The sequence below is a fragment of the Arabidopsis lyrata genome (genome assembly GCF_000004255.2).
Source record: "Arabidopsis lyrata subsp. lyrata unplaced genomic scaffold ARALYscaffold_4, whole genome shotgun sequence".
NCBI classification, from domain to species: Eukaryota; Viridiplantae; Streptophyta; class Magnoliopsida; order Brassicales; family Brassicaceae; genus Arabidopsis; species Arabidopsis lyrata.
This window is the reverse complement of record NW_003302552.1, coordinates 18,643,709-18,771,414: the sequence shown is the minus strand read 5'-3', so window position 1 is coordinate 18,771,414 and position 127,706 is coordinate 18,643,709. Positions and strand designations below refer to the sequence as shown.

Sequence of the window (127,706 nt, the reverse complement as noted above, 5' to 3'; positions counted from 1 at the left end):
ACTCTTTTAACTACCAGTTCTTTCGTCATCTTCTATGATGCAATCGTTGCCTCTCGACATCTACTTTCTTTTTACCTTCTATTGACTCACACATAATATATATTGGACTATGAATTGATTTTCAAGACATATCATAACTATCTTTTCAATATTTCATTAATGAAATATCAAACTTAGTTTTTTTTATTCTGTTATAAAGTTGTACTTCCACTTGAGAATATGCTACACAAATTACATATCACTTTTTTTCAATGGCTTACATTCATTTTTAATATATTTTATCGTAAAACTCATAAATATTGTGATCACTGATTATTTATTTTTTAAAAGATGGATGATAAGGTTTTAAAATTTTCAAGATTTGTTTTTTATAATTTCACAAGATAAAGTTTGCATCTTACAATATTTTCTTCTTAAATTATAAATTTAAGTTGAGTTTAGTAATTTTTATTTTTTTAAAGTAAAAATTTAATAATAACTAAAAATATGTAGTATATTGTTCTTCAAAACTAATATTTCACTTTGAATTTTATTTTCTTGTTTAAAGTTTCACATAGAGAATTACATAAATTTACTTCCATTCTAAAACTCATTAACACATTTAAAATTTTGAATACTGACCATATTTAATTTTTATCATTTAAAAGTTGAATTATATTAGTCTTACTTATAAAATTTTTATAGTATTATTTTATTATTTTAACATTTCATTTATTTTACATAATTCGTTTTTTATTTATTATTTCTATTAATTACAAGGAAATGCATTAAATGGATGTTTTAAATTTATTTTAATTAAATTAAATATTATTACTTAGGTTGATGCTTAGGTGGACACTCTATATGGAGAGAAGACTCTCTAATTATATATATATATATATAGATTTTAGTAGAATTAAATCACGTTTTAAACCACACCAGTTGAACATAAACAAATCCACTTAACGCATAAAATAACATGGTAGGCAACCATTAATAGTTTTATTCTCTCTAATCCACATTTTCAAATGGATCATGTCTTCTTGTGCAGAGCAAGAGACAAGCGAACGCCACGCTTTTTGTATGCCCTGTGCTGCCTAGGACACAAAAACCGCCACAATTTGCGGACGTGTAAACGCGGGATAACACGCTCATGATTCTTGCACATTTTTTCTGCACTCAAATCCTGTTTCTTGGCAACTCGTATGCTTACTGTAGCTTCTTCTAATGTTATCGACATCCTTACCAACCCCAGCCTCACTCTGATTCGCACCCTTTTTTGGTATAGTTTCTGAACTCTGATGCATACCCATGAGGGTGAAGCATCCTGTACGCTCATCAAAGTTTCTTCTAACTATAGCTATGCGATCAACATCCTTACCAACACGAGCCTCGCACGAGTCCTTGTAACTTATGTAGACAGTTGCATTTATGGCATTGAGCCCCTCATTCAGAACTTGGATATCTATTGCCGCATTCACAATCTTCAACTCGGACAGATCAGGATCCATCTGGGTACTTAAATGTTTGGTGACTGCAAGTTCCAAGTATAGACGAATCCACTCATTGTCTTGCAGCTCTGAATCATTCAACTGCAAAAGCAAAACATCACACAACTAATTGTTGATAATGAGCAAAACAAAAAAAACTCGAGAGTGTCTTAAATCTTACCACGTAAAACCGCTTTCCATTGTCGAAAGGATCCTCTGTCGGCCACTCAGGCATGTTACCTGGGTAGCATAGACCCCCGTCGAACTTATTGAATTCCCCTATACAATATAAAAATCAGCAAGTGGAAGACAAAGAAATATTGCAACAAATAGCACAACAAGTCTGCATTTTTACCTTGGATCCTAGAAATATTGCACTTCAAAATAAAGGCGGCATGCCGATCTTCCTCAATTCTAATATGAAAAGTTTGGGGCAATGAGGTAGATGGATCCGTGGCAACCACAGTTATGAAGTAAGTGGAAGGAGCCAGAATCAATCTGTAATGGTATTTCTGTACGCAAACGAACTGATAGTTTTCACCCTAATTGACGTACACATCAAGAAAGACATTGATTAAGTAAGTAATTAATACTAGTATAGAATATAGATTATATAAAGAAAGAAGGAAGAAAGTACCTTAAGCAAATTGTAACGATGGAGGCCCATCTTAGCATAAAGCTCGACTAATCTACAACAAGGAGACCGATCATTACAGATCACTTCCTTCAGTCTATACGAACCGTATACGACCGTACCATTGGTAACGAACGGCTATATAAGACCCATTTATACAAAATAATCAGATATATTAGTCCATCAAAATTTTAAGTTCACATCAATAAAAAATAAGGAACCCTAGAAGCAGAGGAGTGTGACAAAAAAACTCGAATCAAAGGAACACTAGCCGTGACCAACAAATCCAGAAAGAAGGAACCTCTAGACTAGAGAAGCAGATGAGGATTGTGACAAATTCGACCGAAATTAAAGGAACACTCATGACCAACCAAAACCCGTTCATGGTTAAAAAAAGAATGATGGAAGAATTTACACTAGGCATAATTTCTTCCGAACGCTTCTTCTCCCTACTCGTCCTCAAGGTTCTTGCTGTTCGAATTTTCGGCGTCATTAGAGCGGCTTTTTGGTCGATTTAGGTTTGTCCACGCGATTATATACCCTTATCCATCCGGCCAACTCATTTCTGGGCTTCAATTGGGCCTTCACAACCCATAAATCTCTCTTTTTGTTTATTAACTTTTTGATATCGAATAACAAGTGATTTTTTAATTCACGTTTTAAATTTATAAATAGATTTCGAAAAAATTCATTCACCTTACTACACTAGTACCTTTTTGGCATTTTAAGATAAAGAATCATTTGTGTTCAGTTTAAATTTTTGTCATAATTCAGCTATTATGTTATTCAGTTGTTCATCTTACTTTGTACTAGTCAAAAAACCTGAATATAATGCTTTTAATTGATTGAACCGATCTATATGAACCGAATGAGGTTATAATACGAAATTATCAACATATTTGGGGTGTAGCGTACTTTTAATAAATCATAATTTTGTAAGGTTCAATGATCTTTTATCTTTAGTAGTTTTAACATGTTACGAGAGGTAAAAATTGAATGTGAATTTCTTGAATACTATATGATATTGACATCGCTCGTATATGGTGTTTATAAATGTTCTCACAATTCCAATGTACGACATAGACAACCAAACACGCTAATAAGTTTAATTCTGTGTCAAAGAATACATAGCACGTCGAAAGAATAGGTTCCAAGAGCATCTCGAAGCATTCCCTTGTCAATGTCTTGCTCTGTAACAAGTGTGACCACTGTCAACCTTACATAACATTCAATTGAGTTTCAGAGATACAAAAGCACAATCATTTACCTGTAACTTCTCTCCAAGTATCAGAGTCACCCATCTCTTGATTTCCCCTGCTGTTCCACTCCTCTCATTGAATCTATCAGTCTCTCTGACCTTGAGCCTGAGACTAGTGTTATTGAAGATAGTAGCAGCTTTAACATGACAAACTTTTGATTGATTTAAATCTGTGACTACTGACTACTAAGCAAAATTGGTGGTGTTTGGTACTTTTTGTATAAGTTTTTAAGTAGTGGGCGATACATAAAATTGCTTAATGCTCATTACAAGCTGCTGCACGCGCTTCCACGCGCCGTCGTCAATTTGTATCTCTGTGGTCAGTCTCCCTCTCAGACATTGTCCGTATAAAGTTTTTCCCTTTTTCTCTCAGAATTGCTCTTTGGCTAAGAATCAAATGGAACAGCCTGTGATAGCTCATCCTCGAGCTCTCACCGATAAGATAACCCTAATTCGTGACGCGGGTCCTTCCAAATTCCAGGTCTTTCCCACTCCTATCTCCGAATCTATGTCCAAGTTTTGTTCTCAAAGATTAAAACTTTGTGTTGTTTTGTTTGTAAAGGTAATTGCAGATTTCGATGCGACATTAACGAAATACCGAGTCAGTGGACTTCGAGGGCAGAGTATGTTCATACACATTTGATCAATTGTAATCTTCTCTTCTCACTAACCAAATTCAAGTAAAGCTGAAACCTTTATATAGCCAGTCATGGCCTCTTGCAGCAAGGAAACGCATATTACGATGCTAAGAGGCAAGCATTATATGATCACTATCATCCTCTTGAGATTTCTCCTGTTATTCCCATTGATGAGAAAACCAAACTCATGGAAGTGGTATACTCTTCTCTTCTTATCAATCGCATTTGGCCTGTCTTTTGATACTCTTATTTGGACAAACAAGTGATAAACTTTTTGTTGTTGTCAATGATGAGGTGGAGTAAAACTCATGAGCTTCTCATTGAGGGAGGTTTAACATATGAGGCAATCAAGAAATCTGTTGCGAATTCCTCCATAGCTTTTAGAGAAGGTGTGACTGAGCTTTTTGAATTTTTGGAGGTAAAAAGGAATGCAATCATGTTTTGCTGAGTTATACTCTAATGGTGAAAGACATAGCCATTAGTATCTTAATCGACCTTATTTGCAATATTTTTCAGAAAAAGGAGATCCCAGTTCTGATTTTTTCAGCAGGACTTGCTGATGTCATTGAAGAGGTGACTCTAAAGAGTATTAGTTAATTAGAGTTACTCTCCTACTTCTGCTGCCTCTATAATGACTTCTGCTGCCTCTATAATGAACATTTCACTTTCTTACCAGGTTTTGAGGCAGAACCTTGGTAGAACTTTCAAGAATGTTAAGATTGTATCTAACTGGATGGTGTTCAATGATGATGGACAGCTCGTGTCTTTCAAAGGTATATTTGGTTGGTGTTTCATCATTCATTTAAGCGCATTCATCAACTCACATTTGTGATTTTTCCTCTGGAAAACTGAAATCTCTCCCGGAAAGTATCAAGCATTTGATTTATGTCTTGCTATTATAAACTAGTGTCTTTACCTTTCATAATACAGGAAAGCTAATTCACGTGCTAAACAAAAACGAACACGCTTTAGACATGGCTGCTCCACTTCATGATCGACTTGGTGTTGACATTGGTGAGGAAGATGAAGAAAATGTAAACATGAAAGAGCGAAGGAACGTTTTGCTTATGGGAGATCATTTGGGGGATTTAAGGATGTCTGATGGACTGGATTATGAAACTCGGATATCTATTGGGTTTCTGTGAGTTTTTCTCTTCTTCTATTTTGCCTCCTCTCTGTTTCGGTCTCCTCATAACTACTAATCTTATTTCTACAGGAACGATAACATTGAGAAGAGTCTTGAAAGCTACCGCGAGTCATTTGATCTTGTTTATGTTGTAAGTTCCATACGCAATTTATAGATGATCTTTCACAACCTGGAAATTGCTAATAAAAGTTTTTATGTTTTGTGGGTCTAAAAACAGAATGATGCACCTATGTGGGGAGCTCTGGAACTTGTTTCTCGGTTATTCTCAACAGAAGCGAGGTAGCTGCCAATGCCTCTGCGGAGCTGCTTTAAGTGCAAGACTATTTCTTTCAGTTGATGAAAACTATATTGCAAGTAGAATTCATGTGTATTGCTTTAGATTATAAAATATACTATATTGATGAAAACTGTACTCACTGCTTTAATAGATTTCAAGGGAACCCTAGAAAGAATCTCCTCTTTCAAATCCTTTGGAAGATTGGAAATCGTCGTCGTCATTGTTTCAACCTTCAAAACCTTTTTTTCTGTTCTTCTGATTTCTTGCGGTGAAGGGAAAGTGTACACATAGATACAAAAAGAAAAAAAAAATGAAGCTGGGCCAATAGTGGGCTTTTAAATCTAGTTGGGCTTTGAATGAATTTATATACCGACAAGATCATGTAACCAACAGTAAGATTTACAATCTGTACAATGAAAATGATGAGACTAATAATAAGAAGAGCAAGAACTAATTTTTGTTGTATAAAAGATATGCAAAAAGTTACAACTTTTTTAGAGTCAAAAGTCAAAACTTTTAAACTTGCTTATAAAAACTCCTCTGAAAAAAGTAGAAGAGACCCAACAAAACGGTCATTTCATGGTTTGATAGTATTAACTTAGTTACAACCAAAGCTAATAAAAATTTAAGTTTGTACCATTTTATTAAAGGAAATAAAAAGGATACTAGTAATAACCAAATAATCTCTTATGTTAACATGTACAATATTTGCCGGGCATCGAGTCTCAACCTCTCTGCAGAGTCTCAACCTGGATCTCTGCCAAATCAATGTTTGACTTCTTGATTTTTTATATATATTTTTTTCATTCCCATTATTTAACTTGATTTGAGTAGAATTAAACCACAATTTGTGCTGAATTTTTCATGATTCAAATTGAGTAATATAATAGGGTGTAAAATTAGTTCAAATTTACAAGTAAAAAACCTTATATGAAGTATTATTTACAGCAAACATTCGTGAATGTATTATATATATATATATATATATATATGTCATAAATGACATATAGTTTAAATAAGCTAAAATAACATATAATCAAAGACTGTGCTTCAAACAAATGGTACAGCTGTCGAAATGTGAATGAATGTCTTTTCATATGTAAGCTTGGTGACTCATCTTCTCTGTCTTCAATGTAATTGTTGAGTTTTACAAAAACTATTTCATGATGATTGTCGGACTTTCGTTTCCACTGACCTGGTAAGTGCATCCCGTGTATTACATGGTTGGGAAGAAAAGTATGACCGGCTGTGTACGAGATATCTTTTGCAAAAGGTCAATCCACACAAGTATGTAGATGCTAAAACGCTACGTGATGGTCAGGCTCATCAGTGTTATCCTGGGGATTTGGAAGAAGCATTAATTTATATAAAGAAGTTTGGTATCCCTAGAGAACGATTGGATATAAACGGGCAGAGACCTTCATGTACTACAAAGTGGTTACCTATTCCAGACGAAGAAATGTTCAACACCACAGCCATCTATAGGTATCAAACCTTCAAACAGGCATTAAAGGGTCTTCGAACACACCCGGTTGGAGCGACTTTAGTCGCATATGAGGGTCTATTTGACTCCGATAACATCTATCGTGGACCCTTTGGAAAGAACGCAATATTCCAAGATTATCATGGGGTGATCATATATGATTATAGGAAAATCAACGGTGAGGTGGTTGCGTTCTGCAAAAGCAGTAGCGGTGATCGTATTAGTTTAGAGGGAGACAAAGGGTATATTATGACATGTTTTTAGTATGGTAGTTTGTCCATTTAGGTCGTTCAATATCTGTACATGACTTACATCAGAAATCTCAAAATTTATAATTGAAAATATAATAATATACAATATTAATAGTATTAGACTGAATATTTTAAAACACTCATTGTATGTTTATGAAAAATATGTATGAATTTGTTTTGAAAAAGTATAGTTTTTCTTAGATTGAACCTCATATGTATTGTATATGAGAAGATGATTGCTTGGATGACTCTCACCTAATATATTATCTTCATATGAATTGATAACACAAATTACGTTCAGTTGAGATGAAAAATTATCAAATAGTTGCAAAAAAATTTGTCGGATGTATATTCATTATCTCATGGTCTGGTAGTTTTTTGGGTATGCCAAACTTTTGAATGTAAGTTAAAAATTTTGGTATTCCAAAAAAAATATCAGGCTACAAATAACATACAATTGTTCTAGTTGACGGTTATCATGGAATCATCATGCAAGTCACATACACAATTTGTGGATGATCTAAACAGTGCCGGCGTTTGGGGTGTGCAAGTGGAGCAATTGTACCGGGTCCAACTTTTTTGGGTAAATTTAAGGGCCTAAATTTTTTTTCGTATAGAAAAAAATGTAATTTTTAAAACTTTAAAATATCTTTATTATAAAAAAACCTAAATATTTTATTTAGTATGAAAGTGATTAATTTTTAAGTTTTTTTAACATGAAAAAAGCCCAATTTTTTTTTTTCGTATGAAAAAGGCCAATTTTTAAAATTTGTACCGGGACTCAAAATTAATTGAGCCGGCCCTGTGTTCATTGAAGCTTCTCAATTTGTCCACATCAGCAAGTTTAAAAACAATCTCTCCTCACGCCACATCAGCATCGCCAAAAAAATTCTTTAAGAAAAAACGTTTACCCACAATAATAAGAAGCCCACTCTTAAACAAAAAAAGCCTAACGATAAGAAGCCCATATACTGAACACGTAACATAAAAGCGTAATAATTTCGTAGCCACCCTATTAGGGCTGGGCTTTTAAACCGAACCGAATATACCGAACCGAAACCGAAGCAAAAAAAAACGAACCGAACCATACCGAAAATTTGAAAATAACCGAATGGATACTAAATTTGATAACCGAAATAACCGTAACCAAATCGGTACCGAACCGAAATATTTCGGGTAACCGAAATACCCAAAATACAATTATATTTTTGAAATAATTAGTTATTTATATACCAAATAATCAAAAATACTTGAAAAATCTATAAAAATAGTAAAAATACTCAAAAATAACCGAAAAATATCCAAAAATATTCGAAAATACTCAAAAATAACCGAAATATCCGAAAATATCCTAAGCAAAATAACCGAATGGATACTAAATTTTAAAACCGAAAGAACCGGAACCAAACCAAAACCGAACTGAAATTTCAAAATATCCGAATGGATACTAAATTTTAGAACCGAAAGAACCAAAAACCGAATGGACCCAACCGATAACCGAACGGATAACCGAAAGCCCAGGCCTACACCCTATATCAATTAGCCCATTAAAACCTAAAATCAGTTCACAAAAAAAAAAAAAAAAAAAACAAAAGTCATCCTTCCTCATCATCTCCGACCATCTTCTCTATCCTCTCAAACTGAATCGATTCAGTTTTCTCCAAAAATTGAATACGCCACCGTTATCAAATCGCCACTTCGTCATCTTCACTCCCCTATTTATTCATATCAATTAACATCGAACGAAATCAATGACCACTACTGTCAAAATCATAGCTTCTTGCGGAAATTAACCCTATAAAACCTCAGATCACCAAGCATACAAACAAACCAAAACGCTCAAACACTCACTACAGTCAAAACAGCCGTCACCCCAGCCACCTTTCAAATTGTGGATGAAATTGATGGAGATTTATGTTTGGAAGAATTAGTCTAAGTCCGACTAATTCTTGAACTACTTCTCATCAACTCCCAGGTACGCATATTATATGCTCTATATACACAACCAACACGAGTACGAACTAATCATTTAGCCTACTGTCAAACGCAGTGCAAGGATTTATATCTGCTGCAAATCGGCTTTGAAGCGTATCTCAAGCTCAATAGTTTTATAAGAAACTATTCTACTTCCTACTTGGCTACTCCTCTTCCTCAGAACTTTCCATCGCCTTATTTTCCCAGTTACACAAATCTACGTTCTAAATCATGGTTCTACACACTTAATTTGTTCAACATTTGCAGGTTTTGAGACTGCAACTGTAGCTTCCTACTCAAGTTCGTAGAGTTAAACAAGAGTATCAAAAGCTTCATGAATTTTTATTACTTATTTATTTGATCTGTTTGTCATTTGAAGATCCATTGGAATTTTTGTGGCATCTTCTACTACTATTAGTCATGTTAGCTCTAATGTTTGTTCGATCGTAGTATTCAATAGAATTATTATGCGTCTCGAGCTTCTGTGATAGTTTGATTGTTTAGTCACCTGCTGTCCAGCTCTTCAATTCAAATTTAATGTTTGCGTAGTAGCCACATGGTTCATGGTAAAAGTGTTAACAACTAATTAAATAATGTGTAGTTCTAAATACAGAAGCACCCAAGAGTAAAAAGATTAAAGAATTTATTAGATTTGAATTGTAATTCTTCATATCGTAAAATTATGATAAATTATAAACAATGATTTGTTCCACTTCTTGGTGGTTTGTGATTTGAGATTAGATTCCAAAATGGTGAAGCAATCATTAAGAAATAGTTGAAAGCAAATAAGTAATAACAAAAGATGTAAATGAGTTATTGGCAAAAAAAAAAAAAAAGATGTACATGAGCAAGTAGATTTTCGACATATATAGTCCAAGGATGCACATCTATCTCTATATTGTATATTGTACTCTTCAATTTATGTAGCATCTCATGATGTGTTTGAGATTGCAATTATATTTGTATCCCCACAAATTTGAATGAATGAAAGAAAAGTTTTCAATAAAAAATCTATAGTCCAAGGATGTTAATAGTTTAATTGTTCAGTGTGCATCCCACTTTAAGATTTAATACAATTTTTATAACTACAAAAAGTTGGAAAAGAATACATTATTAAAATGAAAAATAAAGTATAAAAGGAACTACACTAATAGAAATGGTTAACGAAACAAAAATTAGAAACAACTACAAATAAATTATGAGGATATAGATGAGAAAAATAATATATAGACTAATAATACTATAATAGTAAGAAAAAAGAAACAATTTGTACTTATAAATTAAGATGAAAAAATTATAGATAAATATAATTAAACATTAATAGTATCATATAGGTTATTTTAATTGAAATGTTATGTCCAATATCATATTATATTTTTAGTATGTATATACTAAAAACTAAACATGAATTTAAACCTGAAATAACTAATTTAGAAGATATCAATTATCAAATATATTTTTCGCTTTAAACAAAAAATAAAAATAATTCCGGGCGTAGCCCGGATTTTCCCCTAGTGCTAATAATGGTTTTGTTTCTCAGTTAGTTCCCAATGCCTTCGTGGAACTACGTAAAATGAAAGACTCTATCTTTTGGTTGATGAAAACAATATTGTAAGTTGAATTTATGTGTTTTGCTTTAGATTATAGAATATAAAAAGAATCATTATTGTGAGTGACTTATAGGCAGCTTATAACTTATAAGAATTATTATATATGTAACACATGCACAATCTAAAAATATTTGTGGCAGTCAATAAAGTAAGTAAAAGGTAAAATGAAAGATCCAAAAGAGTGAAAATAAAAGAAGCAATTGGTACTAAAACCATCAATGCCCCTCTTTATGTAAAGTATAAACTAGAGAACAAAATGTAGTACTGTATGTAGCATTGGAGTCTCAACCAAAAACATCCTACTATAGTCAAAGTACAAGATGTAGATAGATTTAAAAAACTAAAGCAAATAGCTCTATCAGTCTCCGGACACAAACGACTTCTGCTCGTAATACTTTTTCTCGCTAGCTTCCTTCTTCGCATTACGTTTCTATAGATTACAGAACAATTTTGAGTGAGACAATGTTCAAGTAAACCAAGAAGAAGAAGAAAATTAAGAATGAGCAAAGAAAAGAAACTTGCCTGATAAGCTTCATGGTTTGCTACAATCCTCCTGATTATGGTGGACGTTGTGATATCAAGAGGGCTATCTAGAACTTGGAATATGCCCATGCTAATTGGTACAGAATACGGATTATCTTCCTCCTGTCAAATCAACAATCACATTCTGAGAAACCATACATAGCTCTTTGTCTTTGACCTAATATATACACACTTGAATGTTGTTTTACCTTTTGAAAATCATCGCTTTCGGCTACTGTCCCATGTACCACCAACGAAATGTCAAATGTCATGATCTGCAATATCCAAATCAATGTCAAAAATAGCATTTCATGAAAGCCATTTGGGTATTGTTATTAAGCAAAGTGCAGAGAAGCTCACCGTATCTCTCGACACTTCCCATGGAGCACCAATTATCACCTCATCCACGTAACGGCATGCCAGAACGCTTAAGCTCCTTTCATGGAGATTCATGATTGGACGATGAGCTCCTCTTTTAGCACTGCACAGCAACATATACCAAGTACAATTTGGTCAGACAAATTTAAGCAGAGATGCACATCTAAATTTCTCAACACAGCTAAGAATTAAGGTTAGACACCAGAATGGGGACATGAAAAGGAAATATAACCAAATAAACTGAGAAAATCAATAAGGCAAACTGCCAAAATTGAGCTTTTTTTAACCTGACAGTCTGGTCATTATGTATTCCAACAAGAAGAAAGTCTCCAAGCTCTCGAGCACGTCTAAGAATCTGTACAAATTAAGTAATTCAATAAAAAATATCAAATTGGCAGAATAAACTAAATGGTCGCTCAATCCCACTCACTTCTACTTTCACTTTATATAAGCATAAAATGTATCATTAATATGGTTAACCATACACCCGTTGTTCGTGTAACGGTGTTAAAACATCACTCCTCACATATAAAGTGAACTGTATGTTGTATGCACCCATTAATATACCTCAACATGGCCAGCATGGAAAAGATCAAAAGCACCATCGATGTAGATTATGCGTGCATCAGGTCCTGGCCCCTGTCAGAATAAGAATGTAAATTTGATCAACCCCAGATAATATATGAGAAGTGAGATAATGGAGTAAAATGACAGAAGTAAGGGAAACGTGAATCAATCAAGAAAAATAATCTTAAGATACATCTAGCAGGTATGACTTGGATTAGGTCATAAAATGAGATGTGAAGCAACCTTCTGTCACTTAAGAAGAAAAATATAAGATAAGCACATAAAAGAATCCAAAAAATGGTGAAAGAGTCATAGAAAGTGTGAACCAGTAAATTGCTAATTAGATCAGGAGGTAAGAAACAAGACTGAACCAGACAGTATTCAATTATGATGAGGAAACTGCTGATACTGCTGTTTGAGACCGTTCTCTTTAATAACCAAAACAACTAGATAAACAGTAAGCTCAGACTCTCAGAGTCACTTGCATAGCTATTAGAAATCATTGTTCATGTACTTGTTCTACCTACTAGATCATAAAGCAACAAATACTAAGATAAACTTTTTAATACAAGTATGCAATACATTAACTTGAGGACAAGAAACTCTTAAAATTTGCTTACCTTTCCATTGGAGAACTGAACAATCCTGCGGGAAGTCGGAAGAAAATGCGAGACGCGAGTACCAGCAGAAGAAGCTCCATCCTCAAACTTTGGGCTACTATGGCCATGACTAAATTGCCTTTGCAGAGAGGAACGACTATGAGTGTCACTAATGGATCTTTCTCTTACACAAAGAAGCATACGACCTGCTCACAAATCACAAATCACAAATTACAAATCGAAAATGATGAAATTAGACATTTCAAAAATCAGCTGATGCGAGCTAAAATGAAATCAGAAGGGACAATGTCAAATTACCAACGATATCAGTGCTAGAAACTCCTTCTGTACGCTTAATCTGCTTGTAACGACCAGCCTTCTTAGCAAGTGCATAAGCATCAGTACCATCAGGAAGAACACAAGGATCATCACCATGGATAATGTAATCGATCTGATACTCATCGAACAATTTCTTCATGAAATCTTCCGTAATAGCGTAAGGAGCATCAGATATAACTTCATCCACCCACTTCACAGCTTTCACCATTGTCATTCTAAACATAACGAAATCACAATTAAACAAAACGCAATTGAAATTACCAAAAACAATGAATTTGTGATCTCGAGAGAAACCTCTCATGAAGAGGAGTAACAGGAGGTCCTTTGTTAGCTATGATTTCTTCGTCGGAAACAACACCGACCACCAATTGGTCACCGAGAGCACGAGCTTGACGAAGAGCGTTGCAGTGGCCATAGTGCATCATATCGAAGCAACCATCCATGTAAACGCGAACAGGTTTTCGTTTTCTCAAAATGCGCCATGGACAAGACAAACCTAAACCTAATCCTAACGGAAGCTCACCTTTAAGGAAAAGATGAAGGAAAGAAGCTCCGACGGCGAACGCAGCTCCTCCGACTATACAACTTCCGACGATCTTCTCTTTCTCCCAAACCATTTTTGCTTACAAACACAAGAATTTCGAAACTCTCTCTCAGATCTTTTTTTTTCTCTCTTTTTTTGTTTCCTTCACATTTCCAAACGTCTCAGATCTCTCGCACAGACGTTCTCTTCTCTTTGGAACTAGAGACTCGGAATCAGAATCCTATTTTTCCCCTTCTTTTTTTTTTTTTTCTCTATACCGGACAACAAAATATCTTCAAACCGGATCGTAATCGTTTGGTTTGTTTTGGTTAAGAGATATTATTTGGTTTCGAAGGAAAAAAGAATCAAAAACCGGTTTCGAGTTTTACAAAAGTGATAAAACAGCAAAAACAGAATCTAAACCGAACCAAAGCAAACAATGTGAAGGTGAAACTTTAAGAAGACGTGTAAAATATTGTAGGAAGCAAATATTTCGTGATCCTTTATGTGACACCTCTTTGCTTGAGTCATCTTTTATCGTTGATGTAAGACGCAACTTTTCTCCTACTTCAGCTGCTAGTAGGTACAATGATCCAACTACCTAAAGTTTAAGTTAATAACTAAATGGATTCTCTCATCTTCTAAAAGCCAATGAAACAAGAACAACATTGCATCAACAAAAATATGAATTGTTTGATTAGTTGAACTTGATGCTTGTTGCCCAAAAAAAATAAAAAAATAAAATAAAATAAAAAAATAAAAGTTGAACTTGATGCTAAAGATGTTGATGAGTTAGGATAAACCATGGCATCACAATTGCCAGGTCTATTATATAAGAAAGCAACATAATAATTCAAATTGAAAGAGATTGTTAATAACTCCAACACAACATGGAGTCTCCTATCTAATTTTACAAAATTTAGTAATAGACAGAGATACCATGATCAGAGAAATATCCTCTTAGCAGCATCTAAAGTATTGCATAGTAGCATGGTGATTGTCATTGGTCCAACTCCTCCAGGAACGGGAGTGATAGCCGAGGCAACACCTAATGCTTCCTCGTAACATACATCCCCCACAAGACGGTAACCAAACTCACAGCTACTATCCTGCCACATTATATCACATCATGCTTCAATGTCTAACCAGAAACAATAAAACAATCTGAAGGAAAAACATTTTAAGCTCTAACCTAATTCAGTTTAAGATTTTCTGTATCAGATTGGATTCATGTTATGGTATGAGTCTTTTTAAATTGGAAAGTATTAAGACTTTTGATCAGTTTAGGAAAATAGTTTCGTTTTTACCTCAACTGGAGATGTTCCAACATCAATGACAACTGCTCCAGGCTTAAGCCAACTTCCTCGAACTAAACTAGGTATACCCGCTGCTGCTATAACGATATCCGCCTTCCTAGTAATTTGCTCTGGATCCTTTGTAAACGCATGCACTGTGCTTACTGTCGCGTCATGTCTCTACCCGAGAATTTCAGGAAAACATAAATGCATAGTTAATTCCCAAACCAAAATGTTTAATCATACGAATCCACTTGCACTATAAAGAAGAACTAATACCTGCAATAATAAAGACATTGGTAGTCCAACGATGTTGCTTCTTCCTATCACCACGGCATTTTTTCCTGCTATTTCAACGCCTGCTCTTATCAACAACTCCACACAGCCCTTAGGAGTGCAAGATACAAACAGCGGTTCCCTCCCTCTCATTGCAAGATTTCCCACGTTTAATGGATGAAACCCATCAACATCTTTCTCCAGTCTCACCATATTCAAGATTTTTGATTCATCAAGATGCTGTACAAGATATCTTCCATTAAATGATAGTACTCATGAGAAAGAAATAAAAAAGAAAGTAAACCAACAAAATACAAGAAGGTTCTCCTGAAAAAAGATCTCCACAAGTAAGATGATTCAGATGCTCTAGCGCATAATCTGTAAATTAGATGCTTTACCTACCATAGAGTCCTTGATCGATGAAAAATATATGAATCAAACAATTCTACAAAAAAGTATGAAGGCAAAAGTAAATAACTACTTGACCTCCTAACAGAGAACTAATCTTTGACATCAACAAAACTAACATCCCCCATCACAATGTCGTTTTTCATATTACACAACGAAAAATGAGAAACATACTTGGGGTAAAGGAAGTTGCACAAGAATCCCATGAATGGACGTGTCTTCATTGAATTTTTTCAATATACTAAGAATCTGTCCTTCAGTACAATCCTCTGGTAATTCAGCCAAAATAGATTTAATGCCAGTTTCTTCACAAGCTTTAATTTTGTTGCGAACATAAGTTTGCGAGTCTCTTTGTTGACCAACCAAAACAACGGCAAGACCAGGGACTTTTCCAACAGCCTTTTTCATCTTCCTCACTTCACTACTAATCTTTGTTCTAATTTCCTCAGCGATAACATTACCATCTATCACCACAGTCTTCTGTTCAGTCTCTGTATAAATGCATACACACACACACACACACACACACACAAAACAGTTCAGAAATCAACTCAAACAGTAAGAGAACTTACTTGTAATATATATAGCCATGAAAATGCAACAAAGAGTAATACCAAAGGAAACAGGTGGTGGAGGATCAGAGTAAGGAATCCAATTTTCAGGCAAGTCAAGGGACACCAGAGGAGGAGACACTAAGATGGAACTAAAACAATGTACGTCCCTTGTTGTCAAACGAATAGCCTTAGTATGAGCTGAGGCCAAAGCTTTCCTCGCGATCATTAACATGATCGAAACTAAAAGAACAGTCACTGATTCACATAAAGCACAGAAAACATTGAAAGAACCAACTCAGTCGATTTAGAAGTAACAGATGAGACAAGAACCTTAGACAGGTTCAGAAGCTTAATGGATTAAAGAAAAAAACTTGCAAACCAGACTAAACCTAAATGGATTAAAGATTTCAGAAGCTTTCACAATCATCTTCTTCTCTTATAGCTAAATTCATCTTCTTCAATAAGCTAAATTCATCGTACATAAACTCCTTAATACAAAAAAAACGAAATCGGGAAATAGGAAAATACGGAGGCGGAGTGATTTACCAGTGTATATAAAGTGTCGTCAATGGCGTTGAAAAATATCGCTAGGCATACCGGAGTTTAGGATTCAACGAGTGACAATATAAAACGATGATGAAAAAAATAATTAAAAACAAAATAAGAATTCACCACCGTGTGAGAAAGACACGTGTTATGATCTGGAGATAGATCTTGCAAGTGGGTAAATAATCAAACGGCAGAGACATAGCCACACGTGTGAAAAAAAGAGTTGGGTGTGTGTGTGTGTATCTCTCTCTTCCTCCCAAGTAGCAAAAGCAAAGGGGAAAGAGACGATGCGATCGGGCTAAGTGCAGAAACACTTATACTTGTGCATTTTGCAAACACACAGAGAGTGAATTTGGCATCGTTAACGAGAGTGTGATTTGAGTGTATCGAGGAGTGATATAGAGAGATCGTTGGCAACGTTTTGGGGATCCAATGCGTTCGTAATTGGAAAGACATTTCATTCAATTATAAATCGGGAATATGAAAGGCGGAGGCGGTGGTGGAGGAGGTGGCGGCGGAGGAAAACGCCGGTGGAAAGTTCTGGTTATTGGAGTTTTGGTTCTTGTTATTCTTTCTATGCTTGTTCCTCTTGCTTTCTTGCTCGGTCTTCACAATGGCTTTCACTCTCCTGGTATGTCTTATCATTCTCTCTCACACTCTCTTTGCTCTTTTTGCCGACCTCTGTTTCAGATCTAATCTCATCTTTTTCACTTTTTAGGATTTGTCACTGTTCAACCGGCTTCTTCTGTAAGCAATTTTTCGTTTCTTTATTTGTGTGTGTTTTGGTTTTTTGATTTTGTTCTGAATCTTCTTTCTTTTGGAATCAGTTTGAGAGTTTTACCAGAATCAATGCTACCAAACATACACAGGTATTGTCACTCTCATTTGATTGATTCGATTCCCATCTTTTTGCTGCTTTTTATATTCTTTTTTGGTTTTGCAGAGAGATGTATCCGAACGGGTCGATGAGGTTCTTCAAAAAATCAATCCAGTTCTTCCCAAGGTTGGTTCTCCATTTTGGGTTCCACTTGTTTCATTGTAGATGATTGTGAAGGCCTTGACTTGTTCCATTTATGTTACATGGGGGATATAGATAAGTTGTTTTTGACACAAATTTTAGATCTTTCAATGTACCCATAGAGTTAAGCATTTATGGTGGTTGGAAGCACTTCATTATCTTACACACTGCTCTCTACTTGACACAACATACAGATCTGGTCTAATATGTTATAATTTGCAACTATTGAAGAATGTTTCTGTCATAATTCTTGGCATTAATGTTTCACATCTTGGTCTCTCCAGATGAATGTAAAATGTATAAGGCTTTGTAGTTTGATTAGAGATAAGGAGGCTATTTGTAAATGTATTGGCTTGTGTCAGGTTTGCACAGTACTCTTACAAGATGTCCATGCTAACATTAGAGAAACCTTAGATACCTGTTTGTTTTATGGAAAGCTATGCAAGATGCCTCATAATTAACCAGTGAATCTGAAAACTTTACTGCCACAACAAACAATCTAGAGGTCAAAAGGTTGTAGTTAATCAGTTGTTGTATCTTTTGTTTGATGTTGCTTAAGGGGTAGAAAATTTATATGAATGAATTATTTTTTTATTAGACTATCTTATGAGACTAGAAAGTTGAGATACCTTCATGAATTATGCTGCGTCATGTATCTCACAACTTGTCTTGGGCAAGGTCAAGAATTAGTTCCTTGGGTGAGATGGTTAATCTGTTTGTAACAATTTCTGTAATAACGTTTTTGTTTCATTGTATCACATGCTAGAAAAGTGACATAAATGTGGGTTCCAGAGATATGAATGTGACAAGCGGCACTGATTCTAAAAAAAGAGGTTTGCTTTACAAGCTTCACTTTCTTGAAATTCCTCTCCCATTGTTTTATTTTGATTCTGAACTGCAATCTTAACGTCTGGTCTCACCATTAATCTGTAGGATTACCAGTGTCCCCAACTGTTGTTGCCAACCCAAGCCCTGCAAATGTACAAATGGATTAAGTGGTTTCTGTAGTAGGCTAGTAGCCATCTTTATATCTCTCACCAATCGTCTAAAGTTAACCATACTCTGCCTTATTCTGTGAACAGAAAACAAAATCTGAAGCCTCATATGAAGGTGTTCAGAGGAAAGTAGTAAGTGGGGATGAAACTTGGAGAACTTGTGAAGTGAAATATGGGAGCTACTGCCTCTGGAGGGAGGAAAATAAGGAACCTATGAAAGATACCAAGGTGAAGCAAATGAAGGACCAGCTGTTTGTGGCTAGGGCATACTATCCCAGTATTGCTAAAATGCCTTCTCAAAGCAAGTTGACTCGGGATATGAAACAGAATATCCAAGAGTTTGAGCGTATTCTTAGTGAAAGTTCTCAAGATGCTGACCTTCCACCACAGTAAGTTCTCTATCAGTTTGGGTTTAATCATTTTTGTACTGAAAGTTAGTTCCTTACTGGAAAAGATTTTGTTGGATTCTAGTCACATGAATCTCTCCTAGTTTCCCGTCAGCTTGTCTGGACATCCTGTTTACTAGTGGTTTTACTTTCTTTCAGATGGTTTATGTTATAGAAAATCTTTGTCATAACATTCTCTCTTCACCTATTCAGTGGGCAGCACACCCAGAAATATCTCTATTTTGAAGCCTTATCTGTCCCAATATCTTAAACCAATGTAGAATTTAATAAACTAATGTAATAGATGATAAGAGGGATGCCATGGATGTTGTTTGTTCTCTTTCAGGAGAAGCTTTGATCTGTAGAATCCTCTGCTACTTTCCTTTAATCGTACTTATTAGGTATCTCTTTCCACTGTGTGTCAGGGTTGATAAAAAGTTGCAGAAGATGGAAGCTGTAATTGCAAAGGCAAAGTCTTTTCCAGTCGACTGTAACAATGTTGACAAGAAATTGAGACAGATCCTTGATTTGACTGAGGATGAAGCTAGTTTCCACATGAAACAGAGTGTGTTCCTCTACCAGCTTGCAGTACAGACAATGCCTAAGAGTCTTCATTGCTTGTCAATGAGACTAACTGTGGAACATTTCAAGTCAGCTTCACTTGAGGATCCCATTAGTGAGAAATTTTCAGATCCCTCATTGCTTCACTTTGTTATCATCTCCGATAATATACTTGCATCGTCCGTTGTGATCAACTCAACAGTTGTACACGCAAGGGTGCGTCTTAAATCCAGTTTCTTTACTTAGTATTTTTTCATGCAGTCGAAGAACTCTGATTTCTAATTTGTGGTTGGTTATCGATGTTTCAGGACAGTAAGAACTTTGTTTTCCATGTACTGACAGACGAGCAGAATTACTTTGCAATGAAACAATGGTTTGTTAGGAATCCCTGCAAACAATCAACTGTTCAAGTATTGAACATTGAAAAACTCGAGCTGGACGATTCTGATATGAAATTGTCTTTGCCTGCGGAGTTCCGTGTTTCCTTCCCCAGTGGTGACCTTTTGGCGTCCCAACAGAATAGAACACACTACTTATCCCTTTTCTCTCAATCTCACTACCTTCTTCCCAAATTATTTGACAAATTGGAGAAGGTTGTGGTTCTGGATGATGACGTTGTAGTCCAGCAAAACTTATCTCCCCTTTGGGACCTTGATATGGAAGGGAAAGTGAATGGCGCTGTGAAGTTGTGCACTGTGAGATTGGGTCAGCTAAAGAGTCTCAAGAGAGGAAATTTTGATACCAATGCCTGTCTCTGGATGTCTGGTTTGAATGTCGTTGATCTTGCTAGATGGAGGGAATTGGGTGTTTCAGAAACCTATCAGAAATATTATAAAGAGGTCAGTTTCCTGAAAAACCTTTTTTAAGAGATAATTGGGTGATTCTGTGCAATGACTTCCTTTTTTCATGTGCAGCAGATGAGTGGTGGAGATGAGTCGAGTGAAGCAATTGCATTGCAGGCAAGCTTGCTTACATTTCAAGACCAAGTTTATGCTCTTGACGACAAATGGGCTCTATCAGGGCTTGGTTATGACTACTACATCAATGCAGAAGCCATAAAAAATGCTGCCATATTACACTATAACGGGAACATGAAGCCGTGGCTTGAGCTGGGAATCCCAAAGTACAAAAACTATTGGAGAAAGCATCTGAATCGGGAAGATCGGTTCTTGAGTGACTGTAACGTGAATCCTTGATGAGTAAGTAGCTACATGGCCAATGCTTTTAGAAGCAAGGTCACACGCAAAAGAAAAGATTTAGAGTGCGACATCTCAATTTTTTGGGTAAATAAACCCGAATGCATTGCAGGAGAAATGCTGAAGGGGAAGAAGAGCATGCAGAAGCGATACCAAATTGATTTTAAGAGACGTGATGACGATGATTTGAAAAGCTTTGATATGATAAAAAAAAATGTGAAGAACTTTGTTATGTTGTATATGATTTTTGGCAAAGAGATGTGCCATTCTTTTCCTCGCGTTATATTTTCCAATTTGTCATGTAGTTTCTTTGTTATTCTTTACTTTTGTGACGTACCAAAATAGAAGGCGATAAGAATTTTTATCTATTTCTCACTGAACCAGTTTGCACAGTACGTTTATCCATAGTTTTAAAGCTTCTTCTCAGAAACCAAAAACCATCAGGTCTCATGAAGGATTTATCTCAGACATTAATGTCTGTTGCAAGAGGACAGTGTCTGCACTTTCATTGCTGATTTAGGACAAAGGTTTGCTCTGTTTCCAATGGACTGTTTCTCTCCAATGAAAGGAGAAACAACGTGGCCGGAAGAGAAGCTTGGAGGAGTAGCAGGTGCAGATGCAGTTGCCACAGCCAGCAGCGGATCTAAGTCGAGGCTCTTGAGGAATGTGTTCCAGAACGTTAACGCCTATAAGCTGCACTTAAAGGGATTGTGATTGTGACAGAACTTAGGACAGTAGGATCAGAGTGTTCCATAACTATGGTTGACCGATTCGGGGCTAAAGAGAGTGTGTACGTGTTAGTATAGCATTCTTTGATTTTATTGGATCTTCATTCATTTTCAGTAATCATGTAATTATATTCATCAAATGGAATCAAATGTCTCATAGTCATAGTTAAAGGATCTAACTTAGAAATCTTCATTCACATACTGTACTAGCCATTTAATGATGACGTACGAGATGCAAAATGTTTTCACAACACAAAAACACTAAAGCTAAGTTGAGGAATAAGTTGGTATATAGAGTGAGGAATCGGATTTGGTAGGAAGACAGAATTGTTAGGTTGTATTACATCTGTATATTAAAGAGAAACTAAGAGAGAACATATTCTTCAAAGTGTAACGCGTAATTTTCAATCCATTTGTTTTTGTGAAAGTGGGACGACGTCTCTTACCTCTCAAAGGTCTTAATCACTTTTTGTACATATGACGCAGACACCGCAATCTTTTGTTTTTAAAACAAACGATAGATAATGAAAGAAATTTAAAATAAAAGAGGTCAACGTAAGTGGAATACTCATGATAACAATGGACGTGGAAAAAAAATCAATAGGGAAATATTATCAAAACTTTTCATTTTAAAAACTTTTGTTGGGATGGTTTTATTTTTCTTCCCACCGCTAATTGCTTCTCCGCCACACACCTCCTTATGTTTAATTATTTATAATCATGAATCATGATATAGTGGTCCTCCTTCATCATGTCATATTAAAAACCAAAGATTGGTTCAAAACTCGATTTTTTTACTCGGTTATATTTCTTGTCCATGCTTCAAATGATTATTTTTTTTGTATATATTTGAACTTTGCTAACCACTCGTTCTTTTCTTCCACTAGATTATCTTTTCCTCGACTCAATGTCCATGGTAATAATTATTCAAATTAAAGCTTGATTTCTCTATAAAAAATATTATCGGATGTTTAAAATATAATTGGACTAAGAGAACTCATAACCAGAAATCTTGGAATTCGGACACCTGCGAGAAACTGATCCACAAAGTGATTTTTTGGGGTTTTAATGTTAAATCCTTAAAACTTGATATCAACAATATGTATATTGATTATCTTAGAGAGTAGATCGTATATCACTTTCTTTTTTATTTTCTTGTTTTTTTTTTTTGTTTTGGTTTAAATCATATATTACTTTCGGTTCGGACACATGTAGTCTGTTGTTGAAAGGAACAAATAAATACTTTCGGTTCAATTTTTGGAGAATAAAAACGATAATCCTGCATAAATAGTAGTATAAAAACATGGAAAATATTTCAAATAGAGACTCCTGTTTCCCACTATAAAAAGATGCACTGGAAATGTCGATGGATTATGGCCCGTAGGTTTTTCGTTGCTATAGATTCTTTTCTTTTATTGTAGTGAGCACAATTATATTCTCTACCTAAGTATATATAACAACGAAAATGTAAGGGAAAAGAAAGATTCGAGAAACGTTTAACGCGTACAAATGATAAATGAAAGTAGAAGAGAGCGTTAATACAACCATAATAATATTTAGAAAACCCCTAATTTTATCTCTGTAATTTGCCTTGAAAATATTGATTTTTTAATTTATAAGCTAAAAGAACAAACAATAGCCAACAATATATACTAATAGCTAGTATAATTTCTGTAAATTTCATTAAAAGCTAGAGCATATGAACTAGAGTTAGTGTCAAATTTATATTATTAATGAGACCATAAGCTATTTTGTAGGGCCAATATTGGTCAGAACAGGAATCAAAAAACAAGGTTTCGTTATAATATTTTGTTGGAGTTTAGGTGAATGAAAACCGTTATTATAATATTTGATTATAGAAAGGAATCAATCCATTAATTTGCATTAATACATATAAAAATGGACCTACATTAAAGAGAAGATATCTTATAGTAATAGACTGAAAAGGATATCTCTCTAGTGGAAAACAAGAAGATGAGAGACCATTCTTTTCATTTGAGAACCACATTCTCTTTCTCTTTCCACATTTGTATAAATAAACCCAAAGACATCTTCTCATTTGTCTCACATACAAACATCATCAACTCATCTTCTCCAAACAAGAATCATCAAAGCCAAAAAAACAAAACAGAAACACAACAGAGAATACAAACAAAAAGAGATGACAAAAGTTCACCCAAAATTCCCAAACACATGCGACGAGAGCTTGTGTGATAGTAAAGCAGCCGTGGTTTTAACAGTGTGGAAGAAGTCCCTTCTCTTCAACTGCGACGGATTCACGGTCTACAACGCCAATGGAGAGCTTGTCTTTAGGGTTGACAACTACATGAACTGTCCTAGAGACAACATCGTCCTTATGGATGCTTCCGGCTTTCCCCTCCTCTCTATCCGCCGCAAGGTACTTTTTCTTCTTCTTTTTTCGGTATTTTTTTCATTAATAGTTATGAAACTAATCTTGAGTATCCTTGCTTGTATTGACTTGAACAGAAGTTGAGTCTTGGAGATTGCTGGATGGTATACGATGGAGAAACAGAGAGAGACCCAATATTGACGGCGAGAAAGAACGTTAACATATTAACAAACCGGAGGAGCTTGGCGTGGGTTAGCGCGAAGAAGACGGTGTTGTACGAGATAGAAGGATCGTACAGTCAGAGAAGCTGCAAAATATTGGACGAGAGGAGGAACAAGAAGAAAACGGCGGAGATCAAGAGAAAAGAAACGGTGATCGGAGGAGTTGCCTTTGGCAAAGATGTGTTTAAGCTTATAGTTGAATCAGAGATGGAGCCTCGTGTGGCCATGGCACTTACCATCATCCTCGACCAAATGTTTAGATCTTCTTGATTTTCTTTTTTTTTAAGGTTTTATTTTTACGTGTATATTAGTTCCTTTTTGTTTATGTAATTTATGCGATGTGTTCCTTCCTAAATGTACACATGAACAACAGAGACAACTTTTAATGTTCAAGAAAAAAGAAAGAAAAAAAACATAGATATATATAACTTTTTTTTTCGTTTTGATTTTGGCCTTTGATGGTGCTACAAAGATGCAATCAATTTATCGATGGATTTTTTAGAGACGATTCAACAGTGACGGCTTGGTAAAGATGCTGATGATTAAGCCGGCTATATTTAATAATTGTCGGTCATGAGAGTTTGATGTCTAAGTTAACAAGAAAAATAAATGTCTAATTTTGTTACTATTTTATTGCTAACTTTTTAATAAATGTTTCGTTGCAAATTCTCTAACATACTATTTGCTAAAAAAGAGTTGTTTCTAAAGTTTATTGTGAACTAGTTAATCAATATCAAAATTTATGTCGAATGATATAGATTCTACACTGCACCTGAATTCTCCGTCTAGTTCTTAAACTGGATCTGGAGAATGGAATCGCCAAATCACGATTTAGTGTCTAAATCATAGTGAGATTTTACACCTAAACACACATAATCTATTTTCGCACCACGTTGGAAGCCCAAAATCATTTGTTGCGTTGAAATTTTGATCTGACAATATAAAATTTACACTAATAATATCTTTGCAATCTTTATGACAAAACATTGAAGTCAAGATCTTGATGGTAAGTAAAATGGACTATTAAGAATTTAGTGTAAAATACAAAATCGCATAATAAGATTTTTTGTTTGAAAATAATTTTATGCAATTAATAAAAATTTGAGACAAAAAAACAATTAAAACTAAAATTTAGCGCTAAAGTTAATTTTAAAACTTTAGTGTCAAATTGTGACTTTGAAATTTAAGCGCTAAAATGTGATTTGGCGGAAAAATTCCGAAATTAGGGTTTTGCGGCAAATTGCGAATTGTAATTTTATACCAAAATTGCGAACTGAAATTTTATGCTAAGGTTGCAAGGTTTCATAATCATACCTTTTTGTTTGGTCTTACCGTCTTAATTAAGGTTTCATACCAAATCCGTAAAACCGCATAATCATAGTGTTTTCAATGTTTGTGTCGAAATCGTTGTTTATTTATTTGGCTTCTTGGTTATATTAGATCAGAGAATTAACCCATCAAAAAGGCATAACCATTTCAAAAAATGATAGATCAGACACTTTTTTTTTTTTTTTTTTGAACAATGCTTCAGACACGATTAAAAAAATAATAATCGATCATAAAAACCTGATTTTTAGAAAAACCAATAATGTTGTAGATTCAGAAAAATATCATCATAAGCCAAACTTTATCATAGGCTTATGATATTTTTATTTTATGCTTAAGAAATTCAGATTGAAAAGTGAAAATTTTGCAGTTAGCCCATTGGAGCCTAAGCCTTGCTGCTGCAACAGTTGCAGTCTCTTCAGTGTTACGGATTCTTCTTCTTCTTCGGCCCTAAAAATCATCACTTTGGAATCAAAAGCAAAGCAAAAGCTTGAATGATGGAAGGAAGAAGAATCATAGCAAACCCTAGACCTTGTAGCGGTAGTAAAAGAGTTGTTGCTAAGAAGAGGTCTCGTCCCGACGGAATCGTCAATAGCGTTAAAAAGCTTCAACGCCGAGAAATCTCTTCTCGTATGGATCGAGCTTTCTCAATCAGCACCGCTCAAGAGAGATTCCGCAATATGCGTCTCGTGGTATGTATCAGACTCTCTCTTAAAGTCCTTAATTTGGCTCTCCAATTTCTGAAAGTTTTGATTTTGAATTCAGGAGCAATATGACACGCATGATCCTAAAGGATACTGTTTAGTATCATTACCTAACTTGTTGAAACGAAGCAAAGTTATTGAGATTGTTGCTGCTCGAGACATTGTCTTTGCTCTTACTCTATCTGGTGTTTGTGCTTCTTTTAGCAGAGGTACTAACTTTTTTAGCTTTTTTGCTTTGTGTGTCACTGTAATTTGATGGGTTTGTTTGTATGTAATTGCAGAGACGAATAAAAGGGTTTGCTTTTTAAATGTTAGTCCTGATGAAGTCATTCGGAGTTTGTTCTACAACAAGAACAATGATTCTCTCATTACTGTTTCTGTTTACGCCTCTGACAATTACAGCTCTTTGAAATGCAGATCCACTAGAATCGAGTATGTCTACTCTTGTGTTGTTGTGGCTTCTTAAGTTAGTTCTCAGACTTGTGAAAGTAATGTTTTGTGTATTGTTAGATATATTCTGAGGGGTCAAGCAGACGCAGGATTTCCTCTTTTTGAGTCTGAGTCACTAAAGTGGCCAGGTTTTGTAGAGTTTGATGATGTTAATGGGAAGGTGCTGACATATTCTGCACAGGATAGGTATTTTTCTTGTCTTCATTACTCAAAAGGTGTTGACTTGATGTTTCTCAACTGATCCACAGTCTTGCTCTGCAGTGTTTACAAGGTGTTTGATCTCAAAAACTATGCCTTGTTATACTCGGTATCAGACAAAAATGTACAGGAAATTAAGATCAGGTTGCTTTTCTACTACATCTTTCTATGTTGAAGTGTTCTTGATTGGACTGAAGACTTGTAACTCTAACTTGTGCATGTATTTTACGTGCACCAGTCCAGGGATAATGTTGTTGATTTTCAAGAGAGCTGTGAGTCATGTTCCTTTGAAGATTCTATCAATCGAAGATGGCACGGTTCTCAAGTCCTTCAATCATTTGCTTCACCGAAACAAGAAAGTTGATTTCATTGAACAATTCAATGAAAAGCTTCTAGTTAAGCAAGAGAACGAGAATCTCCAAATACTTGACGTGAGTGGTTTTGTTCTTAGTTCAAGCCACTTTATGTATTAGTGTTTTTTATGTTTCTAATAGAGTTTTATATGTTCTTAAAGGTTCGAAATGCTGAGCTGATAGAAGTTAGCAGAACTGAATTCATGACACCATCAGCATTCATATTTTTGTATGAGAACCAGTTGTTTCTAACATTCAGGAACCGAAATGTTTCTGTGTGGAATTTCCGCGGAGAGCTTGTGACCTCGTTTGAGGATCATCTTCTTTGGCATCCAGACTGTAACACAAACAATATCTACATAACAAGCGATCAGGATCTGATCATCTCATATTGCAAGGCAGATACTGAAGATCAGTGGATAGAAGGAAATGGTAAGCAGACTCATTATCCACTCTTCAAATCAAGAAACCTCATATAGAAATGGTCTGATTTTGTTGTGCTATTGAAACATTGTTGTGATTTTGGTTGTTGATGTAGCGGGGTCGATTAACATAAGCAATATCTTGACTGGTAAATGCTTAGCTAAGATAAAAGCAGATAATGGCCCTCCTAAGGAAGAAGACTGCAGCAGTAGTGATATGGGGAACTCCAATAGAAGGATAAGTGCGGTTGCTGAGGCTTTGGAAGACATAACCGCTCTCTTCTACGACGAAGAACGGAATGAAATATACACAGGAAACAGACACGGCTTTCTCCATGTCTGGTCTAATTGAAGCTACTCATCATTTGTTTTTTTAACATTAATTAGCTTTGGAGATCTCTGTATCTTGTTCTGTTTCTCAATTGTGTAATATCATGTGATCTGTAATTTACTTGTGTTTGAGCAGCAATTGTGGTTGTAATGAAGCAGCAAAGATTTCAAATTTGGGCTCCCATTTTTGTACACTAATATGATTTGTCTGCTAGCGAGAATGAACCATTTTTGCTTGATAGATTTGTATACATCAACAAATAAAATTGGCCACTTAAAGAAAAATCTCACTCTTGCTAAAAACATTTGCATTCTCTTCAATTGAACAAACAAGCTTTTTATTTTGTTATGTAATAAGAACAAATCTCTCTTAAGCACACAGCATAAGACACCAAGATGATGATGACAATAAATTTGAGCCATCAGCTTCAAAACTCCGAAAGAGAACTGAGATTTGTCAAGGCTGTCAAAGTAGGGATGATCGAGAGCTGCTTTTGCCGAAATTCTTTCTGTTGGATTGTACCTTAGCATTTGCTGCATTTTTTCAAAGGTTCCAAACGAATTATCATCAGCTAGGAACCACAACAGAAAGAATCTACTAAAGAGATCAAGTATGCAAGAGAATCTTTGGTTCATATTTTAGAAGAGCATTACCGTGAGAAGATCTCTTCCTTCAGGAGATAGAGATGGAACAGCACGTGAAAAGTCTTGCGGCTCCCACTTTGGATAGACATGCCAGTCACGCAATGCCATTACACCCGGCCATTGCTGCTCAGTTGGTGTTCCTAACAATCTCCAGAACCAAAACAAAACCATAATTAAGATATATTGATACTAGACAGTCTCCGTAATCTAAATGAGTTCACGAGAACTGAACCTAATGAGCTAAAGTCCTAAACTGGTTCCTGTATCACCCATCGATAATTCAGAATCCAAACATTGCTTTGTAGACTTTTCCATAGGTTCCTTCACCGACTTTTTCAAGCTTCACGTACTTCTCCATTGATTGAGAATTTGATTTGAGATTGTAGAAGATTGATGATGGTGATTGAGTTTGGGTCTTATAAACGCTAAGCCCCTATTCGATTTTAGATCTGGTAAAAATTAAGGCGCCTCTTTGCTTTAACGTTAACGTTTTTTTTCTCTCGTGTTTCCCGCTCCTTCAGGCTTTGAATCCCTCGCACGCTTCACACGTTTACCAATATTATTTTATTAGTCAAAAGTCATTTTAAATTTCATGAGTTTGAGTCTTTATGATATTGATATGGCTAAATTAATCTGTTTTTTTTTTTTATTATAAAAAAGAAACAGATATATAAGATTTTTGGTTAGAGTATGTTTAGAGAAGTTCAATGTGGGATTTATAGATTTCAATAGTATTCATGTTGAATGTTTAGTGGAACAATAGAATGGAACCTATGGCTATGCATATGAGTTCTTTGATGCAAATCCAGTTCTGGGTACAAAAAGCCAAGCTCATCTATCCTTGCAGCCGCAACCATATTAAAGTCCAAAGAGCCATGTTTGTTATGCTTCTATCTAAAGTCGTCTATGGATATGAGGGATGACAGAATGAATTTGGAAGTGAAGAACTGAAACATGTTTATTGATCATGCCGTGAAGCATATGATGAAAACTTATACTACTTAATTAAACACTAGAAAATACAAAATACAAAATAAAAAACAATACCATGAGATCTATGCTTCTACTTCTGAAGCTAATTTTAGTTATAAGTTTTTCAAAAAATAATAATTTAGTTATAAGGATTCAAACACCTAAAGAGCAATTACTTTATCAATAATTCTAGGTCTATGGTAGAATGTGCAAGTCATGCAATTTCACAAAGTCATAAAATCAGTTTATGTAATTTACATTAAGGGATTCTAAAATTTAGAATGGGTGAGGGAAAATAGTTGTAATGGAAATAGATAAAAGTGAAAAGGAAAAAACACGGTTAGAAGCAAAATTGTGTGTTTCATGTGGAAATTAAACAATGGCATTATTGTTTATTATTAAAAAAAAAAAAGTATTGGTCCACCAAAAAAGAAAAGAAAATTAGAATAATGAAAAAAGAAAACAAAAATAATATTGAATGATAGGGCATATTGACTAGGGAAAGAAAATGGTAGCCAAAAAATGAGTTAAAAGACTTTAAAGTTGATTGTGAACAACCGTTACTGATTTACTAGGGTCAATAAAAGTTATTAACACACCATTTTATCCATTTGTTTTTCTTCAAAAATACGAAATTAGTAAATTACTTTGTTTTATTGTGCGTTACATTAGAGTCTTGATCATGTAAAGGCCACTCAAATCATCATCACCACCCTACAAAAAAAAAAAAAAAAACTAGAACAAATTGCAGAAACACATTTATTGTTAATTATTAACAAAAATGTCGAGGCCAAAAAGACAGCTCTAACGAGCGATTGCATGGTTGACACGTGTACACTTTTAGCGGCGTTAAAAGATACGGTCTACGTAGTCACGCACACACCCCAAAGTTTCTCTCTACATTTTTCATTTTTTTTATTTATTTATTCATATACAGTATCAAACGGTGACGGTTGAATTATCACCAAAAAATAATCACTAAATATTTCAACCTTTGTAACAGAGAGATCCACTCTGTCACTTTAAACTTTTAGCTGATTTTTTCTGCCTGAAGTTAAATTAAAAATCTCATTTTTGTTTTCCATAATGATGTAAAGAAAATTAATTAAAGCAACAAAAAAGAGATTTTTCAGAGAGAAGAAAAAAAATAATAATAAGAAGGAAAAAAAAAGTCTGGCGTCTTTCCTGCAGAAATCACATTTGGTGTCTGCTGGCTTTGGTCTTTCTCTTTCTCTCTCTCTCTCTCTACTTTTTTGGTTCTGCGATTCCATCAAAACCCTTTTCCCAACAATCTTGGTTTGGGCTAGAGAAGAAGAAAGCACAAGACCCATGTCTGGTTTATACAACAACTCCTCTTACTTCTCTCCTGCTCGAGCTGCTTCTCCTCAGATTAGAAGCACTCCTGAGATCGACAGGTTTGTTTGTTTGTTCCAATCCTCTGATGGTTTCGAGACACTCTTTTATTTGGTTTTTATGTGAAAACCGATCTGTTTCTTTCGTTTCTTGCTTGAACAGTTCTCAGTACTTGACGGAGCTTCTCGCAGAACATCAAAAGCTTACTCCTTTTATGCAGGTCCTACCTATATGTAGCCGTCTATTGAATCAAGGTTCGTCCTTTTTTGAGATTTTGATTCTGATTCGAATCTGTTAAAGTGTGTGTATATACCCTTTATGTTTTCACCAGATTGGGATGACTTTAAGTCCTTACATTTCTTTCTTTTTTCTCAGCCAATTTTCTTACAAAATGTTCAATTTTAGTTAATTCAATTAGTCCAAGAGAGTGAGATCAAGTTCATTGATTTGATTTCTTCAATTTGTCTGATTGAATCCAGCATTACCTACTTTAGTACTGGCCTTTAGTGTCCATTGCATAATATGAATCTTTCTTGATTTGCAGAGATGTTCAGGGTATCTGGAATGATGTCTAACCAAGGATTTGGTGATTTTGATAGACTTCGACACAGAAGTCCCAGCCCTATGGCTTCTTCTAATCTTATGTCTAATGTCTCTAATACCGGGTTAGGTGGCTGGAACGGCCTCTCTCAGGAGGTATCATCATCTCGACCAACCTCTTTCATAGCACTAAGTAATCAGTTTACCTGAATTCTTCAGTGACACAGTTGTATAGTTGGTGATCTGTTTTATGCCATGTTCTAATGTTGTGTAGAGTTCTTAGTTTTTTTGTTAGAGTACTAGAATCATTAATTTTAGCTTATGGCTTTTGCAATACTGATTGATATTACCAGTACTTCTGCTAAGCATGATGAGATAAGCTAAAACACTCAGTTTCTTGCAGAGACTTAGTGGAACACCTGGAATGACAATGGATTGGCAAGGTGCTCCTGGAAGCCCCAGTTCATACACTGTCAAAAGGATATTGCGTCTGGAGATTCCTGTAGATAACTATCCTAATGTGAGTACTCAGGTTTTCTAGTCGCTTTTATGTGTTTACTCATCATTTGCTCCATAGTTTATGATGATATTTCTCAACTTTCCATTCTTATTTCCTCTGTTTTATCAGTTCAATTTTGTTGGACGACTTCTCGGCCCTAGAGGCAACTCGTTAAAACGCGTTGAAGCTACCACGGGGTGTCGTGTATTCATCAGAGGGAAAGGGTCAATCAAGGATCCCGAAAAGGTGAGATCCATGAACCATTTGGGACTTTGTCAAACACTTCCACAGTTTAACCTACTGGTTGGCTCCGAGATGATGTTCTGCTAATTAAAAGAGTATTGAATAACATGTTGTATGATTGTGTATTTGGATGATACAATGTAGGAAGATAAACTAAGGGGAAGACCGGGCTATGAACACCTGAATGAGCAGCTCCACATCTTAATAGAGGCAGATCTTCCAGCAAGTATTGTGGAGATACGTCTGCGACAAGCTCAAGAAATTATAGAAGAGTTACTAAAGCCTGTGGTAACACACATTTTCCTCCTCCAATACTTTCAATCATTTTTTCTGTGATATGTTTTGGTTATCAGTACAAGGCATTAAGAGAATAGTCTCGTCTTCCTTGGAGGGTATTAAATTGAAAGGACACGTTTTTATTTTAGGTTCTTCCGTAGCTGTTTTGCCCCATTGAGACTCTATAGTTATTACCTGTAGGGCCTCTATTCTTTGTCTTAGCGTTCGTATTTCAGTACCATTTTTTGGAGTTTGTGGCTAGTGTTCAATTATGCAGACATGTGTGACCACTACACCAGTCAAAGTAGCAATTGGTGTAATCGCAAACGCCAAAAAATAAGCCATCATTTTTTCAAACACTTCATTGTTATGTCTTTGATATATTCTTTGTTATCAAACGGAAAAGCATATTATGAAAATTTGTATCTCAGTAACATAACATTTTTTCTTTGTTTGTAATAATGAAGGACGAATCGCAAGATTTCATAAAGAGACAGCAGCTGAGGGAACTGGCATTGCTAAACTCGAACAACCTGAGGGAAGAGAGTCCGGGGCCAAGTGGCGGTGGAAGCGTTTCGCCTTTCAATTCAAGTGGTAAACGCCCGAAAACAGGATGCTAAGCAGCGTTTTGTTTGTCTCGCCCAAAACGCTCCTTTAAGCCTTAAAATGGTTTCTTCAACCAAAAGTACATGTCTGCATGCATTACACAGACGCACATGTGTATATCTGGTTTCTCCAGTAGTGGCTGCAATGGTGGTGGTCTGGTCAAGGCCTGCCCTGGTCTCTCTCGGGTGAGCGACCCTGTGGCTTTCGTTTTTCTTCTTCTTTATTTTCATTTTTGTTTTTTTTCCTCATCAGAAATTCATTACAGATTATTAAAAAATATTCATGCAAAAAAAAAAAAAAATTAAGGAAAAAAGGTATGAGATATATATAATATATAGGGAGAAAAAGATGTTGATGCCTTGGGAGGGTAAAGGCTAAAGGGCGTGGACTGAAATTCTTATTGTAAAAACATAAACGAAAAAACACATTTATTGGATTGATTCTTATTGTTTGATTTTTGATACTTTTATGTAAAAGTTTGGTTTATTTTGTTCTTTCAAACATTCTATTTTTTGCCTAGCCCAATGGATATAATGCATATTCAAAAGTCTTTGTGAAGAAATTGCATCATTGAACTTATGAACCATATTTACTTATTCCTTTGATTTGAGATTCATTGGTGATAGTTACTTTCATCCATTTTTGGGATTTTATGGGCTTGTCTCTTCAGTTTGGGTGGTAAGGGCTTCTTGGTTTTGGATGGGACTAGGAGAAACTAACTTCTTAACACAGAACTTAAGTTGAGACATACCCTTTGTGTATGTTGTACATGTATTTGATAGGTAGAAAATGGTTATAGTAAAATTCGGGATTAGGGAACGAAGTACATAGGATTAGGAATCTTGAAGGTACGATCCCCTGTATATTCTCCTTGTAAGTCACTCCATTGGTCGCCTACATTTCCCCATATCCTGTAACCTTCTTCCATCATTTCCTTTCTGACTCTTGTTTTGTATGTTGTTGCGCTTTGTCTTTTGTTATCTGCTGTCCTGCAAGTTATACGTAGTATATTTGTCCTCATTGACTGTGACTTAGTCTTGGTAAAACAACTTTAGAATAAGTATGCTTCTTCATTTTACCTCATAATCAACCTTTCATAACCAGTGAATCCTTGGTTATGCAAATTCTCTACTGTTGCCTGACGAAGGGTCTCTTCGTCTCTTCCGGTTATTAGGAAAACTTTGAAGCCTGTTTCTATCAGTTTATTGAACAATTCAAGAACAGGTTGTATTGCTGGAGACTCTCCTTTCATCGCCCATGTTCTAAATCCGGTTGGATCATAAGGGTCACATCTACATGTTAACACATCATTAGCCACAATATTCTAATTTTTGGTATCCAAAAAGCAGAACATGTTAAAATTAGTTTTAGTACGAAGAAACAAGTGTGTACCGGTGTACGTACCCATATCTCTTAAGGCGATAGTAAAAGACATTTGAGAAGCAAGTATCATCAACATCCAAGATCCATGCGTCCATGCCATCACCAGGGAGGGTTATCTCATTGAGATAAACCCTTATTTGGTCCACAGTCAACTGGACGTCTCTGTCATACTGACCAGCAAGCATATATACCTCAACGTAATGCAGACACTGCAGAGGAACAATGCGCCACGCACGTACATTGTTGGTCTCTACTGCTAGTCTCCAGCTTAAGCAATAACTAGTACCATAATTTCCGTCCATCGGCATCCATGGACTTGTGCCGCTTGCCACTGATGATATTGTTAGGAAAATGAGAAGCAACGTCTCTCTCCTACACTTTTCCATCATTGCTCTTGATTCTTCTGCTTTCTCTAGCTACCCTTGAGGGTTTCATGCAAAATATAGGTAAATATCATGATTAGAGAGTAAGCAAATTTTGTTTGTTTTCTTTTTGTGCAAAGAGCTAAAAAATTTAAGAAAAGAAAATGAAACCTTTACTTTCATTTACACCATTGCCTAACACTTTGTTTTATTAGATTATTTCAAAACAGAACCAACGCCAAAGAACATAAACGAAAGAAAAGTAGTTGACACAAAGAGAGTTTGGTTGTATTGAGTCAATGGTGATACCAAGAAGACTGCTAAGAAGAGAATGTAGTGACGATGCTTGAAAAGTGAAGATCGGAGTAAAAATACCTATTATGTGGTGGCTGCAGGGATCAGCTTAATTAGTAATGTAGTCGTGTTATAGATTAGTATTTAAAGAGTTTTGGTTCGGTAGAAGATTCTGGATGAGGTTTCATCCACTAAGTAGCACCATTTTTACGACCAATTAACTTAATAATTATGAGGTAAGCAAAAGTATTATATATAAAAATTCATGAAATGGGGTCAAAACCAGCACCGAACATATTCACTAACACAGACCAGCACTGAACACATTCACGTATAATCCTTTACTATCTCTAATAATACATCATTGGCATTTACTAAGTGGCGCATATGATATCTTTTAGTTAGTATATAACACTTAAGTGGATGATCTCACTAGTTTTTTTCTCACATATAATATAAAATATATCTATATTGATGATACACCCACGCTTAAAAGCAATTTCCATGGTACAATAATCTACCCAAGTTTTAGGGTTTCACTCGAGAGCCATGCTATTTATTAATGATCATCTAGTATTGGTTCAACTAGTTACATGTGTAAGTGTCTCCCACAATACACAAAAGGATAAACGTATAGTTTCTTAGCTACGAGGGCCTTATTGCTAATTATCAAGAAATTAGTGGGATTGGGCACAAATTTGTCAAACCAACAAAAAAATGGACCGACCAAACTACATACATATATGGATTGGATGCTGACAAGGAATGTTTGTCAACATAAAAGTGGATGACACGTACGTACTAGTCTAATGGAAACTAAGAGTTGTCAACGATACTAAAGTGGCAATTCCGTTAAGAGTTGCTTTGCTTTAATCATTAAAAACTTAAAAACAATACTTCAGCTAAAAGTCTAAAACATTCCCATTAAGCACACTAACCAATTATCTCATCTCATTAACACTCCTTTAGATATTTTTTTCATGTTCTCCTGTCCCTTTGAATTTTCACAGATTTGAATGCCACTCGCAACACTTTCTTCTTCTATCTCTTTACAAAAAAAAGTTTATTGTGTGAGACAATGTTTAAGAAAATGCTTTGTGCGACAGATTGTAGTTCAAAAATCCATTGACGTACATGCCAAAAACAAAGTAATTGATAAAATAAATAGAAGTTTTGTAACATAATAAATTATATATTGAAGCAAACTCATCCCAAACTACTTAAAGAGGTATGGTTTTTGGTCAACGGATTCCCAAACTAATGCAAGTTGGATTTGGAAATTCATTTTGGGTCTGAGGCCTATGGCAAAGGCTCTTATATATGGGTTGCAAACTTGGTGACGGTCGTACGGCTAGCTTTTGGTTTGATAATTGGTCTTCTCTTGGGATCATTTTGGAACTTCTGGACCGTGTCGTCTAGGCATTCCTCTTCATTCCACTGTAGCAGATGTTTGCGGTAATCTTGGTTGGATCCTTCCCTCTGCTAGGTCAAGGAATCCAAGCGTTATTGATCTCCGAAACCAGCTAATTGCCACTCCTCCTCCTTGTATCTCAAGGGGTCCTTACTGCTTCACTTGGGGTTTGCCTAACCAGCGGAAACCTTTTTTCTCTACTAAGACCACTTGGAACTTCTTTAGGCCTTCTCAGATCAGGAAATTTTGGTATCCGGCTGTGTGGTTCAAGAGCTCTGTGCCTAAGCAAGCTTTCACCTTTTGGATCGCAACTCTTGATAGACTTCCTGTTCGTGCAAGACTCGCTAGTTGGGGTTTAAACACTACTTCTCTCTGCTGCCTCTGTAATTTGCAAGAAGAATCCAGAGATCACCTACTGCTTCATTGCTCTTTTTCTGAACAGGTTTGGTTCCTTGTCCTCCATAGACTAGGAGTCTAGGACAACCCACTTGTTCCTCTGTCTCTACAACCCTGAAGCGTATTTGTACTCAGGCTACTGTTTACCTTCTATGGCGCGAGAGAAATAATTATTTGCATAATTCAGTTTCTTGTTCAGTCCCTATGGTCTTTGCCCAGATTGACAGGAATGTTAAAGACACTCTCCTTTCTCGTAGATACCGGAAAGGCTGCGGAAGACTTTTGTCCCAATGGTTTGCTCGTATTTAACTCTTCTCTGTTTTGGTAATATGTGTTTCAATATGGCTTTTTAATTTTTTTGGGCCGTTGAAGCTTTCTGCCTGTTTGGCTGTGTAATTAACTCTTTCCTTTTCAAGGTAATATATATTCACAGATTATCCAAAAAAAAAAAACTCATCCCTTTCACTTCTACCTCCTCCTGCATATTGCTTCTAGAAGAAGTCTAGCTTTTTAAATGCTTCAAGTCTCAACATGTTTTGGTCAAATAGACGCTTTTCAAAGCTGCTTTGTCTTTTCCTTTTCCCTCGTGCAGGTTTCTTGATTTGGACCAAACTTGGAACATAAAAACACACATTTGGCCGACATTTTCTGTCTACATGTACTTTGATATCCATCCTCTCCAATGATGATAAATGTTTTGCGATAGAACTCTTCTTCAAAACCCATGGCAATTTTCTTCTCCTCGTCAATGAAGAAACCGTCGCATATATGTGGAACGTCTATCCTAGGTCGTTTCCATTCTCAAGAACATGCTCCACGACACCATTTCAGCATCAATCTTAGTCGTAATCCATATATCAAACTCATTCCAATCTGATTCGTAATGCTGAAATAAAGCTGCAAAGCTTCTCTTCTTTAACACAAGATAAAGTTACAATTTCATACTCATGATCCATATATAAGGCTAGACGGCAAAGGCAAAAGCGGCCCAAATCTCTCTCTTGTAAAATCAAAACATATGATGTTATCGACAATATCGTCTTCTGCGTTCCTTTTTTTAGCACACCAGTAAGTGTTTCCGTTGAGAGAAACACCACAGTCACCACAGCTTATACACCAGTGTGGAGTAACATCAAGAGTTGTCCATGAATCAAATTTAAAATCGTAAATTTCATACCAAAAAAATTATTTTTTGGGTGCTCCTCGGAAATAATCTATATATTATCCGAGGTGCGGATTCCAAAAGACAACCCTTGTATCGTCTTCTTTCAAGATGCATAACAATAAACCCTCACAGTGAAAGACTTGAGATATCTTGACTTGTTCATCAAGGAAACAAGGTTTACGTTTAAACGCTATAGATTCTTTTTTCTTTCTTCTTTTTCTTTTCTTTTTAAACGCTTTAGATGGATCAACGTCGTCAACTACGACCCTCATCAAATAAAGATCGAAATTCATCATAGCGATCATCATGGACTCCTCTTCTCTTGTTGCTGTTTTACTAATGTACAACTTCAGAAAGCTCCTACTTTTGGATAGAGTGTTCCAACTTTTGCAAGTTAATCTCACTGCTCTCAAAGATTTCAAAGGAACCCTAACAAAAATCTCCTCTATCAAAACCGTCGGAAGATTAGAGATCATGGTCGTCATTGTTTCAAATTGCAACAATGGTTTTGTTTTTTCTTTCTCTGATATCATGCGGCAAAGGGAAATGATAGTATACCAACACACACCAATTGAAGACACAAAAACCCTAAATAAAGCTAAGCCAATCGTGGGCTTTAGAATCTAGTTAGGCTTTTAACGATGTTATGTTTTCCATGGCTTCACTTTTACCTTCCTACTTTGAAGAAAAATAATCTGGACCAGCTTATTTCCTTTGACCTTTGCATGTACATCTCTCGCACCTAGCTATTAACTATACTGAAGAGTTGGAATTTACCGAAGATTGGATATAGTCTTAGTTACGTTATTTAAGATCATTGAGTTTGTTGCATACATCAGTCTTGTCTTTGCTCAAGTACTTAAGATTTATGTTTCAACTTTCAAGATTTTCTGAAAAAGGAGAACAAAGCAACAGTAATCAACATCATCATCATCAATTCGTTATCCTATCAAAAAAATTACAATAAACATTTGTGTACTGTAAATGTTGTGCAGAGCTAATCAATGATTCTCAGAGTATCTAGGTAAGGTCCCTTTAGATTATAAAAGAGAGAGGGAGACAGATAGATTTGATGATGCATCTTCTCTGCCTCCAATGTATTGTTGAGTTTTACCAAAAAACTATTTCTTTGCCGCCAAATCTGCACCACTCACGTATCTTGCTACAAACGAGACGAGCCTGAACGGAGCACCAATAAGTGGAGCGTCCGCCAGAGGCACACCAGCACTTACTTCGTCTTCTCCAGCTACTACAACCTGTGATTCCACGTCTACTTCCCCATTCGCGTTCAGAGAGAGCGGCACCGTTTCTTCTATTTCGCCTTCTGACAAGTTTCTCTTTATCAATGCAGTATCCATGTCCTTAGAGTTATCAATTCTAATCAACTCGTCGTGTATGGGTATTTCTTCTAAGGATTCAGACTTCTCTACTTCAATTGCTAGGCTCTCAGGGGAAGCATGCTGCGACTGGTTTAGCTTAATACACAGCTCGTTCACCTGATAATAATAACCAGTAAGATTTTCAATCATCCCAAAACAAAGTTACTCAGTAAGATCTATAGTAGTACAACTTACCTTTTCAACAAGTTCAGCATTTTCAGTGATAAGCTTTTCCACTAGAGTACAAGCTGCTTCAATCTGAGAGTTTAATTCTTCCTCAGAAGCACCCTATAATATATCAACCATCACAAACCGTTTCATGCATTTCTGAGGTTCTTGCATATTGGAAGTATTCAAAGTCTAACCTTTGCGTTACTATCATGGTTTTCATGCTGGACTTGAAGACTGGATACAGTTTCCTTAAGACTCTGATTCTGCTCTAGAAGATTACTCTTAGATTCTTCCAACTCCGTAACCTGCCAAACTTTGTTTTAATCTTCATATCAGACTAAATCTATGCAGTATTATGCGTAGTAGCTTCCTGTTTTACACGAGTAAATCACTAAACATTCACTTAGGAGGCTACAGTGACGTGTTCAGATGCAATTTCGTAAACTATCCTTGGAAATGAGAAAACCAAATTAAGTTTAATGAGACACATACCTGTGCTCGTAGCCTTGCAATTTCATTGTTCAGGCTAGATATCATTTCTCTGGATGACTTCTGCAGGATTAAATGTGTATGATGAGTAAAACATGCCCATCTTATTCTAACTCTTAGGAGACTCAACTTAAAATGAGTACCAAGATTTTTATAGTGTAAGATAGAGTTACCTCCTCAGCCACCAAGGATTCTTCATCATGTTGAAGTTGTTGAACTTTCTTTTCTAGACTCACCTGATTGAAATCATGCAATTTTTACAAAGATTATTCAACGAGAATGCATTATAACAGAAGAAGATGGAACTCTTATCTCTAATGAATGGAGACATACCTCTTTCTGAGTGAAGGTAGATCTTTCATCTAGCAATTGTCTCATTTGGGCTTCTGTACTAGACTGTCAAATTTCTATAAATGTCAGAACTACACAGCATCTTCAGGCATATGAAATGTAATGTAACATCTATAGCGATCTGATATGTCCTGACAACATGACTTTCTTTCACGTAAGCTAAGACCAAGTCCTAGTCTAGAATGCTAAATACCGGTAGTAGGTCCTAATCTACATACTGGGGAGATAATTAGGAAACAAACCAAGTTGAACAGATAAAAGGAACGTTCATATGATCACACAAAGGAGAAACTGTAGTACTAAAAAAATGATCCCACTGTGAAGATCTCTCACCATTTCGCGAAGAAGCATGTCGTTCTTGTTTTTATACTGCACAAGTCTTTCCTCCAACTTTTCCTGCATAAATACAATGTTATTTTGACCTCCAACTTCTAGATGATCCTAAAAAAATAAGAAAGCTATGGATACGGCTTTATGCAATTTTCTTCACTAACTTCGTTTTGTTTGTGAGCTTCATTTTCAGATCTCAAATGTAAGAGCCTTTCTTCCAACCGTGCCTGTGAAACACCATGTAATTTTGACCTTCAGCTTGCAGATAATGCAGCAAAATAGTAAAGTTAGGGGTATGGCTTTATGCTATTTCTTCACTAACCTCATTTTGTATGTGATCTTCATTCTCTGTTCTCAAATGCAAGAGCTTTTCTTCTAACAATGCCTGTAATACACCATGTAATTTTGACCTTCAGCTTGCAGATAATGCAGCAAAATAGTAAAGTTAGGGATAGGGCTTTATGCTATTTGTTCACTAACCTCATTTTGTGTGTGAGCTTCATTCTCTGTTCTCAAATGCAAGAGCTTTTCTTCTAACAGTGCCTGTAATACATAATGTTATTTTGACCTTTAGCTTGCAGATAATGCAGCAAAATAGTAAAGTTATGGATACGGCCTCATTATTTATGTTATTTCTTCACCAACCTCATTTTGTATGTGAGCTTCATTCTCTGTTTTCAAATGCACAAGCCTTTCTTCTAAAAATGCCTGTGAAACACCATATTATTTTTATTTTTCAGCTTGCAGATGAAGAAGGAAACAGCAAAGTAATGAAAAAGGCTTTAATCTAATCTTCACTAGCCTCTTTCTGAATGTGAGCTTCATTCTCGGTTTCCAAGCGTCTAACATTTTCTTCAAAACCAGCCTATCAAGACAAGGAATTCATTCTTTACTATTCAACTGTGGAAAGAAATCATGACTAGATGGAGAGATTATCTTTATGATAAAAAAATGTTTGAGAAGAGAATATCACCTCTTTCTGAAGGTAGGAACCATTTTCCTCACGTAACTGTTTGATTGTTTCTTCCAACAGCACCTACAACAGCATTACAAACTAGTATTGAGATCCAAGTGAAAAGATAGAAAAAAAACAGACTCTTCATGGCAGTAAGGAAGAAAATTTGTCGATATTTCACTCAGGAAAGATGAAATATACTACTGTTAACTAAAAATTTATCAACCAATTTATATAGATAGAAATGATAAGTTTTCTTTCTGCATACAACAACATAGTTTTGTTGTTCTTCTTTAACCTTTCTCTTCTTTATTAGCCTATCTCAAATTCCAAAGAACAATTATCTACTCTGCATACACCAAAAAAAAAAAGAATGTACATACAAGACACAGTAGGAAATCTCACCTCACTTCCCTGAGACTTGTTCTCAACACCAGAATCATCTTCCTGCTTGAAACAAGAAGATTTAAGAGTATCAGACAACGACGGCTCATACACTATCCCATAGTTTTTGTCAACCATCTCTACACAAACCAAATGAACTCTCTACACATCAGTTACAATAAAGTAAACACACACATAGTAAAAGGATCTGTTCCAGCAGATGAATCGAAATTTCATTTAATCAAATCATACAATGTGGCATAAATATGTCAACAAAATCCTACTGCATTGACATATAAACTACGAAATGAATCAAATTTACCCCAATGTCCTATCATCAATCCAATGCAGCAATGTTCCAATCGATCGTCAGAGATATAAAGAACTCACAGTTGCGACGACATTGATCTGATGAGATGATTGCGACTCATCGACATCTGGACGTTCGCTAATTTGAGGAACGTCACCATCTCCGATATGATTTTCATCAGCGAAGGTCGTTGCACCGGAAGCTATAGCGTCGTCAACACGTTTATTATTCGGCTTATTCTTCTTTTTCTTGTTTCTCTTCTTCTTCTTGTCGTCTTCCATACCTACCTGATCCAGCTTCCAAACGTATCAGTTTTGGATTCAAAACAAAACCAAAAAAAAATCCAAACTTTATCTCATCCAAACTAGCAAAATCGATGATAACGAAGTCAGATCTGAATGATTTGAGGAATAACAAGAAATCAAATTGGAAGGCAAAAAAGAGAAATGCGTGATTGGTAAGCTCACTTTACGATGGTGAAAGAGGTCGCCGAACGGGAAACGTTTAGTCCTTTCTTTTAGTCGGACGTCTTCCCCAACCAGCAGCGAACAATTGTATTAAAAGAGTCTCCTTTTTTTTTTTTTTGTTCTTTCTCTCACTTTAATGAGACTTTAGAAGAAAAAAAAAAAAAAACATCTTTAGATATGTGCAATTGCTCATCTTCCTTCGTCTCCCTTGCTCTTCCCGTCCTCAATGCTCGACTGGTGAAACCCAATTCAGTAAATTGTAGATGGAGGCTCAGACGGATTCAACATTCGATCTTAAATTGCTCTTGGAGGAGTCACGACGTCTCAATCCATCAAATTGATACTTCATCAAGAGGAGCTCAATGTTATTTTGATTCGAATAACTCTGCCTTTCTCGGGCAATCGAGCAATAGAATCGTCTTTTGTTTGAGTTCATCATCACTACCTAATGAAGAAGATGTAGTGCATCAAACAGTGGAAAGTGATAGTGCAGAGTTACCTGGAGAAAGTTATTTGATTCGACTAGTAGGTGATAATGATCTTACTAACACTGGCTCTAAAGGATTCAAACAGACGATGACAAGATCGAATCTTGTTGCTAAGCAAGTTATTAGTATACAATCAGCTCTGAGTTTAGGATTTATCTCTCAGCTTTGGGTTGACACTTCTTCCGTAAGTTCTTCTTGATTCAATCACACCTTTCATTACTAGCGAGTTTCAAGTCTGTTCTTTTACCAGACTGTTTTAGTGCAATGAGCTCCATCATTCTGAAATTTTTGTTTCTCGATTTACAGTGGTTGGTTTTGGTGGTTGATGTTAAACCAAGCTTGTTATCTGGAGAATATGAGAGATTTCTGCTCAAAGACATTGTCCGGGTACTGCTATGTTTGGTTTCTCCTATGTTGAAAGTGGTTTCATTTGGAAATGTGTTTACTTACATCTTAGGGTTTATATTAAGATCTCTGTAGGTAGGTGATGTTGTGCTTGTTGATAATGAGACTGTATTGGATACTGAATTCAAGATGGTTGGACTTGAAACACTGGTATATAATAGTCTCTTTGTGCGTTGTTTTGTGAATCACCCACCTTTAAGCAAGTCTAAGATTGAATTCTCATCTTTTGTTTAGGTAGGTTACAGAGTAGTGACACCAGGACGGCGAAACATTGGAAAGGTGTTTATAAGATCTTCTTCAGTAATAATATCTGTCTATTTGCCTTTATCTTGCTATTAGCTGAAAGCACATGATTGGTTTTAGGTTCGAGGTTACTCATTTAACATTAACTCGGGAATAGTTGAATCGCTTGAGCTTGATTCTTTCGGGGTAACTATCATACCATCAAGCCTGGTGGGTAACTTGAATCCCTTTTTCTAAATAAATTGGAATTGGTTTTTGTGAGATACAAAGCACAAGCATTCAATCTAGGAATAGCTCAATGTTATGATTAGTTACCTGGTATGTAATAATGCAGGTGAGTACATACAGGTTAGATGTCGAGGACATAATCGAGGTCTTACAAGATATAGTTGTGGTTCATGAGGATGCAGCTTCTAGAAAACAGAGGTTGACTAAGGTAGGTATATATGTCTAGACCTAGTAATGGCATGCCTTGAGATTTTCATGTAGTCGTGAATGGATTATTGAAGAAAGACTTTTGAATACAGGGACTTTGGGATGGTCAGTTTGATAGTGAATACTCTGATGTTGAAGAGCTTGAAAGTTCATCTGATAGGAGACGGCGAAGGAGAAACAATAGATTCAATCGAAAGAAGAGAGATTTGGATGATGAAGAATGGGACATATTCCGCTAGAAGTCATGCATCCATTGTTTGTCATACATCTTGACATATATCTTCGGCTGTATCTGATAGAGAAAATGAAACAAAAACATTACTTGCTCAAATAAATTTTCGAGATCACTATGCGAAAATGGTCTAATGCAATGAAATACAGACTTGTCTATTCCCCAATATTCTCTGTTTTCAACAGTCTTCTTACTTTGCAGTGGAATCGGATCAGAATCAGTTTCAGTTAATGATAGTTTTCGATCAATATCACATACATAAGGCTGTGAAGGTTCAGCCGTTCAAGATGATAAAAAATGGAAGACAAAAAAACATAATTCTGAAACTAAATAAACTTCAAAACTTGGTAAAATCTGCAAGAAAGTTGAGTTGACAGTTTGGAAGAAGAGAAGCAAAAGAAATAAGAGCTACAAACACCTAAATTAGTAAATACCCCTACTTACTAATCTCTAAGACATTGAATGATATCCTTAAAACAAACATCGGAGCCGGAACATTCACGGAATGATGGCAAATGGACATGAAGCTCCTGATTAATCAATCAGAGCCTCTATGTCTTAACATGGTCTCATGAAATACAAAGACACACAGAGATCTCCTTAACAGAACTTCCAGTGGTTGTCACAGTTAACACATGTAACATAGGTCGTCATTGGCTCATCAGCACTTCTTGTTTGCATCTGATAGTAGGTGCATTTGCGTTGACCACACCGCCCGCACTTGAACTGGTCGGTAGATGCTTTTGCTGCAAGACCACGCTCGCAATCAAACAGGGCTTTCTCTTTGATCTGATTGTTCTCTTGTTTCCTCTTGTCGCTTGCCATTTCTTCAGCAGACAATGTGATGAGTTTCTCTGGTGAAATCTCCCCGGTGAGAACCCTCCTTCTTAAGTCCGGGTTGTTACCGTCCCTCAGGTTGAACATTATAGATCTGTACTTAAGCTTCTGAGCTCCAGTTGAGCGACCCAATTTCTCAAACATCAGTGATTCCACTGAGACAGCAACACGGAGTGGATCACTAGCATTTACTGACTTTCTCTCATAGTCATCAGCTTCTCCAGCAACCCTGCACAACGCATCTACAAGCAACTCACGGATTTTGTCACGCACAGGATCATTGCATTTGAGCATTGCAGTTAGTTTTGGAGGAGCATTAGGTGCCTTAGCTGGAGCTTTCATACTTGATTGGTTGTCCTTTGAGACCTTTTCATCCTTAACAGCCTGACCACGATAATCTATCTTGGTTCCATTAGTGACTTTGTTGTCTAGTTCCTTTCTCTCTATCTTGACACCAGTAACGCCTTTATTGTCTGGTTCCTTTCTCTCAACCTTGATACTCTTAGCCGAATCACCCCTCTGAAGTTTCTGGACTTTAACAGGAGCAGGATTTGAAGGCTTATCAACATCCATCTTATTCACCTTAGCCTCTTTGACAGTTTCAGCTTTACAACCGTTAGTGCCTTCGGTTTTCTTAGCCTTGGCTGTCTCTCCAATGACAACTTTCTTCCATATCTCAAGCAAATCAGTAGCTACGCTTTTGATCTCCTCAATAGGGTGTTTTGCAAGAGACCTCAGCTTTTTTCCCACCTGGAAACAAGAAAAGAATATAACTTTCCCTAAAGCAATACACACATTATCAACATTCCAGAGGAAACACTTGAATACAATTTCCCAACCAAAAAAAAAAAAAAACGCATGACTTGATTCATTGATGACCCTCAAGTAAAACAAATCAAGTGCCAAATTGGGTTTGTTTCCCTTAACCCTAGCATGTCAAGCTGAGTTCAATGTCCAAATTGGGTTTGTTTCAATAATTTCAACGGGGCGTCTCATACAAATCAGTTAGCTCAAGCTTTTTAAAGTTAAATCTTTTTAAATTTATGTGAACTTTTTCCGATGAAATCAAATAACCCTAATTAAGAATCTAAGGTCAACAACACAAGTCAATGCAACGAGATTAAGCAAGCAACACCCAGAAAAACCCTCCAATCTAACAACGTATCAACAGAAAAAGAGAAATATATAAACTTTAACCTAAATGCAAAATAATCAAATCTTTTTAGGGTTACGAGATAATCAGAAACGCACCTGAGTCGCAACGAGCGTATCGTATGTGACAGGAAACTTCTTGAGCTGTTTAAGGGCATCGAGACATTGAGAAACCTCAGGACCTGAGGAAGCAACACCGTCGAGAGCCGCCGCATCGGCTGCCTTCTTAGCTCCCTCGAACAATCCAATCAAATCACTTTCCATCGTCCCTCAAATCCCTAGCTCCAAGAACAAAGCACCAACACCGACAGATCCAAGACGACTCAGAACAAAAACAATCCAACAAAATCTCTCAAGAATGGAGAAAAAGGATAATAATCGGCGGAACCTCGTTTGAGTCGCGACGAACAAGATAGAGATTACGGACTGAAACTGTCTTCTTATTTTATTTTATACGACCGAGACAAAAGCGATCAACGGTTTCAGTTAAAACCTTGCAGAATCAACGGTTTCGATCACGTGGCTAGGTCTATGTACTAGATTCACGCTTGCTTCTGCTCTTTCTCCTTATCCCGATATTACTGCATCAACCTTGGGCCCAACAGGCCCTTATTGGGCCAACTTTGATGAATCAGGGGATACGATTTTGACAAACAAAATAAAATTCTCGCTTTTACTTTTTGTTGATATTATCGTAAAATGACTCACTAATCACTAATCCAAATACAACGGAAATTAGAAGATGATTGATCTCAAAAATTGTACACAACTAAAAGAGACATCAAAAGAGTTTGGATATATGATGCTGCTGATGTTGACGACAACACATCTTTCTCTTACCATTTTTCTCTATCCTTCACTTGTTACAACCCCATCGCCTGATTCATCTTCTCCTCCATCTTCTAAGTTTGGTCCCTTTCCTCTCTTACCTACCATCTTGTACAAGTAAAACGCCAACACACCACCACTGCAACAGCAATCCAACAAAATTTAAGCTAATACGAATCCTAATTAAGCATTAGAATATGCCAAGTGTTTTCTTTTCCCCATGGAACATTTGAATCTAGCAGGAAGTTTGGTCGAAAAGTATGACTAAATCTTCATTACAATATCAGTCTTTGGGGATTATAATAAACACTTCTTGCAATCATCTTCCTATCGTGTTCTTTTATGAAATTGGAAATATATAATGATATGGTTTTGAGTGTGTACCTCGTAAGGGTGGTAAAAAACCCTAGGAACGTCGATTTCTGTAAAAAGAGAAAACGGAGAGTGAATTATGTTTCATTCAAAGCCATTGTTCAAATCTATGAATCATTTGAAATATAACTTTAAGCAGTGAAAGTTACCTGAGACAGTAGCAACCGCAACTCTCTCAAAAATATGATTGCCACTATAGCTGTTGAACATAAGAACACGGCAACGGATGAGTGTTACTAAACATGCTTTACATCTAATCTCAAAACAAAAATGTCGGAAAACTTCAAAAATCAGATTGGTGAAAATATAATTTGTTGACTAAAATCAAAATCTAGGATTGAACAAGTATCTCTTGAAACAAGCCTCATTTCTATACAAATCAGCAATGCAACTTTAACTAATTTCTTCATGGTTAGCTAATATGCATATCAGAGAGGTTATCAATGCCGTCCCTAATCAAAACCACAATTCTGGTTGTTAAATCAAGAGTTCAGTCATTGGGGCTAGCTTTGTGAATAGTATGCGAAAGAGTTGATACAGATTGAAAAACTTTACTAACCCATCTGTCCTTTCAAGAACTTAGTAGATGACTCTCCTTTCCTATGAGACTTTAGACTTGCCAGGCTCAGTGCAAAAAGAGCTCCACCAAGAATGACTCCAAACCTGATGGCTGGAATGCTTCCCGATACCATAAAGTTAATAAAACCACCGACAAGTAAGAGTAGACCTGTAAAGTATACAAACATTGTTATCCCGTTCCTAGATTACGAACCATGAAAGTTTATAAACGATGAACAAGATATAAACATGTTTACCATAGGGTATTCCAACATGAAAATCATTCGCTCGGGACACATCTTTCAGATCCTCAGTGGAAGCGAATGCTTCAACAATCTCTTTCACATCTGAAGGTGATTCTTCTGCTGCTTTCAAAATATATTCTCTACCCTCCTCGCCAACCACTTTTGCTTTAGTACCCAACACTTCTTTCGCCTTTTCCGCTTGAATCCTAAGTTGTTCAGAAGTTTCTTTCAAGACCGTCATCGCCTTCTGGGAATTAACGGAGTATGCCTCCGATGACACGCTCTGCATCTTTGATACCTGCTCTTTAAAAGACTCAAGAGTTTGTTTCCATGCTTCCTTAGATGTATCATCTTCAACATCTATATCACTCTTCTCCTTCCCCACCTCAACACCTGATTCTTCCTGTTCAAACAATGGAGATAAAGGGTAGTAATCAAAACAATGTCTTTTTAGCTAAGCATAGATCACTTGTTAGCCAAAGTTAGTCAAGACATATATACATGCATAAACAATGCTTGATTTCAATCCCCAAATTGCACCTCACTTGAAATTGGCAGATTATATTTGCTTAATCAAGAAAATTTCACCAAAGTCAAATTCTTTTCGAACCTCAAGTAATTTACAAGATAAAGCATCTAAATTTTGAGATACCCAACACAGAAATTAGAAGTTTTGAGCATAACCACACTACTCACCAAATCCTCGTGGGATGCAGCGAAAGCAACGACGGATCGATTAAGCAAGACTTCTGGACAAAAAGGCGAGCTAAAGCCGAAACGTAGCCCTGTACACGAAATAACAGCTCGAGGAGCATTGAAATGGCGTCGGCTAGGGAGGAGAGGACGCGGTGGCGTCACCGGCGGACGAGAATGAGCTCTATATAGCAAGGTCGAATTAGGGTTTCTGATGGACATCAACTCCATTGGGATACTCATCGCCTGATCAAAACGTCGCCTTGGTGAGAGAAGTCGTCGGCGAAGAAGAGATTAGAGAATGAGAGAGACTTTGAGCTTAGGGATTCAATAGCTCTGTGTGTGTCTCGTGAATGCTTCAACTACGAAGCAAGGAATTTCCAAAGGACTGACTAAACGCAACAAAAAAAAAAAAAAAAAAATTTAAAACGACGTCGTAACATTTGGAATTATACCTAAGAAAATATCTCGAAATTTGAAAGCGTTTTTGTTAGACTCTCTGAGCGATATAGAGTCTTTCTAAATCCCAAACCGAGTTAAACCGGTCGTCTTTATCCGGTTGACTTCTAACGAGCTAAAAACCTGACTTGTGTTATAAAACCCAACATTTCAACATTATTTTGTTTGCAGAAGCAGCCCCGCTCAATATATATGAGAGCCTTAGGGCAAAAAAAATTTTGTTGGCCTATTAATATATATAAAGAGAAAATTTACTTAATTATTAAAAATTTTACAGATTTTTTATAGTAAAAATTGTTATTTTTAAAATATTGTTTATACATTTTCTTATAAATAATTAGGCCTCTTGTAATATAATTTTCATATTAATAATATTTTTAAAAAATATTTGGACCTTTTTATATGTAAATTTTTTATATAAAAAAAAAGTTTCGAACCGTCGCACCTTCGCTCTACCATCTGAGCCGGGACTCTGCAGAAGAAGAGTCTCATTACAATTTGGAAGAATTAGTTTTTGAAAAATAGAGTTGATATTTATTGACAGTTACGGAATTTATGGTCGATTTTGGTATAGTTCCGGAAATTTTTTACATATTTAAAATTAAAATGCATTAAGAGAGACAATAATACCATCTATCTACCAAGCATCGATCAATATTAATATATTATGGTTGGGAGAAGCAGAAGTGAAGGCATTTAAAGCAGAATCTAACAAAATTCCATGTAAGGAGGGTAATGACGAAATGCAGATACACCAAACACTACAAAAATAGTACCAAATTTTCCATAGCCAATAATTTTCTTTCGACACGTGTACGTACATCTATAACTTAACATTGGTTATTCATAAATTTAGTTAAAGAGTTTTAACACTAATTATGGAAGCAATCCATCATTTTCTCGGTTATCTAAACACGTGGTAAATAACTACTAAATATTACTACAAACTTGGAGATTATATCCTTTTGTGGAAATAGAAACTTCATTTCCTGTTATATAAATTGGTCCATCACGTCCCACTTATTGACGAATATTTAGCTTTTCACATATCCGAAAATTAGTCTCGAATTTGGTTTTAGATTTCCGTTATTAAATAAACAAAAATTGTTGCCATACTCGATATTTGTAATGCATATTAATCATTTTTCATATCGATTAAACTTAGGCAAAAGCTTTAATTAGTAAGAATATAGAATAACTTAAACTTCAAGTCTGAAATTTCATATAAAGTTGTCTGCGAACATAATACAGACAACACATAATAAGAACATCACAATAGAAAAAGACAAGAAATTAAAAACTCTAAAAACAACCATTCGAACATCTTATTTAATATTAATCTCATCCACTATATAATAGGGATTCGAAACTTCCGCTAGTAGCTTCATCTGACCTTGCTCATCACCTCACGCTGCAACCACATACAAATTAACATAACACCGTTACTATTATTACCTCTCCAATATTTAACCAAAAAAAAGTTGCATATCATATATATACTTCTTGTTTTTTCTTTTTCATTTGAAAGCCCTTTAATTTATATAATATCTAAGAGATCCACTACAAAAAAAATCATTTTACATCATTTATTTTGAATATTTGTATTACTTATAATTGATGTAAAGGAAATTTACATCACTTAAATAATTGATTTATATATTATTGATAAACTTACGTCTTGCAGTTGGTGCTGGTGCTGATTTTGTAAGGAATATTGACTCCACATGCCTTAGGAATTCCAGCAGCACGGCCAGCGTTGAGACCAGAGCCTAGGGCTCTAGCGGCACCTTGAATGCAATTGCAAGCTTGCTGACGGTCCGGGGTCGTCTTGGCTATGTTGTTGAGGTTTCTAACGCCGGAGCAGCACCCTGCGGGAATGGTACCACCTTGGAGCACGTAACCAATGCACGGTGCCAAGTTGCTGTTAACTGAGCCACAGCTTAGAGCCGCGTTCGATGTGATTGGGCCGGCCACAATCATGCAGGCCAAGACCAAGCATGCCAACTTCATCACTCCAGCCATATTGATCTCTTAGTTAGTGTTTTATGTTGGTTTGCAAGAGGAGATGTGTGTGAGTGATGGATGATGAAGAGAGTTAGGGGAGTGTGTGTTTATATAGAGTAGGAAAGTATTTGTTATGTGGTGTGAATGCGATAGATTATAGAGGGAAGGAGAGTAGTTGGTTGTTGTACTCATTTAATGTTGAGGTTCCTAATTCCTAACTATGTATAGGACCACTCCTCGATTTTGTTTTGACATGTTAATTTAACTTTATCGTATGAAAAGTGATAATTCTACTAAAATACATTTCATTAACGTATTTGTAGAGTGTGACAGTAACTTTAGTTAAGTTGTCATGCTTGGTCTTAAACGGTTATCATTCACCAGTAAATATTGCAAACTTGGAGAATACTTTATTCGGAAAATACAAACTTGGAGAAACTCCTACTTTATTTCCTGTTGTAAAATTATATGTCACTTCCCAATTGATAGGGAATTAGTTTCTATCCGATGTCGTATTGCAAAGGTTAATTTGTTTCAAAAATTGTGTTCGATTGTATGAACAGAAGAGGATTAAAAAAATTGTGAAAAATTGTTTGGATATAATGATATAAGATTTAAAACTTAGAGTGTAAATGGTAACAAGAAAAAAATATTCAGTCAGATTCAGCCAAATTCAGCAATTCCGCAGTTACCATTTGCATAAAACTAATTAAATTCAGCTGAATTCAGCCAGATTCAACAGTTTTTCCAACATCAACAGATACATAGTATGTTCATTTCAGATAAAAATTTGGATTATAGCGATTCACAACTCGAATTAAAATATTTATGGCTATTAAAAATTACACATCAAATATATATTTTAAAATAAGTTAGATCATACAAATACGATATATGAATCATTCATACACATAAAATCATTACCAGAATAGACAAGAGACATATTTATGTTCAGATATCTATAGATAATTTTAATAAATTTTAGATACTTAAATATAATTTTCCAAATTTTTGCAAAAATAACTCATACTTATGCTAGAATAATATTTAAAATATCAAACTAAAAAAAATTGTTAATCATCCTAAATTCCTAATCATATTAAGGATTTAAACCGCTAGAAAACAATAAAAAATCAATAAGATAATCTATACTATATTATCATGTTTATTTTTAAATTAATTTTTCAATAAAACTTTGACAAAGCTTTCTATTAATTAATTATATCTTTTTAATAGTTCAAAAATTAGATCTGGAAGAACAACTCAATTTTGCTAAAAAGATATTAATTCTAGTATTTATTTATTGGTATAAGAGTTAATTAGACTATTAGATAATTTTATTTATTTTATTTAGATATTTTTCCTTAGTTATTCTATTAATATTCGTAATTATTTGATGATATTTCAGTTAAAGTCTTAATTATTTCGACAGATTCTGCTGAAAAGCACAAAAAAATTCAGCTAAATTCAGCAGGTACCATTTGAAAATGTAAAAATTCAGCCAGATTCAGTTAAAAATCACTAAAAATTCAGCCAAATTCAACAATTCAGCCGGATTCAGTCAGATTCTTTGGTTACCATTTAGACCCTTAGACATTTTATTGTTTTTATTATAATAACAAATAATGTAAATAACTTACATTTGGATCGGAAAGTCATTTTTTCGAATGTACATTTCAACTATAGTATTAGTATCTGACTTTATGTCTAGTCAAAAAATTAGTGTGGACTTTGGTTTTGAGATTCCCGATATCACAAATAAATACAAAATGTTGTTATACTTGATACTCCCCAACGGTATTGCAAATTAATCATTTTTGTCATATCGATTAAACTAAAGTAAGCGTTAATAAGAGTATAGAATAACTTAAATTGAAACTGAAATTCATATAACGTTGTTTGCGAACATAGTACAGAGTACAGACGACAACATAATAGAAACGCCACGATAGAAAAAAACAGGAAATATAAAACTCTAAAAACAGCCATTCGAACATTTTATTTAGTATTATTATCTCATCGATTATATAGTATTCGAAACATCCGCTAGTAGCTTCATTTGACTGTCGCTCATCACCTCACGCTGCATTCACATACAAATTAACATAACACCGTCAATATAAGTTTCCAATATTTAACAACAAAAAAATTCTTTATAATATATACTTAAGAGTGAGAGATTAACATACGTGTTGCAGTTAGTGCTGGTGCTGATTTTGTAAGGAATATTGACTTTGCATGCGCTAGGAAGTCCAGCTGCACGGCCAGTGTTGAGACCAGGGCCAACAGCTCTAGCGGCAGATTGAAGGCAACGGCAAGCTTGCTGACGGTCTGGGGTTGTACGAGCCATGTTTCTTAGGTTAGTAACGCCATTACAACACCCTTGGGTAAGGGCTGCACCTTGGGTCAAGTAGCCAATGCACCCTGCCAAGTTGCTGTTAACGGTGCCACAACTCAGAGCCGCGTTCGCTGTCATTGGACCGGCCACAATCATGCAGGCCAAGACCAAGCATGCCAACTTCATCACTCCAGCCATATTGATCTCTTAGTTAGGGTTTTTTGTTGGTTTGCAAGAGGAGATGTGTGTAGTGATGGATGATGAAGAGTCTTAGGGGAGAGTGTTTATATAGAGAAGGAAAGTATACTTTATGTAATGTGAACGCAATAGACTATGGAGGGAAGGAGTAGTTGGTTGCTATACTCATTTAATGTAGACCCATATACGACTTTTAAAATTAGGAATGTCATTGAAATATCATCAATTTTATTTAACAAAAACCAAAAAAAAAAAAACTATTTTAGAAAATAACGAATGTGTAGATGATAATCTTTCGATTCAAAATTTGACGGACAAGATAAGTCTATTTGTGAGGTATGGAAATCCCAACCCGACGGTCGGACGGTGTGAATTTATTTGGACTACTCGCTTGAACAAACAATTGGAGATGTTAGATGTTTCAAAATAGAGATTTTTCTTTTATGATATCTCTAGATTTAAGATGAAAACAACGTTTTCCGTATATATAACTAATACGATTTAGTAAATTAGTATTTATCATTGTATTTGCTATTATTCACAAATTTCAAGTGGATAGACACAATATTATGTCGGTTTGTCCTACCTCCACAGGCTACACCATAGATTGTATGTAGATGGTTCGTCGTCATTATGTGAAAATTTGACTGATATACATAATAAATACTGAATGCATGACACATGGGTAGGATGGGGTCATTGTCGGTTGCGGCCTGAAATGTACAATTATTGGCTTTGCTTTGCAAAACCATCACTCCATCGTCCCATAACTACTATAGTACTATTTCTAGTCTTATTTTGGTAAAACTAGGTCTGATGTGTTTTTTTATTAGTTCGAGTCACTAGATTTTTATGAGGTAAATTTTCAGTTTATCAGGAGGAGGTACTGTGTGTGTTTAGTAAGAATTAAAATGCAGTGTCAAGAAACACTAATTAAACATGGAACGATCATATTTACTCGTAATAACATACCTTTACAAATATATATATTTTTTAATCTTTAATTCTATCTAGTGTTTTTTTTTCGGTGTGGTGATGTGTTAAATGTCCTCTATTTGGCTAAAGAACACGCCAAAAAAATCTTTTTTCATTCATGTGTAAACAGAAAAATCTTATTTACTGTTTCAAATAATTATGTCGGTGCCTGAAAAAGGCTACATGATTTATGCTTTTTCCTTTATTTTCGGTAAAAACTGTATAATTAATTAGGCACCGAAATGCCACATGCAACATATTATATCTACGCAGAACACGTGTGAGCATAAAGTGCATTGGTATATAAATACATACGATGTAACTACTCATGCTAATTAAGGAGCTCTCTATACGTGTTAGAAATTGCAGTATATTTCATGAAACATGGTGAGAAGCCCCAAGTCTGAAATGACAATGACAATGATATGGACATAGAATAGTATTAAAAACGAAATAGATTTTTTATCAATTAATTTGATCTACTAAACTTATGAAATTTAAAATAAAGTTGTGATTGATGTATAGATAAGAGTAAAAAAGTGGAAGTGACACAAATGCGGGATTAAAATTTAACGCTGTTAAATAATTTTGTTATGTCTATTAACGACTGTTAAGTCTCGGGTTCGAACTAAATTTTATAAAACGATAGTTTAAAAGGCAATCAAAATTAAATGAAGTATTTTTATTCCAAATTTAAAAACACAGGTATTAAACGGCAATAAAAAATAGATAAAGTTTTTTTTCGGGTTTTTTCCTATTTTAAAAGTCATGAGAAATTGATTCTTATTTTTTATTTTTTTTGGCGACAGCTTTTAATTTAATAAAATTCAAAAGAGCTATTCTTCAAGAAATTGACTCAATTTTTAATCTTTTTCCAGTATAATTAGATTAAAAAGATTTTCTATTTGCTTTTATTCGATAGATCAAAAAAACCAAAACAAAATAATCAGCTACTTTTTTCTTAAGCTAATTATGTTATCCAGTCGTCGCATCCATATGAACATAAGTTTGGCCGAATGATGCAGGATGGTCTGGATAAGATACACTGTCAATTACTGCTACACAGTTTATGATGGATATCAAGAACTGTTTTTTCAAAGTGGCTTATTTAAACTACAAGTATCGCACTCACATGATTAAATGGTGTTGGGTTTGGGCCGAATCGGGCTTGCTTGTTGTATACACTATTCAAAGCCATTTGGATAAAACATCCAACTTCGTCTCAACTGTTCTTCACTACATACTTCTTTCTGAGTGCAGAAACATAGAGAAAATAATAAAAGAACCAATTAGCTTACATGTTAGTAAAAGCTAGGCTCAACCAATTAAACGGCTGTGACTCTTTTTTCCCCAAAATCTTAGTTTACAGTTCGGTCACATATCTATCTAGCTTCGGTGTTTGTAGCTTGTCAAAAAAAGAAAAAAACTCCTATATCATTAACAATCCGTTAAAAATTGTCGATTGATAATTTTTAAAATATTTCTAGATTACTCAATTCGTGTTTTGTAGTAAACCAATCTCCAGATCATTGCTACTAATATCATCATTGTCTCCTACTTCAGCATGGACGGTTTCTTCTTCCGAATGACTTTTTTCGGCTGCAGCGGAGGTAAGTTCCTCTGCCCGCTTCACTTGATGGGTCCAGTCCGTACGGATTAACGTATAAAGCAGCATTACCAAACACGTCATCTGCGCAGATAACAGTCCAAACCATAGCCCACGAAACCCAACCTTGAACCCAAACGTGGTCGTAACTGCCACAGGCAAGCCCACAATGTAGAATGCGCATAGGTTGACGCGTGCTCCATCTTTAGGCCTCGCCGTCCCAGTCAAGACTCCGCAAGCGGCAGTCTGCGGCGAGTTTCCGATCTCGCAAAGCCCCAAGATCGGAAGCGCGGCCGAAATAAGCCCAAGGATCTCCGGTTCGTCCGTGAACATCTTTCCCCAAACCGACCTAAGCGCCGTCACAAAAACAGCTGCTGCTAAACCGTACGCTACCGCGAGTATCAAACCAATCACGGTCGTACATTGCGCCCGTGTGGGTTGACCGCCTCCAAGTGCGTGACCTACACGGGTTGCAATGGCGCTGCTTATAGCAAACGGGACTACGTATAGTATCCCCGTGGTCTGAATCAATATTCCCATGGCGGCCACGCTTGCTTTAGGGTTCCCAAGAAGCCCACAAAGAAAAAGCATGATCTCATACCACCAATACTCCAAACACACCGAGATGGCGCTTGGTGCGGCTAGTGAAAGCAGCGGCCACCAGCCGCGGAAAAGCGACCGCAAAGCCAGCCCTTCCCACGGTTTGATTAGAGAATCCGAGAAGCACGTGTAAACGAGCAGTCCAACGTTGATATTCATTGTGTTAAAAGCCATTGCGATTGCAACACCCTTAACGCCTAAACGCATACGCACGACGAAGACGTAGTTGAAGAGAGGATGAAGAAGAATGGATACAATGGCAGATATAGTCAGCGGTGACGTTAAGCCTTGCGTTCTGAGGAATGTTCGAAGCGGATGGAGCATGGCTTGAGCCAGGAGCTCAGGGACGAAGAAGAGCATGTAGGTTTTGGCGACCTTGGTAATATCCGGGTCCTGACCCAACCGTAGGAAAATGGGTTCGATGTTGAGCCACGCAACGGCGATTGGAGCAGAGACGACAATTAAGAGACAGAACATTTTCTGAAACGTGTGGCTCAGTACAGTCCAGCGTTTGGCTCCGAAGGCTTGGCCACAGATTGGGTCCATACCAACGGAAAGGCCTTTGAGTATGGAGACTCCGGTGATGTTTCCGAAGCCCATGGCGAGTGCACCACCAGCGAGTTCAACTTTTCCCAGGTGACTCAAGAACCACATAGAGATTATTGATCGCGAGAATATGAGGAGTGATGTCATCACGATCGGGCAAGCTATTTTTGTGAGTGACGCCATCTCCTCTCCCACCTGCATGGGAAAAAACAAAATTATGTTATAATTTTGTTATGTTTTTCACTTTTTTTTTTTTGATAAAATGATGTTCAATTATTGAACAACTCTTTATTATTTTACTGTTGTACGCTTCTTCTTCTACCAAAACGCAAAGAAAATTTTAGTAGTATATAGAAAGAAGCGCAACATAAGTATGTTGACATTAATTAAAAACAAAAAAGTTTTTATCCTCAATATATGATTTAGCCTTTTATATGCATATAGAAAAAATTATCATGTTTAGTAATTTTGTACGTAATTTGGTTTTTAATTATATACGATATTGCACTCATTAAACATTTTTACCCTCAATATATGATGTAGTCTTTATAATATCATATTGAAAATTATCATGTTTGGTATCTGTGTAGGTGATTTGGTTTTTCATATACGATATTGCACTCATTTAAAAAATACTAAATTCTTTGTTATATCATTTATTAATAATACTTTTTATCTCATCAAAGTAAATAAATTTCATTTATAAGTAGCAAGTTGTATGAAAATGGTATTTATAGAAGCTTTATACATGAGTTTTTTGTAAAGCATAATCTACATTAGTTTTTTTTTGGTTATAAAACGAAAAATAAAATCTTAAACTAATTTTTATTGTGAAACAGAAGGACATTACATTACAATACGGAAAATGATATTTTATCATTATTAAATTAAGAACAAATTCTAAGCAGTAAGCACGAGGAAGATGGTCGCATCACATGGCCACTGGGGCTGGGATGAGAAAGTTGAAAAAGAAGAGAAAAAGTTTAAATTCTATAACTTTTAGAACTGAATAATTAATCAAATTCACAAGTGACAGAAAAGCGAATGGCTAACTGTACCAACATTCTAGGATCTTTTTAAATAAAATCATCATGGGTTCTTAAAAGCTCACCTTTTTATTTTCTTTTTTGAAAAACAAAATCAGCTTAGATTATGTATATCTTTCATTTGATTATAACTTCATTAGAAATTTCGATATTTAAAAATTCATATAAAAAATACTATACACATATACACATATACTCTTATCAAGAAAAAATGAATCGAGAAGTAACTAGATTATACTAAAAGTGGTATTAATAAGATAGTAAACTTTGTACTAATGGAACTGATAAAAAGAATAGAATGAGAGGAAACCTATATAGAACACTTTCCAAGTAAGTACAACCCAACTGTCAAGAAATATAAAGTAAGTACAACACAAAAAGCATCTCTCTCAGTCCATGAAAGTTCTAGTAACGCTTTAGGCATACATATGAAGTATGAACACATATTTATCCACACAATCAAACATTTTTATCTACATAGACAATAGTTACATATAAATGAATGTCAATTTATTTCTCAACTACGTGAAAGATAGATGAAGCCTTCTTGAAACTATGTTTCTAAAGGGATGCATTACATTAACAACAGTCAATACCAGCATTCAATCCAGTATAAAATCAATTTCCAAGAACTCTATGTTATTTACCAACCCAAATACTGTGAAAGTGGCTGAAAACTATAAAATAATCCATCAAAAAAATCAAAACTATAATCAACAAATTCGCTGGTTAAACGTAGAAAACGTCTCCGTACTAGATTAATATTATTCTAATCACGAAAACCAGTCGGACGTATATAAAACAAACAAAAGAAAAGTATGAAATCAAAGAATAAGCAAAGTGACTTGTCCAAAATAATCGAATTTTTTTTAATCAAGAAAATGTAAAAAGAAAAAAAGAGAAAAAGAAACAAGCCTCATTGAAAGGGATACGACGAAGACCAGCGGAGAATTTGGCGTTGCCGCTAGTTTCGCCTTTGACGGACGTTGAAACATCGCATTCTCCGTTTATAATCTCTCCAGATTCACTGCTTTTCATGTTGGACCTGCACATGCTCATATATATTTGTTTGTACTATATAATATCACACTTCGTGACTTATAAGAAAGAGATTTATATGTTGGTAACTACGATAAAAGCATTGCCATAGAGGCTCGATCGCTACGATTGTGTGTGTGTGAGAGAGAGACAGTGAGAAAGAAGAAGAATGTTTAAGTGCCTCTCGTATTTATGTACGTTTCCTTAGTCCACCTCTAATTAATCTCAATTATTTTATTTTCCTTAAATATTTTGAACTACCTTTTTTTTTTTTTTTTTTGGGAACCTGTTTGTTTGTTTATATTTATGTATCCAGTTTTTGTATTTATAAAAACTTCCACATAGTCAGTCTTCTTTTGTCCAAAAAAAAAAAAAAAAAAAAAGTCAGTCTTCTTAGACTGAGCCAATTAACTAAAGTGTTTCCGTTTTATACTTTATTTTCCACTTATAGAAAGGCTTGTTGACACTTATAGTAAAAAAAGAAATATAATATGAGTTTACCTTGGTGGTTCTTCGGTGCATGATAAGATAAGTGCCAACTCTGAGATTAACGTTAGAATATTTGCTTTTCATGTATACAGCTTTTTTTACAAATGTGTTACAATTTTGTTCTTTCATATTGTGAAGAGTCTTAAGACTATCATTATTTTATACTACATATTTTTTAAAAAAAGAGAATTAAAAAATTAGAAGATATTTCTGCAAAATTAGTTGAAAGATGGGAACTAGATTTTATGACAAGAATGTGTAGAAGATATCCGGGATCTAGTGCTTACTATGTCTATAATGTGTTTGGATCTAATAAGTATCGTAGGGACTAAGAAATACCAATGTGGAGTATGTGTAATATGTTTTTGTATAATTTGGTTAATTAATTGGGAGGCATGGCAGCATGTAATGGTAAATGTTTGATTTGGATAACGAAGAGAAAGGCACCAAAGATCAAGTACAATTAGCCGCTATATATTATTTGAAAATTTTAATTTTTTATATATAAGATCAAGTACCAACCAAAGCAGAATTATGCCATTCATGATGAAAGTGGAGAAGTAAACAGCTCTGAGAACTCTATGTATATCATCTTTTGAGAGACCTTGCTAATTAATTATTATCTTAATATATATTCTTGCTACACCTATTTTTAACTTTCTATAGTTAAGAATGGATGAAACTTCCCATCAATAACTAGTTACAATAAGTCTAATTAGTATACTGATAATACACATGTTTGAGGTTATGTACTTGAAGACTTAAAAACGATTTTGGAAGAATATGATATCGGGACTGTCTAAATAAATATGATGCTCTCTCAAATATTTGGATACAACAATTTTGTTCAAGCCCTTTTCTTTAAAAAAAAAACTCAAAACCATATACATCCAAATTTTGAAGATGTTGCATGAAAGTTGATTAACAGTCCTTTCAAACGACACAAAATTACATCATTAGACCGATTTTTCCTTGTACTGATGTGTTAATGTATTTTTTTCCGACACTAATATAACTAAATAATTAAAAATGTGTCCTAAGTTTAAAGAATAGATTTGTTCAAAAAAAAAAAAAGTTTAAAGAATAGATAAAAAGACTAAATTGAATACAATGAAAAATCATGTAGCACAAATATAACATAAGAAAAGATCCGACCTTTGTTTTTTTTTAAAGACTTTTTTTGTGTTGTAGTTTGTCATTTAGTTTTTTTTTCCTTCTTTTTTAAAGAATTTTTTAGGACAATATTCACATTCTTAGCATTGTTCCTTTTTTTATTATTAGAAGAAAGTCATGAAAAAGTCCATGTATAAACGATTTATCCTTACCAGAAAATTTATCATTTTACTAATACCAGTGTTCAAAGATAATGTTTGAGTCATTTAGTCTCGAGTTAACATAAGGGTAAGCATCATAATTTTCATACATTGTTGAAAGGAAAAAAAAAACATAAAATCAATAATAGTGATTAAGGGCTTCTAGTTGCATTTGCAAATTAAATAATTTTTTTGGATAATGTAGAAACAAAATCAATGATGGTGTCATCTTAAAGGCAATTTAGTTGCAATTCTCTTAAGATAAGTAAATTTCTTCGATAAAGAGAATATTTTTGAAATACAAAATCATTAGGGGAGATGCGGATTGTCTTCTCAGAAGCATGCACAAGATATTTATAAGCTATTTGAAACATTCATTACATCTTCTTTGATAGCGACAGCGTTGGTGTCTTCAAAACTTGTTCCATGTCTCCCTATTGCCACACCTACATAATTTTAATATCATCGTTTGTAGACAACAAACAACTTCTTTTCAATGTATTTATTTAGTTTTATTCTAGAAATAGTTCTAAGCTTCTTATTCGTTTTGATAGTTAAATTTATATATTATTGCCCAAAATCCGATGAGTAATTAAATTTTAATTAGTAATCTAACGGGGACCATTGTCGAAGCTTACTAACGTACGGAAGATGCTATTGCTAACCAATTAGTGTATAATCACATGCATCTCCTTCAAACTTCAATTATATATGCACACTCTTTTTTTTCTGTTAAAAATTATATGCACACTCACAAGTCACGATTAAACACTTCTTAACTTACTTGGTCCACTTATCTAATTTTTTTATAAACAAAAATAAACGAGACTTGGTTGGTACAGGTTTTTTATGTTTTTAAATTAAACCACGGAAAAACTGGAACTCAGAGACAGCCAATAGCTATAATGATCTTGTAATACATACACTCATAACGACGACGACCCTTCAACAAACTTGGGGTTCTTATTAACTTACTTTATACAGTTTGTTTCTGTTAGATTTGATCATTCATGTCAACTTCGGGCTAACCATATAAATTTCTTGGTTGGAAAATTGTAGTTTCTGGGGCTAAATTATCTTTAGTATCACTTAAAGGGCAGCCATAAAAGTAAATCTTAAAATATTTGATGCAACACATCTTTCCACTTTGTTTTTATTTAATATGTATTTCCTATTATTTGTTCCATACCATAAACTCAATAACCTAAAAATAATTAATAAACCAATACATACTTGCTAGTATGTATCATTTATTCATTTTTAAGTAATGTTTAAGATTTCTACACACAAACTAAGAAAACACATAATTTTTATTTAATTTATCTCTTTTACATAAAAAAATCCAATAAGTAAAATGAATTCAATAAAAACTATATTTTAAAATATAAATGATCAAAAAAATTAAAGACATATAATTTTGCATAGAAAATTGAAAACATATAAAATTTTTTTTTCTTTCTAAAACATCACTTATAGTGATACAAATGGTGTACGTTAATAAAAACTTAATGTTATTCCATATTCAAACTATATATAATTCATCAGTTCACCATTTTTATTATCTTGATTTGGCGGGACGTTAAAATAACTTTGAATTAAGGGGCTTTTGCAAAAATGCCACTTTTTCAATGCCACTTTTCAAAAATACCCTTTTTTAAAAACCTTATAAAAAATGCTCTTAAAAATATAAGATTTACCCAAATATGTATGTAATATTATTAAAACATACACAAACTACATTTGTATGTATCTAAAATCTTATAAATACTTTATAAATACCTTATAAATGCATTTTAAATACCTTTAAAATATCTTGTAAAACCTTTGAAAAACATTAAAAATCCTTTAAAATAACTTGTAAAACCTTTAAAAACACCTTATAAAACCTTATAAATACTTGGATCGAGTCTTCAAGTAGTAGTTACAATCCATAAGTACCTTATAAACTTAATAAAACTTTATAAAAATTTCAGATTTAAAAAAGGGCATTTTTGAAAATGGACATCTAAAAGGGGCATTTTTGAAAAAGGGCACACCAAAAAGGGTATTTTTAACAATTTCCCTTGAATTAATATGTGATAAACCACTAATCGCTATAACATGATATTTTTCTAAGTTCTCTAACCCAAACATTTAAATATTTTTGAAAATTCGACAATACAATAATAAAAAATGTTTTTAAAATATCTTTAATGTGTTGTCGACAATTTTGTTTTAATTTTTAGTTTGCCAAAATTTAAACCAGGAAAAAATTAGGGAGACTCACAAAAATGCCCCTTTTTTAATACCCCTTTTCAAAAACGCCCCCTTTGGCTGTCCATTTTTAAAAATACCCCTTTTTATGTACAAAATGACTAAATTACCCTTCTTTTAATAAAATATATCACAAATATATAAGGAAATATAACAAAATTAGGTCCACAAAATACAAAATATTTTTTGGCGGGAAAAGTGATCCCGCAATTTTTCCCGCCAAAACACTTGTAAAAACTTGTAAAACCTTTAAAATACCTTGTAAAATTTTCCCGTAAACTTTTTCCCGCCAAAAAATTTTCCCGCCAAAAAATTTTTTTTGCGGGAAAAGTGATTCCGCAATTTTTTTGGCGTTAATTTTTGGCGGGAAAATTTTTCCCGCCAAAAATTTACAAGGTATTTTAAAGGTTTTTTACAAGGTATTTATAAGGTTTTACAATGTATTTTAAAAGGTTTTACAACGTATTTACAAGGTATTTATAAGATATTATAAGATTTTACAAGCTATTTTATAAGGTTTTTACAAGTTATAAGGTTTTACAAGTTTTTTATAAGGTTTTACAAGTTATAAATACCTTATAAAACCTTATAAGTACCTTGTAAAACCTTTTAAAATACATTGTAAAACCTTACAAAACACTTGTAAATACTCTGTAAAACCTTTAAAATACCTTGTAAATTTTTCCCGCCAAAAATTTTCCCGCCAAAAAAATTTCGCAAAAAAAATTGCGGAATCACTTTTCCCGCAAAAATTTTTTTTGGCGGGAAAATTTTTTGGCGGGAAAAATTGTTACGGGAAAATTTTACAAGGTTTTTTAAAGGTTTTTACAAGTGTTTTGGCGGGAAAATTGCGGGATCACTTTTTCCGCCAAAAAATATTTTGTATTTTGTGGACCTAATTTTGTTTCAAATAAGGGTAAAATGGTCATTAAAAATTAAAAGAGGGCAAACTTAAAAATGGACTCTCAAAGGGGGCATTTTTGAAAAGGGGTATTGGAAAAGAGGCATTTTTAACAATTTCTCAAAAAATTATCGTGTAGAATATTAATAATCATTTTTTGTTTACTGGATAATTCTACCTAGGTTTGTAATTTCCTCTTCGATGAGGCCCATGAGGGACTATTTCGAGAGCTATCTCGGTATCTTTTGTCCTTGAGATTGATTCGCAAGTACACATCTGGACCGGTTCAAACATTAAATTTCGGCCCACATAATGGCCCAGCCCAAAGAGGCAACATCATCTTCTGAGCGCGTTTTCCATCTGACATAATCATATTCAAATATTCACAGCGGAAATGAAGTTAGAGAACCATATGATCATCATCATCATCATAAATTCATAATAATAAATATTAATTTTATTCATTGAAAATCAGTAATGGACCCTCACTTTCTCTAGGAAAAAAATAAACAAAAATTTAAAGAAATACTAATAAACAACGAATCAAATTTGCTGCCTCTGACAATCGAACAAGTCTTGTTGATTTTTCTTCTTGGGGCGGATCATAATTTAGAACCGCCCGAAAACTTCGGATCCTCTCTCTCTCTCTCTCTCCAATGGCTCTGATGCGAACCAGGAGCCAATTGAACGTATCTTCATTGACTCCACCACCACCTCCTCCGTCTCCAATCCCTAGAGCCAGAGGATCTCGTTGCGCTGCCAGCGAGATTCTCACCGAGATCATTGAGCGATCGGTTCAGGTTCCTGAGCTCACGCTTCCGGAATCTCATTCTGGAGGTGAATCTTGCGGTTCACGTCATCTGATCCCGGCGGAGATTGATTTCCGGTTATTGGCGTCGAGGAGAGAAGGTTCCGTGGATCGGTTGGTGCGATCGGCGAGAGAGTTTGGAGCGTTTCGTGTGAGTTATCATGGGATATCGGGGGAGGAGCTGAGGTCTCTTGTGAGGGAATCGGGTCGGGTTTTCGGAGTTTTGGAGGGAAGAGACACCGGCTTTCACCGGAGTGTTGTCGGAAACAGGGACGAGATCGTGTGGGTACGGTCGTGGAAAGAGCGCATGGAATGGGCGCGCGAGTATATCGGACCGGAAAGATACCGCTGCTTCAGGTATTGGGCCATTAATGGGCCGTGTTTCACTTTTGTGTTAATTGTGTTTGACTGTTAGTAGTTTTTGAAAAGATCTTTGATAAGTGAAGTATTAGAGCTAATTAACACTTAGTGATAAATAAATAGCGAATTACGTTTTAGAAATTTGTCATGAACATTGCATTTCCAAAAAGTAATTAGTGATTCAGAATTTGGATCCAATCCTTGAATCTTTAATTTGGTTGCAGCCAAGAAATGGAGAATGTAGCTGATAAACTTGAAGAGATAGCGAGGAAACTAGGGCAGATAATGGTAGAGAACTCAAGAAAACAAAGTGACAAGAGGATACAAAGAGGAGAATCTGTACTCAGCGTTTACAGGTACAATCATGAAAACGTAACTGAGCAAAGCCCTCCTTTGCCGAAAGAGAGGACCGAAGAAATGCTTCATTACACATTCAGCCTTCACCTTCCGGCTAAGAACTGCGAGTTCCGCGTCAACTCAGGGAAAGGTCCACTTTCTTTCCATGCTGATCCCGACACTATCCTTGTCACTTTTGGTCGTCAGCTTGAGGTATGTATAAACACTTGATACTATATATATGATCAATCAATGGTATAGTAATCTTGTAATAACTTTTTGATACTATAGGATTGGAGTTTAGGAGAATTCAAATGTCGTCAAGGAGAAATCATCTATCATCCAGATGCGTATGGCTCGCCCACTTCCTTCTCCGTAGAGCTCAAGTGCATGTCTCTTTTCTTATCACACACTTCTATCGCAACAACTTCCAAAACCTTCTCTTTAACCCATCAGATTTTCACTGCTTTCCTCCTACTTTTTTTCTTCCAATGTTTTTGGATTTATGGATCAAAAGTGGCCCCTTAGAATATTCATATATGTATATTTTCTTTTCGTGGGAGGCATGCGTGCATTTGAATCTTGGATGATCAACCGGTAAAGTGTGTTTATCTATTAGGTGGAAGCTTCGGTTGTATATGTAAACCTTATACATAAAATTTGTTGCTCCTTAAAAAAAGTATGCCAATATAGAATTGAGTTTTACTTGATCGACTTTTGAAACGCAAAATCTTGTTTTAAGCAATTTGTGTTTTGAATACGTTATTCCTCACTTCTGATGGGTTTGGGATAAATAATTTGTCATCTAATAAAGAAAGATGTAATTTAATTTCCTCATCTAACTAACTTTGAGAAAATCGCCACAGAAATCCCTCATTATTGATTGAATGAATGAATTGTAAAGACTTTTGTTTCTAATCATAAACCATCAATCTTGTTAACGTAATTTTTTTTTTTTTTTTTTGTAAACAAAGACAAAAGGTCGTAGATATTTGTGATGGTTGTTTTTGCAAACTTTGCTTCGTAGATTGTTTTAACATTTTTTAAAAAATCAAACCATGACGATGTTGTGACAAAGAAGAAACGTCCTAAACTAAAATTTAAAAGTGACGGTGGGTGTACGGACGACGTCGATGGCTTACGTATACCACCACGGTTCACGGTGTTAAAGACGGTGTCTCTCTTATTGAATAAAACGATGGTGACGTAATTATGTTCTCAAAAGAATGATGTTTAAATGGATATAGCACAATAAAAGAAGTTGACTGGGCAGTTGGGTATATAACTATATATAGATGTGATGTTTCGATGGTTGGGGTTTCCGGTTGGGTTTGACTCCACAATGACGCTCGGATGTTATAGTCGAAATGACCGATCGTCATACGATTTATCGAGAGAACTTCTGGTGTTTGGTTGGGTATTACTACTAAAATGATATGACGGACTGTGGGGTGTTGATTTTCGCGTAGATAAAATCAATAAACCAAAATGTAATTAGATAGTAAATACCATTACGAAAGCTAAAACCTACATATTGGAAACCATGAATGAGCAAGAGTTGTTTAGTTTATTTGTTTTACTTTGTCGAGTTTTTGCTTTTGCATCTTTCCTAATTATTTTTTATAGGTATCTTGTTTTTGGTCAAAATTTTACAGGTTTATGATATTATTTTGCACAAGTTCACGTGGAAGGATTAAATTTTGGCTTTTTCAACAACAAAAGGGGTACTAGTATGATTTTACTCCACACACGAATGACTTGGATCCACGAATCCAAGTTCAAATTAAATTATGAGAAAAACTTCGCCCATCATTAATCCTTATATATTACTAGTATTAACCAAATTTCCAGCTATTAAATAGTAATAATTATATGCTGACATTGAATTTCAAACAGTATTGAAATGTTATTGTTTTGTCACTAATAATTTAAATGGTATTTGTTGACTGGATAATGTTATTGGTTTGATTGGGTAGCTACGGTTGGATGCGGTTGGAGACAAACCATTTCATCAATTACGGATGTGATATTTGGTAAATAAACACATTGGGAAAATTAAAATCATGAAAAAATGTTCCTTGAATCGTAAATTACTACTTTTTTTTTTTTCTAATAGATATCGTAATTACTTTCAGGATAAAATGACTCTATCTCGAACCTGGTTGATATATCGCAACTAATTCGAACTAGTTAAATTGTAAAAGTAACGCATTGAAATTTGAATTTTTCCTACCAAAGATTATTTCTTTCTTTTATTTTTTTAATCCGTTATAAGTCAAACAGATATTAAAATCTTTGTTTAAAAAATGGCTTACGTGGCAAGTAGAGGAATTTCAATAAGTAGAGGCACCGCGCGCATGTCTTTTCAGTTTGTAGACTGTTTCTATTTGCTCTGTTTTTTTTTGTTGGTTAATGGCCGAAGACTCTAATTCTTCCGATTCAATCATCGTTAATGTCATCGGAGATGATAATAAGTCGGCGTTGTTCGGTAAGTACGACCTCGGAAAGCTCCTCGGTAGCGGCGCGTTTGCCAAAGTCTACCAAGCGGAGGATCTCCAAAACGGTGGAGAAAGCGTTGCGATCAAAGTCGTACAAAAAAAACGTTTGAAAGACGGTTTAACGGCGCACGTTAAGAGAGAGATCTCTGTCATGCGCCGTCTTCGTCATCCTCATATCGTGCTCCTCTCCGAAGTCCTCGCCACCAAGACGAAGATCTATTTCGTCATGGAGCTAGCCAAAGGCGGCGAGCTTTTCTCCAGAGTCACTAGCAACCGTTTCACGGAGAGTCTCAGCCGGAAATATTTCCGGCAGTTGATCTCCGCCGTGAGATACTGCCACGCAAGAGGAGTTTTTCACCGTGATTTGAAACCGGAGAATCTCCTCCTCGACGAGAATCGAGATCTGAAGGTTTCAGACTTCGGTCTCAGTGCGATGAAGGAACAGATTCGTCCCGACGGGATGCTACACACGCTTTGTGGAACTCCGGCTTACGTTGCACCGGAGCTTCTTTTGAAGAAAGGCTACGACGGTTCTAAAGCTGATATTTGGTCATGCGGCGTCGTTTTGTTCCTTCTCAACGCCGGTTACTTGCCGTTTCGTGATCCAAACATCATGGGACTATACCGGAAAATCCACAAGGCTCAATACAAGTTACCGGATTGGACATCTTCAGATCTACGGAAACTCCTCCGCCGTCTCTTGGAGCCTAACCCGGAACTGCGGATCACCGTCGAGGAGATTCTAAAGGATCCGTGGTTCAATCATGGAGTAGATCCAAGCGAAACCATCGGAATCCAAGCCGACGATTACGATCTAGAGGAAAACGGGAAAATTCTAAACGCTTTCGATTTGATTTCGTCGGCGTCGAGCTCGAATCTCTCCGGTTTGTTTGGAAATTTCGTGACGCCGGATCATTGCGACCAGTTCGTCTCCGATGAGAGTACGGCGGAGATTATGAGGAAGGTCGAGGAAGTTGCGAAGCAGTTGAATTTGAGAATCGCGAAGAAGAAGGAGAGAGCGATCAAGCTTGAAGGTCCACATGGAGTAGCTAATGTCGTCGTTAAAGTTCGTCGGCTAACAAAAGAACTAGTGATGGTGGAGATGAAGAACAAGCAGAGAGACGTGGGCTTGGTTTGGGCCGATGCTCTTAGGCAAAAACTACGTCGTTTGATTAACCAACCGGTTTTTAGGGTTCCTGACAAACCGTAAAATGGTTTCCACACAAAACCAACAATCCGTGCGTTTTACTCGGAATTTTTCAACGTAATCCATTCGCGAGGTTAAACAGTTGAACAAGAGAACCGGTTTTTCATTCGAGACGCATTTGGTTAACCGGTTCGGTTTACATGGGAGCAGAGAGAGTAATGGGACGATCCGCCTCTTTGTATATAAAAATGACAAGAAGAAAAAAAACAAACCGGGATTCAATTTTTTTGTTTATTTTTTTCGGAGTATAATTTAAACACAAAATTATTTGCTTTATTCATCGCAGAGAAATTGAATAAAACTCTGATCTGAACTTTGTAGTTTTTATGTGTATGTGTGACTGTGTGTGTTTGCAAACTTGGGCCTTTCTTTGTTTTTGCTAAGGGACATGCTACACCGTTTGTAATTTTTCTCGTTGTTGATTGCGTTTGGGAATCGTACAAAGCATTTCAAGATCTTTTTGTATTAAGCTATGAATGTTTCTTTGAGTTTGCTTATATATGCTATGAATGAAAAACATGCCGCCGAAACAAAAAAATCGAATAACATCAGTTGTCACTGCTCATTACCACTGCTGCCAAGATATCCAAACGAACATGCCCTTGATCCCATATTAAAAGCTTACCGTGCAATCTAATTAGTCGAAGTCGACTAAAAGAGCGAGAGAGAGAGAGAGAGAGAGAGGAATGTTATAAAGCAATAGTAGCTGCTGTTGGTAATTACGTGTTAAGTGTATGGTAAGTCTATCGAAGCCAACCATCTGTTTAAGTAAAAACTCAAAATCTTAGGTTGAAGAAAATCAGAGGACAAAGACAGACGAGGTATATCTGCAAGAAGTTGTGTCCCAAAATGATTTTCAATGTTTTTTTTTTTTTCTTAATCTTGAAATTGTGACTACCAAAACGACTGTACATCTTGGTTTAGGAATTGACCCTCCACAAATTGCCTCCCAGTCCCATCCCCAGTCTTCTTCACTTTCCTACACATTATTAACAAACACCAAAATCATTACCCAATACTCTCCATTGCTGATGTTCCAAACTTAGCAAACTTCTAAAGAAACCTAATCTATAACTAATGTAAGAGCAACTCTAAAGCATGTTACAGGTATAAGATGCTCTATAAGAAAAAACAGAAACTGTTACTATAACCTATGTCCCTTTGAAAACATTATTGAATAGCCATGGCCACAGCTGAATTGCGCAAAACAGTAATTAAGGGTTCAGAACAAATTAGTCTTACTTGAGCCAGTGATTCGGAGAAGGGAGTTCAAATGGATTCTCCGGAGCCAACCCAGTTGGACTCATGTATGCAACATTATTCGGGCCGGTATCTTCTGGTCTACTAAGCGACAAAAGACTCTCTATGCCAGATGATGCTGGGAGGAACATTTTCTGTGACCAGGGATCATGGTTGCTTGGACCAGCAATGGGGCTGAACGGGCCACTTCTCTGATCATTTTCAAAACTTTCCTTCTTGTGTGAATATGCACTGAGAATAGGGTCATCTTTTGCAAATAGCGATGATGTCCTATTATGAGGCACATGATGCACAGCACTTTCCTCATTAGCTCTAGTGTTATCTGAAGGTAGAAGGAGGTCTTGGCCAAAGGTGGTCTTCCACATTTGCCAGCTTCCATCATTAACCTGTTTTTCATCTGCAACTCGTAATCTTGACAAGGGAGATTCTATCGGAGATGGCTTATTGACTTCACAAAAAGGTGTATTCTTTAACAAGTGGGGTTTTTTCAGTCTTCCACCAGTTTCAAACCCAGCCCTTAGATCAAGCGATTCTGAAACAGGTCCCAGAAGAGATATTGGATCCGGAACATAACACGGATCTTCAAAACGCTCTTCTTCAGGCATAAAAGCATGAGCCTTTTCCCCAGGCTGAGGGAGAACAATATCTCTTGCAGATGAGAAACCTAAGCTACTGATAGTCGATCCGCTAGAGTATGTTGGTATAGTGAATGGTGATGGGAGCCCAAAACTGATTGGATTGTCAAAGGTTCGGACTGACTGATCTTGATTAGGAACCTGTGAACTCTGAACATCTTTGGGCTTTGTATTAGGTCGACTTATAACATTAACATTGGAGGAGGCAGGCACAGATGGCGTACGGGCGAATAGTTGCTGCCATGATTTTTTAGGTTCTCCACTTGGTTGCGGCTCAGAAACAACCTGAGGAGAACATCATAGCATTTTTAAGTATCCTTTATGAAACAAGTTGGAAAAAACTAGAACCAAATCTAATATCGCCTACTTCAAGATAGTAAACTTCTCAACTTAAGATACACAAAACAGATGAGTTTATAAGAGAGGAGTGATATATAACTGCAAAGACAATCGACTAGTTTAATCATCCGGATCGCAATGGCATAAAAAATTTGGTCAGAACACTTACATGAAGAGTAGTATTCCTTTCCTCTCCATTTGAACCAGATTTTCCAGCAACAAATTCAGGAGGATTAATATGCCTAGTATGAGCAGATGCATGAGAATGGTCTGCAGAACCGATGTGCTTATTCTCTTTTGCAATTGTAGCTGACATATTGACACCTCTTCCAAAGAACCGGTTATCTGTAAAAGCCTTAGAAGAAGAGAAGAATGTACCCTTCACTCGATCAAAGTACCTACCGCCAGCACCTGTCATGTTACTGTTACTAGTAGCATTATTATCTACACCATGCCCGTGCCTCTTTTCCATGTTGGGGCTCCTAAAATGATCATTTTTCTCAAGCTCACGCTTATGGTCAGTATCTTTTCCTATTCTCTTATCAGGCTCTTCGACATCGGAATTGCTCTTACTAGATGCCCTATCTCTTTCTTTCTTTCTCTCTTGGCGCTTCTTCTCTGCCTCCCTTTTGGTATCTTTTTCTTTGGAAGCAGATGATGCTTTGCTGCATTTCTCGGCTTCCATCTTCTCATCTCTTAATTTTCTCCGTTCCTCCACTAGTCTCGCGACTTCCTCTCGTTGTTTTCTCTCTTCTTCCTCCAAATGCTCCTTTTCCAGCCTAGCTTGTCTTTTCTCCTCGGCTTTTCTGCGTGCTTTCTCAACCCTACTCTCATGATAGCTGGTCCCATTCTCACCCTGCCTAGCCAGTAATCGTCTCTGGTCAGCATCAGTTGACGATTCATCAACCGAAGAACTAAAGCTAAAAATCTTTCTCCAAAGCCACCTAATGCTCATGAAAAAAGAAGCAAGCAGTCGGCAAGCAAAAACAACGCCACCAGGATATGATTTTTCCCCCAAGCAATTCTCATCTTCACCAAATGTACTACCACTATTATTCCGCCAATAGGCTGACTCGCTAGTCCATGTGCTGTTTTCTGACCATTCTTGCCCGTGCATCCAACCATTCTCATTCCATCCCTTTCCATTCAACATCTTACCACCTCTTCCTACAAGATCTTTCAAAATTCCAGAACCAGAAAGTCCTAACCCTGGAGGCACAGGCATGTCTAAAACAGGTCTCTTTGATATATGCCCACAATATGAGCACATAAATTTTCCACCGCCAGGATTTTGGTCCCGGTAAGGTGTTGAGCAGTTACGGCAACGTCGTGTAGCAGTTTTCTTAAGCTTTTGCAGTTCCATAGCTTCCAATCTCTTTCTCTCCCTAAGTCTAGCATTTCTCCGCACCCGCCAAGTAGAGAGCTGAGGCATCAAAACCTCGTACCAGAACAAAGTAACCAAAAGCACAAATACACAAGCTAGCCTCGGAGAAGTTATTTCGAAACGAAAAGCTGGTGGAAGAAGCTGAGACAGAGCCCAAAGTCCAATCAAAGGTAAGACCAACCAAGGCAACATCGTTGCAACCCGGCGAGACCACTTTTGAATCACACACAATATACACATTATCCTCTCAAACCAACCCTTTTTCTTCTTCTTCTTATGAGACCGGAATCAAATCAAAAACCCTAGACTTTCAGAAATTCTTCAACTCAAGGGATGTGCTTAGAACAGAAAACCCTAACCCTAATCTTCCTGCTAGGTTGTTGTATACCATCGAAGTACACTAGTCCCAGCTCCAACAAAAACTTGAGCAAAAATTAGGGCTTGAGGAGAATCAACAAAATACCTAAATGCACAAGCGACATTTGAATCAAATTAAAGACCGCCCACATTCACAAATTGGTAAAATTGATTCGATTTATACAAGTAATGACCGGAAACAAGAAAACCCAGTTCGTAAACAAGCTCGAATTAACTCACGGTGCAATGTGATAGTGAGGCAATGAAAACTTACCGTGAAAAAGGAAAGAATCGGCGAAGCAAAAGAGCGAGTGCAGATTTGAGATTCGGATCCAAATTTCGGGTAGAATAGCGTATCGTTCGAGTCTTGGCAACGAAGAAACCAAGATATTGATTTGACGATGATGATGAGGAAATGTGAGAGAAGAAGGAAGAAAACCGGGTGGTGAAATCGGGGCTGGGTCCTTAATACCTATTCCATTAGTCGGTGGTGCCTTTCATGCGTCCCCTTCGTTTTAGGTTTATCCATACACAAAATAATTTCTTTTTTTTTTCTTACAATAATAATTACATTTGTCAAGAATTAAACTTTGTATTAATTTTCTATATTTTACAAGAATTATGAAATTAGAAACTAAATAATTGAAATAATATTTTTGTCTTTTATCTTATTGCTTCATTTTAAAATTTGTTGTATCTTTTTCTAATTTTTTTAAAATAAGATTTTTGTCTCTTATCTTATTGCTTCATTTTAAAATTTGTTGTATCTTTTTCTATTTTTTTTGGTATAAGGTTGATTTTTTCCACCTTATTTCTTCTTTATTTACTATTTTTGACTTTTCACTAACAAGATTAATGGAGCATTTACAACAGCAGTAAGAAATGAAAATACTTTGAATTAAACTATTTCTTTAAAAAAATTCAGTTTTTCTCTTCATTTTTAGTTAGACTAATGTTCTTTTTTATGATAAATCGAACCATGAACAAAAGTGATCGTCTAAATTATAAATTTATTTTTCATCGCTACAACCGAAATAGTTTTGACGGCGACATCGAGCATTGGTTCGAAGAACAATATACTCTTAAGAAATAACCAAAGTTAAATTGTGTTTTTCAAAAACAAATGACATAAAAAAAAAAAAAGATAAATCGCAAACTCACGTCAAACTCTTGACCCTACCGTATCTCGACGTGACGCTACCGCCAAGCCCAGTAGATTTAATGTGCTGGAACTGGTGGTCAATGCAAATGTTGATAATTCGATCATCACGTTGAACTCTAAAGTTTTTTATTGGTACTTTTCGATAACAAAAAAAAGGTTGTGAAATGTGAACTCTAAAGTTCCCAAAGCCATTACAAGTCTCTCACATTGACGTCTTATTCCTCCATCAAGATCACTCGTTCATTGTCTAATTGTTGTTGGGACACAAAATGGATAGGACTCTGTAGGTAACTTCTCTAGTGGAGTTTTTCATGTTTTTTCTAGATTGTTGGAGCCTTAGCACACCTTACCTTGATTACGAATTTACAACCAATAGTGAATTTTGAAAAAGAAAAAAAATCCAATCAGACTTTGATATGAAGCTTTCCATAAACAACATTGTGAAGAATAATTCCATTCTTAGCACGAAAGTTATGGAATTAAACATCACAAATCCTAAAATCAATATATTACCAAAAAAAAAAAAAAAAATCCTTGCCCAATGAAAAGGCTTCGCTGGCAACAAATGCAAGCCACGATTAAAACACACCACTGTTTTGCTACGCGCGGCTCATAACACGCGTCGGGTTTAATAACTGGTTTAATCACATTGCTTAACATTAATCACTCCCGCCACGACGCGTTTTCTTCAATTCAACTTATAAAACTCGAAACCTTAATTACGTTATACAAAACTAAGTTTTTCTTTTCTTCCAAGTTTGTTATTCCTCCTCCCGAATCTTCGCAATAAAAACAGAACCGATTCCGACCAATTGAGATCTGTAAAATGACGAATCCCGACAAACAGAAGCCGGTTGAAGTTACTGACGTGGAGACTGCGGCGGAGAAGACGTCGGAGCCGACGCCAGCATCTGGAACGTCGACGATTACTCAGAGATGGAAAAGAGAGGATTTGATAAAGAAAGCATCTCCGATTACGAGAGGAATTTGTCTATTGTTCTCTCTTCTTGCTTTCTTAATTATGGTCTCTAATAAACATGGTTACGGTAGAAACTTCAATGAGTACGAAGAGTACAGGTTCGATTCACACTTTTTTTCCGATTGATAACATTTTGATACTCGAATTTGAAATTGGGTTTGTGGAATTTCAATCAAAGTATTGAAATTTCTATCAAAGATTTGAGATTTCTGATTTCGGCTCTCAAATTTTGTCTTCAGATATGTATTGGCGATATCGATTATTTCAACATTATACACTGCGTGGCAAACATTTGCACATTTCTCAAAAAGGGAATTTTTCGATCGCCGGACATCAACTTTGGTCGATTTCTCCGGCGACCAGGTAATGCAGAAACTGTTTTCAAGACATGTGTATTTGTAAAGTTATGATCTTTGATGCAAAAAAGTGAAATTTGTTTATGTAATTTGCAGATTGTAGCGTATTTGCTCATATCAGCTGCATCTTCTGCAATTCCATTGACAAACAGATTCAGAGAAGGTCAAGATAACATTTTCACTGATTCTGCTGCTTCTGCTATCAGCATGGCTATCTTCGCATTCGTCGCGTTAGCTCTCTCTGCTCTCTTCTCCGGTTACAAACTCTCCACTCATTCTTTCATTTGAATCTGTCTCTCTGCAATAACGTGCTTCAATAGTTTTATACCATTGTGATCTTTGTTATACATGTAAATGTCAATTCTTTTATGTGTTCATATAGCTGATACCAACTTCTGTTATTTGGGTCTGTCACTGTGATTCTCTGTGTCACTGTGTGTGTGTGTGTTCTTCTTTGATACATTATTCATAAGTGAAAAATGTGAAAATTGATTGGTTTTATTCAGTTTTTTTTTTCTAGTTCTATGGTACAAACATTAAGCATATTACAGGCGTGTGAAAAAACAAATGAAAAAATTCTCTATGGACTATAGTCTTACTACTATCCTGCAGGATCACTAGTAAGTAGTAAAATTCTTTGGTGGCAGAAATGTACAAAAGGAACAACAGATTCCTTTTTTCTTCAGGGCAAAAACGAATCGAAAAACGAGGTCTCCTCGTTTGGTTCTTCCTTTGCTCTAGAAAACCCACCACCAACAAAGTTTTGTTGCGTTTGAAGGTTGCTGTTGTTGTTATTGTTGTTCATAGCGTAACCAAAAGCCCCGGAATTAGTGTTGTTGTTGTGCAGCATCTGAAGTGTATATGGTGCTTGAGAAGAAGTAGTGTAGTTGGAGTGACCAGCAATAGCAGCTGGTCTAATTGGGACTGAAGAAGAATCTTGTGGTGCTCTGTTTGTGGCGTAACCGCTACCACGAGCTGCAGGAACATCGTGGTTGTGTTTCCCTTCATAGGTTGTGATTACTGCTCTCATGTCGTGTGATGCTCTCTCAACATGTTTCCTCACTGGACAACCGATGGTTGTGCACTTGTAGTAGCTTCTGTTAAATTCAGCAAGTGAAAAGAAAACAAAAGGTCAGATTCTTAAGAACCTTAATTATAATCTATTGAGAAGCACAATTGTTGATGTTATTACCTTGGATTTGGGTTTCCCTTAACGACTTTCTGGCCATATTTTCTCCATCTGTAACCGTCGTCAAGAATGTCGATATCACTAGTTGTCTGCACTACAATTCTTGGCTCTCTCACTGTCTTGCTTCCGCCACCATTTCCACCATTTGTTTCATTTTCTCCTTTCCTGAAAACACAAAAAACAAACATTTTCAGAACTTTCTTATTCAAGATTGTTAAAAGATCGTAGGCGATTTTTAGAGGGTGATGATGATCTGTACCATCTCTTTGCTTCAGGTTCACTCCCACAATCTTCTTCTTCTCTGCTGACAATCGACGAGCCTTGTTCAAACTCATCGTCTCCAACAGAATCAGAAGTAGTATTATCCTCTTGTTGCATCCCAAAGGAATCAGAGTGATGAAAGCTATTATTGGAATTAGGCTGATCAGAAGAAGCTTGACGATTATGATCCAAACTGGCATTGTACACAGCTGAATGAAAAGTCGAAGAAGATGAAGAAGATCTTCTAGTAGACTGAGGTTTGGGATGGTTATGGCTTCCTTTATACACAATCTCTGTGATCTGACCTTCCAAAGATCTCTCCACTTTCTTCTTTGTTGGACAATTTGGGAAAGTACACTTATAGTAACTCCGAGGATTCTCACTTCCTTTCACCTGTTTTTGTCCGTACTTTCTCCAATTGTAACCATCCTCTCCTTTCCTTTGCTCTCTTCCATTGTAAGATACAGCTTGATTGTTTGGACGAGTCTCGGTTTGGTTCCATTGTTCTGACTGGTTATTCTTCTGTTGTTCCTGAAACACAAAACAGAGTTCAGTTACAGAAAAACTCATAAACAGAGGATTTGAGCTGTTGAAGAAGTACATACCTGAGGTTGAAAGATAGAACTGTTTGTTGTTGTCGTTGTTGTTGTAGTTGTGGTCGGAGCAGAAACTCCTGATGATTGTGTGTGGAATGAGAAATCGAAGAAGTTAATGTTGTTGTTGTTGCTCTTCTCTCCTTCATTTATAACTTTCTGGTTACTTCCGTTTGTGATTAAAGCTCCTGTGGTTGGAGAAGCAAGAACCTGCAAAACCATCCCAAGATTTATATTATTGTCACTACTTTTCAGAATCTTGTTCAGAATTCAAGAAAAGAGAAACAGCAATTATTAAGAAACAGAATCGAGAGTTGACTCTGAAACTCTTTCTCTCTCTTTGAAACCGTTGACCCATGACTTTATTAGTTCCGATCACAATTCATTCAAGATGTTAAATCAATGATACATCAAGCACAGATTATTTATCAACAGTTGGATTCATTTCATAAGAAACAGGGAGAGGCTTACGTTAGCAGAGGAGGAGACAAAAGCAGGGGAATCGAGGAAAACAGAGGGACTGAAACAAGTGGAAGGAGAGATAGAGATGGATGAAGGAGCAAAAGATCTAAACTTTGGGATCTCAAGATCATCCAAAGATGAAGTTGATGTTCTTCCGGATTGTTGTGACCAATTATTAGCAGAACCATTCATGTTTTGTCTGGTTCTGCTATTGTCCATTGTAAGAAAAGAAGAAGCAGCCATACGAAAAATGGAAGTTTGTTTTATGAAAGACCAATTTCAGATATTTATAGAAAGTGTTTGAAGAAGAGGGCTTGAAGAAGAAGAAAACGAGAGAAGTGATGGGTTCTTCTTGTTTATGTATTTGTTGGTTATGTCTGTATATATAAAACATAGTGCATGGTCTGATTGGTGATTTTTCTATTATTTATGATTAATTGTTTTTATTGTAGATGAAAAATGAAAAAAAAAAGTGTAGCTTCTGAGAAGGTGATAAAAAGTTTGACCGTTGAAAATATGATTAGAAGAAGAAGAAGAGAGAGATGGTCAGACCTTGTGGCCTTGACTCTCAAACGTTGAACGGATTTTTTGAGAGGCGGCTTCATGCTTTCATCATCTTATGATGTGTTTGAATGCCACGTGTGATTTATTTTTTTTCTTCAATGTTGTAGTATTTTGGATCAAAATACGAATTCAAACATTTGGGAATCTTGGAAAATTTTGACTCGTGAGTAGGTGTACTAGGAAAGGTTCTCTCAATATGTATCTTTAAAGCACATGAGTGTAAAAGATTAGAATTTAGAAGTGAGTTTGTGAGTATTTTTAGCAAAGAACCTACTAATTAAATTCGATATTAAATCCATGTGCGGCTGTTTGGTTTCAATCTATTTATTAGAACTTTAAAAGACTTAAAATGAATAGACCAAAGTTTTTAATTGAACTCATATTATTAATTTAATGAATATAATTTAAACTTCTAATAAATATTTATTAGAATGTTCAAATTCTATGGTTACAAAAATTATTTGTCCTCGTCTCGTATCGGTTGTTGATATAATTGGCTACAAAGAAAGGTAAGAGAATTAAATATCTTGTCAAGCATAGTTAGTGTAAATTGTCAATCGAGCTTAGGTAAATAAAGTGAATAAGTTTCTTATTGCACGATATGTGGTATGGTTCTTCACGTGGGAATAAACTAAACGTCATGGATTTTGTGTCGCTTACTTGCAAGTTGCAAATCTACATTCATTGATCCGATGACAATTTCTTCAGCCCAAAAGCCCAAAGAGTAAATAGCCTCTTTACTTTAATACACGTCGGTATCTCTACAGCTAACACGTAACCAGACGTGGCAAGAGGAGTTGCTTCCAGAATCATTAATAGTTAAAAAGTGAGATATTTCGTAGCCTTACTTTTCAAGTTACACAAGTATTCTTTCTATCTCTACCTAGAAACAGCAACGATGCAAGAAGCCGAGACATCACAACGGCCGTCGAAGTCTTTGACGGATCGAGTGAAGACGAACTGTTTATCCATGGCAGTCTCGTGCCAGGAAGGGTTTAGCTATGTCAAAGCTTTTTTTGTTGGCCAGGTACGTATACAAGAAGAGTCTTAGTTTTCTCAGCTTCCGTAGTCCGAGCCACTGAAGCAAGTGGATCGGAGACTCATGGTCATGGGTCTTCTTGAATCATGATAACTTGACTTATTTGGTGACTCGTTAGTTTGGTTATTGATTTTTCATTTTTATTCTATTTTATTTTTGGGTTTGGAAGACAAAGAGATTGACGGCAAAGAACGAGAAGGAAGCAACGGAGGCTCATCTAACGGAGACAAAAATGCAAGTTGACGCAACCGATGAAGCAGAGAATGCCAAGAAGAGACTTCATCAATCTTCTTAATGTTTCTTTATTAACATATAATAAGAGTGTATACTTTATTAAGTAAACACAAATATCTGTTTTTTCAACTGTTTTTACTACTAATTATAAATGTTGTTTCAATATAGAATTCTATTCCCAAAAGATAAAAACATTTCATTGTATAGCACTACATAAAAGTGAGTTCATACAAAAAAGCAGAGTGGGTTCAAACAAAAAACAGAGGCAAGTTTGTCCTAACGCAACATAAAATTGTCATTGACCTATCGTTTTTGTGTGTTTCCTTTTGACTACATCTTTGACCTATTTAACCAATTGTTCAGCTATTTGATTGATTTCTGGCTGCTCTTATGGTCTTTTCATAAAATTATCCCATTAGTGAGAAATGGTGGCACATTCCACAACATTAGTTACATGTTTCCACGAGTAGGGAGTAACTTGAATAAACATTTGTTCAACAAAGGAATCTTCTCAAAGTGAAAAATGTGGTTTCTAATCCGGTAGAGATGAATTGTATAGAGCATTCCTGCTAACGATACAGTGGAGAATGATATCAACGTCAATATCCAGAAATCCTGAAATAAAAGTCCATTAAACATTATGATCTCGATTGCCACACGCAAATTTTTGCATTTGATGGATAAAAGGAGTCGTTAGCTATATGGATCCGCAAAATGTAAAGTGGAATTCTTATTTACCTTTGGATTGGATACAATGATACCTAATAGATATGCCATCAAGTCAAGAGCCGATTGCAGTGAGTTCTGAACACCTCCAACTACACAACGGTCGGATTCTGAAACAAGATCCTAACACATGACCAAAACATTACCAAAGGTTCTTATAAGTCTTTTAAAGAACACATGTACTACATAACCATATAAGCTAAAGAAATGTAAACATACCTGCATTTGTTGGATGACGGAAAGATCAAACATCCACAAGCCAAGCCTTGAAGCAGCAACTCCAGCCATTAGCATGTAAGATGCTATTTTATCCTTTTTAACCCAAATTGATCCAACGCAGACCAAAAGGCAGCTCCACTGTATGAACAACAACCCTACTTTTGTGACTCTTTTTGTTTTCCATGTCTCATATACAATGTCTTCTTCTATAAGATTGATTACTCAAGTTCCATAACATGTTCAAGTTCTACTAGGTTCATATTTCATATAGGATACAGTTAACAAAGACTACAAGAAATAGGGCTTATAGCCACAGATTTTTTTATAGGTATATATAGTTCTTTCAAATGGATTATCGGTTTCAAGTTATTATACCTGAGACCAGAAGGACCAGAGACCGGTTCTTAGCGTTGAGAGACGAGATTGCATTAACGGATACACTAATGTAGCTGCTAGTCCAACCGTTGCACTTATTCCCCTGCCTATACCGATTATATATGTAGGTATCCCTTCCCACTGCAATGTAGCCGTCATCAATGTTCCAAAGCTGTGTCAAGGTGGTAAATAAGATGATAGACCCAATAAATCATCGAAAACCACAACAATGATCCACATGATCGGTAGGAAATGCATGTTCATATGAGGAGTCTTAAACATAGAGATAAAGAGAAAAGGAACCTAAGGACGGTGAAGAACAAGAGAGGTAGAGAAACCCCGGGGAGTACAACTTCTTGATTGAAATATATTCTCCATGCGCTAACAAAAGAGGACTTGGATACTCTATTAAGAATCTTCCGGATTCCGGTTCTACACGGTGGGTTTCCAGTAGAACTCTCCTCTGTTCCCGGAGCATTAGATACAGAAACAGGTGCATCTGTTCCTTCTACTTGCTTTGTCCGGGAACGCAAGATCCGTCTCTCATTGCTTCGTGCTATCGCAGGAACACCACTATACACAGAAATGAAGAGCCAATATTCAACCCAAGCTGTTATAGTGGCCCAAGCTGCAAAAGTTATCGCTGACGCCTTAAGAGAGACAAAACTGATGATCAGACCAGTGATGACTGGAGAGAGTAGCTTGGAGCTCAAATCAATGCCTCTAATGACAGAATTCATTCTTGTCAATACAGCTGGAGGATGACCTTCTGACATAACCACAGCCCTGTTGGTTGCCAAAAGAGCCAAAATAAAGACACTATAAAACTGCATTCAAGTATGCAAATATACAGTCTTAAATTTACCAGTCTCGTTCGATCAGAATGGTGCCAGCAAGAGTAGAAAGCACTCCAATGGCGCCAGCAACATTCGTTAACACAACCAATATTGCAAACACCGCGAGATTGCGGGACTTAAGATCGGAAACTAGCAACAACTTGATGACTGCACCACCAGCAATAGTGTAGGAGAGGTTCTGGAATAAGAGCCAGAGTCTGAGAACTTTAACGTAGTCCATTCCCTCGACCCATTGCCCCACAATGGGACCAAAAATTGCAGTAGAACCAGATTCTATAGCACCATAAATCGCGGCTAGAAGCAGAGAGTTTGGCCACAAGTGGATCATATACAAAGCAACAGAGAATTCCCATGTTCTGCATCACAACAACCAAGAAACTCATATTGAAAAGCCTATTAGTTATGAAAAATGGAAGTATCCATCATTTTCAAATCATCTAACACTATAAAGAAAGTTTTCTTCTTTCTTGCTTATAATAAACCAACTCTGAACTCATGATCCAAGAATTCAAATCAGTTAAGAAAACCAGTATAAAACAGAGATATATACTTGTACTTTACTGTGAAATTAAGCCCTTTTTTTGGTTGGAGATAAAGAATGATAGAAACCTACCTGGCACTCCATCTTGCAAGAAAATATCCAACGTAAAGATATATCACGAAACGACGTCGTAAGGGTGGTGGGTTTTGTGGCTGTGCTTCTTCTTCTCCTTCTTCACGTTGTTGTTGTTCTTCTTCTTGATGAACAACCCTCAATTCTGTCTCATTCTCCATTTTCTTCTGAGAAATCTCAGATATAACATCGATCAAGCGATTCAGTGTTCATTATGTATCGAATTCCAATGAAACATGACATCTGTTGATATTTCTAGAGTCATCATTTGCATGAGCGTTAGTGTGTGACAACAACGCCGTCCTCGAGAATTGGGATAAATATGGATTCCCATAAAAACAACAATCAATCTAGAAAGCAAAAACAATAATTCTAGGAACATAAATTAATCAGAAAATTCTCAAAAACCTTATTTCTGCGCCGCACAAAGAGCTTTGTTGATCTAATGATGGAAACAGAGTCGAAGAAACTCAGAATCACTTTTATCTTCTAGGGTGGTCCTTATTAATATTGGTGCTATTTCAAATGGGATGAAAAAATTGTTGGTGGAGGACATAACATATTCCCACTAAGCACTAGTGTTAAAAGAGTACTACTACCAATGAGCCAATGAGTGATTGTTGAAGAAGGAAAGGAGAATTTATGGGAATATTTATGGGTTCGTGTGCTAAATGACTATGACACAATTACATTATTTTATGGTTTTCAGATTTTAAGATTGGTTTAAGAAAACATACTCGTCCGAGGCAAGAGTTTGAGCAGGAATTTCGTTTACATCTAAGTCTAATGCAACTTTTTTTTTGTTACATATCCGTGTCGCGACAAGCAATCTAGTAAAAGGAACCGCGGCTCAGGGCCTAATGTCTGCGGTTCCATGCCTTGTCTAAGTCATTCGAGAAATTATAAACTCGTTGTTATACAAATTTACTTATTGAACTAAAATGGATTTAAGCTTATGGTATAAATGGATCTTCTTCTCATGAACTTCTTTTACCCTTACAATATTCAAACTTCTGATATTGTTTACTTTGGAAAAAAAGAAAAAGTGACAAAACAATAACCTTTAACTCCTTTTCATTGCTAGAATCTTACAATATGAGCAAAAGCCTTCACCAAAATTTTAACAAAAAAAAAAAAGACAAATTCGAGTATTAGAGATACAAAATGATTAGCAAGTATCAAAAGATATAACCAGAGACAAGATATTGTTCATTGTTGGAACTTGGAACATCCAAAGATTGAAACAAAACAGAACAAACACAAGCTCTCTCGATCAGGACGACACTGAATCTGAATCACTTGCGTTGTAACCTGAGAAACCAGAACAAACAAAACAAAAATCTCATATCCAAAAGCAAAAAGGGCTAATTTGTTGATAAACTAATTAGACTTGTAATAAAACAAAGACCTGGTCGTTTATCTTTCACTTTCCATACTGAAGAACGAACTCTTGATGCTTTCGTAATCCAAAGCCTCCCCTAATGATTAATAAAACAGAGAATCGAATTCAAAAACCTCAAAAAAGACGAAACTTGCAAATCAATCTCATCAATTAGATTATCACAAACCCTAAACTTGGAAAAGAAGAGATTGAAAGGGAGGGATAAAGAAGAAACCTTTTTAGCATCCTTAGGGACTCCATAACCAGAGTAATACATCTGACCTAACAAAACCTGCATAGTGATGTTCCCAGCTTTAGCTTCCTCAAGAGTGTCTTTGAACCACCGCTTCGCACAATCAGAGACCACCGAGGAAAGCGGAACAAAGCGGCGGCTAGTTTCGCTGGTGGTGGTAGTGGCTGATGAATCTTTGTCGGGACTGTCCATGGAGGAAGAAATGGGTCGGATCGGTTTTGAGGATTTGATGAATCCAGCTACTGCAGCGGAAGCTCCTCTTAGCCCTGTTTTGACGGGAATCGATTTTCCCATTTTTATTTATAAAAAAAATAAAATAAAATAAAATGAAAAACCGATTTTCTTCTCAATCTCTTTATTTTGGTTTGGTTTGATTTTTTTTATTAAAATATTAATAAAAGATGCCAAGTTGCCAACAAACAAAAATGGAAAAGAGTAAGAAAAAAGGAAAATCTTATGGGCCTAGCTCTTAAGCCCATCATAACTAAGACCGACTCCTTTCTATTTCATAACGGTTACTCAATAAGAGATGTGTCTATATAAGGGAGGCCATCATAATTCTCGCAATTGCAATTCTCAGTCTTCTCTCGCTCTCGTTTCCTTTTTTGTTGTTCTTTGAAGATCATCTCTTGATAGGTTTCGTGATTTATTCAGAGTTTTTGATTATGCATAACCAAACCATTATTTTGAATCTGGGTTTGTTTATGCATAATTTGTGTTCTTTTTCTTTCTTTAGTTTAGGTTTTGGTAGTTTTACGATTGTGTTTTTCTTAGATTTCGAACTTCTCTTTTCTAAAATCAAAACTTCGATTTGCTTTTTCCAAAATCCTTCTTTTTAGGGTTTTCAATTTCAAAACTTTTGTTTTTCTTGATTTTACGTTTGTTTTTTCAAATTAGGGTTTCTGTTTTTTTTTTTTTTTTTTTTTTTTTTTTTCCGTTTCTCGCAAATCAAAAGCCCTCTTTTTAATTCGTGTTTTCTTCCTTTTCGAAGGGCTTTTTCTTAAATTCAAAACTTGTTTTTAATCTTTGGTTTTTAGTTTGTTTAAAGATTTCTGTTTTCTTCAAACCCAAAAGAAAGGGACAACACACATTATATGATTGTGTCTGTCCGGTTTCTAACTTGGGAAAATTGTCCCGTATAGTCCCGATGTTGCCTAAGATCATATGCTTGTCGATCTATGTCCGTGAGTAAAAGATTGGAGAAATCAATCTCTATAGTTTCATTGTCTTGCTGTACTGGGACAGCTTGACATAAACTTCAAATTTCTGCAGCCTTTATTAAGTAAGGCTTGGACAATGATGTCCCGAGAATTTCAATTCTCTACTTAAACGATACAATTCAATATTCTGCAAACTGAATAATACAATTGTCCGGACAAAGATATATTGCTCGGACTGCATAGTCCGATGTTGCCTAACAAAACCTAAGATCATATGCTTGTCAATCTCTGTCTTGCTGTACTGGGACAGCTTGATATAAACTTCAAATTCTGCTAAGATCAGCCTTTGTTAAGGCTTGGACAATGATGTCCCGAGAAATTCTGTTCTCTGCTTAAACGATACACTTAAACGATACAGTTCAATGTTCTGCAACTTGATGGAGAATAAGAGTCCTTTGATAAGGCAATTGTCCGATTATAGATATATTGCTGGAGCTGGGACAGCATTAACATTCAACATTCTGCTGTATAGAACTTCAATCTCTGCTTAAACTATACATCTCACAGATATGATATTCAATACTCTGCAAATTGATGGAGCATAAATGTTCTTTAATAGGACTTACGTTTGATGGTGTTCCGAGGTTAGAATCTCGAGTGTCTATTAAAAGATAGTTTGATGTGGCTGGGGCAGCATATTAATATTCAGTGTTCTGCTCATAATTACATATGCTTGTCAATCTATGTCTTGCTGTGCTGGGACAGCTTGATATAAAATTCAGAATTCTGCTAAAGTCAGTCTTTATTAAGGCTTGAACAATGATGTTCCGAGAATTTCAATTCTCTGCTTAAACGATACAGTTCAGTGTTTTGCAAACTGATGGAGAATAAAAGTCCTTTAATAAGGCAATTGTTCGATTAAAGATATATTGTTGTAGCTGGGACAACATGGTTAACATTCAATATTCTGCTATAGAGAAAACTTCAATCTCTGCTTAAACCATACATCTCACTGAGATATGATATTCAATACTCTGCAAATTGATGGAACATAAAGGTTCTTTAATAGGACTTATATTTAAAGATAGTTTGTTGTGGCTGGGGCAACATAATAACAGTGATCAATGTTCTCTGCTTAAACCATACTATTCAATATTCTGCAAATTAATGGAGAATAGAAGTCCTTTGATAAGGCTGGCTTTCTAAGATGGGAAAGCTCGATTGTCCGATTAGAGATATTTTACTGGAGCTGGGACAGCATGTTAACATTCAATGGTCTGCTCATATGGAGATAATTGTGTCTCTTTGAAGAAGGCTTGTCCTTTTAAAGATACTCTGCTGTGGCTGGGACAGCATGAGAACATTCATTGTTCTGCTCATATGGAAACAATTGTGTTCCTTTAAAGAAGGCTTGTCTCTTTTAAAGACAGTTTGCTGTGGCTGGGACAGCGTTATAAGATTCAATGTTCTGCTCATATGGAGATGATTGTGTCCCTTTAAAGATACTTTGCTGTGGCTGGGACAGCATGAGAACATTCATTGTTCTGCTCATATGGAAACAATTGTGTTCCTTTAAAGAAGTCTTGTCTCTTCTAAAAACAGTTTGCTGTGGCTGGGACAGCATGATAACATTCAATGTTCTGCACATATGGAGAAAAATTGTGTTCCTTTAAAGAAGGGTTGTTTCTTCTAAAGACAGTTTGCTTTGGCTGGGACAGCATGATAACATTCAATATTCTGCTATAGAGAAAACTTCAATCTCTGCTAATCTTTATCAAGTTATCAATGAGATACTTCACTTTACTGTGTTATAAGTTCGAACCACATCTTTTGGCGATTCATTCTTAACAGGGATATAAAAGTATTGCAGAAGATCCGACTAGGAGATTGTATCTTTCCCTCTTTTGATCAGGTAAAGTGTCTCTTCCGTCTATTAAAACAAGGTATGATCTTCATAATATTTCTTTCTAGGTAGATTTTGCTTTAGGAAACCAAACCTCATTAAGCTCACACATTTTTAGTGATAACACTAATACAAACATAAACACATAACACGAACACATACACTAAACGTAAACATTACACACAAACACAACTTTTGTGTTCACACTGATACAAACATAAACGCATAACACAGATACAACGGTAATACTAACATATTTAAATACAGCGTTATCTATTGTGCTCACGAACACAACGGTAATACTAACATATTTAAATACAACGTTTTTATTGTATGATGAATGAGTGATAAAGTCGTTAACTAATCAGTTAGATAGGTTTTTAGTGAGTTAGTTATCACTTAACAGAAGTTGATCAAACTCCTAAATAACACACTGTTTTTCATTTCTATAAACTAAAACGTCAAGTACTTCTTCATTTCTCAATTTGTCACAATGGTAGCAGAGCAGTGAAAGCTCAACTTTCACCTCTTCTTCTTTCAGTCACGCATGTTTTCTTTGATTCCTTCGGATTTTTTCCAAGGATCACTCTTTATGTTGTAAAATTTACGCATTTGTTTTTCGGCATCTCTTCTCCGATGGTTTATGTTCAGAAAGTCAATCGAAAACTCAAAATCCTCAGCTGAGAAACGCAAGTGGAGCTCGTCACTTACGAAGAGGACAGTTGATATTGCTCATGTTCCCGGAGTTCCAGCAACAAATTTCTCCATCAAACGAATCTCGTGACAATGCACATTCTCTGCTTTTCCTTGCACAACCATGATTATCCTCGTATAATCCATCATCTCAAACTCTTGATGGTGTGAATTACAACTTCTGGAATGTAGCTATGCTCACTAGACTAGATGCGAAAAATAAGACAGCGTTTGTTGATGGATCTCTTCCCTTTCTTTAGAAATCGCATTCTTAGTTTCGAATATAGTCTAGGTGTAACAACATATTATTATTAGACCACGTTGAGAAAATTTTCGAATCAACATAGTATCTTTTGTGATTGTGGAAAGATGGAAGTGTTACAGACCAAGGAAGAGCATGCAAGATTATCGAATTTTTCATTGGATTGAATTATTCTTTTGCAGTTATCAGGAAGCCAGTTTCTGATTTTACTGAGATTATAATATAAATTCTGGATCAAGATACGAGTCAACACAACATTGGATTCTTAAATTCAGGACAAGTTTCAGTGTTTCACCATCAAATCTTTCAAGTTGGAGAATCATGAGTCTTGTTTCAGTCTTTGTTGCTCGATCTATCCTACTCTATTTGAGTTCAAATCGAAACTCAGCTATTCATGAAAATGATTTTTGTGAAGGCGATCTCAACCATTGGTACTAAGCAAGAAAACAATCATATCATTTCAGTTCTCTAGTAACCAAATATTACCTTCGAAGTTGAACACTTCTCATTAGGATTATGGGACAGAGGACACTGCAAATGATTGAGAAAACAATACATAGCGATGTATGTATGCAAATACACATACATAGCCCACTAAAGAATGTTCTATAAGAAAAAAAAAAAAGAATAAGAAACAAAAACATACCCACACAAATCTCTGAGAAACTAATGCAAATTCCGGAATCTACTTACAACATACACACACCTATAAAACAGTATACAATATACATACATACATACAAATATAAATAAGCGATGACGGTATGTGTATTTGATGTTATATGTCTGAAACAGAAATTGTATAACCTACCTGACTCCAAGTGCTTGCGCACTCATCATGAAACAAACACACAACGGAAAAGCCAACGATCATGGTTTCAAGAATCACTCCAACTATCTGAATCTTCGTCCTCGTCGCTTCCAACCATTGCCTGCACCATTGTTCAACCGGTTTAGATGTGTGTGCGATAGAGAAAAAGTGATATTTCAATTGGTCTATGGACATGCTAATAACTCAATGTTTCCACTTAAGAAACTGCTTTGGGATCCAATCTAAAGATATAACGCAAGACTAAACTCCTGAGATTTTCATGTCAAATCGAAATGCTAAGCCTCTACGATTAGCAAGGACCACAAAAAAGGAAAACGAACTTGAAAACATTTACTATCTTTAAAGAAGATGGAAAGAGAGTAACGGACCATGCGTATTGTGTTTGCTTTCTCTAAGATTGCAGCTACCCTTAAGTCTGTTCTAGGACCAGTCTGGATGCTGGGTCGTGTTGCTACGGCAGGCTTCAGATTGACGGACTGCATAAACAAAACACAGCTCATAAAATTCCAAATACAAAATTCTGTTAACAACATCTAGAAACAGCATATGAGATTTTACATGATCAACGTCAAAACAAACTGAGACCTACTGCATTGCATATGGCGAAAGATACAAATACAAACTCAGACCTAGTGCATTGCATATGGCGAAAGATACAAATTACCACGATCAACCACAAAAAACAAGGAAATAGAAAAGGATGGGTGTAAGAGTAAGAACAACATGTGGTACCTTGTTTCGTATTTGTGCAAGCAACGAATCCTTGTCATCTTGCTTTGATTTGATTGGTGGTTGGACCATCTCAGAGACTTTCTTCATCTGGCAAATCATCCGAACAAGTGATTAGAGACGTAATTTTAGCAAAGGCATGGTATTGCAGACAAGATGAAATTTTTACCTTGCGTCTGTCATGAGCTGCAACGGCATCAACAAGCGGACTTCTTGGCCGAGGAAGCCTAACCGTAGGGACAACTTCTGGCTTATTTGTGTCCAATGGTAGGTGCACAGCAGAAACAGCTGACAGGCCACATAGCATCTCCCACTGAAGCAGGAATTATCGTCTGAACTGACGTGTTTGATGATACTGCAGTTGCGGCATTTGAAGCATCAGGAGCCGAATGACCCGTATCTTCTACCTTTGTTGATTGAGTTGGCGTCAGGGCTTTGGTTTCAGGAAAATGGTGATCATCGCTTGAACTTTGAGATTCATGCACATCAGCATCGTCCTTGAAATCTTCGTATTTCACCGATAGATCCTGAGTTGACGACGCTTGAGAATAAACGAGCTCGTGGTTCTTAGCTGCATGGTCAGCCAGAAGATTGTTCTCCTCAGAACCAAAATCCTCTATGCACTCCTGATTAGGCATTGTAGGGAGCTCAGGAATGTCGTATTGACTATTCAAATCAGTGCCCATGGTTGGGAACTGAATGGATGATTGCAACGGCTTTTCTGATGCATTGTTCACAAACCCTCCAGGAAGTTGTTCTGATTCGTCACTTCCTAAAGATATACACAGCTCTGATGGTTGAGACCCAATTTGAAAATTCAAGCTAGAACCAATGGGTGGTGCCGCTGATGGAGCAGAATTACTGGTTTCGACTGATTCCACCATGAAGGTAGGAAAAGAATGTGGAACTTTTCCAATACGCCATTGCATAGGAGGAAGGGGTGGCAGCGGTGGCATGTCCTCCGGATTGGGCGGAGTAGTCTCAGGGATAAAACCAAAGCTAGGAAAAGCAGGATCCAGATTCAACTCTTGCTTGGGTCTGTTCAATTCTAACCCTGCTGGTTGTGGTGCAAATTCTAACCCAGCTGAATGTGGTACAAACTCTAAGCCCCTGAAAACATATGACTGCAGCAATTCCTCATCTGCGGCTTCATGGCTTGCACAAGGTGTTTGCTCTCTAACCGAGTGCTCGACCTCACTCTCTAAAACGTTCAGATTATTCACTGGTGAAGAATCTATGTAATTGTCATCAAGAATGCTCTCGCCAGAAGATTTTGTTTCTGTGTTTCTGTCCCTTTGATCCAGAGATGGCTTGGGACTTATAGATTCACAACTTTCTGCGTCCTTGTTGTCTAGAGCAGTACTCAGACCTTCTGAAGACACTTCCAGAGGACTTTTCTGCATTTTTATCTCTGACTCTGGATTATTGTCTGCTGGTAGTGTCCCCTCAGACTCTACAACTGTATCATGGAAAATCTCTCCAGCATCAGAAGACGATTTATAAGTATTGGTCGAAATCCAAGGCAGAGAACCATTCAAACTAGTAGATGACAGACTAACGGCATGGTTAACACCACCACTGGAAGTGTCATTGTCATTATCATACACAGCAAGCTCTACATTCAGAACAATGTCTGTGGTTGCGTTGTCCAGCCCTGAAAGGTCATGAAAACCTTCATGAGAGATATGTTCATCGCATTTGCTACAAGTGGGTGAAGCATCTACCACCAATTTCTCTCCTCCTGAGTTAAAATCAGAAGTCAGCTTACTATCAACTTCATCAGGTATGGACATTCCATTCTCTAGTGTGTCTTCATGGGACTCTGAAACAGATACATCAGCCGTGTTGCCAAAGGCACATGAATGCTCATCGGAGATCTCAGCAACTGAACTTTGAGAATCAATGTCAGCAACTGAACTTTGAGAATCAACGTCAGCAACTGAACTTTGAGAACCAACTTCGGCAACTGAATTTTTAGAATCAACTTCGGCAACTGAATTTTTAGAATCAACGTCAGCAACTACATTAGTCACTGTAACACAATCGGTATCATCATCCAGAGTATCTTTTAAGTGAATTCCATCAACTGTACTTGGACCACAGACTTTAGAGGGCATATCAGGTGAAACTTCCATCCCCATCCCAGCTGAGGATGGCTTTCCTGTTAGGCCACTACCATCAAGGCCTCCAGGATCGCTGCCTGAGTTTGCTAAAACTTCAGAACAAGCAACTGTAGAGTTTGTCTCAATATCATTATCAGCGATAGGTAACTGTTTACCTGTTTGACTATCAACAAACACTTGAGGACTAGTGCCTGAGTTTACTAAATTTGAAGCAACCATACAGTTCTTCTCAATGGTAATATCGCATCTGCTTCCTTCAGAAGTTGAACTAATTGACGAAGTTTCAGAAGGCAAGTTAGAGTGTTTAGCATCAAAAGATGCACAAGATTTTGAAGAATCGAATGGATCCACCTTGCTTCCATCATTGCCTCCCTTCATTAGATCAAACCTAACAAGTTCTGGAGAAGTTTCATCGACTTCTGGTTCTAAACATTGAACTGTCAGTGAACATGATTGATCATTCTGAGAGACTGGCCTTGGACTTGAACACGTACCATTCAAACTTAATGATGCCTGGCCATCTACATTGCTGCTACTAACTGATTCCTGAACATTAAAATCAGACACTTTCTTGGCTTCAGGAGTAACGTGAGACGTAGAATCCACCAACTCACTCTTAAAACTAGAAGTAGAAGGTAAACATCCAGAAAGTTTCTCTCCATCAGATTGATCATCAATGGATATGCTTGCACTGTCCGAGTAAGAGTAACTAGTGCTCCGTTTCCCAAATGAGCTTCGCCCATTTTCTGAAACTGGTGTGTTTCCATTTGAATGAAAAAATGAAAATTGAGGTGGGTCCTCCATCTTCTCTTTATCCGCATCAGAATATGTACGATGGTTCCCATCCTTCAAAGCACCTGATCTACTCTTAGGTCTACACTCATCGTCTGTTTCTGTTTCCGACTCCATGGTGGCTGGTGCGTCCACATAATTGTCAGCCTCACTGGTTAAATCTTCAGAATAACTCCTCTGTTGAAAAAACCCTGGCTTCCCATTCAAATTAATTTGTGAATCCTTTGTACTAGTTGTACCAGGGATCTCATTGTATGTAGATTCAGGCACTGTCTCTATATCTTTTTCAATAATACCCCCATTTATGTTAATATCAGCCACATTATTCTGCTCACTTGGGAATGAAACCTCTGCTCTGCTTCCTCCGTGAGACTTATCCATAGCACCCACCATACTGATTTCAGCTATATCGGTTACTAAGTCTCTAGCACTATCCATATTCCATGTCAACAATCCAGGGTTTTGGGTAATTATTTCATAACTTATTTTACTATCTACACGTGTCTGCACAAATTTCTCCATGTAGCTTTCCCCTGATTTTGATATAAGGGAACACCCATCCAGCTTTCTAGTTTTCAACTTCACAACGCGGGCTGGATCTGAATGATGAGCCTCTAAATGCTCCTCCAAAAACAATTCATGCAATCTGTGCCATTTGAATGATTTGAAGCAGCCATTGTCACTCACAGTCAAATACCAATATCGAAACTTAGGAAACCACATATATATCATAATAGAAATGACAAACATACAAGATATAAAGTAGATAATACTCACTTGGCATGTGATGATAATGCATTTTCAGGTGTTCCTCCATTCCTCCACTGAGATGCTCTCCTCTACAAGAGAATAGAAGGAAAACTATGAGAATCACAAAGCAGGAAGGTAAGATTACACATTTAAAACACCATAAACATAAGAATCCTCATTGGACATGTCTGAGTTTAATGGTCCGCTTAGACACGAACATATAAGAAAAAAATATACTATTCAGAAAATCTACCATGTACCAAAATAAAACCAAGAAGGATCACACTGCAACCCACTAGATACAACCTGAACTAAGAAGCTACTACCTTTGCTTTCTGCGATTTCTTCTCTTTCTGAATATCATCCCATGATTCTTCATATGAAGACGTTTCAAGCCTAACAAATGATGGATCGGTGTAGCGTTTCAAGCAAGCCCCAGCTCCCGAAATATCAAACCTAATTAAAACCATGAGAATATGTTATATCCTTAGATCTAACAAACGACTAGAGAAGAAATCCTATCAAACAAAGTAAATCATACTTGTCCAGAAGAAATAGCCTTGGGGGACCTCGGCATTCCTCATAAGAATCCATTACACAACGGGGTAAGTCACCACTTGTAACCACACTCTGTTCCAATTGTAGATTCGGATGCCATTCCACACCTGAAATAGAATCATAGAGTCATCTTGAAATAATCCAACATCATAGTAGCTGACCAGACCATGGAATGTTCATACTAACCTTTATTAGAGAAAAATGGCGAATGATCGGTCTGACACAGTAATGCCTTCTCTATAGAAGGGAACTCTATTTCCAATTGTTGTACACGAGCCATTAGACCATGACTTCTAGAAGCAGTAGCCATTACTTCTTCGTGCAAGTCATGAAACATCTCAGCAGCAAACCTTCATCACAAATTACATGAAAATTTAAAGTCAATTCCATCAAAAAATCAAAACTTTTTTTCCACTTCCACAGCTAAATCCAGATTCATCAAAATTGTAGCTTTATAAACTCGTGGGTCAAGAACAAAGGATTCAAAAACTCCGAATTTGAGGTCAATTAGAGAAATTTCGATTAGAGAGAAAACTTACTCAGCGAGATCACCGAGTTGACGCAAAATGCCAACGAGACCAGCCATGGCGACTCCTTCAAGCAGAGCTTCAGGGTCATCTTTATCAGCAGCTTGGTATAGATCCGGATCTGCTAATCCATACTCGTTACGAGATTGATACCTCGTCAAAGGCATTGTTTGAGCTTCTCTGTCTGATCAGCTCGCTAATACTTTTGTTGAAATTGAAAGGAGAGAACTTTACAAAAGAAGAAAGACTAGAAAAGCTTCTCTGTCTTCATTGAAGTAGTGACCGACCACATTAGATATGTGACGACATCACTAGCTGGAAACTAAAACGGACTTTCTGTGGATTCAAGACGGCGGATATAGGTAGGGGTAAAGAGAGAGAGAGAGTCTGAGAACCTCAACGCTAAAAGACTTTTTAAGAAAATTGCCTAAAAAAACAATTTTTTTTTTTTCCATGCCTAAAATACTTAAAAATTGTTACTTTTAATGAAAAATTAGATTTTTATGAAAATTCTTATCAAACCAAAACCTTGTTGGCTTGTTGCAATAAAACCTGCATTTAAGACCAACCCCTCGGGAACCTGATTTTTCAGGCTTTAGTTTGTCCATTGTCCAATTGTGATCCCTATCGAAACCAAACCCAAAACCGATGAGTTAATTGGAAGATTAAAAAGGGAGCGAAGAGTCTCTTTCAGTCTCACTGTTACTTCTCTCTGCAGGAACATCATAAGACGTTGAGTTCGACTACAGGTATGATTCGAATTCTCTCTTCTCACCTAAAAGCTTCTGTCTTTATATTCTTCTTAGCTCGTAGTAAAGCTAATTCCTCTTTGAAGTCCAAGTTTAAGTTTTTTTTTTTTCTTTTCTTGAAATCGTATTTGGTTGGTGTTGTGAGTTTCAGGTTTAGAGACATGTCTTATATTCCACCACATAAGAGGCATTCGAAGGATCCAGCCAAACCTTCCCCTGTTCCAGATTCTCTTGTTACAAAATTCAAGAAAAACCTCGACTTTAATAGTAGCAGTGATAAACGCAACAAGATTATCTATTCAGGAGATTCCATTTCCAAATGGTTTCTTGTTGGTTCAAATGGAATCGAGGATGAGTTTCCTTCGTTTGTTAAGTTTGTGCCCTTGTCCTCTGATTCTGTCGAGTGCAGAAAAGGAGAAAAGCCTTCAATACTGATGAACAACAATGTCCAAAATGGTAAGAAACTATTAATAGACTTTGGCTATGTGTTTTGACAAAATGAATATCATCTAGGTGTAGCAACACTATTAACTATTTTGTTAGTGCTATGAACGTTTTTGCCAAAAGAAGATGCATTGTGTTTTTTTTAGTGTGGTTTTTTATATGTTTAGATTTAGTGAATATGAATATTGGAGGGAGCAAAGATGAGAGAACTCAGTGGCTATTAGTGGCTGAGAAGGTTGTGGAGGATCTTGTGTTGGCTTATGAGCGAGCTAAGACTGAAATGGAGGAGCATCATCATGTATTGAGATTGGTTGCTCGGTCTGGTAAAATCTTCTTCTATGGGTAAGCGGTTCAGCGTCTGATCTTACATTTTTTTGTTTTTAAATTTATGAAGTCTTATTTTCTTTCTAACATATACAACTTAAAACCAGGAGTCAAGCTGGTCCTGTGGCTGAATGTTCACTAAAAAACTTGAATAAGATGTTCTCTACGGATGTCCCAGTGTCTTGCTTACAACACATCAAATCTAAGGTTGTACCAAGCCATGGATTCTCTATTGATGTGGAAAAGGAAACATACACTGTGAAGGTACTTGTTTCGTTTTCGTAGACGTATACTTCAGATGTCATTTTGAATATGCTTATTTGTGTCTGGCTTTATAGGTATCGCATTATACTCGTCCCAATGCAACCATCAACTGTAAATGTACCCGTAAGGAAGATGGACGGCTCAGTATGTACAAGGCAAGTCTCGAATTTTATGTCTGAAATGACTAGAACCAATAGTAACATGAAGTCTCTTCTTTATAGCAATAACAACAAACCGATACAAGAATCAAATATTGTTCCGACTTCTGAGAACCTATGATTCATCTCATCATTGATATTAACTTGTTGTTACATGCCACATTTTTACTTGGTTTTTCTTTTAAAATCTTATATTGAAGCTTGAGTTTTGCTTTTGTAGGCTGAGCTTAATCCTGTAAGGCATATGGTTGTTGATGTGTCATGCATCGATAAGAATCTTGACATGAGACTGATGCTCGCTGCCAAAAGGAAGATGACGTCTCTCACTGTGAGTTGAACTGGATCTATGCATATGCACATTTTTTTCTGGATAGAATATAGAATATTCCTCTCTTGGACTTAGGTTGGGTGATCTTTCTATGATGAGCAGGATAAAGAGATAAGCAACATTAAAGCGCTATTGGATTCAGCAACTGTTGATCCAAATGTAAAAGGCGGTTTAAGGTGGCCATTAGGTAAAGCTTCATCTGAAGATGGATACAGAGTATTTGAAGCTTGTCACGTTAGAGCTACTATCTACAAAAATCAAACTCTAAGGCTTAGGGTAAGAGAGACTGATAGATTCAATGAGAGAATTGGAACAGGGGAAATCAAGAGGGAGGTGACTCTGATACTTAAAGACCTAAACTCTAAGTTACAGGTAAGTTATTGTGCTCTTGTGTTTTACAAACTCTATTGGAAGTGCGAGGCTTATTGTGATTACACTTGCGGTCTGCAGGAGCAGAACACTGAGAGGGGTGATGTTTTGGAGATGCTACGAGATACTCTTGGAACTATATGGGACTTCTTGCATTGCGATGCATATATTATGTGATGAAGAACAATATGATGTTTGCTCGTTCTATCGGGTTTCTTTTTTTCTTTCTGCTGTGTTTTGGTACAATAATGTTTAAGGTTGTAAAGGAATGATGTTTAAGGTTGTGAAGGAATGAACTTATGTGTGACAAAAAAACACAGAAGTTGATTTCTTGTTACCAGTCATTTCATGTATGTGAACTTGGTGTATTATGGACTCATTGCATACTGAAATTTCCTTTTAGTTAAAAGGTTAAATCGTAATCTAAGCAGTACAATTACGCTGAAAGATTTCCAATTATCACAGTCAAGTTTGATGGATGCGACAACTTTGTACAGTATACATTAAGGTTAAAGGTAAGTTTCAGAGATAGCAGTGGAAAAACTGATGCAATTAATATTGAACAAACAGAACAAAGGTAGTTTAAATACTTGATATAAATACATTGGTAAGATTTATCTTCTGCTTTGGATATGTAGTTCTAACTATCATTAATAAGACCAAACACATCAATTTTACAACTTTTAGAGTTGCTCCACATTGCTTAAACCAGGTGTGCTAAAAGTTCGACTGCTTTATCCATCAAACCTTTCTCACATAACCTGCTAATGACTTCCTCAATTTTTGAACTCTTAACAAACAAGTTCATGTTAAATGCTTCTTCCAATAAACCTTGAGCACAAACAACCTCATCTACCTCTATATATGCACTAATCATAATATCATATGTGTGGCTGTTCCGGTTAACTCCATTCATCTCCATCTCTTTCCATAGAGTCTTAGCTCGACTCAGATCTCCAGCTTTAACCAATCCTTTTATCACTATATTGTATGTAACTACATTAGGCTCAGAACCTAGCTTGTTCATTGAAGACATCATCTTTATAGCACCTTCGATATCGTTCTGCTTGCATAACCCATTGATATACACATTATAGGTATAAACATCAGGATCCAAACCTAACAAGAGCAACTCATCAAACAACTTGTCTGCTTTCGGGTAATCCTCATCCGCAATAACGCCTAGCAACACAATAGTATAACAAACAACATCGGGATCTATTCTATCACATTTCATCTGATTCAGTACACTTACAACTTCTTTTCCCCTTCCTCCTTCCACCAAGAACCTCATCACAACTGTATAATCCCGCAAACCTGGCAAAAACCGAGTCTTTCGCAGATCTTCCAAATATCCAATTACATCGAAACATGAAGAATCCTTGTGTTTACAAACAGAACTCAACAACAGAGAGTATAATCTTGGATCAACAATAACACTATCCTCACTCATGTATCTCACTAACTCAGTAGCACAATCAACCTCACCGATTCTACAAAGAGCATTGATCAATATCCCGAAAGTAGATTCCTCTAACCTAACACCCATTCTACTAGCTTTCACCAAAATCTCAGGCACCAATTCAAGACTCTGTCTTTTTCTCACAAGAACTAAGAGCAAAGCATTGAGCGTGTAAGCAGAAGGCACGCACCTGAAATTAGGGATTTTGAAGAAAACATCAATAGCCTCTTCAATTCTACCGGAGAAGCCATAAGCAGCGATGACATCCCTGAAAATGGATTCAGGTGTGTCGAACTTCTCAGAGACTTCAAGGTGGTCAAGAACAGATGCAATGTTCTCAAGCTGAGAGGTTTTAGCTAGGGTTTCGATAACGAATCTGTAAGCTTGAGGAGTGGGCTCGCAGTTATGTAGTTGGAAAGAGCTTACGAGGGTTCGCATAACAGAACCATTCTCTGAATCTGCGAGAAGATTGCTTCTTAGCTCTTCCATGGCGTATTTTTGCTTGAGATTCTCATTCCATTTGGTTTTGAAAGATGACTGAGGAATTTTTCGATACTTTCTCATGAAATTTGACATTCGGTGCCATGATGAAGATCTTGCCATTTCATCAATTCGACGGAGACTGTAAAACTGGAAGACATGTCATATAGATTAGCTTCAGGATCTTGTCCGTATATAACATCATTAAAAGCCCAAATAGATTCAAAAGCCCACTATTGGCCCAGCTTCATTTAGGGTTTTCTGATCTTTAAATAAATTGTAATGTGTATACACTTTCCCTTCACCGCAAGAAATCAGAAGAATAGGAAAAAAAAAAAAAAAGTTTTGAGGGTTAAACAATGACGACGATGATCTACGATCTTCCAAGGGATTTGATAGAGGAGATTTTTTCTAGGCTACCCTTGAAATCTATGAAAGCAGTGAGGTTAACATGCAAAAGTTGGAACAATTTATTCAAAAGTAAAGTAACAACACCAACAAGAGAAGGGGAGACTATGATGATCTTCAGGATGATGCCTGACAGTTTTTGTTTAATGAGCGGCATCGTCGATGTTGATCCATCTATAGAGCGTAAAGGTCAACTTAGTTTCCTTTACAAAGTCAGTGTATCTAGAATTTACCACTATGAGGGTTTAATTTTATGCAAATTGAAAGACGTTAATAGGGTTATGGTTTGGAATCCCTATTTGGGGCAAACAAGGTGGATCAACCTCAGGTATTCTCACCTCATAAACGGATTCAACAGGTACAGTTATGCTCTCGGATACGAGGATAAGGAATCTTGCCGTAGCGTTAAATTGTTGAGGTTTTTAGATTATTTCTTCCATGCACCCGAAACACAATTTTTTTGGTATGAAATCTACGATTTTGATTCTGGTTTATGGAAAACCCTTGATGTCACTCCAAACTGGGGTATATATTGTTCAAGCCCTAGCGTTTCTCTTAAGGGTAACACTTACTGGTGTGCTAGTAAAAGGAGCTCAGAAGGTTGTATGGATCATATAATATGTTTTGATTTTACAAAAGAGAGGTTTGGGCCGCTTCTACCTCTGCCGTCTAGCGTTAGGGATCGTAAATCTATATATGCGACTTTATCTTGTGTTAAAGAAGAGAAGCTTGCAGCTTTATTCCAGCGCCCTGAATCATACGAACTTTATTTTGAGATATGGATTACGACTAAGATTGAGGCCGAAATGGTGTCGTGGAGCAAGTTCTTGAGAATGGATACGGGACCTAAGGTAAATGTTCCAGGTAGTTTCTTGATTGACGAGGAGAAGAAAGTCTTCATGGGTTTTTGTACAGACTATAACTCCGACTATGACGACTGTCCCAAAAAATTTATTAACATCATTGGAGAGGCTGGATACTTAAAGAAATTGGATCTCGGAGTACCTGCATACCAAAACCATTGGCTAGATGTGTGCTCTTATGTTCCAAGTTTGGTCCAGATCAAGAAACTTGCACGAGGCAAAAGGATAAAACAACGCAGTTTAGAAAAGCATCGATTTGATCAGAACAGGTTGAGACTTGCTGCAGTTGATGAAAAGATAAAGAATAATCGATATAGATTTTTTAGGAGAATTTAGATTGGTTGCTAAGTTACAGGTATCTTAAGCGTTCTTGTATCTTAGATACTTTATTGGAAGTGAGGCTTATGGTGATTATACTTGTGATCTGCAGGAGCAGAACACTGAGAGGAGTCGAGTTTTGGAAACGCTTTGAGGTGCTCTTGGAACCATATGGGAATGCTTGCATTGTGATGCCTATCTTACGTACGTGATAAAGAACCATATGTTGTTGGTGCTGTTGGGTTTCTCTTTTACTCTCTATTGTGTTTTTGTACGACAATGTGTTTTTTTTGGATGCGAGCTAAGAGAAGATCTTATGGTCTTGTAAATCTGAGATAAAGAATTTTGGACATTTTGATACTCTTTATAGAGGGCTTTGCATATCCAACGTTTTTGGGAGGGTCTTTGCTACTTTTACAAAGTTTTTACTCATGTTTGAACAGTTTTACTCCTTTTTTTTTTGTCGAATATTACATCTATTTACCGTTTTTCACAATTGAGACCAATTGATAGACTGACACGCTATCATGAGTCGCATCCTATGTGAAGCTTGAGCATAGATATCCCAAGTTAGTCATAAGTAAAACCTTATGGATAGTCTGTTTTAACCACAATTGCAGAAAAAAATAATTATTTGAATATATATGCATGCGACTGCGAGGGCATTCATTTTATTGTTTAGAAGAAACCAAACACAATATAACTAAAGAGTCTCTTGGGGTTCATTGTTACTTTTCTGCAGTAGTTGCGTGGGACGAAAGGTAAGTTTCACCATCTCTCTTCTCACTTTAAAATCTACTAAATTGAATTCTCCTTGCTTACTAAGCATTTCCACTCCGAGCTCCAAGTTCAAGCATATATATATATTTTGAGAGGTTCAGGTTCATACATGTCTTATATTCCTCCATATAAGCGACTAGATCTTCCCCTGTTCCAGAAACTCTTCTTACAAAAGTCAAGAAGAAAACATGTCTTCAAGAGTAGCAGTGCTAAAGGCAATGCTCTTATATATTCATGAGATAATATTTCCAAATGGTTTCTTATTGGTTCCTCTCTGTTAAGCTTGTTCCCTTGTCCTCTGATTCTTCTGAATGCAGGAATGTCTTTGATTTAAGAAAGGTAACTTGGTTAGACGACATCTAAAGCCTGACTAGATTCTCAAGCCCAATATCGGCCCAACTTTATTTAGGGTTTATATATGTATCTTCAATCGATGTGTCGTGTATACTTTTTCCTTTCCTTTAGCCGCAAGATAGTTCTTCTGATTTGAAACAATGACGACAATGATCTCCGATCTTCCAAGGGATTTGATAGAGGAGATTCTTTCTAGGCTTTCCTGGAAATCTATGAAAGCTGTGAGATTAACTTGCAAAAGTTGGAACAATTTTTCCAAAAGTGAGAGCTTTTCGAAGATGCACATTGGTAAAGCAAAGATGATCGCGATGATGCCTGTACAAGCTTTATCTAATGAGCTGCGTTGTTGACGACGTTGATCCATCTATAGAGCATAAAGGTCAACTTAGTTTCCTTCACAATCAAGTCAGTATATCTCGAATTTCCCACTATATGAGGGTTTAATTTTATGCATCTTGAAAGACGTTACTAGGATTGTGGTTTGGAATCCGTATTTGGGCCAAACAAGGTGGATCAAACTCAGATTTTCTCATTGTTATCATTTTCGAAAAGGATGCGACATGTTCAATTACACTCTCGGATACGAGGTTAAAGAATCTTGTTGTTGCGTCAAAATCTTGAGGTTTGTAGATTATTTTTACAGTAGCACCCGATAATCATTTTTTTGGTATGAAATCTACGATTTTGATTCGGGTTTATGGACAACTCTTGATGTTACTCCACACTGGAGTATATCTTCTTCAACCCAAAGCGTTTCTCTTAAGGGAAACACTTACTGGTGCGCTTATGAAAGGAGCTTAAACGGTCACGAGCATCATATAATATGTTTTGATTTTACAAAAGAGAGGTTTGGACCGCTTCTGCCTCTGCCGTCTAGCATTACGGATCATGAATATAAAATCGTAACTTTATCGTGTGTTAAAGAAGAGAAGATTGCAGCTTTATTTTGGCACAAGGCATCATATGATACTGAGATTGAGATATGGATTACAACTAAGATTGAAGCCGAAATGGTGTCGTGGAGCAAGTTCTTGAGATTTAATACATGTTTTTTTCTTGATACGGGACTTAAGATAGTTTTTCCAACTACTTTCTTCATTGATGAAGAGAAGAAAGTCTTCATGGGTGTTGGTAGAGAGAATGGCTCTGTTAGAGGTGATTGGGACTATGACTCTGGATATCCCAAAACATTTATTAACATCATTGGAGAGGCTGGATACTTAAAAATATTGGATCCCGGATTACCTAACCAAAACCGTTGGCCACGTGTGTGCTCTTATGTTCCAAGTTTGATCCCAATCAAGAAACTTTCACGTGTGGGCAAAAATATAGAACAAAGTAGTTTAGAAAAGCAACGATTTGATCAAAACAGTTCGAGACTTGCCGCAATTGAAAAGCTACGATCTGGAGGCAATGTATACGAGGCGCAAAAGGGGGTATTTAGACGCGTACGCAAAATTGAGCTTGGTTGCTAAGTTAAAAGTAATTTTTTGTGCTCTTGTATCTTAGATACTTTATTGGAAGTGAGGCTTGTGGTGATTACATTAGTGATCGATCTGCAGGAGCAGAACACTAAGAGGGGTCGAGTTTTGGAAACGCTTTGAGATGCTCTTGGAACCATATTGGAATTCTTGCATTGTGATGCCTATCTTAAGTGATAAAGAACCATATGATGTTGTTGGTTCCGGTTGGGTTTCTCTTTTACTTTCTGCTTTGTTTTACTACAACAATATGTCTAGAAGGCGGCAAAAAATGATTAGCCTCAATATACAAAGCCTTATTATATATTCTGTTACAAAACTTCTATTTATTTTCTCATGTACTTTATTTTTTGCATGTATGTCAAGAAATTTGTGACTTCAATCTATTGTGTTGCATCACAAATCTTTTCAAACTCCTGCTTTTCAGATTGGTTACCTTGATTATTGTTAAGAAACTTGGTTTTTAATGGTGCTATATATGATTATTATGATTGAGAGAAGTGAGATAGAAGAAGAAGTTTGTTAATTATTATGAAAGGTTTTAGGTTATAATGAACTTAGAAATAAGAAAACAGAGAACAAAAGCTGTTTAACTTAACTGACTCAAACAAACCTTTTAACAAGAGTAAACCACATTCCTTCTAACCGGAGTCTCAAGCTTAAGGTCAAAGAGATTGACAGATTCAATGAGACGTTTGGAACAGGGGAAATCCAGAGGGGTGTGACTTTGATACTTCAAGACATCAACAAGTCAATGAATTATTGTGCTTTTGCTTTTTTTGAAACTCTGAAGAGGCTTATGGTTAATAGGTTATAGCAATTATTACCCTTGTGGGTCTGCATGAGCAGAACATTGTGAACGGGTTTTGTTTCGGAAATGCTCTTGCAAACATGGAAATTCTTGCGCTTTGATGCCATACTAACGTAATAAAGAACCATATTCTGTTGCTACATTATGTTGTGTTTTGTAAATTAAGTTTTTTTGGGGTTGTGAAGGATTGAACTTGTTACTTATCCAAACAAAGAACAAAACTTTTGTTTTATATGATAAAGCTCATATGTATTTAAATATTTATCAATCGATTTGGTTTTAACAAATCTAATTTAATTTTTAATTGTATAACCGAAAGGGTACGAAGACATCTCGAATCCAATAAGAACAAGTCAAACGTTAAGAAAAAAAAAAAAGATAGACATGCTTGACATGGTCTTTTGGAGTTCATAGTTCTCCTTTTAAGATCTTTCTGCTACAACTTTAGAAGACGTTGATTTCACGAAAGGTATGATTCTCCTTCTCTCTTTCTTATACACTTTTTTTTTTTTAATGCTCTTTTGAAAACATTTCGTGAAATCATTTTTATTTTTATTTTTCTTGGAGTTTCAGGTTAAGACATGTCTTATATTCCTCCACATAAGCGACATTTGAATCCGGCTAGACCAGCCCCTGTTCCAGATTCTCTTATTCCCACATTCAAGAAAAACCTCGAATTCAAGAGTAAAAATGATAAACGCAACAATATTATCTATTCAGGAGATTCCATTTCCAAATGGTTTCTTGTTGGTTCTATAATCATTCTTTCCTATAAAATAGGTGCAAGCTTTAAGCAGAATTTTTTGTGTCTTAACGCATCATCTGGAATTTGGTTATATGTTTGACAAAATGAATATTATTGCAAAACATAGTGTCTTTTAAATGTTAGTGTTATGATCTCTCTAGCCAAAAGAAAATGCATTGTGTATTTTTTAATGTGGTTTTTAATATGTTTATATTCAGTGAACATGGATATGGGAGAGAAAGAAGAAGAGAGAACTCAGTGGCAGTTAGTAGCAGAAAAGGTCGAGAAGGATCTCGACATGAGACTGATGCTAGCCGCTAAGAGGAAAATAACGTATCTCAGCGTGAGTTAGAATTTTGATATAGATATCTTATGGATAAGTAGTTATGCTCTTCTTGGACTTAGGTTGGTTGATCTTTCTTTGATGGGCAGGAGAAAGAGATAGGTGACATTAAAGCGCTATTGGAATCAGCGACTGTTGATCCAAATGTAAAAGGCGGTTTAAAGTGGCCGTTTGGTAAAGCTTTAACTAAAGATGGATACAGAGAATTTGAAGTTTGTCACGTTAGAGCTACTATCTACAAAAACAAAACTCTAAGGCTTAGGGTTAGAGAGACTGATAGATTCAATGAGAGGAGTGGAACAGGGGAAATCAAGAGGGAGGTGAGTCTGACGCTTAAAGACATCGACACTAAGTTACAGGTAAATTATTGTACTCTTGTACTATCTTAGAAACTTTAATGGAAGTGAGGCTTATAGTGATTACACTTTTTTGGTCTGCAGGAACAGAACATGGAGAGGGCTTGTGTTGTGGAAATGCTTCGAGATGCTCTTGGAACCATATGGGACTTCTTGCATTGCGATGCATATATTACGTAATCCGTAATAATATGATCTTGCTGTTGTTATGGGGTTTTCTTTCTTACCTTGTGCTGTGTTTTGGCAGAATAATGTTTTGTGACAAAAAAAAACAAAAAAACAGAATTGTATATTTGTTCCAGAGAATTTGTTGTTACAAAATCTGAAATAAATACATTTGTAAGTTTTCACTTCTCAAATCCTTGCAAAGTTTTTTATATTTTTCGATACTTTCTCAAGAAATTTGACATTCGGTGCCACGATGAAGATCTTGCCATTTCAATTTCAACAATGTAAAATTAGAAGAAGACAGATAAGCTTCAGGATCTTGTTGGTACATACATAACATCATTGAAAGCCCAACTAGATTCAAAAGCCCACTAGTGGCCCAACTTCATTTAGGTTTTTTTTGTATCTTCAATTGTTACGTGTATACACTTTCCCTTCGCCGCAAGAAATCAGAAGAATAGGAAAAAAAAAAAAAAAAAAAAAGGGTTTTAAAGGTAGAAACAATGACGACAATGATCTCCAATCTTCCAAAGGATTTGATCGAGGAAATTCTTTCGAGGCTTTCCTGGAAATCTATGAAAGCAGTGAGATTAACTTGCAAAAGTTGGAACAATTTATCCAAAAGTGAGATGTACATTGGTAAATCAACAAGAGAAGGACAGTCTATGATGATCGCGATGATGCCTCACAATCTTTATCTAATGAGCTGCGTCGTCGACGTTGATCCATCTATAGAGCATAAAGGTCAACTTAGTTTCCTTCACAATCAAGTTAGCATATCTCGAGTCTTTCACTATGAGGGTTTAATTTTATGCATCTTGAAAGACGTTACTAGGATTGTGGTTTTGAATCCGTATTTGGGCCAAACAAGGTGGATCAAACTCAGATTTTCTCACTGTCAACAAAGATTTGACATGTTCAGTTATGCTCTCGGTTACGAGCATAAAGAATCTTGTCGTAGTTTTAAATTCTTGAGGTTTATAGATTATTTCTACAAAGCACCCGAAACGAAATTTTTTTGGTATGAAATCTACGATTTTGATTCTGGTTCATGGAGTACTCTTGATGTCACTCCACACTGGTTTATATCTTGTTCAAGCGATAGCGTTTCTCTTAAGGGAAATACCTACTGGTGTGCTAGAGAAAGGACCCCTGAAAACGGTCTCCGCGATCACATAATCTGTTTTGATTTTACAAGAGAGAGATTTGGGCCGCTTCTACCTCTGCCGGTTAACGTTACTGATCATGACTATGGTATTGTGACTTTATCTTGTGTTAAAGAAGAGAAGATTGCAGCCTTATTTCAGCACTACGCATCATTTGATTCTGAGTTTGAAATATGGATTACGACTAAGATTGAGGCCGAAATGGTGTCGTGGAGCAAGTTCTTGAGAATGGATACGAAGCCTAAGATATTTTTTCCAGATACTTTCTTCATTGATGAAGAGAAGAAAGTCTTCATGGATGTTGGTAGAGACTATGAAGGTAATTGGGACTATGACTATGAATATCCCAAAACATTAATTTACATCATTGGAGAGGCTGGGTACTTCAAAAAATTGGATCCCGGATTACCTAACCAAAACCGTTGGCCACGTGTGTGCTCTTATGTTCCAAGTTTGGTCCAGATCAAGAAACTTGCACGAGGCAAAAGGATAGAACAAAGTAGTTTAGAAAAGCATCGATTTGATCAAAACATGTTGAGACTTGCTGAAATTGAAATTGGTAGGAAGAGGCGCAAAAGGAGAAAACAGGATGATTAGGGACAAAACTGAGATTGGTTGCTAAGTTACAGGTAATTTTTGGTGTTCCTGTATCTTAGATACTTTATTGGAGGTGAGGCTTATGGTGATTATACTTGTGATCTGCAGGAGCAGAACATTAAGAAGGGTCGAGTTTTGGAAACGCTCTGAGATGCTCTTGGAACCTTATGGGAATTCTTGCATTGTGATGCCTATTTTACGTGATAAAGAAACCATATGATGTTGCTGGTGCTGTTTGGTTTCTCTTTTACTGTGTTTTGAAACAACTCTGTTTTTTGTTACCAGTAATTTCATGAATATGAACTTGGCGTATACATGACTCAGGCATGCTTAAGGTTCATTAATCATTATGATGAAGTTGCAATCGATGTGAAACAAGCAGAACAATATTTGTGATTCCAATAGGTAACAAAACCTCAAATAAATACAGTTGTAAGATTTCTCTTTTGCCTTAAACATGTAGTTTGATCACTTCCTAAAAAATCTGCCAAACAAATAATTTCCCTTCTATTAACTTACATTTGAAGGATCAGATTAGACCTTCCCCTGTTCCAGATTCTCTTATTACAAAATTCAAGAGAAACCTTGACTTCAAGAGTAGCAGTGCTGAAGGCAATGCTATTATAAATTCAGGAGATTATATTTCCAAATGGTTTCTTATTGGTTCAAATTATTACACTATATGAAGAAGCTTGAAGAAGAAGAAACGAAGAAAATGAAAGATAGAGTTAGCTTGATAACAGAGCACTAACAGTGTCGTTAAATCCTCTTGTATAGTTAAGTTTAAGCTCCATTACATTAAAAAGTGTATTGTCCCATCTTCTTTCATGCAAAACATCAAGTCTAAGGCTATACCAAGCCAAAAATTCTGTATAGACGTCGAAAAGGAAATATACATCGTGAAGGTATGGCATTATACTCAGTCTTGATTATACTAGTCCTGATGCAACCATCAGTTGAAAATGTACCATGAAGGAAGTGGACGGTTCAGAATGTAAAAGGCAAGTCTTGAGTACATTTTCTTCTTTAATTTGAGTCATATTCTTCTGAGAATAAAGGCTCTCGAGTAGTAAATAATTTTCTTTCGCATTTTCTGAAACTCTGTTGGAGCAGAACATTAATTGAGAGGTGTTGTGTTTCGGAAATGCTCTTGAAACCATATATATAGCCATGGTGAATGCATACATACAAGCCGTTTAACTTAGCCAACTCTAATGAACTTTCCAACCAGAGTAAACGACATCTAAAGCCTGATTAGATTCTCAAGCCCACGATTGGCCCAACTTTATTTAGGGTTATATTCTTTTAGTTTCTTTCCCTTAGCCGCAAGAAATCATAGGAAATAAAGATTAAAAAAAAAAAAAACATTTCTCGTGATTTGAAACAATGACGACGATGATCTACAATCTTCCAAGGGATTTGATAGAGGATATTATTTCTAGGGTTCCCTTGAAATTCATGAAAGCAGTGAGATTAACTTGCAAAAGTTGGAACGATTTATCCAAAAGTGAGAGCTTTTCGAAGATGCACATTGGTAAATCAACAAGAAAAGGGGAGTCTATGATGATCGCCATGATGCCTCATAATCTTTATCTAATGAGTGGGGTCGTCGACGATGTTGATCCATCTATAGAGCATAAAGGTCAACTTATTAGTTTCCTTCACAATCAAGTTAGCATATCTCGAGTCTTTCACTATGAGGGTTTAATTTTATGCATCTTGAAAGACGTTACTAGGATTGTGGTTTGGAATCCCTATTTAGGGCAAACAAGGTGGATCAACCTCAGATTTTCTCACCGTCCACATAGATGGGACTGGTTCAATTATGCTCTCGGATACGAGGATAAAGAATCTCGTCGTGGCATTAAATTGTTGAGGTTCTTAGATTATTTTCACAAAGCACCCGAAAAACAATTTTTTTGGTATGAAATCTACGATTTTGACTCAGGGTTATGGACAACTCTTGATGTCATTCCACACTGGGGTATATATTGTTCAAGCCATAGCGTTTCTCTCAAGGGAAACACTTACTGGTCTGCGACAGAAAGAAGCTCAGAAGGTCGAAAAAATCACATAATTTGTTTTGATTTTACAAGAGAGAGAGATTTGGGCCGCTTCTGCCTCTGCCGTCTAGCTTTACGGATCGTAATTATGTATATGCGTCTTTATCTTCTCTTCTTTAAGAGAAGATTGCAGCTTTATTTCACCACCATGATAAATATGATACTGAGTTTGAGATATGGATTACAACTAAGATTGAGGTCGAAATGGTGACGTGGAGCAAGTTCTTGAGAATGGATACGGGACCTAAGATAGGTTTTCCAGATACTTTCTTCATTGATGAAGAGAAGAAAGTCTTCATGGATTGTGGTACACACTATGACTCTGACGATCATTACAGAAGATTTATTGACATAATTGGAGAGGCTGGATACCTAAGAAAATTGGATCCTGGAGTACCTGCAGACAAAAATTGTAGGCCTGATGTGTGCTCTTATGTTCCAAGTTTGAGCCAAATCAAAAAACCTGCACGAGGCAAAAGGATAGAACAAAGCAGTTTAGAAAAGCGTCTATTTGATCAAAACATGTTGAGACTTGCTGCAGTTGAAAAGATAATGGAGACGCAATATGGATATTGGTAGGAGGAGGTGCAAAAGGAGAAAACGAGATGATGCAGTAGATGGAAGGCCTTGAAGCTTGCCGTGGAAGATGACGTGTATAAAAAGATAGCTCTAACGATGATTCCAAAGTGTTCTTGATTCCAATCCCAGCAGCAACGATGCTGGTGCAAAAGAGTTTTTGGGAAATGAAGCCACTGAAATTCAGAATTCTGCTCTAAAAAGCAGATTGGTAAGGATAAGAGAGATATTGGATTAGTCAACTTGCGAGTTGTTTCGGATGCTTTCCAAGGAAATAAGCTGGTCCAGATTAATTTTTCTTCAAAGTAGGTCCTTTTTGTTTCTCTGAGATTTTAATGAAACTGAGTTGGTAATGCAAAATGTTTACCATTAGAATTGTCATTTTGTTCTTTGCTCTAAATAGTCTAGTTGGAATTTGTGTACTTTTGAATCAACTGATGCAAGTTGATATGATGGAATGGAGACAAAGTTAGAATTTGTTACTATTTTCTTATTGAGACATATAGGTATTAAATTTTGTGAAAGGGTTTGTGTTGATCTCTGTTTCTGTCTACCACCAGACATTTGATGTTTCGCAAAACCCCAAACATTAGGCCCTTTTTCTTTTGCTTTTGTCAGAAGATTTTGCTGAGACGTTTTTTCTTATACAATCAACTTTCAAGTTTCAAAGCCTAATTTATTATTGTTACAAAACAATATAACAAAGAAATCTATTTCTTGGCATGTATTTCAAGAAATTTGTAACAGGATCCGTTTTTCAACCACTTGTGTTGCTTCACAAATCTTTTCATGATCCGGATTGGTTAACCTAGTTTTTCAAGCTACTATATAGATTACTACGATGGTGGAAAAATGAGAGAGAAGAAGAAGATTTTTTTTTTATAAAAGGTTTTAGTTCATTGGACTTAGAAATGAGAAAACAGAGTAAGCTGTTTAAATCAACCAACTCTAATAAACTTCTCTGAGATTTCAAGGTGATGAGAACAGATGCAATGTTCTCAAGCTGAGAGGTTTTAGTAACGAATATGTAAGCTTACTGTAAAGTTTCACAGGTTTCACAGGTGTGAATCTTCTTAGCTCTTTCATTGCATATTTCTGCTTGAGATTTTTGTTCCGTTTGGTTCAAAACAGAAAGATCTTGCCATTTCAGTTGAACAGCATAAAATTAGAAAACATAACATTATTAAAAGCCTAACTAGATTCTGAAGCCCACGATTGGCCCAGCTTCATTTAGGGTTTTTGTGTATCTTCAATTCGTGTGTGATACTGTGATGTTGGTATACTCTCATAAACCTTTGCCGCATGATATCAGAGAAAGAAAAAACAAAACCATTGTTGCAATTTGAAGCTATGACGACGATGATCTCTAATCTTCCAACGGTTTTGATAGAGGAGATTTTAATTAGGGTTCCTTTGAAATCTTTGAGAGCAGTGAGATTAACTTGCAAAATTTGGAACACTCTATCCAATAGTAGGAGCTTTCTGAAGTTGTACATTGGTAAACCAGCAACAGCAACAAGAGAAGAGGATTCTATGATGGTCGCGATGATGAATTTTGATCTTTATTCAATGAGGGTCGTAGTTGACGACGTTGATCCATCTATAGCGTTTAAACGTAAACCTAGTTTCCTTGAAGAACAAGTCAAGGTATCTCAAGTCTTTCACTGTGAGGGTTTATTGCTATGCATCTTCAAAGACAATACTAAGGTTGTGGTTTGGAATCCGTATTGCGGGGAAACAAGGTGGATCGAACCAAGATTTTCTCATCGTCCAAGGGGGTGGGACAGGTTCAGTTATGCTCTAGGATACAAGGATAAGGAATCTTGTGATAGCTTTAAATTCTTGAGGTTCATAGATTATTTCTGCTTTGCACCCGAAAATCAATTTTTTTGGTATGAAATCTATGATTTTGACTCTGATTCATGGACAACTCTTGATGTCACTCCAAACTGGTGTATAATGTTTGCTAACCTTGGTATTACTCTCAAAGGAAACACTTACTGGTGTGCTGGGGAAAGGAACTCAGAAGATGATATTGCCGATCACATAATCTGTTTTGATTTTACAAGCGAGAGATTTGGACCGCTTTTACCTCTGCCGACTAGCGTCAGGGATCATGAGTATGAATATGTGACTTTATCTTGTGTTAGGGAAGAGAAGCTTGCAGCTTTATTTCAGCACAACGAATCAAATCCGTATGAGCTTGAGATATGGATTACAACTGAGATTAATGCCGAAATGGTGTCGTGGAGCAAGTTCTTGATGATGGATACCGGACCTAGGATAGAGGTTCCACTTATATGGGAAGGTTTCTTCATTGACGAGGAGAAGAGAAACGCCATGGGTTTTGACGAAGAGTTCAGTCGTAAAACATTTATCATCATTGGAGAGGCTGGATACGTAAGAAAATTGGATATTGGAGTAGACATAGATTGTCGACCAAAAGTGTGCTCTTATGTTCCAAGTTTGGTCCAAATCAAGAAACCTGCAGGAGGAAAAAGGAAAAGACAAAGCAGCTTAGAAACGGGTCTATTTGAGCAAAACATGTTGAGACTTGAAGCATTTGAAAAGCTAAAATTAGTCTAGAAACAATATGCAGGAGGAGTTAGGAGTGAAAGGGATCGATGATTAGTCTCAATTTACAAAGTCTAATTTATTATGTTAAACTTCTATTTATTTTCTCATTTACTTTATTTTTGGCATGTACGTCAATGGATTTGGAACTAGAATCTGCTATCAACTCCTTGTGTTGCTTCACAAATCTTTTCAATTTCTAGATTTGCGGATTGGTTATCTTGATTACTGTAAGAAGCCTGGTTTTTGTTTTTTTAGTTTATTGAACATAGACTGAGAAAACAAACAAAGAGTAACAAGCTGTTGTAGCTTAACCGATTTAACCATAGTAAACCACATCTAAACCGGATATGATAACCAATATAAATGTAAAATACTTCATCCAGCATGATGCAAGGACCAAACCATTCGGTCTAGTATATATATATATATTTTGGAGCATGTATAATATTAATCTTTTTTTATGATTTTGTATATAAGAATTTTAACAATTAGCATTGTTTTCAAAATTAAAAATACAAATGCTCATCACATACTGTATTACCTTTTATCATTGGGAATGGATTTATACTCGTTAACAATCCAATTTCTAATTTAAAAATGAATAATTTTTCGAATTTGTTTTAATCAACAATTTTTAGAAAAATATATTTCAAATTCTACATCATTTTTTCAAATCAATTAAAAACACAAATAAATAAACTATTTTTAGTCATTTCCATTCAAGAGAATTGAGCAGAAAATAATCAACGTAACTATTTTAAAACATTAACTAAAATACACAAATTAATAAACCACCTTTAGTCTTTAATAAAATTGGTTCCCTATATGAAATGGAGTACACATATCTAAAGTTATAAGAAAATTATTTAAAAGATCCTTTTCATCTTTTATAAGTAGCACCAATCAAAAATTACGTGTCACTCAATTTTAGGATAAAATGTATCCCAACTTTAAAAACTTTTATTATACATTTTTCTTAGATAATTCTTATCCAGCACGTAATCGTATAGATATAGTATTAAAATCCAATCTCTTCTTTTTCCCTTGTTTTAGTATTCAACAAATCCAATCTGTTCAACAATATAAACATCATTAAAAAGGGAATTATCCACGTAAAAAAATCATTAGTCTTTAATAGTTTTAACGTTGACTACACAATACAAACGCGTGGTTTCACGCACTAAAGAAAGAGCGTGTAGCAGGAGAATTTGCCGTCCTTACAAACTGAGAAAAACAAGAAAAAGAACAGATCGATCAGAATAAATAGAAAAAAAAAAGAAAAGATTTTTTCCTTTTAAATTAATATTTCTTTCTTCTTCCTCTGGAGATAGAAAAGGAAAGAAACAATAACAAAAAGGCCTTAAAAAGCAAAGATTCTCGCTGACTTCGTCTCTCTCTCGCTGGCGAAGAAGATTTTCTAGGGTTTTTGTTTAATTTTCTCGAGCCGGAAAAATTATTATTAATCGTGTTGAGCTTCTTTAATCGGTGAAGATTATGGCGTCGTCTTCAGCTTCGGCGACGGTGGCTGTTGATAAAGCAACCAGCGATCTTTTGTTAGGTCCTGATTGGACTACGAACATGGAAATCTGCGATTCTGTCAATTCTCTTCACTGGTAAGTTTTTTGTTCGATTTGGTGTGGGAATTCTTGTTGAATTCGTTTGGAATTGTTGATTGTTCGCTATAATTGGATTTATCTTGGATTGGTTGATGTTCTTATGAGGGAGTGATTTCGTGAAAATTTTGAAAAAAGGTTACAATTACATGCATAATTTGGGATTTGGTGTTGGTAATCTGATTAATTCTTGATTGGAGTAGGAACATCTTACATGTTTACATCTTTGTTAATGGTTTGTGCCTATTGATTTGCTCAGGCAGGCGAAAGATGTCGTTAAATCTGTGAAAAAGAGGCTGCAACATAAGAGCCCGAGAGTTCAACTACTTGCTCTTACGGTATGATGTTTCTACTGAAATTTGGGAGTTGGGACCTTGTTCTTTGGCCAATTATTCTGTGCGTAGTTTCGACTCTCCTTAACTCTCTACGTATTCTTATGTGCTAGCTTTTGGAGACGTTAGTAAAGAACTGTGGAGATTATTTGCACCATCAAGTTGCAGAGAAAAACTTATTGGGGGAAATGGTCAAAATTGTGAAAAAGAAGGTAGTTTTTGTTCAGGGTTCTATTTATGTGTTTTCATACTTGTGATTGTTCATATTGCTGATGATATTGGGGTTTATAGGCGGATATGCAAGTAAGAGATAAAATATTGGTCATGCTGGACTCTTGGCAGCAAGCTTTTGGGGGTCCTGAGGGAAAATATCCGCAATATTATTGGGCATACGATGAGTTAAGGGTGAGCAACATTTTCGGTCACCTTTGGTGGACTTACTTGTGATATTTACTTTTCGGTCATAGTTGTTCTAAATTGAAGTACTGTATATTCAGATCTCGATATATATGGCATTTTACTGAGATGCTCATTTGCATGGTATTCTTATTCTCAAGGTTTCTGTTACATGTTGCAGCGTTCTGGAGTTGAATTCCCCCGGCGTTCACCTGATGCGTCCCCTATAATAACACCACCAGTAAGTCATCCACCGTTAAGACAGCCTCAGGGGGGCTATGGAGTACCTCCAGGTGGCTATGGAGTACCTCAAGCTGGCTATGGAGTACCTCAAGCTGGCTATGGAGTACATCAAGCGGGTTATGGAGTACCTCAAGCGGGTTATGGAATACCTCAAGCTGGCTATGGAGTACCTCAAGCGGGTTATGGAATACCTCAAGTGGGTTATGGAATGCCCAGCGGTTCTTCGAGAAGGCTTGATGAAGCAATGGCAACTGAGGTTGAGGGCTTAAGGTAAGTGGATTTGCTAGTTCAATATGCTGTCGATGTGGACTGACAGTTTTAGATTCGTTCAAAATTTTCCACTATTTCAAAATTCTTTTCTTGGTTAAATTGTAGCTTGTCAAGTCTCGAGTCCATGAGGGACGTGATGGATCTCTTGAGCGACATGCTACAAGCCGTGGATCCCAGTGACCGTGCGGTATTGAAATCTATTATACAGCTATATTGCAGGTTTGGAATGAAATCAATTGCTTTACCCATGGTTTTCCTGTTATGTAGGCTGTGAAAGATGAAGTCATTGTTGACTTGGTCGAGCGTTGTCGTTCCAATCAGAAAAAACTGATGCAGATGCTAACCTCCACTGGGTTAGTCCTCTATTTTTAGGATCTCTGTATTTAAATTTGTTAGAATGTGTAATGATATTGTTGACCTGAGAGGTTCCATCGTTGTGCTAAACAGTCTTTTGTTTGTGTGGCAGGGATGATGAACTTTTAGGCCGAGGACTCGATCTAAATGACAGTCTTCAAATTCTGCTAGCTAAGCATGATGCAATAGCTTCTGGTTCTCCTCTGCCTGTTCAGGCTTCTGGTTCTCCTCTGTCAGTTCAGGCTTCAAAACCTGCTGATTCGAGCCCCAAATCTTCTGAAGCTAAAGATTCTAGTTCCATAGCTGGTTCTAGTTCCCCAATACCAGCCACTGTTTCTACAGGGAAAAGCCCAATTGATGAGGAGTACGAAGATGAGGAAGATGAGTTTGCGCAATTAGCTCGAAGGTCTGTCTTACGAATTACAATTGGATTCAGGAACTTTGCATATCATAAACTTAGTATTTGACATATCATTCTGTATTGTTTCAGGCATTCCAAACCGCCAGCATCTGTGATTACAGACCCTACCAGTTCAGAGTCTCATAATGCTGCAAGCAATGCTCTTGCTCTTGCTCTGCCTGACCCGCCTCCTCCAGTGAACACCACAAAGGAACAAGATATGATTGACCTATTGAGTATCACACTGTCTAAACCATCAACTCCACCGCCTCCATCCTCTCAGCCTTCTCCTCCTCCTCCCGCTGTCTCAGATCAAAACACCCATATCTATCCACAGCCTCCGCCACGGTTTGATAGCTATGTCGCTCCTTGGGCACAGCAACAGCAACCGCAGCCGCAACAGCCTCAAGCACAGCAGGGCTATTCTCAATATCAACAACAACAGGGCTATTCTCAACTGCAACAGCCTCAACCACAGCAGAGCTATTCTCAATCGCAACCGCAAGCACAGGTCCAGATACAACCGTCAACTCGACCTCAGAACCCGTATGAATATCCGCCTCCGCCATGGGCTTCAACATCAGCAAATGCATACTATACTCCACGGGCTAATGCAAGTGCGTCATACACAGACACATCTGCCCTAGCCGGAAGATCACTGCAGCAATCCAACTCATTCCCCACAAGAGCTGGAGATCCCCAGGCTACTTCAACTGCTAGCAACCCAGGTGTATCTGTAGGACAGAAGCCGTTTGTTCCATCATACAGATTGTTTGAAGATCTGGATGTGTTTGGGAGCGCAGACGGGAAGAATAAGCCGACTAACAGTAGTAATGGTTCTCAAAGCTTGTCCGGGTCTCAGACGCAGCAGAGTATGATAGGAGGAAGGAAAATGATTTAACAATAGTGTGAGTGCTTCGTATTTTCCCATTGTGAATATAATGGTGTACATTTTATCCCCTTGTTTGATTTTAGGATTTGGTATGACATACTGAAACGCTTTGATGAGACTAGGAGATATTTTTTTCTTTCTAATTTGCTTCGTCTTCTGTTTTCGTACTTTTTTGTGGAGTTGTGTAAACTATTATTGGTTTGGGGAGGAAGTTATAACAGTTGTGAACAACCATTCATGGGAATTGGGAGTGGGAAATGGAACATTGGTCTGTTTAATAAGTCTTAGCCAGTACCGACAGGTCAGTCTCCAACAGTCGATGCCTTGATCGGAAACATCCACAACTAATTACTTGGTACTATGGGATCATTACACTTTCCAAGCAAGAGAGGAATATTTTAGCATGAAATGTTGCTCCAAAAAAAAAAAGATCTCGAAAGGCAATATATTGGACTTCTTTGGGTCCTTTAACTCAAAACTCCCAAACTTTTAATCGGCTATGGAAACTAAAGGCTCAGATGTTTCTGTGTCACATCAAGATTCAGCATTCATTGTATGCAGCATCAGATTCAATCTTTGCACAAACGAATTCAAGTTGTTTAAGATACAACATATTTTGCAGCCACGCTCGTACTTATTTGAACAACATCTAGATATTGCATCCAAATGAAAAGAAAAACCGAACAAACCCGAAGACGCTGGACTGGCAACACGATTTAGAAATGATGAAGTGTGATGCTAAGATGCGATTTAGATATTTGTAATGATTGACTTTATTTTGACACAAGAAAAGTTGTGAACATTAAGAAAACACAAGTGATTGAGAAGCAACGAGATGTTGGCTCATCAATCTTTGGTCGTTCATAGCATAATTACAAGCATACTTCACCACAGCTTAGTAAACCATATTTCATGCATCTATCATTTTCTTTTTCTTCACATCTTCGACATTGAGTAATCCATCGCTTCCACGAGAAAATCTGCCACAGAGAAATTTATTATTGTGTTAATTATTCTTCTACATTCCTTCTAATCAAAGAAATGCAAAGGGCACAACCGCACAAACCTGCGTCATCCTTGGTGAAGCAGAGAGGTGGTGTGATTCTAAAGACATTTCCAAAGTAGCCTCCTTTTCCAATCAACACACCCAATTCTGTATATTTTATTCATAAGACAAATTAATTCAACCTTTTTAATACAAGTTTCACCTCAGACAAGTGTAGAAGAAACACTAGCCTTTCATTTGATCCATAATGTGCAGAGTCTCAGCTGTTGCAGGAGTCTTAAGCTTGCGATCACTCACCAGCTCTACTCCAAGCATCAGTCCTCTTCCCCGTACATCCCCGATAACTGCATTAGAGAAGCATAATAAACACATTGAAGCAACAAAAACAAAGTTATACAGAGGGAGAAAGAGAGAGAGAGAGAGAGAGGGAGATTTACTTTCGTGTTTCTCTTTCAGCTGTGTGAGTTTTTCTTTCAGATAGGATCCGACCATTGCCGCATTTTCCTGAAGCTTCTCTTTCTCAATCACGTTCAGAACAGCGAGACCAGCTGTAGTAGACACAGAATTTCCACCAAATGTATTGAAGTAGCTACGGCGAGTCAATACTGCTGCTATCTCTGGAGTTGTCACAACCGCTCCCAAAGGAAACCCATTCCCAATTCCCTATTTTCACACCATAAACCAATTAGCCAAAGACTGCAATAAAGTTAGCTTAGATGCAGAACATACTAAAGTTGGCACAACTCTAACCTTTGCCATGGTTACTATGTCAGGGACAACATTGTGTGCCTCAAATCCCCAGAAGTTACCGGTACGTGCGAATCCAGACTGAACTTCATCCGCAATGAACAATCCACCAGCTTTCTTAACAGTATCGTAAGCCGCTGACAAATAGCCCGGTGCTAGTTCCACGATCCCTCCAACTCCCTATTCACAATTTTCATTCACTCTTAATTCTGATCTAACAACACTTTATAAATGAATTCAAACATATGTCAAACGATTGAATACCTGAATAGCTTCACAAATAAAACCAGCAATGTGTCCGGTCGTGCCATATTGAATAAGATCTTGCAATTCCTTTGCATACTTCTCTCCATCAGAACCAAACACACCTCTATATGGATCAGGGTTCAAAGCATGATGAACACTATTCTGAACCACATTAAATTTCCACATGCTTTGACCAGTAGCCCCCATAGTTGCAGCCGCATTACCATGATACCCGTTTCGAACCGACACAATATCTTGACATCCAGTATACAATTTAGCCATCATAAGTGCCAATTCATTAGCCTCCGTCCCCGAGTTAGTGAAAAACACCACCTTTAAATCACCGGGAAGTTTAGAAGCTAGAGCCTCAGAGAACTCAGCAATGGCATGGTTAAGGTAAAGAACAGTAGGATGCTGAAGTCTCTTGATTTGATTGATCACTGGCTCAACCACATCTGGATGACAATGTCCACAATTCACAACAGCAATCCCAGCAAATGCATCTAAATATCTCCTACCACTCTCATCAAATAGATACTGCATCTTCCCATCCACAATATTCAACTGCAACAAATAGAAAAAATCAATAAAGTATACAACTTTAAAGCCTGCACATGATATTTCATTATAAAGATTCAACATTTATATATTTTATATTTTAATAGATTCCATTATTGGTCAAGAATATTCGGATAAGAACATCGTAGTCTGAAACCAATTTTAAAATCATAAAAATTCAGCTGTTTTCGATGAGCCCACCAATAAAGTTTCAAGCTTTTTCGTCATTATCACATACAGAGATCATCAACACCGAAACAGAGATTATACGAATCAAAAAAAATTTCAAAACCAAAAATTTAAATCGAGAATTTTGAAATGGGACAATTTACCGGTTTGCGATAGAGACAGAACATGGAAGGACTAAGAAACTCCTTTCTTTTCTCAAGGATAACATCGGCGGAAGGACCAGTATACGGCGGAGGAGTGTAAGCAAACGGAGGAAGCCTCGCCTGAAACTCATCGGAATCCTTCACGGAAGCTGTCGCAGCCTGAGACGTTGATGAGATACATCGCCGCCAAAGGGAAACGGAAATGTTTTGCACCGATCTTTTCGCCGTGAATCTCTGCATGGTTTCTCTGTTTCGCTCTCCGATGAAATTTTTGCGGAGAGAGAGAGACTACGACACTGTTTCGATGGTAACAAAGACGGGAGAGAGATGACGTTATTTATAGAGAAGAGAAGGACTCGTATCTATTGGATCAATGCTGACGTGTTTTCGGTACCGAACTTGAATTTACAGGATGGTCCTTAAACTTTAATTTAATTACTTATTTCTCTCGTTACTAACCTATATTATTAAATTAACCCTAAATTGAATATACATGGTTTGATTTGAAGTCTTTAAAGTTAAAATCGTAAAATTTAAGAAACTAATGGTAATATCTCAAAAGAGTGTACGTATTTTTAATTTTGGAAAATCCAACTTATTATTTATAATTTAGATTTTTTTCCTTTTTGATTTCTGCAAGTTGTAAATGACATTGTAACTATCCAACGAATGTTTGACTGGCGTAACAAGACATTCGAGTCCTAAATTAGTAAACATGTGGAAAATTTTACTTATAACTAAATAATTCATATGCCAAAAGAGAATAAAATCGAGATTTTCTTTAATCAATACAAAAATACCAAAAAAAATTTAAAAACTACCATTCTTTTTTATTTATTTAATAAACTACCATTCTTTTATATCAGTTACTTTTTTCTTTATCTTTGAACTCTTGTATGAAACTCATTTTGGGTGACGTTTAATAGAGCTTTCATATTTATTTCCAACAATTAATTGTGACTACTTACAAGTTACACTACTTCTTACCTTCCCTTCTCTTCTATCTTTAAAGAAAAAAAATAAAAAATAATAACAAATAGTTTTTTTAGTTATTTTATCACATCAAATAGTTTAAAAGAGCTTACGTGTCAGTGTTCCTCAATCCATTTTTGGCTTTTAGAAAGGCTAAAGTTTTTATGCATATTTTGGCTACAAATTTCACATATACTAAAATAAAACGAGCTAAATGACAAACCCATGTCCCAACTCATTTTCCTCACCGCCCACGATAGATCAATATAAGTGTAGTAGAAGCAAAAGTTTAATACAAGTTGTTTCGTAAACAAATTTATATCAAGTTGTGTATAATTAAGTAAATGTTAAATCATTGTTAGTGTGTTCGGTATTGTACCAAAACAAGTAAATAAGTAATGCATTTGGTAAATGGAATGGGTGTCATGAGTCATGAGAATGATCACCTACGTCCCTACAACACTTACAATTTGTTTTTCATTTTTATTTCTTTTTTTAGATAAATACAAAATTATAAATCATATATCTCAAAGATTGGACATATAATTGTCTTTCCTTTTTTTTTTCCTTAATTCATCAATTCCAAAGATTGGCCACATACTTGGCGCTCCTTATTTACGCGTTGCGAATTGCGATACAATAATACCAAAATCGTAAGCATAAAACTACATAAGTACAAAGTATGGAGGGGCCATATGTGTATGGGGCACGTGTTCCAAGTGAAAGATATTACATAAAATGCGTCTAATATTGTTTTTCCCAATGAAATCCATTATAGTAAACAATGCGCCTAATTTTATTCTTTCTCAATAAACAAATGCGACGTCTAATTAGATATTCTCCGGCGTGGGTCTAAATTTAAAATGTTTTCTGTTTGCCGTGAGCCAACGCACTTGAACTATGAATGAGCAACACAATTATGGATTGTGTCCCTCTTATCTCTTTATCTTTATAATCTCCATCTGACAAGGATTGAATTATAGACCCTAGTGTATTGTTTTGAAATGACAAGTGATATTTCTATATAGTATTTAATGGTTAGTTTTGTGATTGCATGATTTTTGTAAATAAGAATGGGTCATAAGGGATAGATCATACATTTTGGATTTCTTATTCGTGTGAAAACATCTAATTCCATGAAAAGAGGGGATATATAGCTCGTTGGAACGATAAGAGTTAGGGAAAATTAGATTGGGTACCACTTTTCAGATAAAGTTTAGGTCCAATACCACATTTGGGAAAAGCTTTTGAAATGTACCACATTTCAATGCTATATGCCTAAAACCGGACGAAATTGCCCTTGATGGAGAGAGAAGTGTGTGTCAGAGAAAGGGACACCTGACGAAATTTCTGCCGTCCTTTTTCTTTCTCCTGCGCATTGGTAACCGTTTTCGTCCCTCTGGCTGGTAAAACAAAGTTGTCCCCGAGTAAATCCAGATATTCGTCTTCGGCTCTCTAGTAGAATAAAATAAAGATCAAGTTGTCCCCGAGTTAATCCAGATATCTGGCTGGTAAAACCACATCATCTGGCGATGGATAATTAAGAGATGTTGTCCCCGAGTAAATCCAGATCTCTGCAGGCTGGTAAAATCATATCATTTGAGATTCATGATAATAGGGCAAGCTGATGAAATCGGGGACAAGATCTAGACGCAACAGAGAATTTTCAATCGGGGACAAGATCTGGAGACAAAACGGCGTCTGACTGTAGCTCCTTCCTCTGACACATTCCTGACGCATGCAGAAGGGTAAAATCGTCCAACTTCTACCACACAAACACCAAAAATGGTATGGATGCTAAATCGATTTGCAATGTGGTACATTTGCTAGGAATTTCTAAAATTGTGGTACATTTGGCCAAATTCCCCGAGAGTTAGAGAGGAAAATGGGGGAGTTGATGATGTAGCAACCAAATCTGCTTACATCTACTTTAAACTGGGCTTTTTGTCTTGTTTTGCTTCGTTTGGGCTTTTATTTGCTTAGAAGAGTAAGACTTTTATTTATTTTCTATTTCTACTTAAGACTAAAGTTTGATTATGTTTGAAACGTCTATTAGGATTTGTAGAACTGGATGCATGTTCAAATTACATTTTTACACAAACATTCTAAATTTTTCAATAGCATGAGACAATGTTAAATCAAAATCTATTTTAATACATGTCAGAATTAATTTGAAGTGTTGTACAAACACCACGTATCATTGCAGTATGAAATTCATCCACTTTTGTAGTACTCAGAAAAACGAATCTTCTTTTTTTTTTTTTTTGTGCACAATAGAAAAACGAATCAAAAGTGTTAATTGAGACCAAATTTCATAAAACACACACAAGAAGTAAGACCAAAGTTCATAAATCACACAACAAGTAAGACCAAATTTCATAAATCACACAACTTGTGAGAACTTTATTTAGTCGAAATGTTCCCACACATTTTACACGTTCTTTACATATCCATATATCCCCAACATGCATAATCAAATAGAACTCACAACACCATCGTCATTCTCCACAACACTAATTCGTGGATTCACAACCCTACAGTTCTGTCTTATCTCTCCTTGAGTTCCAGTCAATGGTCTAAGATTTCCCATCCTGATCATTGCGTCGACGAATGCTCCAAAGAACGCGAACGTGTTGCTGCTGTATTGGTTTACTAGTGTAGTCGTGTCGGCTCCTGGAGTCGAGAAGAGCACTTGGTCACTCTGAATCAGACCTTTCCCATTACGAAGATTGGTGTAATATTGGCGATCGAAAGCATTTGGAGTCACGGGATCAAAGTTGACAAGAACGGTACCGTTTCCGTTTTGAGGACACAATTGACGAAGTTCGACGAGGTAAGTTGGGTTCAGACTTGGGTCTGGTCTGTTGGTACCATTGAAGTTGTAAAGACGAGGTGTCACGAATTGGCATTGTGCTCTTCCAAATGTGTGACCACCTACCATTTTGACAAATGAAGGATTAGATACAGTGTATGTTTTATTTAAAGATGAGTCATGTTTTTTTCATTTTACCAAGTTCTTTTATAATTCAAAATCACGTGGTAGTAGATATTTATTTGAGATGTTTTTTTACAAGTCTTTTTTTTTCAAAATCAAGAAAATGGGTTTTCTTACCTCATGTTAACTAATTCATATGCCTCAAAAACACCTTCTAAATACTAAATAACTTGTACTAAGATTCGAAATTGAAACCTTGTTGAAAAATAAGTGAACCCATTTCAGTTTACCAAATATTATTATAAATATATTTGTAGAAATTAGGTCTTCAATGTTGTTTTTATATACTATATATTAAAAATCAAAAATACAAGTTATATATATATATATCTAAATAAGGAGAAAACTATGCAATCAAAAAAATTCAAATGATATTTTTGTTGTGGTTTATTTGATCAATATAAGTCCATTCAGTTTATTTTAACAAATTAATATTTCAGTATAGAACTTTATCAAAGCCAACCAAATCATTTGTAAGAACTAAGAAAGTATAAACTAAATATAAATAATTGAAGTTGATCATTTTCTAATAAAATAATAAATTTCTGAATCAACTTGTAATTAGATAGCTATCAATATGTAAAATGAATCGTATCTAGCTAGATCAACAACACTTATCTAGTTATCTTAGATGATATAAATTGAAGCAACATGAAAAAATTACCGGAAAGAGCGACTAGATCCGAAGCCCGGTTTAGGCCAACGTCAGCAAAAGCTGCTTTAAGTTGAGTAAGAGTGGAAAACGGAGAGGGAAGAGCTGTATTAGCCAGGTTGAAGAAAGCTTCTACGCTGTCTCTTCTCCCCAAGGGAACCGGCCACCATGGACCCCCAGACTATATAACATATAAAGTATTGATGTCAAATTTATAATATATTTGGATTAACTTCACCCGATCGATATCTTTAGTCATTTAGGTATATATATATGTACATACCAAAAGCACTGATATTTGAGAGGCGATGGTGAGCATATCTGCACAAGATACTGTTCTTGGGCAAGCTCTCTCAATGGCTGATTTCATTCTATCTATGACATTGAACCCTCTAACCGAATTTTTGTTTGGAGCAGCATCTTTCTCGGTCCGGAATGATGTGGAATTGTCAAGCAAGATGGATGCATCACAACCCTACAAAAACCATATATATCACATAATATGAAGACATTATTTATTATGTAAAAGTAGACGTCGTGGATTTAAAAAAATAAGAAAAAGATACACTGAGTAAGTCCTTACACGAACAAAGCAGTCGTGGAAGTGAAGACGAAGGATGCTCGCGGCAATACGAGGATCAGTCCGCAGTTCATCGACGATGGTATCCCCAATGATTCTGAAAACAGATGGGCAAGTCCTGAAGTAGAAGTCAGGCCTCAACTGAGCATTAGAGTTTGATGCTTGAAGCAGAAGGCAACCCAATATTAGGGCTCCCATTGCACTGCAAGAAAATAAAGGCGAAAAACCCATAATTTGAGGAGGATAAACAAAAGATTATTTGAGTTGTGAGTGTGGTGAATTAGCTAAGGCGTAGAATGAACATTATATAGAGAAGATTGAGTCTTTCTTTTATAGTATTATAGACTATTAGGTATTGTGATTTAAAAAACATAATACTATTAGGTCTTGTTTTAAGGTCATGTATTTAACTAGAGTGGTTGAAGGATAAATAATAATTAGAATTTAAAATAAACTAAACTATTCTTTGGACGTCCTTTATATTCTTTGCACAGAATTAAACTTTAGTGTTTGGTTGTATTTGTCGGACGCTGTGACAATTCAAGTAAAGATTGAATTATTGATTATTTTCACTTCAATTACCACTTTTTATAACAGACTCCATAAAAAAATTATTACTACAAATTGATGTATCTATAAAGAGGTCGGTTCTCAATTCCGCTTATATATTCTTATTTATTTCTAGATTTATTTCAAGTTTGATAAATTATATATAAACGAGACAAATTTCAACAGTGGTACGAAAAATGAAAATTGTACGAAATTGAAATCAAATTTGGATTATGTAGGGTCTGTAAAGATATGGTGGTTGATTCATGTTAAACGTAAGTTATGTCTATGTAGAAAATTATAATATTATCATGTCGTGTGATAACTATGTTTTTATTAGCTAGTGGCGTGTTCTTCTTAGTATCTGAAATTTTGAGAGGATGGA

At 36.1% G+C, this 127,706-nt stretch overlaps 35 protein-coding genes across 50 annotated transcripts; 16 read left to right on the top strand and 19 right to left on the bottom strand.

Annotated features, from left to right (window-relative positions):
• Positions 1-884: 884 nt before the first annotated feature.
• On the bottom strand, positions 885-2,628 carry LOC9317676 (UPF0725 protein At3g25080). Of its 2 annotated transcripts, none has more exons than XM_021029933.1 (5): positions 2,519-2,628; positions 2,107-2,241; positions 1,825-2,011; positions 1,651-1,748; positions 885-1,571 (listed from the first exon to the last, which is right to left on the bottom strand). In XM_021029933.1, exons 1-5 carry the CDS (start codon positions 2,594-2,596, stop codon positions 1,131-1,133), a joined length of 939 nt encoding a protein of 312 aa, XP_020885592.1. In that variant the 5' UTR covers positions 2,597-2,628; the 3' UTR covers positions 885-1,130. The 2 variants fall into 2 exon arrangements, with proteins under 2 accessions (XP_020885592.1, XP_002879760.1); XM_002879714.2 differs by having other exon boundaries at positions 2,107-2,158; positions 2,519-2,592.
• Positions 2,629-3,194: 566 nt separating this feature from the next.
• On the top strand, positions 3,195-5,645 carry LOC9315827 (7-methylguanosine phosphate-specific 5'-nucleotidase A). Of its 3 annotated transcripts, none has more exons than XM_021030184.1 (10): positions 3,212-3,680; positions 3,735-3,842; positions 3,924-3,984; positions 4,069-4,195; positions 4,294-4,417; positions 4,516-4,572; positions 4,676-4,772; positions 4,930-5,140; positions 5,216-5,276; positions 5,364-5,645. In XM_021030184.1, the coding sequence occupies exons 1-10, from the start codon at positions 3,621-3,623 to the stop codon at positions 5,427-5,429; spliced, it is 972 nt and encodes a 323-aa protein (XP_020885843.1). In that variant the 5' UTR covers positions 3,212-3,620; the 3' UTR covers positions 5,430-5,645. The 3 variants fall into 3 exon arrangements, with proteins under 3 accessions (XP_020885845.1, XP_020885843.1, XP_020885844.1); XM_021030185.1 differs by having other exon boundaries at positions 3,214-3,680; positions 3,768-3,842; XM_021030186.1 differs by having other exon boundaries at positions 3,195-3,842; positions 4,065-4,227.
• Positions 5,646-10,911: 5,266 nt separating this feature from the next.
• On the bottom strand, positions 10,912-13,920 carry LOC9315826 (ethanolamine-phosphate cytidylyltransferase). The gene is made up of 9 exons (XM_002879713.2): positions 13,441-13,920; positions 13,126-13,361; positions 12,829-13,013; positions 12,209-12,280; positions 11,929-11,996; positions 11,624-11,744; positions 11,473-11,538; positions 11,264-11,386; positions 10,912-11,171 (listed from the first exon to the last, which is right to left on the bottom strand). Exons 1-9 carry the CDS (start codon positions 13,761-13,763, stop codon positions 11,100-11,102), a joined length of 1,266 nt encoding a protein of 421 aa, XP_002879759.1. The 5' UTR covers positions 13,764-13,920; the 3' UTR covers positions 10,912-11,099.
• A 493-nt stretch (positions 13,921-14,413) lies between these two features.
• LOC9317675 (bifunctional protein FolD 1, mitochondrial) lies at positions 14,414-16,828 on the bottom strand. 2 transcript variants are annotated; one of them, XM_021027230.1, is made up of 6 exons: positions 16,749-16,828; positions 16,263-16,457; positions 15,823-16,139; positions 15,244-15,480; positions 14,977-15,144; positions 14,414-14,778 (listed from the first exon to the last, which is right to left on the bottom strand). In XM_021027230.1, exons 2-6 carry the CDS (start codon positions 16,432-16,434, stop codon positions 14,614-14,616), a joined length of 1,059 nt encoding a protein of 352 aa, XP_020882889.1. In that variant the 5' UTR covers positions 16,435-16,457; positions 16,749-16,828; the 3' UTR covers positions 14,414-14,613. The 2 variants fall into 2 exon arrangements, with proteins under 2 accessions (XP_020882889.1, XP_020882890.1); XM_021027231.1 differs by lacking the exon at positions 16,749-16,828 and adding an exon at positions 16,592-16,720.
• A 152-nt stretch (positions 16,829-16,980) lies between these two features.
• LOC9317674 (probable galacturonosyltransferase 7) lies at positions 16,981-21,287 on the top strand. 3 transcript variants are annotated; one of them, XM_002881562.2, is made up of 11 exons: positions 16,981-17,382; positions 17,470-17,498; positions 17,579-17,620; positions 17,695-17,754; positions 18,536-18,602; positions 18,703-18,749; positions 18,852-19,153; positions 19,576-19,927; positions 20,020-20,550; positions 20,629-20,910; positions 21,020-21,287. In XM_002881562.2, the coding sequence occupies exons 1-10, from the start codon at positions 17,232-17,234 to the stop codon at positions 20,905-20,907; spliced, it is 1,860 nt and encodes a 619-aa protein (XP_002881608.2). In that variant the 5' UTR covers positions 16,981-17,231; the 3' UTR covers positions 20,908-20,910; positions 21,020-21,287. The 3 variants fall into 3 exon arrangements, with proteins under 3 accessions (XP_002881608.2, XP_020882888.1, XP_020882887.1); XM_021027229.1 differs by having other exon boundaries at positions 16,991-17,382; positions 20,626-20,910; XM_021027228.1 differs by having other exon boundaries at positions 16,991-17,382; positions 20,626-21,287.
• A 2,388-nt stretch (positions 21,288-23,675) lies between these two features.
• LOC9317672 (protein LURP-one-related 8) lies at positions 23,676-24,650 on the top strand. Its single transcript, XM_021030016.1, has 2 exons — positions 23,676-24,033; positions 24,123-24,650. Exons 1-2 carry the CDS (start codon positions 23,797-23,799, stop codon positions 24,474-24,476), a joined length of 591 nt encoding a protein of 196 aa, XP_020885675.1. The 5' UTR covers positions 23,676-23,796; the 3' UTR covers positions 24,477-24,650.
• Positions 24,651-25,788: 1,138 nt separating this feature from the next.
• On the top strand, positions 25,789-28,210 carry LOC9315825. Its single transcript, XM_002881559.2, has 8 exons — positions 25,789-26,224; positions 26,298-26,445; positions 26,518-26,668; positions 26,747-26,872; positions 26,948-27,028; positions 27,123-27,315; positions 27,399-27,669; positions 27,776-28,210. The coding sequence occupies exons 1-8, from the start codon at positions 26,027-26,029 to the stop codon at positions 28,009-28,011; spliced, it is 1,404 nt and encodes a 467-aa protein (XP_002881605.1). The 5' UTR covers positions 25,789-26,026; the 3' UTR covers positions 28,012-28,210.
• Positions 28,211-30,639: 2,429 nt separating this feature from the next.
• On the top strand, positions 30,640-33,599 carry LOC9315824 (KH domain-containing protein At2g38610). The gene is made up of 7 exons (XM_021029425.1): positions 30,640-31,021; positions 31,122-31,213; positions 31,504-31,655; positions 31,903-32,019; positions 32,128-32,244; positions 32,386-32,529; positions 32,985-33,599. The coding sequence occupies exons 1-7, from the start codon at positions 30,936-30,938 to the stop codon at positions 33,135-33,137; spliced, it is 861 nt and encodes a 286-aa protein (XP_020885084.1). The 5' UTR covers positions 30,640-30,935; the 3' UTR covers positions 33,138-33,599.
• A 230-nt stretch (positions 33,600-33,829) lies between these two features.
• LOC9315823 (acid phosphatase 1) lies at positions 33,830-35,888 on the bottom strand. Of its 2 annotated transcripts, none has more exons than XM_002879710.2 (4): positions 35,244-35,888; positions 34,528-34,922; positions 34,203-34,415; positions 33,830-34,112 (listed from the first exon to the last, which is right to left on the bottom strand). In XM_002879710.2, exons 2-4 carry the CDS (start codon positions 34,893-34,895, stop codon positions 33,935-33,937), a joined length of 759 nt encoding a protein of 252 aa, XP_002879756.2. In that variant the 5' UTR covers positions 34,896-34,922; positions 35,244-35,888; the 3' UTR covers positions 33,830-33,934. The 2 variants fall into 2 exon arrangements, with proteins under 2 accessions (XP_002879756.2, XP_020885085.1); XM_021029426.1 differs by having other exon boundaries at positions 34,528-34,927; positions 35,244-35,887.
• Positions 35,889-37,416: 1,528 nt separating this feature from the next.
• LOC9315822 (F-box protein At2g38590) lies at positions 37,417-38,918 on the bottom strand. The gene is given in 5 exon segments (XM_021027264.1): positions 37,417-37,628; positions 37,630-37,762; positions 37,764-37,870; positions 37,872-37,925; positions 37,927-38,918. Coding segments are annotated over 5 exon segments (1,203 nt in total). The 5' UTR covers positions 38,668-38,918; the 3' UTR covers positions 37,417-37,460.
• A 112-nt stretch (positions 38,919-39,030) lies between these two features.
• Positions 39,031-43,063, bottom strand: LOC9317670 (putative leucine-rich repeat-containing protein DDB_G0290503). 3 transcript variants are annotated; one of them, XM_021027262.1, is made up of 16 exons: positions 42,971-43,061; positions 42,584-42,790; positions 42,215-42,256; positions 41,828-41,890; positions 41,657-41,719; positions 41,500-41,562; positions 41,335-41,397; positions 41,177-41,239; positions 41,019-41,081; positions 40,858-40,920; positions 40,507-40,569; positions 40,347-40,409; positions 40,177-40,236; positions 39,879-39,989; positions 39,709-39,801; positions 39,031-39,630 (listed from the first exon to the last, which is right to left on the bottom strand). In XM_021027262.1, exons 2-16 carry the CDS (start codon positions 42,782-42,784, stop codon positions 39,256-39,258), a joined length of 1,449 nt encoding a protein of 482 aa, XP_020882921.1. In that variant the 5' UTR covers positions 42,785-42,790; positions 42,971-43,061; the 3' UTR covers positions 39,031-39,255. The 3 variants fall into 3 exon arrangements, with proteins under 3 accessions (XP_020882921.1, XP_020882920.1, XP_020882922.1); XM_021027261.1 differs by having other exon boundaries at positions 39,059-39,630; positions 42,215-42,259; positions 42,971-43,062; XM_021027263.1 differs by lacking the exons at positions 41,177-41,239; positions 41,335-41,397 and having other exon boundaries at positions 39,059-39,630; positions 42,215-42,259; positions 42,971-43,063.
• A 22-nt stretch (positions 43,064-43,085) lies between these two features.
• Positions 43,086-44,931, top strand: LOC9315821. Its single transcript, XM_021027266.1, has 7 exons — positions 43,086-43,642; positions 43,765-43,845; positions 43,939-44,013; positions 44,098-44,142; positions 44,227-44,316; positions 44,441-44,542; positions 44,634-44,931. Exons 1-7 carry the CDS (start codon positions 43,148-43,150, stop codon positions 44,778-44,780), a joined length of 1,035 nt encoding a protein of 344 aa, XP_020882925.1. The 5' UTR covers positions 43,086-43,147; the 3' UTR covers positions 44,781-44,931.
• Positions 44,932-45,084: 153 nt separating this feature from the next.
• Positions 45,085-47,247, bottom strand: LOC9315820 (transcription elongation factor TFIIS). The gene is made up of 2 exons (XM_021027265.1): positions 46,862-47,247; positions 45,085-46,360 (listed from the first exon to the last, which is right to left on the bottom strand). The coding sequence occupies exons 1-2, from the start codon at positions 47,024-47,026 to the stop codon at positions 45,374-45,376; spliced, it is 1,152 nt and encodes a 383-aa protein (XP_020882924.1). The 5' UTR covers positions 47,027-47,247; the 3' UTR covers positions 45,085-45,373.
• A 174-nt stretch (positions 47,248-47,421) lies between these two features.
• LOC9315819 (protein FATTY ACID EXPORT 3, chloroplastic) lies at positions 47,422-50,093 on the bottom strand. The gene is made up of 6 exons (XM_002879706.2): positions 49,462-50,093; positions 48,778-49,168; positions 48,522-48,689; positions 48,112-48,161; positions 47,975-48,012; positions 47,422-47,729 (listed from the first exon to the last, which is right to left on the bottom strand). Exons 1-6 carry the CDS (start codon positions 49,699-49,701, stop codon positions 47,612-47,614), a joined length of 1,005 nt encoding a protein of 334 aa, XP_002879752.1. The 5' UTR covers positions 49,702-50,093; the 3' UTR covers positions 47,422-47,611.
• Positions 50,094-51,095: 1,002 nt separating this feature from the next.
• Positions 51,096-52,110, bottom strand: LOC9315818 (non-specific lipid-transfer protein 1). Its single transcript, XM_021028695.1, has 2 exons — positions 51,593-52,110; positions 51,096-51,328 (listed from the first exon to the last, which is right to left on the bottom strand). Exons 1-2 carry the CDS (start codon positions 51,937-51,939, stop codon positions 51,319-51,321), a joined length of 357 nt encoding a protein of 118 aa, XP_020884354.1. The 5' UTR covers positions 51,940-52,110; the 3' UTR covers positions 51,096-51,318.
• Positions 52,111-53,784: 1,674 nt separating this feature from the next.
• LOC110229552 (non-specific lipid-transfer protein 2) lies at positions 53,785-54,558 on the bottom strand. Its single transcript, XM_021030082.1, has 2 exons — positions 54,111-54,558; positions 53,785-54,004 (listed from the first exon to the last, which is right to left on the bottom strand). Exons 1-2 carry the CDS (start codon positions 54,455-54,457, stop codon positions 53,995-53,997), a joined length of 357 nt encoding a protein of 118 aa, XP_020885741.1. The 5' UTR covers positions 54,458-54,558; the 3' UTR covers positions 53,785-53,994.
• Positions 54,559-56,792: 2,234 nt separating this feature from the next.
• LOC9317669 (protein DETOXIFICATION 53) lies at positions 56,793-60,516 on the bottom strand. Its single transcript, XM_002879704.2, has one exon. The coding sequence runs from the start codon at positions 58,383-58,385 to the stop codon at positions 56,925-56,927; it is 1,461 nt and encodes a 486-aa protein (XP_002879750.1). The 5' UTR covers positions 58,386-60,516; the 3' UTR covers positions 56,793-56,924.
• Positions 60,517-65,461: 4,945 nt separating this feature from the next.
• LOC9317668 lies at positions 65,462-67,458 on the top strand. The gene is made up of 3 exons (XM_002881556.2): positions 65,462-66,389; positions 66,617-66,941; positions 67,020-67,458. Exons 1-3 carry the CDS (start codon positions 65,881-65,883, stop codon positions 67,254-67,256), a joined length of 1,071 nt encoding a protein of 356 aa, XP_002881602.1. The 5' UTR covers positions 65,462-65,880; the 3' UTR covers positions 67,257-67,458.
• Positions 67,459-68,693: 1,235 nt separating this feature from the next.
• LOC9315817 (CBL-interacting serine/threonine-protein kinase 22) lies at positions 68,694-70,890 on the top strand. The gene has a single exon (XM_021027196.1). The coding sequence runs from the start codon at positions 69,141-69,143 to the stop codon at positions 70,434-70,436; it is 1,296 nt and encodes a 431-aa protein (XP_020882855.1). The 5' UTR covers positions 68,694-69,140; the 3' UTR covers positions 70,437-70,890.
• Positions 70,891-71,125: 235 nt separating this feature from the next.
• LOC9317666 (stress response protein nst1) lies at positions 71,126-74,918 on the bottom strand. Its single transcript, XM_002879703.2, has 4 exons — positions 74,683-74,918; positions 72,837-74,514; positions 71,676-72,613; positions 71,126-71,412 (listed from the first exon to the last, which is right to left on the bottom strand). The coding sequence occupies exons 2-4, from the start codon at positions 74,289-74,291 to the stop codon at positions 71,328-71,330; spliced, it is 2,478 nt and encodes an 825-aa protein (XP_002879749.2). The 5' UTR covers positions 74,292-74,514; positions 74,683-74,918; the 3' UTR covers positions 71,126-71,327.
• A 1,291-nt stretch (positions 74,919-76,209) lies between these two features.
• On the top strand, positions 76,210-77,404 carry LOC9315816 (CASP-like protein 4B1). The gene is made up of 3 exons (XM_002881553.2): positions 76,210-76,647; positions 76,789-76,912; positions 77,002-77,404. Exons 1-3 carry the CDS (start codon positions 76,397-76,399, stop codon positions 77,191-77,193), a joined length of 567 nt encoding a protein of 188 aa, XP_002881599.1. The 5' UTR covers positions 76,210-76,396; the 3' UTR covers positions 77,194-77,404.
• Positions 77,384-79,872, bottom strand: LOC9317665 (probable WRKY transcription factor 33). The gene is made up of 5 exons (XM_002879702.2): positions 79,420-79,872; positions 78,961-79,158; positions 78,354-78,886; positions 78,098-78,259; positions 77,384-78,002 (listed from the first exon to the last, which is right to left on the bottom strand). Exons 1-5 carry the CDS (start codon positions 79,651-79,653, stop codon positions 77,588-77,590), a joined length of 1,542 nt encoding a protein of 513 aa, XP_002879748.2. The 5' UTR covers positions 79,654-79,872; the 3' UTR covers positions 77,384-77,587.
• An 887-nt stretch (positions 79,873-80,759) lies between these two features.
• On the top strand, positions 80,760-81,417 carry LOC9315815. The gene is made up of 2 exons (XM_002881552.2): positions 80,760-81,001; positions 81,183-81,417. The coding sequence occupies exons 1-2, from the start codon at positions 80,873-80,875 to the stop codon at positions 81,306-81,308; spliced, it is 255 nt and encodes an 84-aa protein (XP_002881598.1). The 5' UTR covers positions 80,760-80,872; the 3' UTR covers positions 81,309-81,417.
• Positions 81,418-81,638: 221 nt separating this feature from the next.
• Positions 81,639-84,794, bottom strand: LOC9315814 (solute carrier family 40 member 1). Of its 4 annotated transcripts, none has more exons than XM_021027195.1 (8): positions 84,446-84,794; positions 84,038-84,213; positions 83,433-83,780; positions 82,871-83,353; positions 82,568-82,739; positions 82,193-82,330; positions 81,986-82,096; positions 81,639-81,862 (listed from the first exon to the last, which is right to left on the bottom strand). In XM_021027195.1, exons 2-8 carry the CDS (start codon positions 84,196-84,198, stop codon positions 81,698-81,700), a joined length of 1,578 nt encoding a protein of 525 aa, XP_020882854.1. In that variant the 5' UTR covers positions 84,199-84,213; positions 84,446-84,794; the 3' UTR covers positions 81,639-81,697. The 4 variants fall into 4 exon arrangements, with proteins under 4 accessions (XP_020882854.1, XP_020882852.1, XP_020882853.1 ...); XM_021027193.1 differs by having other exon boundaries at positions 84,038-84,292; positions 84,446-84,793; XM_021027194.1 differs by having other exon boundaries at positions 84,038-84,204; positions 84,446-84,793.
• Positions 84,795-85,083: 289 nt separating this feature from the next.
• Positions 85,084-86,046, bottom strand: LOC9315813. Its single transcript, XM_002879700.2, has 3 exons — positions 85,654-86,046; positions 85,446-85,515; positions 85,084-85,348 (listed from the first exon to the last, which is right to left on the bottom strand). The coding sequence occupies exons 1-3, from the start codon at positions 85,963-85,965 to the stop codon at positions 85,311-85,313; spliced, it is 420 nt and encodes a 139-aa protein (XP_002879746.1). The 5' UTR covers positions 85,966-86,046; the 3' UTR covers positions 85,084-85,310.
• A 4,125-nt stretch (positions 86,047-90,171) lies between these two features.
• LOC9317664 (protein SCAR2) lies at positions 90,172-96,430 on the bottom strand. Its single transcript, XM_021027185.1, is given in 10 exon segments — positions 90,172-90,621; positions 90,890-90,997; positions 91,254-91,340; positions 91,420-91,515; positions 91,517-94,811; positions 94,943-95,004; positions 95,242-95,371; positions 95,457-95,580; positions 95,660-95,823; positions 96,013-96,430. Coding segments are annotated over 10 exon segments (4,275 nt in total). The 5' UTR covers positions 96,168-96,430; the 3' UTR covers positions 90,172-90,567.
• Positions 96,431-96,541: 111 nt separating this feature from the next.
• Positions 96,542-99,028, top strand: LOC9315812. 3 transcript variants are annotated; one of them, XM_021027189.1, is made up of 8 exons: positions 96,542-96,749; positions 96,901-97,205; positions 97,340-97,535; positions 97,625-97,781; positions 97,856-97,936; positions 98,160-98,267; positions 98,370-98,639; positions 98,718-99,015. In XM_021027189.1, the coding sequence occupies exons 2-8, from the start codon at positions 96,911-96,913 to the stop codon at positions 98,811-98,813; spliced, it is 1,203 nt and encodes a 400-aa protein (XP_020882848.1). In that variant the 5' UTR covers positions 96,542-96,749; positions 96,901-96,910; the 3' UTR covers positions 98,814-99,015. The 3 variants fall into 3 exon arrangements, with proteins under 3 accessions (XP_020882848.1, XP_020882851.1, XP_020882849.1); XM_021027192.1 differs by having other exon boundaries at positions 96,543-96,749; positions 97,367-97,535; positions 98,718-99,028; XM_021027190.1 differs by having other exon boundaries at positions 96,543-96,749; positions 97,361-97,535.
• Positions 99,029-99,165: 137 nt separating this feature from the next.
• Positions 99,166-100,780, bottom strand: LOC9317663 (pentatricopeptide repeat-containing protein At2g38420, mitochondrial). Its single transcript, XM_002879698.2, has one exon. It carries the CDS (start codon positions 100,699-100,701, stop codon positions 99,340-99,342), a length of 1,362 nt encoding a protein of 453 aa, XP_002879744.2. The 5' UTR covers positions 100,702-100,780; the 3' UTR covers positions 99,166-99,339.
• A 143-nt stretch (positions 100,781-100,923) lies between these two features.
• Positions 100,924-102,534, top strand: LOC9317662 (putative F-box protein At5g41510). 2 transcript variants are annotated; one of them, XM_021027186.1, is made up of 2 exons: positions 100,924-102,118; positions 102,280-102,534. In XM_021027186.1, the coding sequence occupies exons 1-2, from the start codon at positions 100,938-100,940 to the stop codon at positions 102,377-102,379; spliced, it is 1,281 nt and encodes a 426-aa protein (XP_020882845.1). In that variant the 5' UTR covers positions 100,924-100,937; the 3' UTR covers positions 102,380-102,534. The 2 variants fall into 2 exon arrangements, with proteins under 2 accessions (XP_020882845.1, XP_020882846.1); XM_021027187.1 differs by having other exon boundaries at positions 100,924-102,204; positions 102,280-102,363.
• Positions 102,535-107,677: 5,143 nt separating this feature from the next.
• On the top strand, positions 107,678-109,347 carry LOC9317660 (putative F-box protein At5g41510). Its single transcript, XM_021027188.1, has 2 exons — positions 107,678-109,000; positions 109,077-109,347. The coding sequence occupies exon 1, from the start codon at positions 107,709-107,711 to the stop codon at positions 108,966-108,968; it is 1,260 nt and encodes a 419-aa protein (XP_020882847.1). The 5' UTR covers positions 107,678-107,708; the 3' UTR covers positions 108,969-109,000; positions 109,077-109,347.
• A 408-nt stretch (positions 109,348-109,755) lies between these two features.
• Positions 109,756-112,084, top strand: LOC9317659 (putative F-box protein At5g41500). Its single transcript, XM_021029437.1, is given in 2 exon segments — positions 109,756-111,062; positions 111,065-112,084. Coding segments are annotated over 2 exon segments (1,254 nt in total). The 5' UTR covers positions 109,756-110,354; the 3' UTR covers positions 111,611-112,084.
• An 850-nt stretch (positions 112,085-112,934) lies between these two features.
• On the top strand, positions 112,935-114,511 carry LOC9317658 (F-box protein At2g38590). Its single transcript, XM_002881546.2, has one exon. It carries the CDS (start codon positions 112,958-112,960, stop codon positions 114,191-114,193), a length of 1,236 nt encoding a protein of 411 aa, XP_002881592.1. The 5' UTR covers positions 112,935-112,957; the 3' UTR covers positions 114,194-114,511.
• A 981-nt stretch (positions 114,512-115,492) lies between these two features.
• Positions 115,493-118,918, top strand: LOC9315811 (TOM1-like protein 2). Its single transcript, XM_002881545.2, has 9 exons — positions 115,493-115,797; positions 116,057-116,135; positions 116,243-116,341; positions 116,421-116,534; positions 116,707-117,038; positions 117,144-117,225; positions 117,306-117,391; positions 117,505-117,798; positions 117,883-118,918. The coding sequence occupies exons 1-9, from the start codon at positions 115,679-115,681 to the stop codon at positions 118,691-118,693; spliced, it is 2,016 nt and encodes a 671-aa protein (XP_002881591.1). The 5' UTR covers positions 115,493-115,678; the 3' UTR covers positions 118,694-118,918.
• Positions 118,919-119,419: 501 nt separating this feature from the next.
• Positions 119,420-121,924, bottom strand: LOC9315810 (alanine--glyoxylate aminotransferase 2 homolog 2, mitochondrial). The gene is made up of 7 exons (XM_002879697.2): positions 121,574-121,924; positions 120,702-121,247; positions 120,441-120,617; positions 120,128-120,353; positions 119,921-120,034; positions 119,751-119,837; positions 119,420-119,664 (listed from the first exon to the last, which is right to left on the bottom strand). The coding sequence occupies exons 1-7, from the start codon at positions 121,811-121,813 to the stop codon at positions 119,621-119,623; spliced, it is 1,434 nt and encodes a 477-aa protein (XP_002879743.1). The 5' UTR covers positions 121,814-121,924; the 3' UTR covers positions 119,420-119,620.
• Positions 121,925-124,899: 2,975 nt separating this feature from the next.
• LOC9317657 (peroxidase 23) lies at positions 124,900-127,042 on the bottom strand. Its single transcript, XM_002879696.2, has 4 exons — positions 126,776-127,042; positions 126,476-126,667; positions 126,205-126,373; positions 124,900-125,479 (listed from the first exon to the last, which is right to left on the bottom strand). The coding sequence occupies exons 1-4, from the start codon at positions 127,001-127,003 to the stop codon at positions 125,019-125,021; spliced, it is 1,050 nt and encodes a 349-aa protein (XP_002879742.1). The 5' UTR covers positions 127,004-127,042; the 3' UTR covers positions 124,900-125,018.
• Positions 127,043-127,706: the final 664 nt, after the last annotated feature.

What these genes read in the sequence shown, in the direction of transcription:
- LOC9317676 (XM_021029933.1), bottom strand. Translation starts at nt 2,596, where the DNA reads ATGACGCCGAAAATTCGAACAGCAAGAACCTTGAGGACGAGTAGGGAG. An exon ending in CAATATTTCTAGGATCCAAG is followed by an intron (nt 1,749 to 1,824) that starts GTAAAAATGCAG and finishes TATATTGTATAG; the next exon opens with GGGAATTCAATAAGTTCGAC. An exon ending in ATGGAAAGCGGTTTTACGTG is followed by an intron (nt 1,572 to 1,650) that starts GTAAGATTTAAG and finishes TTGCTTTTGCAG; the next exon opens with TTGAATGATTCAGAGCTGCA.
- LOC9315827 (XM_021030186.1), top strand. Translation starts at nt 3,621, where the DNA reads ATGCTCATTACAAGCTGCTGCACGCGCTTCCACGCGCCGTCGTCAATT. An exon ending in CGGGTCCTTCCAAATTCCAG is followed by an intron (nt 3,843 to 3,923) that starts GTCTTTCCCACT and finishes TTGTTTGTAAAG; the next exon opens with GTAATTGCAGATTTCGATGC. An exon ending in CTTCTTATCAATCGCATTTG is followed by an intron (nt 4,228 to 4,293) that starts GCCTGTCTTTTG and finishes GTCAATGATGAG; the next exon opens with GTGGAGTAAAACTCATGAGC.
- LOC9315826 (XM_002879713.2), bottom strand. Translation starts at nt 13,763, where the DNA reads ATGGTTTGGGAGAAAGAGAAGATCGTCGGAAGTTGTATAGTCGGAGGA. An exon ending in GTTACTCCTCTTCATGAGAG is followed by an intron (nt 13,362 to 13,440) that starts GTTTCTCTCGAG and finishes CGTTATGTTTAG; the next exon opens with AATGACAATGGTGAAAGCTG. An exon ending in CAAACCATGAAGCTTATCAG is followed by an intron (nt 11,172 to 11,263) that starts GCAAGTTTCTTT and finishes TGTAATCTATAG; the next exon opens with AAACGTAATGCGAAGAAGGA.
- LOC9317675 (XM_021027230.1), bottom strand. Translation starts at nt 16,434, where the DNA reads ATGTTAATGATCGCGAGGAAAGCTTTGGCCTCAGCTCATACTAAGGCT. An exon ending in TCCACCACCTGTTTCCTTTG is followed by an intron (nt 16,140 to 16,262) that starts GTATTACTCTTT and finishes GCATTTATACAG; the next exon opens with AGACTGAACAGAAGACTGTG. An exon ending in CAATGTCTTTATTATTGCAG is followed by an intron (nt 15,145 to 15,243) that starts GTATTAGTTCTT and finishes ATTCTCGGGTAG; the next exon opens with AGACATGACGCGACAGTAAG.
- LOC9317674 (XM_021027229.1), top strand. Translation starts at nt 17,232, where the DNA reads ATGAAAGGCGGAGGCGGTGGTGGAGGAGGTGGCGGCGGAGGAAAACGC. An exon ending in TCAATCCAGTTCTTCCCAAG is followed by an intron (nt 17,755 to 18,535) that starts GTTGGTTCTCCA and finishes ATCACATGCTAG; the next exon opens with AAAAGTGACATAAATGTGGG. An exon ending in CACTGATTCTAAAAAAAGAG is followed by an intron (nt 18,603 to 18,702) that starts GTTTGCTTTACA and finishes ATTAATCTGTAG; the next exon opens with GATTACCAGTGTCCCCAACT.
- LOC9317672 (XM_021030016.1), top strand. Translation starts at nt 23,797, where the DNA reads ATGACAAAAGTTCACCCAAAATTCCCAAACACATGCGACGAGAGCTTG. An exon ending in TCCTCTCTATCCGCCGCAAG is followed by an intron (nt 24,034 to 24,122) that starts GTACTTTTTCTT and finishes TGACTTGAACAG; the next exon opens with AAGTTGAGTCTTGGAGATTG.
- LOC9315825 (XM_002881559.2), top strand. Translation starts at nt 26,027, where the DNA reads ATGATGGAAGGAAGAAGAATCATAGCAAACCCTAGACCTTGTAGCGGT. An exon ending in TTGTGCTTCTTTTAGCAGAG is followed by an intron (nt 26,446 to 26,517) that starts GTACTAACTTTT and finishes ATGTAATTGCAG; the next exon opens with AGACGAATAAAAGGGTTTGC. An exon ending in TGCAGATCCACTAGAATCGA is followed by an intron (nt 26,669 to 26,746) that starts GTATGTCTACTC and finishes GTGTATTGTTAG; the next exon opens with ATATATTCTGAGGGGTCAAG.
- LOC9315824 (XM_021029425.1), top strand. Translation starts at nt 30,936, where the DNA reads ATGTCTGGTTTATACAACAACTCCTCTTACTTCTCTCCTGCTCGAGCT. An exon ending in TAGCCGTCTATTGAATCAAG is followed by an intron (nt 31,214 to 31,503) that starts GTTCGTCCTTTT and finishes CTTGATTTGCAG; the next exon opens with AGATGTTCAGGGTATCTGGA. An exon ending in CTGTAGATAACTATCCTAAT is followed by an intron (nt 32,020 to 32,127) that starts GTGAGTACTCAG and finishes CTGTTTTATCAG; the next exon opens with TTCAATTTTGTTGGACGACT.
- LOC9315823 (XM_002879710.2), bottom strand. Translation starts at nt 34,895, where the DNA reads ATGATGGAAAAGTGTAGGAGAGAGACGTTGCTTCTCATTTTCCTAACA. An exon ending in TATCGCCTTAAGAGATATGG is followed by an intron (nt 34,416 to 34,527) that starts GTACGTACACCG and finishes GTTAACATGTAG; the next exon opens with ATGTGACCCTTATGATCCAA. An exon ending in TATGAAAGGTTGATTATGAG is followed by an intron (nt 34,113 to 34,202) that starts GTAAAATGAAGA and finishes TATAACTTGCAG; the next exon opens with GACAGCAGATAACAAAAGAC.
- LOC9317670 (XM_021027261.1), bottom strand. Translation starts at nt 42,784, where the DNA reads ATGGAAGACGACAAGAAGAAGAAGAGAAACAAGAAAAAGAAGAATAAG. An exon ending in AAGCTCACACACAAAATGAG is followed by an intron (nt 41,240 to 41,334) that starts GTTAGTGAACAA and finishes GGTGTATTACAG; the next exon opens with GCATTGTTAGAAGAAAAGCT. An exon ending in AATCCTTGGTGGCTGAGGAG is followed by an intron (nt 40,237 to 40,346) that starts GTAACTCTATCT and finishes TTAATCCTGCAG; the next exon opens with AAGTCATCCAGAGAAATGAT.
- LOC9315821 (XM_021027266.1), top strand. Translation starts at nt 43,148, where the DNA reads ATGTGCAATTGCTCATCTTCCTTCGTCTCCCTTGCTCTTCCCGTCCTC. An exon ending in TGGTTGGACTTGAAACACTG is followed by an intron (nt 44,014 to 44,097) that starts GTATATAATAGT and finishes TCTTTTGTTTAG; the next exon opens with GTAGGTTACAGAGTAGTGAC. An exon ending in CTATCATACCATCAAGCCTG is followed by an intron (nt 44,317 to 44,440) that starts GTGGGTAACTTG and finishes GTAATAATGCAG; the next exon opens with GTGAGTACATACAGGTTAGA.
- LOC9315820 (XM_021027265.1), bottom strand. Translation starts at nt 47,026, where the DNA reads ATGGAAAGTGATTTGATTGGATTGTTCGAGGGAGCTAAGAAGGCAGCC. An exon ending in ATACGCTCGTTGCGACTCAG is followed by an intron (nt 46,361 to 46,861) that starts GTGCGTTTCTGA and finishes TCTTGTTTCCAG; the next exon opens with GTGGGAAAAAAGCTGAGGTC.
- LOC9315819 (XM_002879706.2), bottom strand. Translation starts at nt 49,701, where the DNA reads ATGAGTATCCCAATGGAGTTGATGTCCATCAGAAACCCTAATTCGACC. An exon ending in TGCGGTTGCTACTGTCTCAG is followed by an intron (nt 48,013 to 48,111) that starts GTAACTTTCACT and finishes CTCTTTTTACAG; the next exon opens with AAATCGACGTTCCTAGGGTT. An exon ending in TTTTTTACCACCCTTACGAG is followed by an intron (nt 47,730 to 47,974) that starts GTACACACTCAA and finishes TTGCTGTTGCAG; the next exon opens with TGGTGGTGTGTTGGCGTTTT.
- LOC9315818 (XM_021028695.1), bottom strand. Translation starts at nt 51,939, where the DNA reads ATGGCTGGAGTGATGAAGTTGGCATGCTTGGTCTTGGCCTGCATGATT.
- LOC110229552 (XM_021030082.1), bottom strand. Translation starts at nt 54,457, where the DNA reads ATGGCTGGAGTGATGAAGTTGGCATGCTTGGTCTTGGCCTGCATGATT.
- LOC9317669 (XM_002879704.2), bottom strand. Translation starts at nt 58,385, where the DNA reads ATGCAGGTGGGAGAGGAGATGGCGTCACTCACAAAAATAGCTTGCCCG.
- LOC9317668 (XM_002881556.2), top strand. Translation starts at nt 65,881, where the DNA reads ATGGCTCTGATGCGAACCAGGAGCCAATTGAACGTATCTTCATTGACT. An exon ending in GAAAGATACCGCTGCTTCAG is followed by an intron (nt 66,390 to 66,616) that starts GTATTGGGCCAT and finishes ATTTGGTTGCAG; the next exon opens with CCAAGAAATGGAGAATGTAG. An exon ending in CTTTTGGTCGTCAGCTTGAG is followed by an intron (nt 66,942 to 67,019) that starts GTATGTATAAAC and finishes TTGATACTATAG; the next exon opens with GATTGGAGTTTAGGAGAATT.
- LOC9315817 (XM_021027196.1), top strand. Translation starts at nt 69,141, where the DNA reads ATGGCCGAAGACTCTAATTCTTCCGATTCAATCATCGTTAATGTCATC.
- LOC9317666 (XM_002879703.2), bottom strand. Translation starts at nt 74,291, where the DNA reads ATGTGTATATTGTGTGTGATTCAAAAGTGGTCTCGCCGGGTTGCAACG. An exon ending in AAAGGAATACTACTCTTCAT is followed by an intron (nt 72,614 to 72,836) that starts GTAAGTGTTCTG and finishes TGTTCTCCTCAG; the next exon opens with GTTGTTTCTGAGCCGCAACC. An exon ending in TCTCCGAATCACTGGCTCAA is followed by an intron (nt 71,413 to 71,675) that starts GTAAGACTAATT and finishes AATAATGTGTAG; the next exon opens with GAAAGTGAAGAAGACTGGGG.
- LOC9315816 (XM_002881553.2), top strand. Translation starts at nt 76,397, where the DNA reads ATGACGAATCCCGACAAACAGAAGCCGGTTGAAGTTACTGACGTGGAG. An exon ending in AATGAGTACGAAGAGTACAG is followed by an intron (nt 76,648 to 76,788) that starts GTTCGATTCACA and finishes TTTTGTCTTCAG; the next exon opens with ATATGTATTGGCGATATCGA. An exon ending in TCGATTTCTCCGGCGACCAG is followed by an intron (nt 76,913 to 77,001) that starts GTAATGCAGAAA and finishes TGTAATTTGCAG; the next exon opens with ATTGTAGCGTATTTGCTCAT.
- LOC9317665 (XM_002879702.2), bottom strand. Translation starts at nt 79,653, where the DNA reads ATGGCTGCTTCTTCTTTTCTTACAATGGACAATAGCAGAACCAGACAA. An exon ending in GTTCTATCTTTCAACCTCAG is followed by an intron (nt 78,887 to 78,960) that starts GTATGTACTTCT and finishes TTTGTGTTTCAG; the next exon opens with GAACAACAGAAGAATAACCA. An exon ending in GAACCTGAAGCAAAGAGATG is followed by an intron (nt 78,260 to 78,353) that starts GTACAGATCATC and finishes TTGTGTTTTCAG; the next exon opens with GAAAGGAGAAAATGAAACAA.
- LOC9315815 (XM_002881552.2), top strand. Translation starts at nt 80,873, where the DNA reads ATGCAAGAAGCCGAGACATCACAACGGCCGTCGAAGTCTTTGACGGAT. An exon ending in AAGCTTTTTTTGTTGGCCAG is followed by an intron (nt 81,002 to 81,182) that starts GTACGTATACAA and finishes TGGGTTTGGAAG; the next exon opens with ACAAAGAGATTGACGGCAAA.
- LOC9315814 (XM_021027195.1), bottom strand. Translation starts at nt 84,198, where the DNA reads ATGGAGAATGAGACAGAATTGAGGGTTGTTCATCAAGAAGAAGAACAA. An exon ending in TTGTTCTTCACCGTCCTTAG is followed by an intron (nt 82,740 to 82,870) that starts GTTCCTTTTCTC and finishes ACCTTGACACAG; the next exon opens with CTTTGGAACATTGATGACGG. An exon ending in TCATTGTATCCAATCCAAAG is followed by an intron (nt 81,863 to 81,985) that starts GTAAATAAGAAT and finishes CTTTTATTTCAG; the next exon opens with GATTTCTGGATATTGACGTT.
- LOC9315813 (XM_002879700.2), bottom strand. Translation starts at nt 85,965, where the DNA reads ATGGGAAAATCGATTCCCGTCAAAACAGGGCTAAGAGGAGCTTCCGCT. An exon ending in TCCCTAAGGATGCTAAAAAG is followed by an intron (nt 85,516 to 85,653) that starts GTTTCTTCTTTA and finishes ATTAATCATTAG; the next exon opens with GGGAGGCTTTGGATTACGAA. An exon ending in AGTGAAAGATAAACGACCAG is followed by an intron (nt 85,349 to 85,445) that starts GTCTTTGTTTTA and finishes CTGGTTTCTCAG; the next exon opens with GTTACAACGCAAGTGATTCA.
- LOC9315812 (XM_021027189.1), top strand. Translation starts at nt 96,911, where the DNA reads ATGTCTTATATTCCACCACATAAGAGGCATTCGAAGGATCCAGCCAAA. An exon ending in GAACAACAATGTCCAAAATG is followed by an intron (nt 97,206 to 97,339) that starts GTAAGAAACTAT and finishes TGTTTTTTTTAG; the next exon opens with TGTGGTTTTTTATATGTTTA. An exon ending in ACCTAAACTCTAAGTTACAG is followed by an intron (nt 98,640 to 98,717) that starts GTAAGTTATTGT and finishes TGCGGTCTGCAG; the next exon opens with GAGCAGAACACTGAGAGGGG.
- LOC9317663 (XM_002879698.2), bottom strand. Translation starts at nt 100,701, where the DNA reads ATGGCAAGATCTTCATCATGGCACCGAATGTCAAATTTCATGAGAAAG.
- LOC9317662 (XM_021027186.1), top strand. Translation starts at nt 100,938, where the DNA reads ATGACGACGATGATCTACGATCTTCCAAGGGATTTGATAGAGGAGATT. An exon ending in CATCGATTTGATCAGAACAG is followed by an intron (nt 102,119 to 102,279) that starts GTTGAGACTTGC and finishes TGTGATCTGCAG; the next exon opens with GAGCAGAACACTGAGAGGAG.
- LOC9317660 (XM_021027188.1), top strand. Translation starts at nt 107,709, where the DNA reads ATGACGACAATGATCTCCAATCTTCCAAAGGATTTGATCGAGGAAATT.
- LOC9317658 (XM_002881546.2), top strand. Translation starts at nt 112,958, where the DNA reads ATGACGACGATGATCTCTAATCTTCCAACGGTTTTGATAGAGGAGATT.
- LOC9315811 (XM_002881545.2), top strand. Translation starts at nt 115,679, where the DNA reads ATGGCGTCGTCTTCAGCTTCGGCGACGGTGGCTGTTGATAAAGCAACC. An exon ending in TGGATCCCAGTGACCGTGCG is followed by an intron (nt 117,226 to 117,305) that starts GTATTGAAATCT and finishes CCTGTTATGTAG; the next exon opens with GCTGTGAAAGATGAAGTCAT. An exon ending in TTTGCGCAATTAGCTCGAAG is followed by an intron (nt 117,799 to 117,882) that starts GTCTGTCTTACG and finishes GTATTGTTTCAG; the next exon opens with GCATTCCAAACCGCCAGCAT.
- LOC9315810 (XM_002879697.2), bottom strand. Translation starts at nt 121,813, where the DNA reads ATGCAGAGATTCACGGCGAAAAGATCGGTGCAAAACATTTCCGTTTCC. An exon ending in CATTATGGATCAAATGAAAG is followed by an intron (nt 119,838 to 119,920) that starts GCTAGTGTTTCT and finishes TAAAATATACAG; the next exon opens with AATTGGGTGTGTTGATTGGA. An exon ending in CTTCACCAAGGATGACGCAG is followed by an intron (nt 119,665 to 119,750) that starts GTTTGTGCGGTT and finishes TCTCTGTGGCAG; the next exon opens with ATTTTCTCGTGGAAGCGATG.
- LOC9317657 (XM_002879696.2), bottom strand. Translation starts at nt 127,003, where the DNA reads ATGGGTTTTTCGCCTTTATTTTCTTGCAGTGCAATGGGAGCCCTAATA. An exon ending in TCCACGACTGCTTTGTTCGT is followed by an intron (nt 126,668 to 126,775) that starts GTAAGGACTTAC and finishes TGGTTTTTGTAG; the next exon opens with GGTTGTGATGCATCCATCTT. An exon ending in CTCAAATATCAGTGCTTTTG is followed by an intron (nt 126,374 to 126,475) that starts GTATGTACATAT and finishes TATGTTATATAG; the next exon opens with TCTGGGGGTCCATGGTGGCC.